The following is a 121,896-nucleotide window of genomic DNA, read 5'->3' on the forward strand; positions in this document are numbered from 1 at the left end:
CATCAAGTAGGTTTTTGAGCTGCACACAACAACTAAGCCCACAAATTTAAGACAGTGGCTTGCTCAGAGCTACTCCATCAGATTCCTGGCTGAGCTTAGGATTTCAGCCTTGGTTATCTGCACATCCAGACCAGGACTTCTATTGACAAATGCTGAAGAGTCTATGAGCCTCAGGCAACAGCTCTGGGAGACTTATAAGGGCTGTAGTTCACTCAACCTTATTTTTAACAGGCTGCTCGTCTCAGTCCCAGCAGACTAACAGCACGATCTTTTGTAGAGATGCAGCAGTCTAAGCCCACTGGTCTCAATCTGTCTAGGATTGCGCTGTTAAGAGTAGAGTAGCCAGTGAATCCTCCAGAGCAGGTTGCCGGCAGCTCTTGGTCTCAGATCATCTCTGCATGACCTGAAATGCTTCTCACCTTTTTATCAAGGCTAAGTCTAGGTTCCCTGCACAAAACACCTCTAGGTAACCCCTATTGATCTAGCAGCTGTAGTCCCTTTGGCACTGTGATTGCAAATGGTCCTAGCTCGGCATCTATAGTGTTACAACCATCCGTCTATCCATGCAGCTGACTCTTGGCCTGCCGTTTGGGAATTTGCACACTCGAGAAACGCTAAGTGGTGCCCTAATATTAATTTTAATACTAGGGCAATAGAAGGCAGAGATGTGACTTCTCCAAAGCCAAGCATTCAGCTAGAAGCAGATTTCTTATTCAAATCACTGAAAGTGTCTCTCAGAACGAACAGCGTGAAGGTGGCGGTGCTGTTCTCCCCCAAATAGGCATGCGAAGTGATAGCTGTGAGGACACTCTCTCTAGAGGGGTGGGAGTGAGGGAGAAGGATGCCGCTTTTGAGTTATTCCTCTCTCTCCTTTGCAAACAAGCACAAATGCCAGAAAAGATCGACCCTCTTGCATGATGTGCATCTCTCCCTCCCTCCCACTTGTCTTCGGCAGTGAGACTGTTTTAGACGACAGCTGTGGGAAAACAGGAAAATGCTTGAAAATGTGGAAGGACACAAGCAGCTGAAGACGTTGAGAACCCTTGAAGCTGCACTGAAATTTCGATTGCGAGATTTGTTTTTGTTGAAAAGAAACATCCAGGCAGACATCTGCTGTCAGGAGTGTTTGTAAATTGTGTGATTTGCTGCCTCAGAAAAAAAGGCACACTGCATATCTTAAGCTAACCTCACAGCTCCCGGATGCCACAATCACCATCAAAATCTCTGACTAAAGCACTTTAAATTACCAGCTACCAAAGAGATAAGCATCTCTGGTTCCTAGGCCTGGCTTTATTTAAAATATGTATATCCCACCTTAATCCTCAGACTCAAACCTCACACGGGCAACAAAAAGTTCCTATAATAATTGACAGATTAATGACATATATATGTAGGCAAAAATGTGGCCAAGCCCTCCCACCCAGTACCTAAAAAGCAGTTGCTTCACCCTCCACAAACAGCTTTCTGAAATAAAATGCTCTGGCATCCTCTCCAAAAAGCAGGGAACAAAATCTCACTCATCTACAGTGCCCTCCTAAGCAGAGTTAATTCCACTGATGGATGGTCCTGCTGAAAGTCTACAATCCCTTGAATCAATGGCTTACATAATATATATCAAGAGTTCCCATCTACTTCTCGGAAATGTTTCTGGATGTGCCATATAAAAAGTCTCCGGAGTAGTTTTTGTCTTTGCCAGCACACATTTCCACTACTGTTCCCTTCTCTGGACTGTAAGTACCTCCATATGTGCAGAAATATCTGCATCACAGACTTAAGCCAGTTTCATAGTAATTGTCTCCTCTCAGAGCCCTGGGAGCGATAGTTCTGTGAGTGGGCTAGGGATCTCTAATGAAGTATTGTCATCTCCCTCGTCAAGTTACAATTCTCAAGGTTCTTTGGGAGAAACCATGAGAGGTCATCTGGTGTGAAACCAATATGGGATGTGCAGGTCTGCCCTTGGTCTCTTTGTTATTTTTACTGCTTTGACCTTAGTTGTTATTCCCTACCAGGGGTCGTTTTGTAGAAAAACAGGTGCTGGAGCTCATCCAGGGATTGTTATGCCACTGCACCTACTATTCAATGGACAAGATAGGAAGGGAGGGAGGAGGAGGGGGAACCATCAGAAAGGTTCAGGAGCTGTGCTCCTGTGAGCTCCTACTGAATTCAAGGCCTGTTCCCTACTAAAAATTTTACTTGTAATATGGTATCTTTTAAAAGGTACTGTCTGGGATTCCTTAAAACAACTTTGCAAAACAAACAAAGTTCAATAGAGACAGTCCTCCGGACTTTTTTCGTACAGGCTGTATGACAAAGCTCGACAGGCATTCAGCCCAAATGGCTGCTTCTGTGAAGTTCCTAATTCTTCATTGATGAGTTATGTAGTCATCCACCCATCAACTACAGACCGCCTTAGGGGCTTCTGGCAGACGCTTACCAAGCTCTTGTCTTCACAGCTAGCTGTTCCCTGTCAAACCAGAGATGATTTATTCAGGAAATTCCTACTGAGCTTCATGTTCACACCCGAAGAACATATTCTTGTGGAGACTCCAGATGTTTCTGGAGAGGGTGCTCTGCCTCTCTGAGCTACTGTCCCACACTTTCTATACCAAAGACAATTTGCAGCTGCGCACCGCAAAATAAGGCCCATGGTGCTACTTCTTTATTGGTGTCCCTAAAAATGTTGCCAGTAACTAGTAGCCGTGTTGATCCATTGTTTCCCTCGGCATAGCAATCCTGTACTTCCATGGTGGTCTTCCATCCAAGTAGTAACCCTTACCAACTTTTTTACTTTCAGACTCTGATGTTCGGACAGCTAATCTTTATTAAAGCCAACTAAAATGTTACAAAGCAATGAGCAAGGTTTCAAGTTCTTCATCGGGCAGAATGTGTAGCAAACATCTAGGAGTAGAGCAAGCGGCTCAGTAGTGAAACACCTGTTTTACATGCAGAAGGGTCTTGTCTGCCTGAGGCCCTGGAGATCCACTGCCAGTCAGAGTAGGCAATACTAAACTACTTCAACCAATAGTCAGCCTCAGTATAAAGCACTTTCTTATACTATACAAAATAAAATGTGTGTGTGCGCGCGTGCATGCATGTACAGGGCCGGTTCGCCCACTAGGCAAACGAGGCACTTGCCTAGGGTGCCGGGAGGGAGGGGGTGCCAAATTGGGCTCCCCCCTCCACCCATAGCAAATGCCAAGTTTGCCTGCCTGCCTCTCTCCCCTCTACTGCCACAGCACCTCCCTTCCCTTCCTTTCCCTTCCCTTCTGCCTGCCCAATTGCCGCCGCTGCCCCTTTCCTTCCCTTCCCTCCCTTTCGGCCCACCCCCAATCACCGCCATGGCACCTTCCCTTCCCTCCCTTTCTGCCCACCCCCATTGCCACCACTGCTGCCCCTTTCCTTTCCTTCCCTCCCTCTCTGCCCCCCCTTGCTGAGGCTCGGCCCTACCGGCTTCCACATGGCAAACATCTTATCCCCATGCCTGCTGCCTACTCACAAGTAGCTGTGCTCCTGCCACCTACTCACGAGTAGGTGGCATGGGCAGGCTACTCATGAGTAGGCTGCCGGCACTGGGCTACTCATGAGTAGGAGGCAGGCCAGATGACTCGGGGCGGGGGCAGAGCTGTGCTGCCTCGGGTGCCAGAAGGGCTAGGGTTGGTCCTGTGTGTGTGTGTGAGAAAGAGAGAGGGGAGGAGGGGGGGAGGGGACACAACAGCATGGTGAAGCAGTTCGGAACCATTACCTGCAGACCGGGGGTTCTCTACCATGCCCAGGAACATCCTTAAAGCACTGCTTCCCCAAGCATAGATCAACCATATGGGTTGCTTCTGTAATCAGGGCAGCTCTGGGTCTGTATCAGTGCCATCTTAAGCAGAGCGACACCACTCTAAGACCACTGAAAGCAATGAGTTTAGTAGGGTGAGACTTTGCTTAGACTTGCACCATCTCCCAAATCTCAAAGCTAGAGCCAGTTCTTTGAGAAGAAGTACACAAAAATACCAGATATCTGTATGCATTTTTTCCAAGCTGGTGCTCCAATCTGCAGAGTGAAGGAACCGTGTACCTACTGCTCTACCACAGAAATGAATCTGAACATGAAGCTGCCTTATACTGAATCAGATCCTTGGTCCACCAATATCAGTATTGCCTACTTTGGCTAACAGCAGGGCCTCAAGTGACTGTGTTTCATATCACCTAATATTTGTTCCTTTAAAATGTCAGTGTCAGGGATTGAAACTGAGACCTTCTGCAAGCAAAGCAGATGCTGTACCACTGAGCCATGTTCTCTCCCCACATAACATCATAGGATAAGTCTAGGCTTACCAGCCTCTAGGGGATCCCCCAGTTTTGAAGGCTCATTTCCACCACCAGCCAGCTGGCTGGCAGGGGGAAGCCCTGCCCCAACAGCCACAATGTGCCTTTAAATCTGTACAGGCTTAAAAGAAGCTTGCAACTGCTTGTGTTTTGGACTACGTTTGTGCCTTTAAATCTCAGCAGGAGGAATGCTGCATGGATGAGGTGAACAGGCAGAGCCACGTGACTCTATCCAGTGAGTGTGTGAAGCATGTGAAAAAGGAAGAGAAGCAAGCACAGTTCCTCTGTTTGTTTTGCATTTGTTTCAGAAGTTGTGTGCATAGTAAAATGGATAGTAAAGAGGTAACTAGAACCTGATTATGGGATGGAGGAAAGCTCCACCCCCTAGGCTGATCTCCTTTCATTTTCCTGTTCGTTTGAAGAAGTTGGTTGAAATACAGCAGTTGGTTACATTCAACAACTCCCATGAGTAAATTGCCCCAGTAAGATCACAAAAGTGTGGGCTTGCAAACTGGTTATTTTGGCTGCTTTGTGAGTGTGTTCACTTTCATTTAGTGGAAGTGCAACTGCTGGGGGGGGGGTTTGAGAAAATGAAGATTGTATTCAGGGGAACTGCACCGCCATATTTTATTTATTTATTTTAGGGAATGGGAAAGTTTCCTGACTCCACCCCCAAAGTCCCCAGATATTTTCTGAGTTGGACCTGGAAATCCTAGATGAGTCAGGCCTAACTCTAGCTCATTTAGTTGCCAGGGCGTCTCATACAGCCTAAATTCTTCCAGGCCAAGAGCTCAGAGCAGTGTCCACAGTCATAATGAAGACAGAAAAAAGTGAGACTTTGCTTAGGCTTGCACTACGTATCTCCCAAATCTGCACCTCAAAGCTAGAACCCAGCCCTGGGGGCTGGCAAGCCTAAACTCATCCTATGATGTTTTGTGGGGAGGGAACATGGCTCAATGGTACAGCATTTAGTTCCCCCTAAATAGCTTATTTCCTTGGTTTTCTTCCATAAGTTTCTTTTGAGGGAGTACAAAAAAAAAAACTTCACAAAAAACTTCAGTGCAATTATCTAACTATGTCACTACTGGTAGGCTGTTTTTAAATATTTCTCAGCCCCAGACATGAAAGGATTTCTGTGTTTTTGAGATAAAGAAACCCAGGATGCAGGAACATTTGGGTCCAAACAGGAAAATCTGCCTGGCAAGCCAAAATGGCATCACTTTTCATGGTTATTAATCCTGTTTCCTCTCTGCGGTTCTCAAAGTGCTGCGGCTCTTCATCAGAAAAAAATACAGAAATAAAAGACACAGAATAGACTGTCTTAAACATCAGTTCTGTGCTGTAGAAATGAGAAGAAGCAGTAGTTACAGTTCAGGGGAGGCACAGATTGCATCTATACTAGCAAACAACTGGCTAGTAGTCAAGGCTTCCCCAAAAGGGATCTTGGAATTTGCATTTTTGTGAAACTGGCTCAGAAGTTAGGGTTTGTAGAATCTTTCGGGATCAAGTGCCGTGTTCTACTGGAGAAAGTTTTCCTTCCAGACGTTTCGTTCTCAGCTGCGGAGAACATCCTCAGTGGCGTTGCAGCCGGAGCAGGCACTCAGACCTTCTTGGCTGCTCAATGCACAGCAGCCAAGAAGGTCTGAGCGCCTGCTCCGGCTGCAACGCCACTGAGGATGTTCTCCACAGCTGAGAACGAAACGTCTGGAAGGAAAACTTTCTCCAGTAGAACACGGCACTTGATCCCGAAAGATTCTACAAACCCTAATGATGTTACCAGCCGTGAAAACCTGAAATCTTTGATGGCTCAGAAGTCTCTATATATGAAGCTATGTTATACTGTTATACTGAGTTAGCCATTGGTCTAAGGTTGATGTTGTATCAATGGCTCTCCAGGCAAGAAGTCTTTTGCATCACCTGCTTGCATCATCCTTTTATCTGAAGATGCTGGGGATGGAATCTGGGACCTTCTGCATGCCAAGAAGATGCTCTGCCGGTGAGCCAACCAAGCTACCCAGCCCCTTGACGTCACTGCAGTTTCCACAGTTCATTGGAGAAGAAGCTGTGACAAACGAGTTAAGACTTTTGACTCGAAACACACTTCTAGCTATACGAGGTTTCTTTTACTTATATGCAAATATCTGTCATAATAATGCGCTGGAAAAAGGGAACTTGAAAAGGGGAAAAATGGGGGATTCTCCTGTGCATAGAGGAAAGGCTTTAAAACATTCAATAAATATGCCTGCATTGTATAATATCTGTGTAATCCTAAACAGGGCTACACTGTTCTAAACCCATGGACTTCAAAGGGTTAGAAGGGTATAACTGTGCTTAAGATGGTAGCTTACTCTTTCTTGGGGCCAAACACCTGAACCACTCCATTCTAGCTGATAGACACCTCAGATCAAGAAAGCACACTCAGCGCAGACTGCTGTTTGTGACCAGATGTAACCATTTAGAGGACCTCCAGGCTACACAGCTACCGTGTTCCGGTAGCTGCGTTTCCCCTGACCCTTAGATCCATTCTCCACTATGGATCGCTGCTTTGAAGGAAGCATCACTTTGAGTTCTTAACAGCCCATTAACTTTCTGGGCCATAAGCTTCGAGCAGTAATACTTACAGGAGGGTTCTTCTGCTTGGCTCTTTCAGCACTCCGAATGTGCCTGCTGCTTCTTTCTAGCCTGCCTCTGGCACGCAGGGCCCCAGGAAGGCAAAGGCGTGAGGTCATGCAGCGGTGTTAAGGGAATGATTGACAGCCAAGAGCAAGGTTGCACAAGAAACGACCCCATCAAGCTTTGTGTCTGGGATGTTTCTTTGGATCGACTTGTTCTTATATTATTTCGCATTTATCTAATCTTTATAACCACCTTGTAAAGTCGGGTAGTGCTGTCATCTTTATATTGAAGACAGGTGCTGAACTTCTGTTTAAATCTGTCTGGGGGGGGGGTACATGGCTGAGATGTACATGGCTGTCCGGGGGGGGGGGGGGCGGTACATGGCTGAGATTTGAATCCATGTGACATTTTTTTCCCCACTTGCACTGGCTCTCCCCACCACAACCCTGGCTTATTTTGTATCACGATTCCTTTTTTTTTTTTTTTTTCAAATAAAACCAACTATATGCAATTATACTGCAGGGATATGCAGCACCTGGAAGCGATGTTACAGCACGAGTACGTTGCTCCAGGGAAGTAATAAATCTTCAACCAAGTCCTGGAGCATTCCACCTTCATGGCGACATCATATTTCCTCTAGCTCCCCCACCCCTGCAGCCCAGCTAAGTGGCAGCAAGCAAAGTGGGCAGAGAATGGGAGGTTTCCTGCTGAATTGGAAAACCTGGTCTCTCTGCTCTGAACACAGCTACACGCAGACTTTGCAAGTGTAAAGAGTTTCAACATGCAAACTGACCACTGCCTCTTTCAGGGTCCTAGTTCACATGTATCAAAGCTCCATGCAAAATGAAAACAGTCTATCACCCTTCCATAGTAAAGGGGCCACCTCCATAGTGAAGGAGCTGGACTTCAGGAAAGCCCTTTGAATGGGCTAAAATGGCCTCAATCTTTCTTAAGGAAAGGATGAAGCACAATCCTTGGCAGAAGGATCAAAGTGTTAGCTCACACGGGGAGAGACGGTTTTTCAAGGGGTTGGGTACCAGGCCCTAAAGAGCTTTAAAAGTGAAAACTTTGAACCTGGAAACAAATACATTCCTGACTTGTCTTGCTAACAATGTCATTTTCCAGAAAGTGGAGAGAGAAACCAGGGGATCTGCTATCTTGGACTTGATTCTCACCAACTTGATTCTCACCAACTGGTTGATGAGGTGGAAGTAGTGGGCACCCTGGTAGTAGTGACCATGTAATTTTGGAATTTACAGTCCTGGGGAAGGGAAAAGCTGTATGTAGTCAGACATATAGGTTGGACTTCAAGAAAGCAACCCCAACGTTCCCAGATATTTCTTAAATTGGACTTGGCAACCCTATGTCCTATTTAAACATCATTAGGATAAGCAGTCCTCATTTGGGGCAGGAGCTCACAGCAGTGGAGCTCTGGAACTTCTAAATTTTATTGTGCTCTTTCTTTCTCTCCTCTCACCCCCAAATAATACTTGCTTCTGGGCTCCATTGTTCAACTTCCTGTGAGAATTTTGCTGAAGATCTGACAAACTTTCTAATATCCCCACCCCTCAAAAAATGGGGAAACAACCAAAACATATAAAGCCTTCATTATGCCACTGTGGCCATATGTTGTTGTTGTTCAGTCGCACAGTTGAGTCCAACTCTTCGCAACCCCATAGGAGAAAGTAATTTAAAAAGTATGATGGGAGTAAGGTTGCGTTATGACAATTATAATTCAAGAAACATTTTAAGGTAGATGCTGAGCTAGGGTTTCCAAGTCCAATTCCAGAAATATCTGGGGACTTTGGGGGTGGAGCCAGGAGACATTAGGGGTGAAGCCAAGATCAAGGCTGTGACAAGCATCATTGAACTCCAAAGGGAGTTCTGGCCATCACATTTAAAGGGACAGCACACCTTTTCAATGCCTGCCTTCCATAGGAAACAATGAAGGATAGGGGCACCTTCTTTTGGGGCTCATAGAATTGGACCCCCTGGTCCAATCTTTTTGAAACTTGGGGGGTATTTTGGGGAGAGGCACTAGATGCTGTACTGAAAATTTGTTGCCTCTACCCCAAAAAACAGCCCCTCCCCAGATACCCACAGGTCAATTCTCCATGATTTTCTACGGGAATAAATCTCCATAAGGAATAATAGAGTTCCCAGCAGACATTTCCCTCCCCTCCCCCTGCTTTCTGACGACCCTGAAGCGGGGGGAGGGTCTCCAAACCGGGGGATCCTCTGCCCCCACCTGGGGATTGGCAACCCTATGCTGAGCTGATAGAATTGAGTATACCTTCCAGTGATGTCGGGGTGTGTGGCATATGCAAATGAGTTACGCAGATGAGTTGTGCTAGTGAGCCCCGGCACCTCTTTTTCTACAAAATGACCCCTGAGGATAAGAATGAAGTATAGGTTAGGGAAAGGGGACTGTGGAGTTTCACCGTTTCTATGTTCCCTTGCTCAGCCTGAAATTTCAACCTGAAATGTTTTGAATTAAACTTGAATAATGAAAAAAAAAATCATTTATTAATCTTTCTTCTATTTTAAACACTCACAGCCTGATCTCTGAAAAAAACAACAACACTGTGCTTATTTGGTCTGAAGTGTAGCGATGGGGAGGGGCAGTGAAAGAGATCGCCGTGCCCAGAGCTCAATAGCATTCATGTCTGAAGTTGTGCTGGACTGTCTCCACACTAGTTGTGGAGTGAAATGGGCAGACCCGGCATCCCGGCAGAGCCTTTATACAGCAAGGCAAGCACAGTTTGCTAGATGTACAACCTTGTCTGGCAGGAGAAACTCTCAGAGTAGTAGTGGGAGGGGAGAGGCAGCACTGCTGAGCAGATACTTGGGAGGGTCTCAGAGTTTTCCCAACCTCTGGAATGCCAACCAGGAGGAACATGTGGCTTCCACGCATTCTTTGACACCTGCATTTTCGGCAGCCAAGCATGAGGAACAGAAATCTGAACTAAGGAACCGTAATTACAACGTGATTTTGTTTCAAACTGTAGACTACAGAAAGCAGCAAACAAAAAAATGCTGAACTAAGTCCTTATATTTATTTCAATAGTTTACAAACATGTACACCTTTTCATAGATTTGTCTTCCTCCTGCTGCTCATTTCTCATTCTAGCGTAGCTACTTAGCTTTACCGTTTCTGCAATTTGCCTGATTGTCAAAGGCAGTCATGAATAACGAAGGCATCTCTAGTCCTCTGCTTTGATGCGATACAAATTCTTGAAAAGCGGAACTAGACTGACAGAAATTATACATTGAATGTTTGCATTCAGCCCTGCCGATAGTTCAGAACCATGGAATGGCTGTTCAGATTTGAATGCCCCTTTAATTCTGTAAGTTTCACCCCCATATTTGAAGCTTCTCACAGTGCAACCATATAAGCCTAAAATCTGCTGGGTTTGTTACACTGGCAACATCTTTTATTCTCTAGTTTTCTCTTTTTTTAAAAGAGAAAGAGGTGTTATTGAAACATGATTTCATATAGATTTTTCTTCAAAGAGCCACATATCAATTTCAAGGGTGCATAATGCCAGCTCCTTTTCCTTTTGTGTCTAGAGGCACAAAGTTTAGATCTTTTCCCCCATTTGATCTGCTATGAATGTGTTAGCGAGGAATTTGGTTTACAAGGTGACTTCTCTATTGATTTTCTTTGTGCTGTCCTTCATGCAGCACTGCTATAAAACCCATCGTTTCTGGGGCACAGTTGCAAAAAAGCTGGTTAAAATCTTTTCAAAGTGCTGCCACTGGGAACTTGCGTGTGGCAGGAACACCCCCTGTTTGGTAAACAGCATGCGAGAGACAAACAGAATTTGAACATTAATCCTGGCAAAGTTTATAATCCAGAAGGCAGGAAAAAGACATTTTTAATGTTTCAAAGAGTTTGGCAGGAGTGCCCCCTAGTGGTAAATTGTCTCCAAAATCCAGACAACAGAATTCGATGTTTTGTAGATTAATCATTTAAATAATGATCAATGCTAACCCTTCCTTCACTGTATTGACGTGAGACCCTCTTTCTGATTACATTCTCACTTTTCAGCCAGGTCAAAGCACGTAATTAAATTTTACCAGGGGGTGCTGCTGTAACAAACAGTATTATGTTGCAGATGCCCGCTTTCATCTCAAAAATCTCGCTACCCTTGTCCAACTGCTGCATGCAACAACACAGAGACTCATCACGTGAGAACAGACATTTCTCTGATAATTAATTACAACGTTTTACAATTTGGATAGAGATCACCGAATAGCTGTTTTAATGCCCATAGAAAATGTAATTCACATGACAATCTTGTTTCTTCTGTACAGTGTCCAACATTGTCAATTCTTTTCTTTTTTTTGAGGGGGGGGGGAGAGGCAAGGTCACTCAGATATCACTCTAGAGCTCTTGCTGACTAACTGGAAGTGTGTGTGTCAGAGTCCATTAAAATAAGCGGATTTGGGATTCAGGGGGCAAGCAACGCCATCGCTCCATGCACACCCCCGCGAACGCAACGGGAGAGCTAAATAAAGATTCAGCGGTGGTGATATTAATAACCAGCCTCCATTACTGAAAGCAGAACATCCTCCAAGGAGGGGACTTCTTTTTTGTGTTGTCTTCACAGCAGGCAAGCCATCCCAGTGTTGTTCGTCTGTCAGCAGATGGAGAGAAGTTTTCACTAGAAGACAAGAAGAAGAAGACGACATTGGATTTATATTCCACCCTCCACTCAAGGGTCTCAGAGCGGCTCACAATCTCCTTTATCTCCCGCCCCCACAACAGACACCCACAGGAGCACAGCTACTTGTGAGTAGGCAGCAGGCATGGGGATAAGATGTTTGCCATGTGGAAGCCGGTAGGGCCGAGCCTCAGAAAGCGAATATATAACTTCAATGAAACAAAGTCTGACACCACCAGAGATCCTGGGATCCAATGGACCTGTGGATCTGATTGGTCATGATTGTTGAGGAAGTTTTTAAGTCTGTATTTTTAAGTCTGTATTTTAGCTGTCCTTATTGTTGATTTCAATCTTGTTTTAAGTGTTAATCTTCTGATGGAACTCGCCCTGAGTCTGCTCTGTGGGAAGAGTGGGATATAAATCGAATGAAATAAAATAAAATAAATAAACGGCAAAACTACACAGTGACCAAGTAGCAGCTGCATTAAATGCTGTTTGTTTGTTAAGGTGCACCGTATAGAAAGCAGAATGCTGTAGCATCTACCTTTCAGCTTCCTGTTCCATCTAGGCTTTGTGGGAATGGAGTCTGTCTGGACAGTTCTGCAGCCAATTTCAGCTGATTGGTCTGTTGTGTCCTTAATAGGCATCAGAATAAAGATTAAGAATAGTTTTAAGTAGGAACGTGTTATAATAAGTCAAGTTCCTTCTTCTGTGTGGAGCTCCAACAACAACCGATTCCTTTCCCTATGTTGTAGCTAGAGTTTTCAAACTCGAGGTAGTGGCTGGAGATCTCCTAGGGTGGCCATAATGTCTGAAGGCCAGCCAGGGACACTTTGGGGGGGGAGGTAGGGGTGCGCGCGCGCGAAGCGCGCGCGCGCCGCCGGAAACAGGAAGTGACGTCACTTCCGGTGACGTCACTTCCGGTGACATCATGCCACATGCCGGAAGCAGGAAGTGACATCACTTCCTGTGACATCATTTCCCCCGCGCCACCTGCCGGAAGCAGGAAGTGACGTCACTTCCTGTGACATCATTTCCCCCGCGCCACCTGCCGGAAGCAGGAAGTGACATCACTTCCTTTGACAGCACTTCCTGTGATGTCATTTCCCCCAAATATTACCACCCCCAAAATATACAACTTTAAAAAAGAAGAGAAACTTCACGATGTTCCCTGCTAAAGAAAAAAAGGCTCCAACAGCAATCCCTCTTGAGTCAGATTCACAGGAAAACAATCCACTATCCTTGATACCTTCTTGTGCTCACAAACATTTCAACAAGACTGTCCACAATATCAAAGGGTCTTGATCAGCCTAGTAAAAGCAACAAAGCAACCCTTATGTGCTCACAAACGGCTCACAATCTCCTTTCCCCCCTTCCTCCCCCACAACAGACACCCTGTGAGGTAGATGAAGATATTGGATTTATATCCCGCCCTCCACTCCAAAGAGTCTCAGAGCGGCTCACAATCTCCTTTTCCTTCCTCCCCCACAACAGACACCCTGTGAGGTGGGTGGGGCTGAGAGGACTCTCACAGCAGCTGCCCTTTCAAGGACAGCCTCTGCCAGAGCTATGGCTGACCCAAGGCCATGCTAGCAGGTGCAACTGGAGGAGTGGGGAATCAAACCTGGTTCTCCCAGATAAGAGTCCGCACACTTAACCACTATACCATGGTCCCCAATGTACCATGATCCAACCATGTGTTTCCTGGCAACACTTGGTTATTTCTCAGAGCAAACGACCAGTCCTTTTCCCCCTACGACTCACCGGAGCAGGAGGCCCCAGGAGGGTGTGGAAGGACCATTTGCCCCCATCATAGGATGTTTGGTTTGGAATCTCTGAACATTGGCCATGGCAGTTCATGCAGCCATTCTGCGACGGCACTACCTTACCTCAAAATTCCAAAAGGCCCATCAAGGGTAAGGGTCGCTGCACTACAGGAAGATCTAGTTTGCTTTGAAATCTGGAGAGCCTTCGTGGATGAGAAAAGGACCGAGATTTACAGTCATCCTTTGTTTTGGAAACACTGTTCCAAAAATAGAGTAAGAAGAGCGTGCTGTTTATCTTTTTTTTATAAAGTCCTTTAAAAGTCTCAAGCCGTATTTCTAGTCCAAACACCCTGCAAATAGTAACGCTTACGTTAGCAGAAGTCCATAAATTCTCAGACTAGAGGGCTGCACTGATGACCATCTTCTCTGAAAACTAGGTCTTCTGAACCAGAAACTTACATGAGCCCCATCGCAAATGCACAGGGGGGTTGCTGTAATGATATGGTGCTGAGGGAAATGTCATGTAATGCTTTAAGGCACCTTAAACCATTCGTAAGTTCTTATCTCGAGAGGCCCAGAGTTAGGGCAGGAATTTGGTGTTTTTCAAACTATAACTTAAGAGAGTCAGTGTTTACGTAAGAATTGGTATCTGGCCTTGATAAACTAGATCCAGTTGTGGTGGGTGCCAGGCAGAGAGAATCTGGCTAATTAAGAAGAATATACTTCTACTGAAGGGGAGAGGCTTGGGACTAATTTAGATCATTCCATCATTAAGGAGTGGCCGAATACTAACAGGTGAAGTTAATTGCGAGGGCCCTGCAATGAATTAGACCTTGCTATAAAAAATTAATGTGCCCAAACTCACTTTGCGTCTGACTCCTCTCAGACTTCCTTCATGCTTCAGCGTGTCGCTGTGCTGTTAAGCTGAACCACTCAGTATAACGGCAGTCTATCATTGTAACCTTGTTGGGTCTGGCTGAACCTTGGATCACCTACGATCCTGTACTCTTCGAAGCTGACAGCGTTGGGTAACTATGCTAAAGTACTGAGTAAGGCTGGTTAAGCATAGGTCTGTTTTATTTCATGTCTTCCTATAACTGTAAAATTTATTTGCACACACAATAAAAATAATTCTTAATCCTTAATTGGTGTGAAGTCTCTAGCTGCAGGTCTCTAAGGCAAGGGTGCCAAACCTGCGGCCCGCGGGCCAGATCCGGCCCACAGAGGGCTTCAATCAGGCCCTCCAGCAATTGGCGGCTGTTTGCTTCGTTCTCCCTTCTCTGCTGTGTCCAGTCGCCATTTTGTATTTCTCCCCAGCGATCAGCCTGCTAGCAAAGCAGCCTTTATTTGCTCCTTCTCTCTCCCCCTCCCTTTTCTTAAAGGGAGGAGGAGAGAGGAGGAGCCTTAGCCAATGAAAGAGCCTGGCTTTATAGCTCTGCTGGGTGATTAAGTTTGCCAGACTCAACTAATCACCCTGTAGAGCTACTGAGCCCAGTCTCCCTTCCTGGCTGAGGCTCCTCCCTCTCCTTGTGCCCTGGGGGAAGGAAGGAAAGAGCCAGAGCTTCCTTTGCCCAGTCCTCACCATTGGGAGAAATACAAGTAGCGCTTTTAAGACTAGTGATGTTTTATTGAAGGTATGAGCTTTTTGCCTTGCTACAGAGAGAGAGAGAGAGGGAGGGAGATTTGTTAGGCTTGTTATGGGTGCAGCTGGGTTCCCCTCATCTTTTTCATTGTATTCATGCCCTCCAGTCTTTCTCAATAGGAAAGTATATGAACTATTTAGAAGAGATCTCATAATGCTTTGAGCCTCAGACCCAGAGGAAGACATGAAGCAGCTGGGCATTGTGAGCTTTTGTACATAAAATTGCTTCATATGCTGCTCAAGATTATGTGAAGGTACCATGGCACAGCCTGAGGGCTATGTGCTTGTCTGCAAAACTATAGTCTTCTCCAGAAAAAGAGCCAGTTTGGTGTAGTGGTTAAGTGTGTGGACTCTTATCCGGGAGAACCGGGTTTGATTCCCCACTCCTCCACTTGCACCTGCTAGCATGGCCTTGGGTCAGCCATAGCTCTGGCAGAGGTTGTCCCTGAAAGGGCAGCTGCTGTGAGAGTCCTCTCCAGCCCCACCCACCTCACAGGGTGTCTGTTGTGGGGGAGGAAGGGAAAGGAGATTGTGAGCTGCTCTGAGACTCTTCGGAGTGGAGGGCGGGATATAAATCCAATATCTTCTTCATCTTCTTAATTTTTCTGGTAATCTAATACAGAATCCACATATGTGTCAACAATATTCAACAAGCAAAATGTCAACAGTATGTGGCACACAGAACAATGTAATAAATGTACACAATGATACAATAAAATACTTTTTCAAACAATCCCATTTTTTTACTTTTGTGTTTATCACATACAGTATGTCACAGAAGTGAATACACCTCACATTTTGTAAATATTTCAGTATATCTTTTCATGTGACAACACGAAAGAAATGACACTTGGCTACAATGTAGTGAGTCTACAGCTTGTATAGCAGTGTAAATGTGCTGTCCCCTCAAAATTACGCAACACACAGCCATTAATGTCTAAACTGCTGGCAACGAAAGTGAGTACACCCCTAAGTGATAATATCCAAATGGGGCCCAAAGTGTCAATATTTTGTGTGGCCACCATTATTTTCCAGCACTGCCTTAACCCTCTGGGGCATAGAGTTCACCAAAGCTTCACAGGTTGCCACTGGAGTCCTCTAACACTTCTCCATGACAACGTCACGTAGCTGGTGGATGTTAGAGACCTTGCGCACCTCCACCTTCCGTTTCAGGATGCCCCACAGATGCTCAATAGGGTTTAGGTCTGGAGACATTCTTGGCCAGTCCATCATCTTTACCCTCAGCTTTTTTAGCAAGGCAGTGGTTGTTTTGGAGGTGTGTTTGGGGTCGTTATCATGGTGGAATACTGCCCTGCGGCCCAGTCTCCAAAGGGAGGGGATCATGCTCTGTTTCAATATGTCACAGCACATGTTGGCATTCATGGTTCCCTCAATGAACTGTAGCTCCCCAGTGCCGGCAGCACTCATGCAGCCCCAGACCATGACATTCCCACCACCATGCTTGACTGTAGGCAAGACACACTTGTCTTTGTACTCCTCACCTGGTTGTACTCCTCACACTTGTCTTTGTACTCCTCACCAAGCAACCTGGGCTGCCACAAAAAACACTGGCGTGCATCACAGACACTCGAGAACAATATTCTAGAACAGAAAATTGGAACTCACAGGTCTTTATTAGCACATTTAGGGCCAAAATTCCTCCAGAATAGAGTGGAACACGCATTAGAGAAATAATAGTACTGTGAAAAACAGTGAGATGTGTTAACTGCACTGTAGAATACTATTTTGGAAATCCAGACACAAAAATATTGTCTTCCAGGCCAAAATGCTCCTGGAGCACCCCAGATCAGGCAGAAGGGTCATTCAACAAATAACAGTATTAAAAAAAAAAAACCAGTGGGATGCATGATAGGCACTTTAGAGGAATATTTTGGAAATCCAAATGCAGAAATGTCATGCACTTATTAATCTGTTTTGGGCCATAATGCCTCCAGAACACAACGGGATGGGCATTCAAGAAATAATAGCATCACTGAAAAAGGTGGGATGCATTACAGGCACTCCAGAACAAAATTTTGGAAAACAAAACACAGAAAGAGTACACTTTTATTAACCCTTCCTGTCTTCAGGTAACAGTGCTTCATTTAACTTTCCATCTATTCAAAGCCAGTCTTTGCTGGTTTTGTTCACATTAATTAATCCATAGTGCACTAGGGACACCCCGCCCCATTGCTTTACTATTTTGATCCACTGCGTGGATTAAGGTGGTCCTGCAGAAGTGGTAGAGTACAGTGGTTGAGAATACCACAGAAGGTTCACTTTTTGTCGTGGTCAGTTGAAGAATCTCTGCAAGCCAGCCTAGAAAACTTGTTCTGTTAGAAAACCTGGGACAACCTCCACTAGTCAGAATAGATGCGACCGGCTATGTGGAGTAGTGCATAAACTGTATGACATCTCTGTTCTATTGTTAGTTGGCTAAATACTGCACCAGGACTTGTGGAATGCAAACAAACTAACTGATGTGTGAGTGGGGGACCTGCAAAACCCCTTGGGGAGCCCTTTCACTGCCAGCCCCTGGCCCTGTGCTGTGCAGCCTGCAGCTACTTGACCCACATTACTTTAAGGCCATGGTTTAAGCCCCAAACCACACCGGACAGGACAGTTCAGGGGCCTTGGAGTTAAAAGTATGCCTGGTGCATTTTTAGCCCTGACCCTATTGCCTGCCACTCCCACCCAGTCCTCTGTTCTCCCCTCCTTTAATCTTACCAACTGTCCTTTCCACAGCACTGTCTTAGGTCATCTCTACCTTTTCATGGGAATCTCCAGGTGCTAGGCGGCACAACTTTTCAGACAATTTTGTGTGATGCCTGAGCAAGTGAAAACATCGAAGGAGGCTGAAGTTGGTTCCTTGTTCGCAGATCCTTATTCATTCCCTATTCATTCCTTATTCGCGAATTCAACCAAAAACACTGAAGAGAGCTTGAAAGCTCTGAACCACAAAATAAGGACTGGACCCCCATATATCATACATCCCCTTGTTCAGGGAACTCTGCCCTTCAAGAAGACAAGTGCTGCCTCATGGTCCAATCAGCAGTTCTCGTGCCAGCTGCTCCAAAACAAGGTGCCCCCAGGACACCCAAAGAGGCAGACACTGGGAACTGGCTGTACCCCAAAACAATATTTGGACCACCTCAAGTGACACATCCCCATGCTCAGGACACTGTCTCCTGCAAGAAGACATGCAGTGGTTGCCGGTCCAAACGCTGGTTCCTGCGCCACAAGCTTCCATTTGGAGGGCCACCTAGAGGCCTCTATTCCAAAGGAGATTTGAATAAGAAACTATTTTAACTGTTTGCCCTCTGCACCCCAAAAGTCAATATGGATCACCGTATGCCATACACCCCCACGTTCAGGGATCTCTGTCCTTCGAGAGGACGTGTGCTGCTTCATGGTCCAAAGAATGGGTCTCGTGCCAGCTGTTCCAAAACAAGTTGCCCCCAGGACACTCAAAGAGGCAGACACTGGGGCCAGGTTGTACCCCAAAACAATATCTGGACCACCCCAAGTGACACATTCCCTCGCTCGGGACACTATCCGCTGCAAGAAGACATGCAGTCGTACCGGTCCAAACTTGCCTGGTCCAGCGCCACAAGCTTCCACCTAGAAGCCTCTATTCCAAAGGAGATTTGAATAAGAAACTACTGCAAAGACCACAGTAAACGCCTGTCTTCAAAGTGCTAATGTACCACACCCAAGTCCCAAACATCATTCCAGTTTGCTCTTTCAATTTGTTAATTTCACTATTTCGCAGTCAAAATAATGGCAAACTAGAATGATGTTTGGGACTTGGGTGTGGTACATTAGCATCAAAGGTGAGGTAAAAATCCATTGAGCCCTGATGGGTTCATCATAGAGAATTGAAGCTTGGAAGACTGTTAATCCCTATTCAGAACCAAAATGACTTTGACCCTAAGGGGGTCTGCAAGCTGGCACATCACTGGGAGAGGTTCCTTTAGCCAATGTACTTTGAAAGGCAGGCCTTTTCGGTGGTCCCCCAAAACAAAGCATGTAGTGCCATACTTTTTAGAAGCTGGCATGAGCTCTTTGGACCATGAGGCAAAACATGTCTTCTTGAAGGGCAGACTCCCCTGAACATGGGGGTGTATGGCATGTGGTGGTCCATATTGCTTTTTGGGGTGCAGAGGGCAAGCAGTCAAAACGGTTCCTTATTCAAATCTCCTTTGGAACACAGGCTTCTAGGTGGCACTTGCAATGGAAGCTTGTGGCACCGGAACCATTGTTTGAACTGGGCAGCACTGCATGTTTTCTTGCAGGGGACAGTGTCTCGAGTGAGGGAATGTGTCACTTGGGGTGGTCCAGATATTGTTTTGTGGTACAGGCAGTGTCTGCCTCTTTGAGTGTCCTGGGGGCACCTTGTTTTGAAGCAGCTAGCACAAGAACTGCTCGTTGGACCATGAGGCAGCACTTGTCTTCTTGAAGAGCAGAGTCCCCTGAGCAAGGGAGTGTTTGATATATGGGGGTCTAGACCTTATTTTGTGATTCAGAGCTTTCGTACTCTCTTCAGTGTTTTTGGTTGAATTCACGAATAAGGAATGAATAAGGATCTGCAAACAAGGAACCAACTTCAGCCTCATAAACATTGATGGCTAGTTTGGATGGGATAGAAAGCGGCATAGTATAGCAATGGCAAGTCATCTCTGCTTCTCAATTGTATGAAATCCCCTTGCTGGCATCTATATGTTGGCTGTGCTGTGGCACATGACTCCCATTTTTAATTCTACTTTTCAGCTTTTTCCACAAAGCAGGACATCCCTCATATCTGTAGAAATGTATCTTCTATCTCTCCGTGGCTCCTAGCTCTACCTAGAGAATTTGCAGGAACTATTGTTTTTTTAATGAATTTTCTGGCCTGATCCAGAGACATTTTGGCCTGGAAAGAGGAAATTAATACACAATATTTCTAGAGGCATTTAACTTGCAACAGGTTAATAAGTGCACAGTATTTCTGCATTTGGATTTCTAAAATGTTGTTCTGGAGCGCCTTCAATGAATCCCACGTTTTTTGGTGCTACGCTCTCTTATTAATGCCCATTCCAGACAGTTTGGAGGTGTTCTGGATTAATTTTGGCCTGGAACAGGAAAATAACAGAATGGCATTTTTGCATTTTTATTTCCAAAACGTTCTTCCATTGATTGTTTAAAGCCTGTTCCGAGGTGTTCCGGAAACATTTTGGCCCGAAATGGGGTAATAAGGACGTCTTTTTCATTTCTAAAATATTGTTCTTGACTGTCTGTGATGCATCCCAGTGTTTTTTGTGGCAGCCCAGGTGGTTTGATGCCCGTTCCGGCCTGTACTGGGGTGTTCCAGAGGCATTTTGGCCCAGAACGGGGTAATAAGGACATGTGAGTTCCGCCTTTTCTGTTCTAGAATATTGTTCTCAAGTGTCTGTGATGCATGCCAGTGTTTTTTGTGGCAGCCCAGATTGCTTGATGTCCGTTCTGGCCTGTTCCGGGGAGGCATTCTGGTCCGGAACGGGGTAATAAGGATGTGTGAGTTCCAATTTTTCTGTTCTAGAATATTGTTCTCGAGTGTCTGTGATGCACCCCAATGTTTTTTGTGACAGTCTATGTTGTTTTATGCCTGTTCCGGCTTTTACCCTGTCCCCAAAAGACAGATTAAAAAGGCTCTCCAATTCACTTTCCAGTAGAAAAAAGCTGAGCAGGAGATCTTCTCAGATATCAAAAGTGATTACCTGCTCACCCAGTGTCAAGTTCTATACTGATCACTCTTGCCTTCTTCATAGTAGTAGTGATATACATTGACTTAGAAAACCTTTGTGGCAAGGGGCAGAATCGCAAATGAAGAGGATGCTCTGCATTTAGAACTGGATGGGGGCACTTAAGCCATCTGTTTGCAGGTATTTGTCCTATCCCGAAGAAAGAGCCAGCACGGTTAGAGGCTTCCCGCCGGGTGACCTAGATTATTCACTGTCTCTCAGCCTAATCTATTTAAATGGAGAACAGAAGAATGATGCGAGCTACTTTGGGTTCTTGACGCGGGGGAGGACATAAATGACTGTTGTTATTTACAAGGAAACGAGTTAATTTTTAAAAGTGGAAATAAATGGAGGACTTCAAACTCCCCTGCGATAACAGGGGAGATTCGATCTTGTATTGGTGGGACGTGCTCATCTGGACACTTCCCCACTATCATTTGCTCTCCTTTTAAGGCACTACGTCGTAAGCCTCAAGATTCCCCTACTGGAGGCAAAGTTTGAGTCCATTTCCCCGCTCGGCCATGCTTTGCGGTATTTTACGACAAGTTAGTATGGGCGGTGGCTACAACGGGAGAGACCGCGCATGCTCTGCCCTTGCCTGCTCGTTTGCGGCGTTGCAAGTTCTTCCCAAATGCAGAAGTACTATTTCCTTCTCGAGAAATGTCAGCCTCGTTTGAATGTTAAGTGATAAATCACAGAGTCTTCTGGCATCTTTTCCCTTCGCGGAGACTTATTCCGCTCGGTACAATCAAATCCGACGAAGCTTGCGGGCAAGAAAAAAAAAATCACGCAGTTTACGGCACAGCTGCTGCGCATGCTCAGTAGCGCGCGACACGTGATTTGCAGCTGCCTCGTGGAGGGACTGGGAGAAGGAGGCTGGCGAGCGGCTCCTTTGCAGCGGTGCTTCCCGGAGAGACGTCGGCTTGCGGCAAGTGACCCGTGAGCGCTTGTGAACCGCCCTGAATGGTCTCGAGTGAGATTTTTGCCTTGCTTTCTTGCTTATAACCGCTCGGTTCCCTCTCTCTGCCCCGCCGCTAGCCCGGTCTGTGCATAGTAAAGCTGTTGCAGCTTCAAATGGGAGGAGAGCCAGTTTGGTGTAGTGGTGAAGTGTGCAGACTCTTATCTGGGAGAACCGGGTTTGATTCCCCACTCCTCCACCCGCACCTGCTGAGATGGCCTTGGGTCAGCCATAGCTCTGGCAGAGGTTGTCCTTGAAAGGGCAGCTGCTGTGAGAACCCTCTCAGCCCCACCCACCTCACAGGGTGTCTGTTGTGGGGGAGGAAGGGAAAGGAGATTGTGAGCCGCTCTGAGACTCTTCTGAGTGGAGGGCGGGATATAAATCCACTATCTTCATCTACCTCACAGGGTGTCTGTTGTGGGGGAGGAAGGTAAAGGAGATTGTGAGCCGCTCTGAGACTCTTTGGATTGGAGGGCGGGATATAAATCCAATATCTTCTTCTACCTCACAGGGTGTCTGTTGTGGGGGAGGAAGGGAAAGGAGATTGTGAGCCACTCTGAGACTCTTCGGAGTGGAGAGCGGGATATAAATCCAATATCTTCTTCTACCTCACAGGGTGTCTGTTGTGGGGGAGGAAGGGAAAGGAGATTGTGAGCCACTCTGAGACTCTTCAGAGTGGAGGGCGGGATATAAATCCAATATCTTCATCTACCTCACAGGGTGTCTGTTGTGGGGGAGGAAGGTAAAGGAGATTGTGAGCCGCTCTGAGACTCTTCAGAGTGGAGGGCGGGATATAAATCCAATATCTTCATCTACCTCACAGGGTGTCTGTTGTGGGGGAGGAAGGGAAAGGAGATTGTGAGCAGGTCTGAGACTCTTCGGAGTGGAGGGCGGGATATAAATCCAGTATCTTCATCTACCTCACAGGGTGTCTGTTGTGGGGAGGAAGGGAAAGGAGATTGTGAGCCGCTCTGAGACTCTTCGGAGTGGAGGGCAGGATATAAATCCAATATCTTCATCTACCTCACAGGGTGTCTGTTGTGGGGGAGGAAGGGAAAGGAGATTGTGAGCCGCTCTGAGACTCTTCGGAGTGGAGGGCAGGATATAAATCCAATATCTTCATCTACCTCACAGGGTGTCTGTTGTGGGGGAGGAAGGGAAAGGAGATTGTGAGCCGCTCTGAGACTCTTCGGAGTGGAGGGCAGGATATAAATCCAGTATCTTCATCTACCTCACAGGGTGTCTGTTGTGGGGGAGGAAGGGAAAGGAGATTGTGAGCCGCTCTGAGACTCTTCGGAGTGGAGGGCAGGATATAAATCCAATATCTTCATCTACCTCACAGGGTGTCTGTTGTGGGGAGGAAGGTAAAGGAGACTGTGAGCCGCTCTGAGACTCTTCGGAGTGGAGAGCGGGATATAAATCCAATGTTTTCATTTACCTCACAGGGTGTCTGTTGTGGGGGAGGAAGGGAAAGGAGATTGTGAGCTGCTCTGAGACTCTTCGGAGTGGAGGGCGGGATATAAATCCAATATCATCTTTTTCCTCAAATGGCTTGTTGGTTTTCCTTTTGCAAACTGGGAAAGAGGCGCGTTGATTCAAACTCCTCCTCCCCCAAGCCTCCCACCCCCTTTTGCCGTTTCAGGGTTGTGCAAAAAGGACGCGGAGAGAAGGAGGAGGAGGAGAAGTTCCGCTTCCGATGAGCCGCTCGGCAGGTTCGGGGTGAGCACGTGGTTTGAAAGGAGGCTCCAGAAAGCTGCTGGCTTTGACCGGGCAGTTTTATGAATGAAAGAAAACGAGCACAGGTTCCCCGATCTCCTGTGTTAAGTGAGAATCGCCTGATTTGCTTGCCGACTCCGGCTTTCTAGGAGTCTTGGGTTCCTTGGTTTTAAGCGTTTGGGAGGATTACATCTCCGCAAAGCAGCGGGGACACAGCCGACTGGAGGGCTGCATGCGCACGTTTGCACGTGGAGTTAACAGCACCGCACCACTATTCATGATGGGGGGGGAGAGAATGCTTCTTGGTTTTCTGAACTGTCTGGTAAGTAGTTGTTGCCATGTTGTTATGTGCTTGGGCCATAAGGGTTAGCAGTAAAGCCTTTGTTTCTCATGGGCATGTAGAGTCAATAGCTCTGGAGGAGGCTGCCTGAAAGAAAAGGTTTCTTAAAAATTTATTTATTCTGATATGTATGCCCTGGGGGGGGTTTCCCCCAGAGGGGACCTAAAGCAACTTACAGCGTCATTCTCCTCTCTCGTTTTATCCTCACAACAACCCTGTGAGGTGCATTAGGCTGAGTGTGTGCGTGACTGATACAAAGTCACCCAGCTAGCCTACATGGCATTGTGGAGATTTGGACCGGAGTCTCATGTCCTTGGTTGACACTCTTGCTTTTGACACTGTGTTGGCTTCCTTTGAATGCTCTTTTAATTCTGTGTTCAATTTCTCTGATCCCAAAATTGGGAGGGAGGGCAGAGGGTTTGGGTAGATGTACAGCCATTGGTCTGATGAGGTCTTACCGTTTGTCTTCCAGCGCTGCTCTCCTTTGTGGTGTTGAAAATGGAACAGGAGACCAGAGGCACTCGGGAGACTATTTCAGGATGAATTTACGTGGTGGTATGTTTACTGAATTGTCTTGTTTTAAGTATTTTAAATTTGTTGTGTGCTGCCTTGGAGGGGGAGGGGCTTAACCAACACATTCCTTTGGGCTCTGAGAGGGACCTTAGCCCTTCTCTTTTTTTCCGTCATGGACTCTGGCATGACATCAAGAGTTTTAAAGTTACCCAAGCAGGCCCGGAATGTATCGATTTGCTTTGCTTCAGCAGGATTGTTTTGTCATGTACATTCTACATACACCCTGTGCCCTGTGGCAAATCAGCCTCTTGAGGGGGGCGGGGAGAGCACACTTCTTTTGGCTATTAATAACTCTGTGTTTGTATATGTAACACAACTGAATAGATAAAAAATTCTCCAGTCTAGATCTGTGTAGCTTGGCAGAGGTCACTCTAGATGTGCCCCCGTCTGTATATTGGAGCAATGAAGTTCTTCAGAGTATCCGCAAGACGTGTTGTGGGGGTGGGGCTCAGTAAAAGCAAAATCTGCTTTTTTGTGGTGGGTTGTTTTTCAAAATTATGCAGAGCTGAGCTAGTGATGATGCAGAAGTTATCCCTGTCTGAAGCTTTTCTGTGTGTGGAAGTTTTGGATTCTGAAGCTCAGCTCCCTTTCAGAAGTCACTGGAGCCATTTGACTATATGATTGCCCTAATCCAGTCTTGGTTTTGTTCCCAGGTTTGCTGAGCAAAGCAAAACAGAAACGGCTTGAAGACGCAGAGCATCCCCACAATTATAAGCCTCCAGGGCCTTGAGGAGCTGAGGTTTGGGAGGATTACATCTCCGCAAAGCAGCAGGGACGCAGCTGACTGGAGGGCTGCATGCGCACGTTTTCACGTGGAGTTAACAGCACCGCACCACTATTCATGATCTGGGGTGGGGAGGAGAATGCTTCTTGGTTTTCTAAACTGTCTGGTAAGTAGTTGTTGCCATGTTGTGATGTGCTTGGGCCATAAGGGTTAGCAGTAAAGCCTTTGTTTCTCATGGGCATGTAGAGTCAATAGCTCTGGAGGAGGCTGCCTGAAAGAAAAGGTTTCTTAAAAAAATGTTTATTTATTCTGATATGTATGCCCTGGGGGTTTTTTTTCCCCCAGAGGGGACCTAAAGCAATTTACAGCATCATTCTCCTCTCTCATGTTATCCTCACAACAACCCTGTGAGGTGCATTAGGCTGAGAGTGTGTGTGTGACTGATGTAAAGTCACCCAGCTGGCCTACATGGCATTGTGGGGATTTGGACCAGAGTCTCATGTCCTTGGTTGACACTCTTGCTTTTGACACTGTGTTGGCTTTCTTTGAATGCTCTTTTAATTCTGTCTTCAATTTCTCTGATCGCAAAATTGGGAGGGAGGGCAGAGGGTTTGGGTAGATGTACAGCCATTGGTCTGATGAGGTCTTACTGCTTGTCTTCCAGCGCTGCTCTCCTTTGTGGTGTTGAAAATAGAACAGGAGACAAGAGGCACTCGGGAGACTATTTCAGGATGAATTTACGTGGTGGTATGTTTACTGAATTGTCTTGTTTTAAGTATTTTAAATTTGTTGAGTGCTGCCTTAGAAGAAGAAGAAGAAGAAGAAGATATTGGATTTATATCCCGCCCTCCACTCCGAAGAGTCTCAGAGCGGCTCACAATCTCCTATATCTTCTCCCCCCCACAACAGACACCCTGTGAGGTGGGTGGGGCTGAGAGGGCTCTCAGAGCAGCTGCCCTTTCAAGGACAACTTCTGCCAGAGCTATGGCTGACCCAAGGCCATGCCAGCAGGTGCAAGTGGAGGAGTGGGGAATCAAACCCGGTTCTCCCAGATAAGAGTCCGCACACTTAACCACTACACCAAACTGGCCTTGGAGGGGGAGGGGCTTAACCAACACATTCCTTTGGGCTCTGAGAGGGACCTTAGCCCTTCTGTTTTTTTCCGTCATGGACTCTGGCATGACATCAAGAGTTTTAAAGTTACCCAAGCAGGCCCGGAATGTATCGATTTGCTTTGCTTCAGCAGGATTGTTTTGTCATGTACATTCTACATACACCCTGTGCCCTGTGGCTATTACCCTGGGGCTATTACGGTAATAACTCTGTGTTTGTATGTAATACAACCGAATAGATAAAAATTCTCCAGTCTAGATCTGTGTAGCTTGGCAGAGGTCACTCTAGACGTGCCCCCGTCTGTATATTGGAGCAATGAAGTTCTTCAGAGTATCCACAAGACGTGTTGTGGGGGTGGGGCTCAGTAAAAGCAAAATCTGCTTTTTTGTGGTGGGTTGTTTTTCAAAATTATACAGAGCTGAGCTAGTGATGATGCAGAAGTTATCCCTGTCTGAAGCTTTTCTGTGTGTGGAAGTTTTGGATTCTGAAGCTCAGCTCCCTTTCAGAAGTCACTGGAGCCATTTGACTATATGATTGCCCTAATCCAGTCTTGGTTTTGTTCCCAGGTTTGCTGAGCAAAGCAAAAGAGAAACGGCTTGAAGGTGCAGAGCATCCCCACAATTATAAGCCTCCAAGGCCTTGAGGAGCTGAAGTTCATGTTTGCCGAGGGGTACGTTTCTAATTAGGGTTGTTTAGCATCTGTACATTTTCATTGGGTAATTCCTCTCTTTGGGCCTCATGTCTGCAACCCTTATGAGCTTGAATGACCTCAAAAGGATAAATCTGTAAGGTGTGCCAAAGAAAAAACCAGAATTTGTTTTGCTATTTCAGCTTTGTTTTTCTCCCAAGTGTGGACCTGAAGCAGCTTGCATTCTCCACTTCTCTATTTTATCCTCACAACAACCCTGTAAGGCAGGTTCAGCTGAGAACGTGTGACTGGGCCACAGTCACCCGATGAGCTTTCATGACTGAGTTGGGGTTTGAAACTGGGGCTCCCAGATCCTAGTCCAGTCCTCTAACCCCTGCATCAGGCTGGCTGACTGGCTGTGGGGGAAACAACGCCCTCTACATGGGGCTGCCCCTGTGCCGAACTCGGCGGCTGCAGCTGGTGCAGAACGCGGCGGCTAGGCTGTTATTGGGACTCCCAAGATGGGAGCACATACAGCCGGGGCTGCGCGGACTGCACTGGCTGCCAGTAGTGTTCCGAGTCCGTTACAAGGTGCTGGTCATTACCTTTAAAGCCCTATATGGCCGAGGACCTGCCTACCTGAGGGACCGTCTCTCCCCATATGAGCCCCAGAGAGCGCTGAGGTCAGCAGGGAAGAACCAGCTGAATGTCCCCGGGCCAAGGGAGGCCAGATTGAAGACCACCCGGGATCGGGCCTTCTCAATTGCAGCCCCACTATTATGGAATCAACTCCCAGAGGAGGTACGGGCCCTGCGATGCTTAGATCAATTCCGCAGGGCCTGTAAGACCTACCTCTTTAAAACAGCCTTCACCTAATGCTGAGCTAAGGAAATGCTGCTGGATATTTTTTTAGCCACAGAATGTATTGAAAGATCAAAGTTATAGCACCACAATTAATTAATTTTAATACAATTTGTAAATGGTTTTACGTCGATTTTATAACTATAAATGTAAGTACTATGTATAATTTTATAATTTTATTGTACTGGATTCATATGTTGTGAGCCGCCCTGAGCCTGCTCTTGCGGGGAGGGCGGGAAATAAATAAAAAGTATTATTATTATTATTATTATTACGGTAAAGTGATTATAGAAGCATATGTCTTAAACACGTTTTGCAAATGCTTAAATGTCTGTTGATGAATGGAAGTGGTTCATTACACGATTACAATAAGTGACTATTATTAGAATTGAATAGCATTCTGGAAAAGTACAGTAGAATTTCTTTTGCCTAAAACATGATTATGCAGGAATATTAATTACTTAAATCAATTTAGCATCCATAGCAACCAAGATTAGAATAACATTTTGATGGTAGCGTTTCCATTTTATGTGAATGTCTAACCAAAATGTCTTGCTCATCCAAGGACTTTGTAATAAAATGAGGTGACTATAGTTTCTTGAAAATTGGTTTCTAGCGACATGGAAAGTTGATAAGAACAAAGTAGGCAGAATTAACCTGTGTGGTATAGTTACAGAGTTGGGGCTGGATTTGTGAGGCCTGGGTGCAAATCCCACTCTTCCACAGAAACTTGCTAGTGGCTCAGGCATACACTCTCAGTTTAAGCTACCTCACAGGGTTGTTGTAAGGATTAAACGGAGGAGGGAAGAATGGTTAAAGCCACGGTGGGTCCCCATTGGGGAGAAAAGCAGGGTATAAATCTCTAAAACAAAAATTCTCAAAGAATTAGTCATAATCTTTCTTCAGTCAGGGACATGTTTACGCTTGTTCAATGAAATATTGAATCGCAGCACAGAGAAATTTCAGTAGTTCTGAAGGGGTGATTAGGGAATGCTGCAGCAAAGGATGATATTTAGTCTTTTTAAAGCATACTTCGAAGATTACCTGTGTCTGAACACTCCTTTTTGCAAAGGGACCTTCCAACAGAGCCCAAACACAAGAAACTGTTCTTTCAAGGCACTTAAAAGTCTTAGATCAAGATGGGTGTTTATCTGTAGCAGTGAAAAATCTTAGGGGGAGAATCTTGCTGTCTGCCCAGTTTACATTTGTTTGGGCCAGCAGGGTTTAGAGGCTTTAGGCTTAAAGATGTTTCTTAGTATCTGTTGTCTGGAACATAATTCAGGGTGATGCTTATTTGAGAGATTCACAGTAAATAATGATCCCTTGTCAGTAAGACATGGGTTGCAAAATACAGTGTCTCCCATTTTCAGGGCAGGTTGAAACATAGTAGCTGCAGAGGGATTACGCTTTGGTCTCAAAGCCAGTTGCAGCTTCTTATTTTTTGGCAAAAGAGTTTTTAGATGTGGCTGCAACAGAAAACAGCTTTGTTTTATGTTCTACTCTGACTTTTCCTCTGAAGGAGTTTAGATTTTGCCTACCTAGCATCCTTTGAGTAGGACTAGTCTGGATGGCCTAAACTTGCCCAATCTCATCAGACCTCAGAAGCTAAGCAGGTTAGCCCTGGTTAGTACACAGATAGGATATTGCCAAGAAAATACAAGGCTCCTGCTTCCCCCAGCACCATTTTCCTGTCTCCAGATGGGGTGTGTTTGCCCCATCAGAAGGCTGCATGCTCACTCAGTACTTGCATGTGCATCATCCTAACCCCCTGTGTGGGCAAATAATCCCCACCTAGGCCTTTTTAGATTGGAAAAACTGTACAGTGAAGAAAGCAGGATTCCCCTCCTTCTCCTGTCCTGCAGTCCCATTCGGGCCCCCGTGGTGCATCTAAATTGAGTTGTCATGGGGAGCTCACGGCTGGTGTCCTGCTGCAAGTCCCCGCTGGGACTCGCATGTTAAACATAATGTATATTTGGGGATCCTTGACAGGATTCACCACTTTGAGGAAAACAGATGTGGTGTGAAGGTTCTTCTGTAATAGCGTCACATCCCTTCTGACAGAATATTCCATGTTCAGATTATTTTGTAGTCGGAGTGAAGACCAAAAGAGACTGATGCTGTAGGTGCAGCGAGGAATGGCTTTGGCTGGCCAGCTCAAGTAAGTGAGGAATGCTTTGTGGTATTGGGCAAGGGGAAGATTCCCAGTTAGTTGGTTGTATAGATTTTTCCCTCAATTGCGATTTGATAATTCCAGCTGGAAGGCAGTTCTTCCCAATTACTGCCAAAGCAAACCTTCTAACTATAACTCCTCTGTATAGATTCTGGTGGGTAGCCATGTTGATCTGAAGCATTAGAATGAAGCTTCAGTCCAGTGTCATCTTTCAGACCAGCAAAGTTTAATTCTGGGTAGAAGCATTCATGTGCATGCATACTTCAGATACAATGAAATAGATTTCCTCAAGCCTTACGTGTAGGTAAAAGGGCGGTTTTAGTTGCCGGGAAGGGCAAGTTAGAGTCAAGATGCATAAGTAGTTGAACAATAAATACAGCTAAGATTGGATTAAAGCAGTTGGTAAGACCTGTGAGTAGCAGCAGATTAGCACACAAATTAAGAGAGTTAACAAACAAATAAGAGAACTAAGTTTGATTATAGTGCTGCCTTTAAGACCAACGAAGTTTAATTCTGGGTATAAGTGAGAACTTAGTGATTTAGCATGTATAGTGAGATAAGAAGCCAATATCTTTGTTAAAACCTGGGGTTTCCATTATCCTGAGTGTTGTAATAAGTTGTAATTCAGCAATCCCAGGTTCCAGTCTGTTTCTGAAATTCCTTTTCAATAAAAGAGCTACTTTGAAGTTCCTCATTGAGGTAGGGAGGATGTTGCAATGTTCTCCTACAGGTTTCTCACTTTAGTGATTCGTGAACCAGATTTCTGTCCATTTATCCATTGACATAGGGTTTGACTGGGTTTGACCTGGTTTACCCGGTTTTGCCCTATGTAGAGAACTGAAGGGCATCATTGGCATTTAATGGCATATACAACATTAGAAGATGAACTAGTGAAAGAGCCTGAGGTGGGGTAGTTGATGTTAGGTCCAGTTGATTATGCTGTATAGGTGTATGAGGGAGCAAAGTTATCTGGGTTTACTGCAAGCACCTACACATGACTAAGCAAGTTCTTGCTTATACCCAGAATTAATTTTCTTTTTGTTCTTAAAAATGCTAGTGGACTAAAAACTTAGTTCTCACATCTGTTTAACTCTTATTTGTATGCTAATGTGCTGCTACTCCAGGTCTTACCAACTGTTTTAATCCAATCTTATCATTAAGTTACTTATGCATCTTAACTCTAACTAGTCCTTCCTGGCAACTAACCCCCCCAACCTATATGTAAAGCTTGAGAAAGTCTGTTTCAATGTATTTGAAGTGTGTGCACACAAAAAAGCTCAAACCCAGAATTAAACTTTTGAGTCCAGTGGTACCTTTAAGACCACCAAACTTGTTCCTCTCTACAGAAAAATCCACAGTTCTTAAAGGGGCTAAAGTATTACTTCCAGACCTCAATTCAGTTTTGGTGCCAGGTGACTATTTTTCACTCTGCGCTTTTGCATAGATACAGTTAATCATCTTAAGGCTTTTCAAATCCATTCTGATCTTCTGTTTTATCTCATTCTCCCCCTCCCCCAAAAGCCTGTGATGTGATGTGAAGCCCTTTTCCAAAAGCTGTGGGACAATGCATGTTGCCTAAGGCTTGCAACTTCGCTGTCTTGCAGTAGTTTTCAGTAACGTCACAGCATGTGACTAAACCCTGTGAATTCTTAAAGTTTCCACCAGATCTTTGACGTGCCTGCCAAAGGAACTCTGTAGTGTTGCATAGGATTCTGGGACATACCGGTGCCTGAACAGCATTTCATGAGGGTTGTTCACCAGGTTGTTTGCACCTCACTGTTTCCTTGCCTGGTGAATGTACACTTAATGTTCTTTCTATCTGTGCGTAACAGCTGTCCTTCTGAGGGGTGTTAGTTTGCCATTAGTGGTCACTGCATTGCGGAAGCTCAGATAAGGTTGGTTCCCCGGAGTACAGATTTGTATCTTGCTTTCAGTGTTTGTTCTTGAATGTGATATCCACATATGTATGCGAATTGTATAAGCAAGAGATGTTGCTTTGTTCATGGGGGAGACGGTTCATAGTTCTTCATTTTTGTTGATGGCCATATTCCATTTGATCTTTTGCAGTTAGTACTGAGATGTGGGAAGAAAACAGACTGATTATGCATGAAGCAGGTATGGTTTTTTTGGGGGGGGGACCCTAATATTCTAGAAATCTGTTGTTTGTTTTCCTTGATCCTGCCTTCCTAAGGAGCTGCTGTAGGGAATAGAAAGGCAAGCTGCATGCTGCACCCTTTAAATCTACGATTTGCCGGCGTATAAGACGACCCCCCAACATTTCCACTCAGAATATAGAGTTTGTTATATACTCGCCGTATAAGACTACCCCCTCTTCCGCACACCTTCCACACACCAAATAAAAGGTAAAAGAACATTACAGTACCCGTCATTGTCACCATTGTATGGCCGCGGCGCAACCGCAGCGCCTCCGGTCTGCCCCTGCATTTCCCTGTGACCGGCACTAGTGCACAAATGCGTATGTGCGAGACGAGGGGCGGGCCGGAGCGCCGCTGCTTCCCGCCAAGCAGAACGGGCCGGTCACGCCGAAAAGGCTGGCACCCCTGTCTTGCTGCTGATGCTCGCCGCAGCCACGCTGATGACCCGCCGCGCTGGATACCGTGCGATACTGGACGGTATGTAGAATGAGGTGGGCGGGCATCGGGAGGCCACTATGGGCACCGGGCGAGCATCGGAAGGCCACTATGGGCAGCTATGTCTATCCCAACTGAAGTGCACCCGGCGTATAAGACGACCCCCCCCACTTGGAGGCATGTTTTTCAGGGCAAAAAAGTCGTCTTATACGCCAGCAAATACGGTAGGTGGGATTTCTCTAGTAAGGAGGTGGTGTCTTTTTCTGCTTCCTTTTTTTTTTTTGGCTGGTCTTACATTCTCAAGAGTTTTTATTAATTTTTTTAGAAAGGGGGAAAGGGAATAAGTGAGATTGGATATAAAAATGTTACATTCTGCATAACAATATACTAAACAAAAGTAAAGGGAAAAGAAGAAAAAAGAGATTCAATAAATTCACGATACAATAAAAATAAAGAATACTATAAAAATACTGTAAGTTCTAGCTGATGCATATCTAGATTGGATCTTTATGCCATTATATAAGGTAGCAAGCGATAGCAATTATCATTGGATATCGACATTTAGGAAATCAGCCAGAAGTATCAAGCCAAGTATATAGTGGCTCTCAATGTTTTTTAGCTTCCTCCTTAGTCTTGCCACCAAGTAGCGAAGGTAGATAGTCCAGCTCGGCTGTCTCCAGTATTTTCCCAATCAGTTCTTACTTTGTAAGCAGTCCCTGGTGCTTCCATTTTGGCGCAAGCAATATTCTCGCTGCTGTATTAATATATGCCGTCAAATGTTTTGTTTCTTTTGTATAGTCATTGGGATATATATTCAATAAAAATAACTCCAGTTTAAATTGGATTTGTCTTTTTTAGTATTTTCTGCAATAGCTCGTGTACCATCTCCCAATAACCTTTGACCACATCACAAGTCCACCACATATGGTAAAAAGTTCTGATGTGAGATGTACATTTCCAACACTTATTAGACACTTTAATATACATTTTGGATAACTTTTCAGGAGTTACATACCATCTATAAAACATTTTTATAAACATTCTCTTTAAAAACCACTGACAGTTAAATTGATACTAAACTTCCGTAGAGCCTCCCACTCAACTAAACCAATATTGCGGCCTATATTCTTTGCCCATTTAATCATACAATCTTTTATAATTTCATCTTGCATTTTCATTTGTAACAGGTATGAATATAGCTTCACAATCAGTTTCTCGTGAGGGCCTAAAATTTATCAAAATCATATTGCTGAGTGGTGAAGCCCACTGTTTTCTCTTTGGAATATCTAGATTCAAGTTGTAGTCTCAACCACCAACTCATAATATTCATGGATTGCAATTCCTTTTTAGATTTCAGCTTGTTACTTTGTTTCAGTAAGTCTTCATACCTACAAATCATACCTGGGTTTAGTATTTTTGATTGAATAAGTGCTTCGACTGGTAGACCCACCTTGGTATCTTTTGGTAAATTTTCGGTTTCAGCCAAGTCCATGTAGAGTAGAGAGATTTCTGCAGCAGGTGATTTTTGAAATAAGAATGGCCTTCTAGTCTCTGATACCATAAATAAGAGTGCCATCCCAAAGTAAGATCATGTCCTTCTAAAGATAACAATCTTCTATTGTTGAGTAACATCCAGTCTCTCACCCAAGATAGAACACGTGCTCTATAGCAGGGGTGGCTAACAGTAGCTCTCCAGATGTTTTTTGCCTCCAACTCCCATCAGCCCTAGCCATTGGCCATGCTGGCTGGGGCTGATAGGAGTTGTAGGCAAAAAAACATCTGGAGAGCTACCGTTGGCCACCCCTGCTCTAGTATAACTGCCAATCTGGTAATGCAAAGCCCGCTTTTTCTTTAGAATTCTGTAAAGCTTTCAGTTTAATTCTTGGTTTCTTGTTCTGCCAGATATATATGGAAACCAATTTATTTAATTCTTGAAAAAAGCTATTAGGTAGCAAAATTGGGATAGTTTGAAATAAGAATAACAATCTCAGAGGATGTTCATCTTTATCGAGGCAATTCTTCCTATTAAAGATACATTCAGGTCTTTTCACCTTTCCAGATCCTTTTTAATTTCTGTAAGTAACTTGTCATAGTTATCTGTCTTTAAACTGCTACATTTTTTTTTTAGATATAAATCCCAAGATATTTAACTTTCTTTTCAAACGTCAATCCAGACTTTTTGTTGGAAACGATGTATTTGCTCCACTATCATTGTTTTTGGATAAAAATTTTGTTTTTTCATAGTTGATTTTCAGCCCCACCATCAATCCAAATGGATTAATTTTGTTCATCAAATAATTAATAGGGTCCACTGGTGGTTCTAGGGTAAAAACAAGATCATCTGCAAATGCTTTCAATTTGTGGTGCTCCCCTTTAATCAGTGTACCTTTAATGTTTAAGTCTTCTCTAATGTGATTATTCAGTATTTCCAAAATAAAAAGCAACGGTGGTAGAGGGCAGCCTTGTCTAGTTCCCTTGTGAATATTAATTGGTTCTGACAATTCACTGTTTGCAATAACCTTCGCACTTTGACAGAAGTAAATAGATTGTATCATCTTTTAAGAAATCATTGCCGCACTCCGTGATGTTCAGCTGTTGCAGTATGAACTGCCAATTAACGTTATCAAAACGCCTTCTCGGCATCTAAAAAGATTAATGCTAATTACTTTTCTGGATGATTTTTATAATATTCCAGTATATTACATATTGCTCTTACAGTTTTTCCGATATCTTCTCGGGAGGAAGCCTGCCTGGTCATGGTGAACTTACTTTAAGCACTGCGCTAAAATCGAGGCAAAGATCTTATAATCCACATTTAAAGGAGATACAGGCCTATAATTTTTTATGTTCTTCAGATTTGCCTCTTCTTTTGGTGTCCAAGATATAACGGCTTGCTGCCTTGAGGGCGGGATCTTGCAAATCATATCTATAAGCTGTTTAAACGGGATCAAAACAAATTCTTCAAAAGTGTTATAAAACTCTGCGGGAAGACCATCAGGTCCTGGAGATTTACCATTCTTTTGCAATGTGATTGCTTCCCCCAGCTCTTATCAATATAGGTTCATTCTGTAAAGGGGTTAGGTTTATTCTGCTTGAGATAATCTTCTAAAGCTTCATTGGGTATCTGTGTGGTTTCATATTATTTTCTGTAAAATTGTTCCACTGTTTGTTGAATCTCCTGTGTTTTAAATTTCTCTGTTAGTTTAATCTCTAAGCACAGTTCTCTTGGCACTTTTTTTTTAAATCTATACGCCAGCGATCTTCCTGGTTTATTAGCATACTCAAAATAGTTTTGTCTGGCAAATTTCAGGTTTTTTTCTAATTCATCAACCAATAACAGGTTAAGTTGACCAAACTTAGCTCACGTCCTCCCAAGTCCAGCTGCTCTAACTTAACTAACATTCTTCTCTGTGCCGTGCACCCTGCCCTCCCTGGGGAGTTGTGCATGGCAGGAGTTGAAACCTTTGTAAGCGAGGGCACTGATTGGGTGTGGGGGGGGGCCGTGCCCAGCCCGGAGCAAGAGGGGATCGGTGAGGCGATAACACGGCTCCCAAACGGGTTTGTGCGCTGCTGCGCTGGCACCACCGGCATGTGCTTTCTGCTTCCACTAGTGCCTGTGGGGTACGCCTGCATTTTGCGTGGCACAAGTTTGTGCCTGGCGCCGGGGGGGGGGGGGGGGGTGTTCCCGCACCGAAAGTTCTCTGGGAGCTGACCAGCAGTGGCCACGCCCCGGGTCGACCCCTCCTATGCCGAAGTGCCACCCTGCGCCTCTGCTGCACCCCAAGTGTGGCATGGTGGCACGCCACCATCAGCCCGTGGCAGCGGCATTCTGCTGCGGCCAGAGAGTGGCACATGCCCCATTTCCACCGGCGCGGAGGAGGATCCACTGGCGTAGGTTTCCATACCGCTGCCATAGCGGTAAGTCCACTTCCACAGCGCTTTCAGTCCCCTCCCTCTAGATTGTGCTGTTAGGGGACAACAGGCAGCCTTCTTTCTTAATCTCACTCCAGACTCTTCCCCGGTCTGCAAATAGGATCAAAATAGGTCCTGCAGTCGCATGGAACGTGTGCCATAAAATATTGGCCAGAGGTTCGTCTGGGAAAATGGATTTTAAAGGTGCAAAGGTCTGGGTTCTGGCAATTCTCTTCCCTTTTAAAATCCACCAATGGCAAATATTAATTTCCAAAAAAGGACAGATGACTAATCAACGCCCTACCCCACCTAGCCTTTTCTCACCGGGTTATCCTAAGTACTTAATAAAAACCATTTTAATCTCATAACCCTTGATATGGTGGCTGTCTTGTCCTGTCTGTTAGAGGTCACTAAACACAATGGACATTTTCACATGAACATTACATTGCATTTGCAACCCATGGGAAAGTTATTAAGCTTTCCTGGCTCAAATACATTGTTTCATTCACAGCATTCTAGGAACAGTCACGTCATAGCTCAAAGCATATATTCATACATACTCTGGCTCTTGTTAAGATGTTGAGAATGTGTGACAGACTGACTGCGTGTCTGTCTTCCTGTGTTTGTGTGAGTGTTTGGAATCCACTAATTTACATGCTCAACATGAAGCTTGGTAATTCTTCTCTGAGTGGAACAATGGTTCATTTTGCTCACCTTTCTTCTGAAATCTCTGTTCTGAAATAGGTAAATATAGTCTCATGTAAAATTAGTTTCCTTCTACTGCTACCTGTATTTCTAAGCTACTACCTGTATTTTCTGAACTTGTATGTGTGTTTGAAGTACTCTTCAATTAACGGGTTTGATCTTATTTCTTTAATGTACTTCAATAAAAACCATTTCATTAATTAAGGCCTGGTTCTTTTGAGAGTTCTACTGAGGGAAAAGTCCTCATAGAAGAGGAGGAGGAAGAGATTAGATTTATACCCTATCCTTCACTTGGAGCCTCAGAGAAGCTTAGAATCTCCTTCCCTTCCTCTCCCCACAACAGACACCCTGAGAAGTACGTGGGGCTGAGAGAACTCTGAAAGAACAATCCTGAGAAAAGTTGTAACTGATCCAAGGTCACAGCAACTTGCATGTGAAGAAGCGGGGAATCAAAACTGGTTCTCCCATAAAAAGTCTGTGCACTTAAAAATGGTAAAGGTAGTCCCCTGTGCAAGCACCAGTCATTTCCGATTCTGAGGTGATGTTGCTTTCAATTTATATCCCGCCCTCTCCGCAAGCGGACTCAGGGCAGCTCACAACATCATAAAATACAATCAGTCCAAAAAAACACATAAAACCATAATTTACTTATATCAGTTTTAAAACCATTCTATGGCGCTGTTTCAGTACAATATAGGCGGTATTGAATTCTCGACTGTGGTCACCAGCATTCTATAAGATGTCCGGTGGCAGCCCTTTTTCAATCAAACAGCAAAAGCATGCTTTCACAACGTTTTTACGGCAGACTGTCCTGTTATATAGACCTGTTGCCTGACAACAAAAGATCATTCGTCAAACTTCTTAAGCTTGTTGAAACAACAGATCAATGGAGGAGGACTTGCAGCAGATTCTTCTGCCTCTGCCATGTCAGCAGTAGTCCTTTGCAGACACGCGTGGCTTCATTCCACTGCTCTTCTGTTGAAATGCATCAGAAAATCAAAGATTTGTTTATTTGATTTGACTTTTATCCCGCCTTTCCTGTGAACAGGCTCAGGGCAGGATACAGCTTTAGTTATGGAATACAAAAATTGTTCAAGAACTATAACAAAGTAACTAAAAAGATGACACCCAAAACATTCTATACTGCCACCATGGTGTCCTGGTGTTGGTAAGGTATAATCACTTTCACGCAGATTGTTCTCCCAGTCCCAGAAAGGTTTGAGTCCTTATCGCTGATTATAACAAATGATAAAAGGTGGTAATCGTCGGTGGCAGGAGGGGCCAGGTAGCTTTTTGATCCTCACTTTGTAGGTACTACCCTTTTTTCCAGCCAGAATGGATTCTGTCCTTTCACAGATTAAGAAGAACAAGGAGACAGGCCATTCTTTCAGTTCTCTTTACCTCCTTCACAGTTCTGCCAAAGAGCCTCTATGAAGTTTCAGTGCCATCTGTACAGCCGTTACCAATTATCACAGCCGCGCCACCATACACAGTATCCTCAACAGAGTTTTCCAGTTACCTCAGCAGCAGGCCAGGGGTAGACCCCATCACAGATCTAGATCCCTGTTGAGGGTATAACCCAATTTCCTTGATAAGCTGCTAAATTTTACGTCAGTTGGCAATAACTGACCTCTGATGCCTGGATTCTGGCCATTGTTAAGAACATAAGAAAAGCCATGTTGGATCAGGCCAGTGGCCCATCCAGTCCAACACTCTGTGTCACACAGTGGCAAAAATATATATATACACACACATACACACACACACACATATATACACATACACACACGTGCACACACGCACACTCACTCTGCTCCATATTTTTATCCAATCCCCTCTTGAAGCTGGTTATGCTTGTAGCCACCACCACCTTCTGTGGCAGTGAATTCCACATGTTAAATCACCCTTTGGGTGAAGAAGTACTTCCTTTTATCCACTGCTCAGCAATTTCATTGAATGCCCATGAGTTCTCGTATTGTGAGAAAGGGAGAAAAGGACTTTTTCCTCTACTTTCTCCATCCCATGCATAATCCTGTAAACATCTATCATGTCACCCCGCAGTTGACGTTTCTCCAAGCTAAGGAGCCCCAAGCGTTTTAACCTTCATAGGGAAAGTGTTCCAAACCTTTAAGCATTCTAGTTGCCCTTTTCTGGACTTTTTCCAATGCTATAATATTCTTTTTGAGGTGCGGTGACCAGAATTGCACACAGTACTCCAAGTGAGACCGCACCATCGATTTATAGAGGGGCATTATGATACTGGCTGATTTGTTTTCAATTCCCTTCCTAATAATTCCCAGCATGGCGTTGGCCTTTTTTATTGCAATCGCACACTGTCTTGACATTTTCAATGAGTTATCTACCACGACCCCAAGATCTCTCTCTTGGTCAGTCTCTGCCAGTTCACACCCCATCAACTTGTATTTGTAGCTGGGATTCTTGGCCCCAATGTGCATTACTTTGCACTTGGGCACATTGAACCTCATCTGCCACGTTGACGCCCACTCACCCAGCCTCAACAGATCCCTTTGGAGTGCCTCACAATCCTCTCTGGTTCTCACCACCCTGAACAATTTAGTGTCATTTGCAAACTTGGCCACTTCACTGCTTACTCCCAACTCCAGATCATTAATGAACAACTTAAAGAGCATGGGACCCAGTGCTGAGCCCTGCGGCACCCCACTGCTTACCGTCCTCCACTGCAAAGACTGCCCATTTATACTCACTCTCTGCTTCCTATTAATTAGCCAGTTTTTGATCCACAAGATCTATGGTGTATCGTGTCCAGCAAATGCTACCAGTTAGTCCTCTTTTCAAAAGTTACTGAGCTTATGGCCTCTACGGTAGCTTCAGGGACAGTTCTCCTTACCATGTTGTGTGATACAGCAATTACACTGGTGGCTGCTAGAGGGTAATTTGTCCGCTGGGACCTCCTTCAAGCAGCAGCGGCCCCAAGAGACTCACCACTGATGCTTTGCTAGAGGGGTGATGCTCCTTTCTGGATACCTCCAAATAAACTTTACATATTAACCTGTTAGAGTTGTGTGCTATTCATCATGCCTTTAACTCCTCCTTTTCAGTATTTGCCTCCCCACTTTTACAACTGATCTCCAACTGGCAGAGATCAGCTCCCTTAGGGGAAATGGCTGCTTTGAAGGGGGGACTCCATGGCATTGTATCATGCTGAGGCCCCTCCGTTCCTCAGACACTGCCTTCTCCTGGCTCCACCCCCAAAGGCTCCAGGTATTTTCTGATCCTGACCTGGCAACCCTGTAATGTTCATCGAGTTGTCTTCTGTGCAGGAACATATTCCCGCTTCCCTGCTGTGAGCTCTCTTAAGAGGCTGGGGTGCTCTTAGTGGCTGGAGAACTGGATGAGAGAAGGGAGCCCCTCCCAGGAGCACGTGGCCATTTGGGCAGGAAAATATGTCTCCCAGTCCGGGCGGAGAGGCTCCCCTTCAGCTTTCTATAGAGGTATGGAAATGCTGGGAAGGAATTCTCCATTTGCTGGCCTGCATAATCCCAGTGGGTGTCTGCACAGAAGAGAACTCCGCGACAGTTACAGGTAAGTAAGTACAATACCATTTTCTTACGAAATTGAGTAAGGGTGTGACATGGAATAAGCAGTCATTTAATTGCCTTTTAGAAGATGAAGAAGATGATATTGGATTCATATCCTGCCCTCCACTCTGAAGAGTCTCAGAGTGGCTCACGATCTCCTTTACCTTCCTCCCCCACAACAGACACCCTGTGAGGTAGATGAAGATATTGGATTTATATCCCGCCCTCCGCTCCGAAGAGTCTCAGAGCGGCTCACAAATGCCTTTACCTTCCTCCCCCACAACAGACACCCTGTGAGGTGGGTGGGGCTGGAGAGGGCTCTCACAGCAGCTGCCCTTTCAAGGACAACCTCTGCCAGAGCTATGGCTGACCCAAGGCCATGCTAGCAGGTGCAAGTGGAGGAGTGGGGAATCATATACGGTTCTCCCAGTTTTATATCGTTGTAGGGGGAAAGACCAGCTAGAAATCTTTTAGTAAGTGAAATAAGTTCATTTTGAGGCTGGTTACAAGGTTCTGGATATCTGAACTACTGTAGCCTTGAGGTGTTGAACTTTCTGGTCTGGGGTGCTCTGTCCACTTTGGCCTGTCTGCAGTGAAATATCTACACGTCTCGTAGAATTTACACAAGTGCAGAGGATTTTGTGAAGCCTCTCGTGTGGTTTGTTCATGTGGGGTGTTTGACACTGCTGTTGCTCCAGCCGCGTGGAGTGTGATCCCTAGGATGGATTTAGGACTCTCCTGTTGCTTCCTAATGAAAGAACAACGAAACATGGTGGATTTAGCTGCCTTTGGGAAGCTTGTCCTCCATTGCTTCCCCCCCCCCCCCCGATAATGGCCTTCTATGATAGGAGCCCTGTGGGAGAGCCATTGTTATATTCCAGGAAACCTAAGTCAGGGTTGACCAGCTACTGCCTTGTCAAAAGGGCAGGACGAATGACTCTACAGCCATTACTTGAGGGTGGGGTGTGAGAATGAGCCATGGGACTTTTGGCAAGCATGTTAATAAAAGTTTCCAGGAATCTGTATATCTCTGTAACTCCATTTTGGTTTTTCGCTAGTACCCGACCTCTAGTTGCCTGGGACAATGGCCAGTGGGCTGCTTCCAAGAGAATATTTCTCCCTGTTTTCGTTAGTACTTTTCTGAGTTCTTACCTAAGGAAGCTGACTTGTTTTTCTTAGCTACTAGGTGCTAAATGCAAAATGTCCTGGATCCTCTCCACAATTAGGGATGTAGCCTTGATGATGATATTATTGACTTGCAGTCAGCAATTAGGATATAAACCGTTGACTTTGAGCTATGTATCTCATCTCGGATTATGTCTGGCTTCACACACGTGTGCGTCTGGCTTCACACAGATTATGTCTGGCTTCACACACGTGTGCGTCTGGCTTCACACAGATTATGTCTGGCTTCACACACGTGTGCGTCTGGCTTCACACACGTGTGCGTCTGGCTTCACACACGTGTGCGTCTGGCTTCACACAGATTATGTCTGGCTTCACACAGATTATGTCTGGCTTCACACACGTGTGCGTCTGGTTTCACACAGATTATGTCTGGCTTCACACACGTGTGCGTCTGGTTTCACACAGATTATGTCTGGCTTCACACACGTGTGCGTCTGGTTTCACACAGATTATGTCTGGCTTCACACACGTGTGCGTCTGGCTTCACACAGATTATGTCTGGCTTCACACACGTGTGCGTCTGGCTTCACACAGATTATGTCTGGCTTCACACACGTGTGCGTCTGGTTTCACACAGATTATGTCTGGCTTCACACACGTGTGCGTCTGGTTTCACACAGATTATGTCTGGCTTCACACACGTGTGCGTCTGGCTTCACACAGATTATGTCTGGCTTCACACACGTGTGCGTCTGGCTTCACACAGATTATGTCTGGCTTCACACACGTGTGCGTCTGGCTTCACACAGATTATGTCTGGCTTCACACACGTGTGCGTCTGGCTTCACACAGATTATGTCTGGCTTCACACACGTGTGCGTCTGGTTTCACACAGATTATGTCTGGCTTCACACAGATTATGTCTGGCTTCACACATGTGTGCATCTGGCTTCACACAGATTATGTCTGGCTTCACACACGTGTGCGTGTGTGGGGCCCGCTAGATGGAAGCTTAGCCTGCTATTTCTGAAAGTTGGCTGATTTATTAAAATCTCTTTGTAAAGCAAACCTGGACCTTGCGTATCGTTTCCTTGGGATTGCCGTGAACCTTGAAGCTTCTGGCCAGAGCTCCAAACGGCATCGGACCATTCATTTGATACTGATCAAGAAGATAAAGCTGCTGTCGATAGCTGAAGATATCATGTGGAACGGTTTATATTCCTTGACATTCATTTGCTCTCCCAGCCAGTCTGTTAATCTACCATTGTTGGTTAATGTTCATACAGCGCCATGGGGTGGTTCGCCAGGGGCTGAATTGTGTTTTATCAAGAAAGGTCAGCTGCCTGAAACCGCCTTGCAGGGCTGGCACAAACTAGTTGGAAGCACACTTGTGGCTGGGGAGGGGCTTGCCTTGTTGCACTGTGCCACTGGACAGAAAGTTTCTGCTCCTGCTGCTGGATGTGAGAGAGTGAGAACGTGCCTCTCTTGACCACAGCAGATCACAGGATCAGAGTTGTGGGTTTCTTTGACAGAAGGGTTTCTGATGCGGAAGTTCTGACATTTCATATTTGGAGAACATTGTAGTGTTTCATGCCATGTTGCTCTGATAACCACATTTGTTAACCAGAAATGCAGCTAAATGGATTCTAAAAGAGCTGGGGTCCAAGTTAGGTATCAGTTCTTCACTAAGCCCTGTATCTTGCAAAGCAGTTTTTTTCAGTTGGATGCATGAGCTGAAGCACATAAGAATTCAAAGATTTCAGGTTTTCACGGCTGGTATCATCATTTGGGTTTGTAGAATCTTTCGGGCTCAAGTGCCGTGTTCTACTGGAGAAAGTTTTTCTTCCAGATGTTTCGTTCTCAGCTGCGGAGAACATCCTCAGTGGTGTTGCAGCCGGAGCAGGCGCTCAGACCTTCTTGGCTGCTGTGCCTTGCTTGCTGTGCGTTCTGACCTTGGCTGCTCAATGCACAGCAGCCAAGAAGGTCAGAGCGCCTGCTCCGGCTGCAACACCACTGAGGATGTTCTCCGCAGCTGAGAACGAAACGTCTGGAAGAAAAACTTTCTCCAGTAGAACACGGCACTTGAGCCCGAAAGATTCTACAAACCCTAATCACATAAGAATTCCTTTTTTATTTTTTTTTGGGGGGGAGAGGGGGAAACCATCAGAAGACCTCTAGCCTCAGGTTGGGAGCAGTGTTCCCTCTAAGCTGAGTTAGTGTGAGCTAACTCGCAGTTTTTTTGCCTCCAGCTCACACACTTTTGTCTTAGCTCAGGAAAAACAGCCCCAGAGCAAAGTAATTTATGCAGCATCTCACTGCTTCAATGCCAGTAGCTCACAAAGTAGAATTTTTGCTCACAGGACCCCACAGATTAGAGGGAGTATTGGTTGGGAGCATCTCCACTGCTGCTTCTGATAGTGGCACTGCAGACAGCCTCTCCTAAAAATCCCATGGAGACTCATGACCAACACTATCTTGTGGCTTCCGGCCTTTAAAAGGCTCCTGCCCCTTCTGATCTTCAGTTGGCATAAAGTGGCTGAGATTTGAGCCCGCACCGTCTCTTCTCCACCATTAACTGCATTATTTAAGATTTCCATACATGGCCGTTGTCAGAGAGAGAGGCCGGCTCCAAAAATTCTCAAGAAATTCAGTCTTGTTTCAAGATACTTCTGCTCAGTTCCTACAGGATCAAGTGCATGGGTTGTCTGGGACCCATTTGGGAATTGCCAAGTCCTTCCTCTGGCCCTGGACACTGTGCTGTTTAAAACTTAAATACATCCCTTTAGTTTCTTGCACATATGACTTGGTGCTGTTCAGTCTTATGGAGAGGGGGAAACATTATACTTGGTGAGGGCAAAGCTTGCCTTCCCCAGAGAGAGATCCGAGGCCTACCATCCATGCAGGACCTGCCTGTCATAATGAACATTTTTTTTTTTATGATGGCCACAAAATCTGTCTTCGATTGGTAAATAAAGGTAATTGTAAAAATATCCCCCCAAGACAGGCTTACTTTTGCTTGTATGATACGGATTAAAAGGGGAGATTTAAAATGAAACTAGCTAAATTAATATTGGCAAAATACCTACACTTCAGGGATTTCCTTATCCACTTAAAATATCAGCTATATTGCCATAAAAGGTCTTTGGTTTTCTCAGAACTAGGGATGCTTTTTATGGCTCTAGAAAGTCCCAGATGTTCCAAACTACTTGCCAGTAGTTTGAAGAAGAAGAGATTGGATTTATACCCTGCCCTTCACTTGGCGTCTCAGAGTGGCTTTCAATCTCCTTTCCCTTCCCCTTCCCCAAACAGACACCCGGTGAGGGAGGTGGGGCTGAGAGAGCTCTGACAGAAACTGTTCTTGCAAGAACAGCTCTGACAGTTATGACTGACCCAAGGTCACTCCAGCAGTTAAATGTTGAGGAGTGGGGAATCAAACCTGGTTCTCCCAGATAAGAGGCTGTGCACTTAACCACTACAACAAACTGGCACTCAATTTGCTAGGGCTTTAGTATTCTTAGCGTGCTTAAGCTCTCTGCAGCATAATGCAGTGTGAGAATTCTTGGGGTTTGATAGCCACAGGGTATTTTGAGGTGGTCTGTAAGGGAATGGGTAATCTCTGTGTCACTAGAAAGATTGTCCTGGTATAAACTCAGGGCTAGAAGAGAAAAGAGACTCTCTTGCCGCCCTCTTTCTAAAACCAACTGATGTTTTGACAAAATGGGGACAGATAAGTACCATCTGGATGGCCCAGGCTAGCCCAATCTTGTCATATCTTAGAAGCTAAGCAGAATCAGCCCTGCTTAGAACTTGGATGAGAGACCACCAAGGAAATACAGGGTCACTGCAGTGGCAGGCAACGACGAACCAACTCTACCTTGCTTCAGTGGCGTAGGGAGGGGGCGGGGGGGCGGATTGCCCCAGGTCTGGGGGATCTGGGGGGCCCCCGCATTGCCAAGGGGGGTCCCTCCCCTCCCCGGCAGGGCTCCGGAGCGTCGCGCAGACCTTCCGGCCACAGTCCCAGCTCGGGGCGGGGGAAGCGGCGTCCGACCCTCGCCTGCTCGAGGCTTCTCCTGCTGCTCCACGTGCCGCGGGCAGCAGCAGGAAGCAGAAGGCGGCGCCGGGCAGCAGGAGGAGGCGGCGGCGTTGCGCGCCCAGTGGCCGCATCCCCACGCTCGGCAGCAGCGCCCCGGAGCTCTCCGGCCCCCTCAACTCCCAGGCGCCGACGACTCAGCCGCTCCTGGCCCCGGCCACGGCGGTGCGCCAGAAAGAGGAACTTCGGGCGTGCGTGAGGCAGGCTGCGGGGGCGGAGGGATGTGGGGAGGGCCGCTCGGCGTCTTAAGGCAGGGAAGCCCCTCCCCTCCCCTCTGCCACACACATAGGGGGGCCCACATAAATCTTGCGCCCCAGGCCCCCGAAACCCTAGCTACGCCCCTGCCTTGCTTTAAACCAGATGGGGTTGCCGGAGGTCACCTGCAGCTCGATGGTACTTTAAATGCACACAAGTACCATCTATATATAATTTAGTAAGGTTGTGTTGCTGCAGATAGAACAACTGGGTTTAGTTGACCAAGATTGCTTAGCGGCCACTCCCTTTCGAAAGCCCCCAATACATAGTCTTTTGTTACACATATGAAGCTGACCACTGGTCTGTCATGGTCAATACCATTTACCATGACTGGTAGTGGCTCTCCAGGGTCTCAGGCAGAAACCTTCACATCACATCTTAGCTGATTCTTTTAACTGGAGATAATAGGGATGCTTTGCCACTCGACCACACTACCTCCCCTGTCTGAGGAAACCAGGTAGAGTTCTGTTTCCATTTGGTTTCTGTGGCATTTCCCTTTAGTGAGTCCCCTAACATCTTGGGTCCTTGTCTCAATAGCTGCATATTCTTCTACTAAGATAGATCCTGGTGGGTAGCTGTGTTGGTCTGAAGCAATAGAATAAAGTTATGGCACCTTTAAGATCAATGAAGTTTTATTCAAGGGGAAAGAGCCTTTCTTGCCACCCTCTTTCTAAAACTAAAGCCATTTTGACAAAATGGGGACAGATAAGTACCATCTGGATGGCGCAGGCTAGCCCAGTCTCGTCACCTGAGCTATGATGCTAAGCAGGGTCAGCCCTTCAGCCTTTCCTTTCGTGTGCCCGCACACTTCCTCAGGTATAATGAAATGGAAGAAAACCATTTAGACTTCGGCAGCAAATTAGCATATAGCATGATGAAGATATTTTAAGATAAGTGGAGACAATGTAGGAATAACAAGTTAAGTATAGAGAGTCAACAGTTGTATGGATAACTGAGACTCCATTGCGACACCCCATCCTTGGGAGGAAATGAATGGGGCATCACAACAGAGTCTGTTAACTTCCCACAATTAGATACGATTCTCTTGCACATTTATCTCCTATTTTGACATATTTATTGCTTCAATGTTGTTTCCCTTTAATTAAATCCATGCAACTGTTGACCCTCTACATTTGTCATTCCTGTTTTGTTTCCACATATGTTAAAATACCTTCATCATCGAATTTGCCCTTTTTGGGCAAACTTATTGAGAGGGCAGTGGCGTTGCAGCTACAGAGTTTCCTGGAGGATGCTTCTGTCCTTGACCCCTACCAGTCTGGTTTCCGCCCGGGCCATGGGACGGAGACGGTGCTGGTCGCCCTGGTGGATGACCTTCAGCGGCATCTGGATCAAGGCGGCTCGGCGGTGCTGATGTTGTTGGACCTATCGGCAGCGTTCGATACGGTCGACCATCGGCTTCTGGCGTGCCGCCTTGCCGACGCTGGGATTCAGGGGCTGGCCTTGCAATGGCTTTCCTCTTTCCTTGACGGTCGGGGACAAAGGGTGGCGATTGGGGAGGAACTGTCCCAGAGACACACGCTTGACTGCGGGGTGCCTGAAGGGGCGGTACTTTCCCCGATGTTATTCAACATCTATATGCGCCCCCTTGCCCAGATTGCCCGAAGGTATGGGCTGGGTTGTCATCAATATGCTGATGACACCCAGCTCTATCTGCTCATGGACGGCTGGCCCGCCTGCCTCCCAGAAAATCTGGACCGGGCGTTACAGGCAGTGGCTAGGAGGCTTAGGCTGAGCGGGCTGAAGCTGAACCCAGCGAAGACAGAGGTCCTTTGCTTGGGTCGCTGCGGCCCGGGAAGGGAAATCCCCCTGCCAGTTTTTGACGGCGCGCCGCTGACAGCGTCGGGCAGGGTCAAGAGCCTGGGGGTGCTATTGGAGCCTTCTCTGACGATGGAGGCTCAGATAGCAGCCACTGCCAAGTCCGCTTTTTTTCACCTTAGGCGGGCGAGGCAGTTGGCCCCCTTCCTGGAGCGCGACGACCTAGCAACAGTGATCCATGCTACGGTCACCTCGAGGTTGGACTACTGTAATGCCCTCTACATGGGGCTACCCTTGTGCCGGACCCGGAAACTGCAGTTAGTGCAGAACGCTGCTGCCCGGCTGCTACTAGGGCTCCCAAGATGGGAGCACATTCGGCCGGGGCTCCGGGATCTGCACTGGCTGCCAGTAATATTCCGAGTCCAGTACAAGGTGTTGGTCATCACCTTTAAAGCCCTATATGGCCTAGGACCTGCCTACCTTAGGGACCGTCTCTCCCCACACGTTCCCCAGAGAGTACTACGCTCCGGTTCACAAAATCTGCTGGTAGTCCCCGGGCCAAAGGAGGCCCGTCTAAAATCCACCAGGGATCGGGCCTTCTCAACAGCGGCACCTTATTGGTGGAACCAGCTGCCGGAGGAGGTGCGGGCCCTGCGGGACCTAGGGCAGTTCTGCAGGGCCTGTAAGACAGCCCTCTTCCGGCAGGCCTATAACACCTAACTGATAATGAGAACATCCCTGGATGGAACAAAATGCTCTTATAGACCGCTGGTTTTATTTTATCTTGTTTTATTAATTATGGTTTTAATAGTATTTGTAAACGTTTTAAATTGTATTATATGAATCATTATGTTGTAAGCCGCCCTGAGACACTTCGGTGAGAAGGGCGGGATATAAGTCCATTAAATAAATAAATAAATAAATAAAAATCATGTTATATGCTAATTTGCTATTCAGCCTCTGTCTATGAGTTTTAACAGTTTTCTTCCATTTCTTTATATCCGAAGAAGTGTGCATGCACACAAAAGCTCATACCTTAAATAAAACTTGGCTGGTCTTAAAGGTACCACTGGACTCTTAACTTTGTTATATTCTTTCAGTGTTAGCTTGCACTACATCATTTTGCTTAATCCACACATGGTATTGTGAACAATTGCATGGTATAGTGCTGGGGTGGCTAAACTGTGGCTCAGGAGCCACATGTGACTCTTTCACACACATTGTGTGGCTCTCGAAGCCCTCACTGCCCCATTGGCCAGCTTGGAGAAGGCATTTCTCGCTTTAAATCACTTCGCCAAGCCAGGCCAGCTGGCAGCTTGGAGAATGCATTTGCAGTTAAAGTTACTTTCTTTCCATCTCTCGCTCCCCCCATCTGTTGGCTCCTTCCTTCCTTCCTTGCAGCTCTCAGAACATCCGACGTTCATGTCTTGTGGCTCTCAAACATCTGACATTTATTCTGCGGGGCTCTTACGTGGGCATGTTTTGAAACTGATGCTCATTTTGATATATATGGAGGCAGAGCCGGAGCTCCCTTTTCCTTTATGCCTTCAGCTAGCATGAGTTTATCTTTATATGTAAGAATGAAAGAAGAGCTCTGCTAGACTGGCCCAGTGGTCCATCAAGTCCTGTCTCACACAGCAGCCAAACAGTTCCTCTGGAGGTCTAGTAATGGCATAGAGGCCAAGGCCTTCCCCTCATGTTATCTCCTGGCACAGGGATTTAGAGGTTGACTGCCTCTGAACATGGAGGTTCTCTTTAGTCACCATGGCTACTAGCCACTGATAGACTTATCCTCCATGCCTGTAGCCATCACATGCTCTGGCATCAAATTCCACATTTTAATCACTGGCTGTGTACAGAAGCATTTCCTTTTATCCATCGTGAATCTACTGTCCATTGGCTTAATTGGATGTCCTTGTTTTCATGTACATGTAGTGCGTACACCTTCAACCCAGCTACCAAAATTCTGTACAAGCTAGTTTGTTCACCACAGATTGACAGCCCAGCCTAGCCCAATCTTGTCAGAGTTCGGAAGCTTAGCAGGGCTGGTATACGGATGGGAAACCATCAAGGGAGACCTGGCTTGCTATGGAGAGAAAAGCAACTATCACCACCTCCTGCCGTGAAAACCCTGCAGTCCTGGGGTCACCATGGGTGACTTGATGGTTCACAATTGATGTAGTTCACATTTGCAGCATCTGTGGGATTTTGCGGGGTGCAACGTGTCTCAGTTTGGTGTGGTGGTTAAGTGTGCGGACTCTTATCTGGGAGAACTGGGTTTGATTCCCTACTCCTCCACTTGCACCTGCTGGCATGGCCTTGGGTAAGCCATAGCTCTGGCAGAGGTTGTCCTTGAAAGGGCAGCTGCTGTGAGAGCCCTCTCCAGCCCCACCCACCTCACAGGGTGTCTGTTGTGGGGAAGGAAGGTAAAGGAGATTGTCAGCTGCTCTGAGGCTCTGTCCTTGAAAGGGGAGCTGCTGTGAGAGCCCTCTCAGCCCCACCCACCTCACAGGGTGTCTGTTGTGGGGGAGGAAGGTAAAGGAGATTGTGAGCCACTCTGAGACTCTTTGGAGCGGAGGGTGGGATATAAATCCAATATCTTCTTATCTGGGAGAACCGGGTTTGATTCCCCACTCCTCCACTTGCACCTGCTGGCATGGCCTTGGGTCAGCCATAGCTCTGGCAGAGGTTGTCCTTGAAAGGACAGCTGCTGTGAGAGCCCTCTCCAGCCCCACCCACCTCACGGGGTATCTGTTGTGGGGAAGGAAGGTAAAGGAGATTGTGAGCCACTCTGAGACTCTTCGGAGCGGAGGGTGGGATATAAATGCAATATCTTCTTATCTGGGAGAACCGGGTTTGATTTCCCACTCCTCCACTTGCACCTGCTGGCATGGCCTTGGGTCAGCCATAGCTCTGGCAGAGGTTGTCCTTGAAAGGGCAGCTGCTGTGAGAGCCCTCTCCAGCCCCACCCACCTCACAGGGTGTCTGTTGTGGGGGAGGAAGGGAAAGGAGATTGTGAGCCACTCTGAGACTCTTCGGAGCGGAGGGTGGGATATAACTCCAATATCTTCTTATCTGGGAGAACCGGGTTTGATTCCCTCCTCCTCCACTTGCACCTGCTGGCATGGCCTTGGGTCAGCCATAGCTCTGGCAGAGGTTGTCATTGAAAGGACAGCTGCTGTGAGAGCCCTCTCCAGCCCCACCCACCTCACAGGGTGTCTGTTGTGGGGGGAGGAAGGTAAAGGAGATTGTGAGCAGGTCTGAGACTCTTCGGAGTGGAGGGCGGGATACAAATCCAATATCATCATCATCTTCAGCAGACACCATCTTAGAGGAGGCATTTTGCTGGGGAGTGTGAGGGGGAAAATGCCTAAGGCTTGTTGCCCACTTTAAAAAAAAGTCTCTTGTTTTCCAGATTAGTGAATATGCCTTTTTAACTGGTGTAAAGGTTTTTAATCATCTAGGTCAGGGGTGTCAAACTCATTTGTTATGTGGGCTGAATCTGACATAAATGAGACCTTGTTGGGTTGTGTAGGTAGCAGAGATACAAACTTTATAAAGGACAAAGACAAACACAAAGATTTTTTTTTTAACTTAAAACATTAGCACTCATTGGTCTTAAAGCTGCTTTCTTTGTATTTCTCCCATGGGATCCAGGGAACTGGGCAAAGGGAACTCTGGCTCTTTCCTTTCTTCCCCAGGGAACCAGGAGGGGGAGGCGCCTCAGCCAATAGAAGGAAGACAGGCTTGGCTCAGTAGTTCCGCTGTGTGGTTGAGAGAGCCTGGCAAAGGAAGCTATTCCTTCCCCCTTCCTCCCCAAGGGAGGAGCCTCAGCCAATTGAGAAAAGAGGCTTTGCTCTGTAGCTCCTGTGCAGTTGAGCAAGCCGGGTGAAGCAAGCTGTGATGCAGAAGGAAGCAAGAGAGAGGAAGAAGGAAGAAGACAGCCAGTTGCTCGAGGGCCTGATAGGAGCCTCCCGGGGGCCTGATTCAAACCCCGGCCAGCATGTTTGACACCCCTGATCTAGGTAACTAATGTTTCTACCATATTTCATATACTAAATAATCTGCAGAGCCCACTGGCCAATATAGTTCAACTTAAAGGAATATAAAGTGATGCACCATAAATAGCTTCAAGAGGGGATATGGAGCAGAGGTCCATCAGTGGCTATTAGCCATAGAGTATTGTTGGAACTCTCTGGTCTGGGGCAGTGATGCTCTGTATTCTTGGTGCATGGGGGGGGGGCACAGTGGGAGGGCTTCTAGCCCCACTGGTGGACCTCCAACATGGCTTCTCTTATGTGCTTAAATACTTCAAATGACAAAATTCAAAGCCAAGAGGCAAGAAAGCAGTACTGTATTCATTGACACAATATTTCTGTCACCAAGAGGGCAGGTTTATCTTTATCTTTCCAGTACAGAAGACGACTTGCTAATATGCATGGGGTAGGGGGGGTGGCTCGGGATATTGTGTATTACTCAAAAGTAGCTCTCATTGAAGAAAAAGTTTTGAAGGCTCGGAAATCCTTCTAAGTTCATGGTAGAGGCACTTTCCTGGGTCATAGCTCAATCTCAGTTACTGTGTAATCTTGTTTTAAACAGAGTTGCTCCAGTCTAAACCTGGTGAAAGCAATGGGTTTGGTTGTAATACTATGTAGAATTATTTTTATTGGTCCCCATGCTTTTTCTAATACATGATGGTCCCCCAGGAGAGCCAGTTTGGTGTGGAGAGCCAGTTTGGTGTAGTGGTTAAGTGTGCGGACTCTTTATCTGGGAGAGCCGGGTTTGATTCCCCACTCCTCCACTTGCACCTGCTAGCATGGCCTTGGGTCAGCCATAGCTCTGGCAGAGCTGTCCTTGAAAGGGCAGCTGCTGTGAGAGCCCTCTCCAGCCCCACCCACCTCACAGGGTGTCTGTTGTGGGGGAGGAAGGTAAAGGAGATTGTGAGCCACTCTGAGACTCTTCGGAGCGGAGGGCAGGATATAAATCCAATATCTTCATCTACCTCACAGAGTGTCTGTTGTGGGGGGAGGAAGGGAAAGGAGATTGTGAGCCACTCTGAGACTCTTCGGAGCGAAGGGCGGGATATAAATCCAATATCTTCATCTACCTCATAGGATGTCTTGTGGGGGAGGAAGGTAAAGGAGATTGTGAGCCGCTCTGAGACTCTTCAGAGTGAAGGGCGGGATATAAATCCAATATCATCTTCTTCTTATGAGGAAATGTGCTGTATTGTGCAACTGGGGAGAGGAAGAAATAGCAGTGATGGGACGTGTCACGTATTTTTTGCAGACTGCGATTTCATGGCATGGAGGTAGGGGCCCTGTATACATCTGTGCTCAGCCATCATTAATTCATGGGTCAACATGTTTTTTCTCTCCTGTGATTCCTTTCTTTGTGTCACCTCCGCCCCACTCCTTACCCAGCCTTTTTTGTACTGCTCTGTGGTTGCCCTGCTGATATTTTTTTCCCCCTCCCCCTGCCTCCTTCGTACCCCTGACAAAAGAACTACACAAAAGGGGGGGGGGGGAAGATCATTCAACATTTATGCAATTATAGAAAGTGAGAAATTGTTTCAGATTACACTTCCCCTTTCCCTATTGTGCTCCCGCAACTCTCCGTCTGTCGTTAGCCTAGCCGCTGAGACTTTCCTACTAAAAAAAACCTGACCCGATGCTGCTCTCTTGCTAGCTACATTCAGGTGGGCAGCCGTGTTGGTCTGAAGCAGTAGGACAAAGTTTGAGTCTAGCGGCACCATTAAGACAAAGTTTTATTCAACGACAGGCACATGAAAGCTTATACTTTGAAAAAAAAAAGTTGGCTTGAAGGTACCACAGGAGTCAAAACTTTGCTCTCTTGTCAGGCAGTTACACTAAATTATCTTTCAAATGCCAGTGTGAGCTCTGGAAGGTTACTTGTGGCAATAAGCTTGCTTTTCTTTGCTTCTGGGTGACTGATTGTTGTTTCATTAACTTGAGAGGGAATTTTACCCATCCGTGTCTGCAACGTTAGAGTCAAAGGGGTCATGACACCTCCTTCCAAGAATGTGCGGCGGCCTTAGAAGCAAGCAACTGTGGCTCCTTTAATCCTTTGAGGGTGTCCGTCTGCAAGGTCTGTTTCTTTTGAAAGATGTGAAAGGAACGGCCTTGAAGTTAATGGTTCCTTACGATCTTCATGCACGCTAACGCTGATGCTGTTCTGTCTGTACTAAAGGTGGGGGAATGATTGTGGTCTGAGAATCGCATCTACTGGTGCTGAAAAGGGGAAGAACTGCTGATTACCAGGTATCCTCAAAAGGGGTTGGAGACCTAGCAGTGGTCCCTCTCCCATTCAGAGCTGCTCTTAATAGCACTTGGACTTGAGCCAGTTTACAGATTTTAGGAGCTACTATCTTCTACTCCAACCCAGTGGACCAGTGCTCCTAATAACGTCAAGCAGTTTGAGATTTCTGTGGGCAGATACAGCCCCCATGGCTGTCATTTCTGGAAAATACTTAGAATGGAGAGCTGAATATTAATGGTTGTGATGCAACCCTCAACCCAGGATGGTAATTTATATGACTTGAATGATCAGAAGATACACGTGCGTTCCAAAATATCCCGGGTCTTAGCTAACAACACTGATGGGAGTGTTGCAGGAGCACTGACAACCAAAATTGGGACAAATAACATTATTTTTCTCCTAAGCAATATTGCGGATGTGTTACAGCGAATGTCCAAATCTTAGTAAATGTTGATCAGTTTGATTCAAATCTGTGCAAAGTAAGGGGAAGAAAGCTTTTGTTTCCATTGCAGCATGTCACTGTATTCTGTTGTATTTTATTTTTAGATACAAAAATACTTCCAAGCTTGGATTTTTCCCTACTAGTTAAATAAAATGTATGTTATAAAGTAGCTGAGATGTCTGGAACCACATTTCTCTAAACATGTACTTTATATTTAATCGCAGTCAATAAGCAGTTTCTAATTCGTTAGCCATTGAGTGTGAACAACCGCCTGTAACATGTCATGGGTGCTGGGGACCCTGCAGAAGAAACCGTGCCCCTGCCACCTGCACCAGTGCCCCCGCCTCCTGCTGGAGAAGATCCAAGCCCCCCTGCCTCGCCCTCTCGGGTGGCTCGTGTGCGTGACCGCCTTCGTCAGGACCTCAGGGATCGGAGGAGGGCGGCACGCTCACGAGCAAGACGCTCCCTGAGCCCTGAATTTTAAAAGGATTCTGGCCTTCCTAGGTGTGAGGATGCTGGAGTCTCAGCAGGATCCTGGCCGCCCCTCTGGGTCAGCAATTAGCCCAAATGGGCAACAGACAGCAGAGGGCTATATAGCTGTGGGCTTTGGGAGGAGGCTTTGTGGAAGCAACTAGTCACTTACCTGACGTTCTAGCATCCACTTTGGCTTCTGGACCCCTTGACGTTGGCTTTGACTTCTGGACCCCGTGACTTCGGCTTCTGAACCCCTGACCTGCGATACCTGGACTGTGATTTGGTTTTGGCGCTTTGGACCCTCTTTGCTCACCAGCTAGAGACCTTGGACTGCCCCTGGACTTCGCCTGGCCTGGCCCCAGCTCGTGACATAACATTTGCTTTGGTGTTAGTTGCTAAGTTTATCCTAACAAACCAGTGCTTTTATAGATTATACAAACGTAGGCAATTTTATTTAGTTTGCATGATTTATACAAACGTTTACAATTTACACACAGTTCAATTTTTCTTGGCAAACTCTTTTTTTCAGTGCACGTTTTATATACACAGCCCTACACTAGTCACTCAACCCCCTGTGGCTAGCTGTCCTACATGATGTGGGAGGGACTGCCCTATTTATCACTGTGTAAGCAGAAACTTTGTGACTCCTAGCCAGGCAGGTTTAGTATTCATAAAGTGATTCCTCAAGACTGAGCTGGACCCCAGACAGTGCGGGTGGGTAAGTTGCCAATGTAGAATGAAGATGTTTAGCCCAGTACTCGTCAGGGGGAGACTACCTCATGAACCAGCAAGGAGAAAGTTTCACATGATCCACCTATATTTATATAACACTACGGTGAACTTAAAGGACGGAGTTGCAATCTGGATTGTAGAAAAAGGAGGGTCCCCTCTGCTACTGAAAACCACCACAGTGTATAAAAGAAGGGGCACAAAGAAGTTTTCCCCATACAATTGGGACAAAAGTATCAGGCTCTCTCTTCGGTACACATTCTGTCATTTGTGCCTAGAACAGCTTAGTGCTTCTCTTTATCTCTCTCACACACAGTTCCCATGTCCGAGCTTGTTGACCCACAGTAGGGTCATAATACTCAGCTGGCTGCTTTAGAGAGAACTTTCTGAGGCTTTGTCACCCAACCATTGGTTTGCTGCATTCTTAGCACACAAAAGCAATGTTCTGTGGCTGTCACCATGGGGACAGTATTGGGCTCTGGGCAAATGCAGTGTGCTCCAGGATCCTTTGCCCCATTTAACAGTGAGTTCTGTCGGCTAGGAGGAGGGCTGGAACGATGCCAGGAACTACCGTACTAGGTCAAGACATTATTCTGTGAAGACCGATCATCTCACTTCTAGAAAAAGCATAATTGAAAGTAGGTGAGCAGCAGCTGAGCTGCTACAATTATGTCTGTTTCGTTATCATCTAGCTAGCCCCAGCTTTTTTAAGCCAAAGAGGTGGCAATGGTGATTCTACAGCAGTGTCTCTGGAGTTTGCTGACTGTTAGCCATAGATAGATCTTTCTTCTGACAGGGCAAACAGCTGCTACAGTTCTCAGTTCCACTCATGACCTACAGCCAAAGGACTCCTGTGGAACAGGAAAGTTTTCACACTTAGACAACGAAGAGCAGGTGCCCACTTCATTGCTGATACAGCTTCATGATGCCAATCCGGTGCAAGCGCTTCCACAGCTCCGACTCTAACAGCATGTCATGGTTGGCATAGAACACCAAGGGCTTTTTCTCGCTGTCATAATAGTGGTCGGAGAACTTCCTGTAGTTCTCTGTGATGAATCCATAGGCACTGACCTAAAAGGAACCAGAGGTGATGAGATGAGTTAGGTGGGGTGATGGCCAGGCCATCGTGCCTCTAGCATGCTCACTGGCAGCACCCAACGCAAAGCAATATGGCACATAACGAAAAGCACAAGATGGATACTTTCAATTTTTCATGCGTCCGTGGAATGTCTGAAAAGGTAGCTCGCCCATCTCACTCCCTCTGAAGTGAGAGTTCTAAATGTTTGGAACTGGAATGGAATAAGGGAGCTGCATATCACTGCCATCTGATGGTTACTTAGAAGATTCAACTGCAGGGCCTTGTTTCAGTGATTCTGTTAAGACATGAAGACCCTCAGAAACATTTTTGAATCACAAGCCCGCTTAGCTTCAGAATTACCAGATACTAGGAAGTTTATTCAAAGATTCTTCTCTTACCTGGTCACAGGTGTGCAGAGCTGTTAGAAGCATAAGGGCACCAGTGCTGGGCATGTAGAGATGCCCAAATTGGGTGTTCATTATTTCAGATCTTAAAAACCTGTAACAGACGAAAGAAAATTATCATTGTGGAAAAGGTCAGCTGTAGAACTGGCTCTGTTGGTTGTAAGGCATGGGTTGCATAAACTGGGCTGATTTCACATTTCTAGCTTACCCATCTTCCTGATATGCTAGCTTTCCACATACAAGTTTCCTCGAGGTAGAGGCAGTTTTGAATGATTGCTTCTCATGCGTGCCGGCAAATGGTTTAATTCTGTGACAGGATAGTATCATGTCTTTTACAGTCCAACTAGCTCCCCAGAAACCACACAGGACATAAAATGGGGTTTCTAGTTCTCAAAGGTAAAGGTTTTTACCCACCTCACCCAACCACACAAATTACGTATCTCATGAACCCATTGCTAGCCCGGTCCAAGCACTACAATAGGACTATGGTGTAACCTTGCTCATTCAACTTACAACGCATCCTTCACCCTCATAATGCAAAAGGTGTAATTAATATATTTTATTTGTTAAATGAGCACTTGTGTCATTTATAAACATAGACTTTTGTTAGGGTTAAAACAATTTTATTGGTAACATATGGTAATAAATCTATTTCTTACATCTTTAAAAACTTTTATCTACCCCATATATTACTTTCTACCCACCCCTCCCCCCGTTACTTGACCCCCGCCGGTGTTATTTACTTAAAATGCAAATATTTAAAGGTACCTTTAACTATTAAAACAAAAATTTATATTCTTCTTAAACTTAATCATTATCAAAAATTGTCCAATGTCCTTTTATTTTCCACTCTTTTTCTACATATCTTCTAAACTTTTTCCACTCCGTCTTAAAAACTTCTAAGTCATAGTCTCTTAATATTCTTGTTAATTTGTCCATTTCACTCCATGTCATAACTTTTATAATCCACTCGCATTTCTCTGGTATTTTTTCTTGCTTCCACAACTGCGCATATTATGTCCTAGCAGCTGAAAGCAAGTACCAAATTACAGTTCTATCTTCTTTTGGAAATTTTTCCATTTGTAATCCCAACAGAAAGGTCTCTGCAACTTTCTTGAATTCCTATCCCAAGATCTTAGAAATTTCTTGCTGAATCATCTGCCAATACTTTTTTGCTTTCACAAGAGCACATATGGTAGAAAGAACCTTCATGTTTTTTACATTTCCAACATCTGTCTGGCATCTTTTTATTCATCTTTGCCAATTTTTTAGGAGTCATATACCATCTATACATCGTTTTTAACATAGACTTTTGTTGAAAGGGCAAAGCTTTACCTCTCTGTTAGATAGTGCAGGAATTCTGGGTGCAGCAGCTTGAACTTGCCTACAGATGCTTCAGAGCCGAAGTATTTCTGTGGCCTGCATCAGGAGATCAGACAAAAATGGCTTTCAGTCAGTAGTAATTAGACAGCTCTCAACTGATCCTATGACTGGGGAAGAAGTTGAGAATGCAAGCTGAACAAAGGGGCTCTTTTTTAGGCACCTGGATGCCAGACCCTGAATGAACCCATGGTAAATATATCTAGATTCCAAGGCAGGTCCCAAGACATTTTGTTTTTTGAGGGGGGAGCAGCCTCGGGGGGGGGGGGGAGCAGTACCAATATTACTATAATGTTAAATGTGATCGATGAAAGCTAGAAGACATTATAGTGTCCAAATTTTGCCATCTCAGTGTGCTTTACAGGCCCAGTCTTCTCTTTTCCCACTAATCTTCAGGAAATATGATGTTTACGCATATGGATGGGTGTGCATTTGCAATATCCTCAAGTCAGAGATATTAAACAAGGATTTTTTTTTTTACAGACTCGCAAGACAAAAGGCATATGTAAGAAAAGGGAAATAAGATAACTTCCATACCCATGATTACAAATCTTAAACCCAGTTAAAGAGCTAGAAAAGTATCACAGATACAGTAGTAGGAGCAAATATGAAGCAAGGCATATCATAAATGTAATTTTGAGGGAACCTGATAAAGTGATAATGTTTTAGAACAGAGGGTGTTTATAGGAGAATATTTCTACTGTGTGGCTGGTTTGCCGACCTCAAGGTTATCTCTCAGCTAATCCACTAGGATGTTGGAAATGCAGACATATGAAGGCTGAAAAGAAAGAGGGTAAAGACGTAACCCCAAGGATGCCAGCCCAGAGTACTGTGCATTGCTGATGTTCATGCTGGATCACCAAGAAGGGCATGATGGTTGAAACAGCTACAGGGGAAACAGCAAAAGACTAGTACTTACTCATCGCCTTTGTCATAACCTTCTGAAACAGGGATGCCCAACACAGCAGATTTGATCATGAGGTAATCACGTATATCTGAGGGAATGAAAATGTACCATACATCCTGCAGCCATATTCGGAAGGAATGCAAAACACAAAACAGAAGTATCAGATTGATGGACTATTACATACTTCAGTCATGTCTGTGGTAGTGAGGCACAAATGTAACTAGATTTCCAGCTGATCATGAAGGATTCTTTGAACCATGGAAGTTCAGTCTCCTACTTGCCCATGCTCCACTACCACGCCCTAATTTCTACTACTATTTCTTTCTTCGTGATAGCAAAAAACCCCAAACAATCAGGGCCATTGTGCACACAAAGCTGCAAAAGCCAGAATAGCCTGAAGTTCTACACTGTCATAAGGCTGCATGTGTGGGGCAGGAAGAAGAAATCCTAGTAGGTTGTGTATATACCTTGCCCTGTGGTATCTGGGTGAAGCCATATTCTGCATAAGCAATAAGAGAATTCTTCATGGTGTTTACTGTGAAACCGTAAAAGGAGGTCTTTGTCCCAACATCTTCCTCAAAGCCTTTGATCACTGCCCCGTTGAGCCTGTGAGGAGAAAAGAGGTACACACATTCTGAGGAATATAATGCTATTCGTCAGTAAATTAACTACATGGCACTCCTCGGTATATGACCAAGGCTTAAAGATTTTTGTTTGTAAGGTACTAAAACAGGGATCCAAAGGATTCTTTAATCGCTATCCTGCCACCTACAGGGGTTCCACTTGGGCAAATGCTGCAAGCCACAAATGGAAATCCATCATCCCATATCAAACGTTACTCTATCAAGCCTAGCTAGAATGAAGAACCATAGGCTTTTGATATATTACTGCAGTCCCCTGCAAGGTGGGATTCTAACTATAAACAACCCTAAAGTGAATGGCCTACATCTTTTAGAAGAGAATCCAACGAAGACAACAGCCAATCCATCACAGATGTTACTGAAAGCACAGGAATATATTTTGAAAAAAAGGCAAGGATGGAAAAAGCAAGGCAGCTCCCTACAGAGGAGAATCAGAAACGAGCAAACAGCCGTTTATAGTCAGGAGTAGTCTTTGCCAATGGGCTGCCTCAAGTCACATGCTGAAAGAGCCCCAGCTGCAGAGCCCTGCACATGCCAAAGCTAGTGGGGGGGGGGGGAGAGTAAAAGCTGGCTTATTTGGGGCGACTCTCTTTGGGCCTCAACAGGTTTGTGGTGGCTGTGGCTCCCGCCAACCCCTCTTGCTTGGTCCAGCAGGGGGAGGGCAATGGAGCAGCAGTGATTGGGGGGGGGGGTGTTGGTTCCTGAATTTTTGCCCAGGGTCCTGGAATCACAAAGACTGCCCCTATGTAAAGTAACTAGTCAGCCTAAGCTGAAGGAAAATCCTGTCCATAGTTAAACTCAAAGATTCTGAGAACGTCAGTAAAGCAGGCCCTGAGCATATGAACATATGAAGCTGCCTTCTACTGAATCAGACCCTGGGTCCATCAAAGTCAGTATTGTCTTCTCAGACTGGCAGCGGCTCTCCAGGGTCTCAAGCTGAGGTTTTTCACGCCTATTTGCCTGGAGCCTTTTTTGGAGATGCTGGGGATTGAACCTGGGACCTTCTGCTTCCCAAGCAGATGCTCTACCACTGAGCCACCGTCCCTCCCCTGGATCTACTACTGGATCATATCTACTGGATCCATTTCTTAACTCTTCAGCATGCCCTAAGCTCCTTCAAGAAAAGTCTGGACAGAAACGTGAAACCCAATCAGATATGGATTGTTGCTGGCCTGAGACAAGATATTTGCCTTCTAAAAGAGAAGGTGACAAACACAGTGCGTGTGGCTCTCTTATCATGCAGACAAGATCGCCTGATTTCTCAGAGGCCTGCTGAAGGGCAGGACCACTGTTAAGGGATGGCTTGGCTGACCACTCACTGAAGCTCACAGCTCAGCAGAGGACCCACCACTCATATCTGGTGCATCTCCAAATCATGGGACTACATTGTAGCAGCAGAGGAAATAGAATATAAGAGAATTAGTTTTGCTGCCTCCTCCAGGTACCCTTCCTATACAGAAATATGAGACTGGTCTTATAGTGAAGCTACGATAGGGGTGGGATAAAGGAGCTGCAAAACAGTGGAGGAAGAAGAGGAAGGGAACTGTTAGGGAGACCATGGACAAGCCTGTACTTGAGGACAAACAAATATCTCCATATGTTCCTGCGTTAGGGCATGCCCCCCCTGCACACTTTGGCTCATCCCCAAATGATCTTGTGTTTCTTCCCAAAGGTTTGGGTTGCCAGCCTCTTTGTACCTGAAGACAAAGTCATGAGCATCTATGTTCTTGCCTTGGCGGGATCCATTCAGAATTCCCCCATTGCCCACCACAGCACAGCGGATGCAGCTGTTGGGGGGCGTGGTCTTGGCAAAGAGCCTACCGTTGGCGGAGTCATTGAGGAGCCGCACTGTGGAAGCAATAACTGCAGAGCAAAGCAAATTGATGCAAGGCATTAGAACAAAAGGAGCCAAAAACAAGAGGACACAAAATCAGCATGGGGAAACCACTAATTTGGGGTTAAGGAACGTTCAAGTACTAAGAGGATGGCGAGAAACCACACAAAGCAAAGCTCCAGTTAGTTTTATCCTCGTAATACGTCGTTCTGCATTTTGGGGGGTGGAGAGAGTAGTTCTGTTAAAACCCTGAATAATTAGTTCTGAAAAATCAATAATCTGAAATCTGTTTAGGGGCAATTTCTGAAATGTAAAAGATCGATTCAGAAGCTCCCGCAAGAAGGAAGGCAGCAAAAGATCTCAGAGACTCACAGCATCCATTCGTGGATGCGAGACCACCAAGGAAGGCTTTGCAGAGGAAGGCAATGGCAAACCATCTCTGCTTCTCACTTGTTTGAAAGCCCCTTGCTGGGGTCACCGTAAATTGGGTGCAACTTGAAGGCACTCACGTTACAGAGAAGTTCCTGCAATAACAGAGGCGAAAAAGTCTTCTTTTCAAAATTTTCCTTTCTGTCTTCTCTTGGCGCCAGATAGAACTTCCCAAGGAAGTTGACACTCCCAAGGAAGATAGTAGTAACCCTGTGAAAAAGTCCTTTGCCAGTACACAACTTCTTTGCTCAAGTATTCTTTAGGCACCATCTCACGCACTTCCCTCCACCCAGCAAGAACTTTCTCCAGCTAGCATTTCCCAAGCTTTTTTTGTTTCTCCCTCTGCTTCCAGAGCACCTCTCTTACAAATTCAGGACATTAGCTGGCCAGGCTGTCAGTACAGTTTAGCAAACAGAGAAGAGAGGGTGTGGGGAAGGAAGTGAGATGCTTCCCGGCTGCCAATGTCCAGCAGCAACAATGGAGCAGGTTGTGACAGAGCCCTTTAGTTAAGGTTAATTACCACATAGACACTGGGACCTTTTATTCAGACAAATGTCACAAGATGCTGATACAGACATTTTCATTCCCCTCCCATCTCCAGGCTTAGGTCTTTAGTGAGAAACCACACATGGGGAACGCCATTATAAAAATCATGACTCTTGCAATACTAAGCATTTTGACCAAATTAAAACAAAATTAAAAACTCTTTTAGTTTTTGCTACAAAACAGATGAAGGAATCTTCCCTTTCTTTCCCCTCCCTTCCACTCACACCCTTTTATTTCCTTTTCTTCAGGACTGCCACACCCACAGCACATGTGCAGTAGAACTTTCAAAATGAGTGAAAGGGCAGTGAGAAAAGAACTGTATAGATGACTGCATATTTCTCCTTCCCACCTTGCAGTTAGATGGATGAGTCCCCATGAAGTTGGTCCCATGGGCGGCTGTGGAGCAACAAGTTCATAGGAGGCATCATGAGAAGCTAAAGAAAGGACATGAACTCCGGCCACAACTGTAGACGAGCATTCTGTTTGCTACAGACAATTACTATCTCCCTGGACTTCAGATTTTTTATGTGAAACAGGAGCTGACACTTGAATTCAGGGTGGGGGTGGGGGGGAACACCTGTTTATGTAGGCTTCCCAACCCTCCCGCCCTGGCGGGGGACCCCAGGATTTCCACCCTCTTCCCCCGCTCCCCCAAAAAACGGAAGCGGGGGGAGGGGGGGAAATGGTGCCGGGGAACATGGCGAGCCGCCCGATCCTGGAGCGGGTGAGGCCGCCGCGCCGCTGCCACCCCCTCCCCGCCCACTGCAGCTGCTCCTCCGAGATGGGCCCAGGCTGAGCCCATCTTGGAGGAGAAGCCAAGAGGCGGCAGCAGCGCAGGCAAAACCAGAGAAGGGGAGGGCGAGGCAGGCCAGGAGCATGGCAAGCCGCGAATCCGGGCCCTTCTAGGACCCGGACTCGCGGCTCGCCACGCCCCCAGCCCGCCTCCACCCCCCCTCCGATTCCACCCCAGAGGCGGAGCGGGCGAGGCCGCCGCGCCGCTGCCGCCCCCACCGCCCCACCGCAGCTGCTCCTCCGAGGAGCAGCCACAGCGAGCAGAGAAGAGGCGGCAGCCGCGCAGCGGCGTCGCCCGCTCCGAGATGGGGCAGCTCACCATGCTCCCCGGCGCCGTTTCCCCCCACTCCCCCCAGCTCCACCCCAGTGTCTCCTGGCTCCACCCCCAAAGTCTCCTGGCTCCACCCCAAAGTCCCCAGATATTTCTGGGATTGGACTTGGCAACCCTATGTTTATGAAAATTCTGTTTATGGCCAGGATGCAGGACTATCTGTTCTAATCTGTTAAGGTGAAGAGGGGAGCCTGATCCTTGCTGTGATCAGCAGGCATGCTCAGCTATAATTGTTCTCTCCATAAGTAGCCATGTTTATCCACTTGTGAATTTTAAAACATTTTTCTGACTCCAACTGAGAGAAGTTTATCTGTTGCAATACAGCATGCACACTAATGTTTGACCTATGTATAATCTGTAAGGTCTCCAGGAACAAGAGATGTCCTAAGTAATCCTTATATAATGGAGAAACACGTGAATCCGCTTCTCTTGATTTGGCAACCACCCCTTTCTGATAACAGTAGATTAACATTCTTTTTTATACCAACACGGCGGCTACCCAACCTGAATCTACCTCCTAATGCGTTAACTACTTGGTCTGTTACTGATTAAGATATCATAGTTAGGCATTCATAGCTAGGCATGCAGAACTTTGAATAGGTTCCACCACAGAAAGGATGCATACTTCTCTCACCGGACTACGTAAAGTCTTCTCCCATTTGCTCAACTTAATCAGTGGATGGACCCAGTTTGGTGTAGTGGTTAGTGTGTCAGACTAGGATCTGGTAAATTCTACATGTGCCATGGAATTATTCTGGGTGACACTGGGCCAGTCTCACACTCTTAGCCTAACCTACTCACAGAGTTGTGGTGATTAAATGGTGGAGAAAAGAATGGAGTAAGCTGCTTTTGGTCCCCATTAGGATAAAAGCTGAGTAAATAAATTAAAACCTTTTCTCCACTGTCCTAGGAACTCATTGGTTTATTCTCCTCAGTCATGACCCCTTTGTTAGATTTTTAAAACAAGCCTTTTGCCCAGGAAAAAAAATCCGTTATCTGGGAACAAAGATTGTTATCTCTTACGGTATCTCTATTGAAAATCAGGATTTTCATATGTACAGACAAGATGGCTTGAAATATTTAACCTTCCTGGTCTAAATTTCTGTCCCCTACCCTTTCCTCTGTACATTCAATAAAACTGTTTAATTTAAAGCTTTACTTTGACTGGTGAATCTGCATCCAAGGTGCCCAGCGTCTCCACATTCACTCCACTTTCAGTAAGGAGTGATCCACTGAGAGACATACAAGTCACGATACAAACAACAATTGATTAACTAGCAGAAGAACATAACCCTGCAGGTACTTAAATGGGTCCACCAAATGTATATTTTTATTAGCATGTTCTTTTAATAAAAGGATATACAAAAGGATATACAGGATGATATACAACTTTTAATAAAAGGATGTACACCTAACGATTTTGTTGTTCCCAAAGTCACTGAAATGTCACTGGCAGTTGCTGGGCAAGCCTGATTACTCATTGTGTATATGTTGATGACCTATGCTTCTGGGAAGAGCTCCATGAGAGCCTGGCTTGGAGTTGCAACATTCATATTAAAGTGCACGCATTCGACATCACCCCCTGAATGACAGCATCTAACAACCACAGCGGTTAACAGCCCTGTCCCAACCTATTACCTCCATATGACAACCCCCGCCAGCCATAGGGGGCGTTGTGTTCCTTCAGTCTGTCCCAAGTCTCTGGGGTGAAGTGCTGCTCCCATATCAGTACTGGAATGTCAAAATCAAATTGCTTCCCAAATATGGGGTCCATCTTCACTTTGGACTTTAATAACCAGTGGCACAAACTAGACTGAGAGAGACTCAAAGTGAGTAATGACAAATGCAGTAAGTGCTAGCAGCAATCCATAATTTTACGTATGTAGGACATCAAAGCAATCTGCCATCTTCAAGTATAAGAAAGTCACCAGGACAACGTCCATATCGTATACAGGGAGCCTTGATTACATCTCCAGCATTCCAGGCTCTTAGGGCGTTTTCGCACAGGGCTTACCCCGGAGCGACGTCCCTCTTCACCATGCAGCGTCTGCGCAGATTTCGCACCAACTGCTCCACAGAGCCGCGAAGAGCCGCGGCTTTTGCGTCGCAAATGTAAACTGGTTTTTGGCGGTTTACATTTGCGACGCAAAAGCCGCGGCACTTCGCGGCTCTTCCTGGTTCTGCGGAGCTGTTGGTGCGCGGTGAAGAGGGACGTCGCTCCGGGGTATGCCCTGTGCGAAAACGCCCTTACGTTCTATAACCAGAATAACTGATGCAAACTAAATAAACCAATGCTGACAGAACCAGAGCATGCCTTTATAGTCCAGGTTTAAGCTGTTGTCAAATAGCAGTGTTCAAAATGAGTAAGAGGGCAATGCAGAACTGGTCTGGAAGGACAGGAATCAATGCCTGGAAAAATTAAGATAACATCAGGGCTGAGTGGGACAATGTTGATGCATAGGAGCTGGAAGATTCCGGACCACAAAAGTTTGTTAGAATTCTGCTTGCTTTTGCTGCAACGTATGAACATACTACCACTCTGGACTGTATACCTTGTGAATTCCAGACGCATGGAATCAGTGCACATGATACCAACCAGTTTTTCTGCTAGGGAAATGTCAGGCAGTGGCTGGATTCTCTAGTCTGAACTCTCCAGTGGGCAACTTCTGTTAGTTATAGGGCATAACTTCTGTTCTGGGATTTTATTGGTTAATTAATCTTTTAGATTGATACTGCTCAGGCATGTGCAAGTACCTCAGCTTCTGTTTATACTTGGGTGGCAGCGATGCTTTGCTTTGTTCTCCTTTCCTTTACATGAGCTCTTTCCATACAGTGGTTTAATGGTAAAGGTAGTCCCCTGTGCAAGCACCAGTTGTTTTCGACTCTGGGTGACGTTGCTTTCACAACGTTCTCACGGCAGACGTTTTACGGGGTGGTTTGCAATTGCCTTCCCCAGTCATCTACGCTTTCCCCCCAGCAAGCTGGGGACTCCTTTTACCGACCTCGGAAGGATGGAAGGCTGAGCTGGCTACCTGAAGCCAGCTTCTGCTGGAATCGAACTCAGGTCGTGAGCAGAGGGCTCCGACTGCAGTACTGCAGCTTTACCACTCTGTGCCACGGGGTACAGTGGTACAACTTATTAAATGAAACATTCTGAATGGACATCTATGGACAGAATGCTTCTGGATACTGAGTGGTATCACAGAAAAAAACATCACTCTTTTTAGTTGATGCATTTGCATTGGTTGTGTCAATACTCTGCCTGCGATTAAAAGCATGCTACCCAGACTCTAGCTACGTCAAAGTTGGTTTCATGTGCACTGCACAGATAACATGATCAATGATCACGACTTGCAGACATTAGAATCCAAATGTCTGATAGAATCTGCTTAGGTGGATTGCAGTAAGTTGCGCTATGAATATTAAGTTCATTTCAACTGCACTTGTCGACTTGCAATCACAGGCATCTTTTACAGGAAAAAAAATATGTTTACTTGTATTTCTTAGGCTGCTTTTCAGCCATAAGGGCCCCCCAAGCAGGTTACAATAAAAGCAAAATAAAACTTTTTTAAAAATAAATAAATATATATATATATGTATGTATGTATGTATGTATATATATGTATGTATGTATGTATGTATGTATGTATATAATACCCAAACACAAGCAGCATTTCATCTTGTTCTTAGCAAGGCTGGTGGCATTACATTCTTCATGAATACTGTTTGGTGTCTGCCCGATTACACAACAGCCAAAAATCTGTCCGACAACTTCTGTGATCACAGAATACTCTGATCACAAAAATGTGCACTATGTGGGGCAGCCCTTGTTCAGGTGCTAAAATGCAGAGGCATTTTGACCAGGGTATGCCATTAGGAATATAGTATGGCAACATTAGAAGTACTTTACTGGCTTCCAGTTACCTTCTTGGTGCTACTTCTTGCCTTTAAAGCACATTCTCCTGTATGAGCACTTCTCCCCAATGTCCTTTGATCATCTAATGAATTTCCACTCTAAGAACCATGACCAGCAAATGCTATATAGTAGGATCACAGCCTTTTTAGTGATGAAACCATCAGGGAGGATTGCCAGGATACTACCATTCCTGCCTCAAATGTACAATCTTGAGATTCTTTGACTTTGGGGACAGCAACATGCTAATATCCTGAGCACTTATTGTTGCCTACACTTGACATCACTACGAGACAAATCACAATTCACCCATCTCCCTCTCTCTCTCACACCGATGCCATTTTAAATGCCATGTTTCCCCCGCACTTTGTTACCTTCCAAAATAAATTATTTGATGTGCTCTTCTTCTCCAGGATTACAATATGAACACAACAAAACCCTTCGGGAATGTTTAGAAAGCCACATTCCTGACCACAAACATGGATCCTGCATGTTTACTGCCTGCATGCACAAAAAACATGGTGCCCTTGTTTCTGTGAATATGTGTAGGTAGGGCCATCTCAGTTGCCCCCTAGCTTAATGCACTGGCCCCATGCACAGATATGCTATGTGCATACAGAGTTTTTTCTCAGGAATAGTAAATTTTGGTCTCTCCTTTAAAAAAAAAGATAAATGAATGAAGCCTTAAAGCATTTGAGCATAATAAGGTCTGCTTAGACCCATTATGTGCTAGACTGCTTTGAAAAGAAGGCAAAGCAACAAGAAGCTTTTAGAAAAAATGATGTGCTTCCTACCTTCTTCTTAGTAGGATTCATATTTTCATGCTGAAATGATTCTTTGGTTGGGTTCCCTCTAGGGTTAAAACAGCCAGAAAGAGGAAATGAGCATTGACTGAGATTTGTGCATTGTATACTAAGACACCTACACTGATCCAACAGGCTTTCCCACAGAACCTTCTACCTGCTAAGCTCCCAAGGAGAATTCAGAGATGTAAAAATCATAACTTTGGTATGAACTGCAGCCCTTGTATGGACATGGGGTTAATACTAAATGGAAGATATTAGACTAATTGCGCTAGTTCAGTTTCATTGCCATCTGTCCTGCTAAAGCAAGAGGAAACAATGAGTGGTGGAGGCATGGAATGGAACAAGAGAGGAGCCGTGGAGAAAATTGAATTGGCGCACACTGGGAAAGTGGTACTGAGGTAGTGTACCATTAATGGGAGTGAAGTGAGCACACCAGAAAGCCTGGAGGGGACTTTCAGCCAGACAGCCAAGGAGACAAAGGTTTGCTAGTTCTACAGCCCAGGTATAGGCAGGAGAATTCGGCTAGCTTTAGTTTCTGCCGTCACTGCCACCATTGTGATGTGGCAACCAGAATGGGGCAATGAGGACCAAGATGCTATAAGTTGGTGTGCATTGTGTGTTTGAGTGGATGTCTGACATATTGGTTTTAAGTTCAGTTCTTTCAAAGTAGCTCCTAACATCCTAGTGCAGGAGTCCCTGACCTTTTTGAGCCTGCGGTCACATTCGGAATTCTGACACGTCATCACAAAATGGCTGCCATAAAATAGCTGCTGAAGAAGACGGAGTCAACACAGTGGGCTGCTGCATTAATTCTGTCCCTAATGCTTATCAGCTCAAAAGGCCGTTTGTTACTTTGAGAGGTTTTTCTCCCAAATAAAAAAAAAGGCTGCTGAAAGAAATTTCACTATGTTAATGGTTAATTTATATAACGAGCCATTTAAAAGAAAATGTATCCTTTGGATCTCGGATATTTCATCTCAGTTTCTTATCCAAGGGATGATATATTTCTCAGTTTACAGAGGACAATATACGTAACATTACATTTACTTATTTACTTGATTTTTAGCCCATCCTCCCCCACACGGCAGGTTCAAGGAGCATTACAACGTGAAATGACTCTACTTGATTTGTATCACCATTTACATGGCAATCAGTAACTAGGATTTTTAAGTACCATCCTGCCATTTTCGCTGTCAGAAGAGCCTTACAGCATGCCAGTATAAAAATTCTTCTATAATTATACATTAGGAAATAAAACTATTTGGAAAGAATGAAACAGCATGGAAAGGATAACCCAATATGCCCTGATCTGGATAGTTCAGCCAAGGCCGATCTCATCGGATCTTGGAAGCTTAGTGGGCTTGACTCTGACAAGTACTTGGATGGGAGACCGCCTTGAAATACCAGCAGTCGGGAGGACAGGGGCAGGCCCCCAGTAGAGGTGAGTCACCAAAACATGATGAAAAAGGGAGGGAGGGAGGGAAGGAAGAAAGGAAGGCATCTTCTGTTTGCATCTCTCAGTAGCAACTTCAAATCAAAACTAATAAACTTCTTGTTTACCAGTCTAATAAACTTGTCCTCCTCTACTCTGTAAAATTGACCGAGAACAATTCAGAGGAATCAATTTGTCTTCAACACCTAAATACCAACTGTTCCAACACTGTTCTTTAGCTGCTAGTTTTGTAAGGATTGGAATCCTCTCTGGTTTAAAAGCCTCGCATAAAATTTAAAGGTAAATGGCTGCTGCGGCTTACCTTCAGTCAACATAGTGAAGATCCTTATGCTGTGGTGGCAACTGTTGCCAAAGCAACCTTTTAAAAAATAGGCAAAAGCAATCAAATATCCAGAGCCAAAGCCTGACTTGGCACCGTCCAACTTTCTAAAACACTTGGTGGGTGCCAGGGAAAGTGTCAATGGGCACCATGGCTCCCACAACCACCACACTGGGGATGCTGTCCTAGTGCTAGCACTTACTTGAAAAGTTTAGTAAACTAGTAGGAAGTAGTAGTAGTAGTAAAACCTGTCCAGCTGCACTCACCTCCTTAGAATGCTCTCTCTGGTCAAACCATGATACCTGGCACTTTGGAGTATCTCTGCTGATGCTAGGTCAGCTCTGGGGGGAAAAAGAACAGAGACCCTGAAGCAGAAAAGTGACACAACATATCCCTACAGCGGGGGTGGGGAACATCAGGCCCAAGGGCCATTTACGGCCCTCGAGATCACTTGGTCTGGCCCTTGGGGATTGCTGGGCTGAGCTGAGCCATGTGGTGGCCTCCCTGGGGCCGGGCTGGTCGGCAAGGATCGTGCAGCCCAGCCGCATTGTGCAGCAGCCTCCCCAGGGCCTGGCTGGCTGACTGGCTGGCAGGGATCACAGGGCCCAGCCATGCTGTGGTCTCCCTGGGGCCTGGCTGGCTGGCCAGGATCGCTGCAGGGCCTGGAAAAGTCACTGTCACAGTTCAGGTAAGTTCCCCCCTCATTTCTTTATTTCCCTTTCTTTCTATTTCTTCCCCCCATTTCTTTGTTTCCTTTAATCCCCCCTTTATTTTCCCTTCTTCCCCTCTTTCTTTATTTTCCTTTATTACCTTTTCTTCCCCCATTTCTTTATTTACCTTTCTTTCCCACAATTCTTTATTTTCCTTTATCCCTCTTTAGTCCCATTTCTTCATTTCCCCTTCTTCCCCCATTTCTTTATTACCCTTTCTTCCCTCCATTTAATCTTTCTTTCTTTCTTTCTTTCTTTCTTTCTTTCTTTCTTTCTTTCTTTCTTTCTTTCTTTCTTTCTTTCTTTTTTTCTTTCTTTCTTTCTCTCTCTCCCTCTCTTCCTTCCTTCCTCTCTCTCTCTCTCTGGAGCCTAAGTGGTGGGCATTTTGAAGGACTGCTGCTGGGGTATGCGGGTGCCTTTAAAGGTCTGCTGGGAGCAGCTGCAGTATCCACATGAAGGGAGGGGAGGGGTGGCAGGGGTGGGGGGTGGGAGCCAGCTATCACCAGTTCAATTTGCATGTGACTATCCCAGATGGTGTGACCTAATATGCTAATATTAGGGGATGTGGTCTAATATGCCTGGACCTAGGCATTTGCCTAGGGGAGCGGGTCGGTGTGTGTGTGTGTGTGTATGCTGAATTAGGCTCTCCCCACATGACTTCAAATACTTGGCTACTGAGCCAAGCCTCTTTTCCTTCTATTGGCATAGGTTTCTCCCCCTCCTGGTCCCCTGGGGAAGGAAGGAAGGAGCCAAAACTTCCTTTGCCCACTTCCCTGGATCACAAAGAAAGCAGCATTAAGACCAACAAGCGCTAATGTATTAATCATGTTTTAAGTTTTTTTAAAAAACCTTTAATTGTGTTTGTGTCCTTTATAAAGTTTATCACTCTGCTACCTGGCATTACATTTGATGACACACATGGCCCAGCCTGACGAGGTCTCATTTATGTCAGATCCGGCCCTCATAACGAATGAGTTCGACACCCCTGAGTTAGCCTGTACAACAGGTGAACTGAGCTTGTTAGACCAGACCAAGTGCAGAAATTTGCAAGTTAATCAAGATACTATTACTAAATATGAGCAGCTATATTGTTCATATCTATCATCTTGCACCCCACCTTCCCCCCAAAAGTAGTCTTCGCATGAATTAGATACGAGTTATCTAGCTATTAATGTTTAACAAAATTTCTTAATGCCTAATTAGCTCCTATGCCAACGAATTACGGTAGTCAGATTCCAAACACTTTACAAATACAGCTAAATAATGTATTGCTCCGCTGTAAGAACATAAGAGAAGCCATGTTAGATCAGGCCAATGGCCCATCCAGTCCAACACTCTGTGTCACACAGTGGCAAAAATTTTTTATATATACACACACATTGTGGCTAATAGCCACTGATGGACCTCTGCTCCATATTTTTATCTAAACCCCTCTTGAAGCTGGCTATGCTTGTGGCCGCCACCACCTCCTGTGGCAGTGAATTCCACATATTAATCACCCTTTGGGTGAAGAATACTCCTGTAATATAGGAGTATGAAATAAATATTATCAGATTTAGAACAACACACTTAGGAATATGACCTTTATGAATACAAATATTAAAACTTCACCTCTGGTTTCCTCCTCTTTGTTTTCATCTTGGGTGAAGTAGTGAGAACAAGCTGGTGGGGATTTTAAGATTATTTATTTATTTATTTATGATTTATAAACCACACTTCCTTCAATGGGCTCGGGGCGGGGAACAACAATTAATAAATATACACAGTTAAAATTAATTAATACAATAAAACAACCTTAAAAACAAGTCAAATTCTGCAAATGGTGATATCAAACTGCAGCCACTTCTCCCATACATCCCCCAGCTGGTATAAGACAGATGACACAGCCTTAAAGCAGTGGGTCAATTCAACAGAATGATTTCAGCAGAGCCGCTACAGCAGGGAGGCCCCAGACTGACGTCCACTGCCTTGGTTAAAAGCCTGGTAGAACAACTCTGTTTTACAAGCCCTGTGGAACTGCAATAGTTCCCGCAGGGCCCTAATCTCCACTGGGAACTTGTTCCACCAGGTAAGGGTCAGGACAGAAAAGAGGTGAAGTGGACTTCTTTTGGGCCAGGAATCACCAGCAAATGTTGATCCGTGGAGGACCCGGACTCGCGGCTTGCCATGCCCCTGGCCCGCCTCCACCACCTCCTCCGATTCCACCCCAGAGGCGGAGCGGGTGAGGCCACCGTGCCGCTGCCGCCTCTTCTCCACTCGCCGTGGCTGCTCCTCCAAGATGGGCTCAGGCTGAGCCCATCTCGGAGGAGCAGCCACGGCGAGCAGAGAAGAGGCGGCAGCTGCGCAGCAGCGTCGCCCGCTCCGAGACGGGGCAGCTGGCCACGCTCCCCAGCGCCGTTTCCCCCCTCCCCCTAGCTCCACCCCAGTGTCTCCTGGCTCCACCCCCAAAGTCCCCAGATATTTCTGGGGTTGGACTTGGCAACCCTACATTACACTCAAAGTATGATATTTGCATAACTTGCCTTAAAGTATATAGTGCCTTTGTCTATGGATTCTAGGCCCAAAGTCTGGGGAACAAAGAACAATAGGCCTCTCTTAGGGCGTTTTCGCACTGACCTTAATCGGAAGCGACGCCCCTCTTCAGCGCGCAGGATCTGCCCGGATTTCGCACCAATTGCCGCGGAGCACCCGGAAGAGCCGGAAAGTCCCGCGGCTTTTGCGGCGCAAATGGAAACCGCCAAAAACCAGTTTCCATTTGCGCTGCAAAAGCCGCGGGACTTTCCGGCTCTTCCGGGTGCTCCGCGGCAATTGGTGCGAAATCCGGGCTGATCCTGCGCGCTGAAGAGGGGCGTCGCTGCCGATTAAGGTCAGTGCGAAAACGCCCTTAGAGTCTTTACTAAGTGTATTAGCTTAGAGAGGAAGCCTCTTGTTTAGCAGAACTTTCTTATCATCATTTGTTCTGTAAACATCTTTCGGTGAAGAGTAAGCTATCTTTCCCACCTCCGGGGGCCCATCCCTTGGAAAAGGTCAAATCCCCCGCCTAGAGCAAAAGTTCTGCTCTTGCACATTTTGGAGTTGAGCCAGGGGTCCACACTGGAGACCAACAGGAAAAGGATGAAACAGCAGTTATAAGGATACAAACAAGTGAGACTTGGAGGTCCTGATTACGAAAACCCGAGTAATATCAATTCATCTCTCACTTCTAAACCTGGAAATGTGATTTATTTGGCCAATGAATGTAATCAGAGTGTCAGAAGCGAAGGACGATGTAGCCAATCAATAAATTGGCCTTTGTTTACAGAAATGCCGTTTTCCTTCGGTCATCTTCTCCATAGTCATAGAGAAGATGGCCGAAGGAAAACAGAGGACGGGTGAAAGATTTTTTTTCCCTTCTCACATTAATGTGAAAATAATAAAAGACCTGCAAATTCATCTCTACACCTCTGTTGCTGAGTCTCTTGATCGGAAGAAAAGGGGACTCTGCCAGGTACAACACAGCAATTGCGACAGCAGAATAATTAACCTGAAATCTCTGCCATTCCACATAATATAATTTGATCCAACTGTAATCAGAAGACCAATTCAGAACACACACCAGTTCCCAGCTGTATCTTGTACAGACACTGCAACAGATAAACATTGTAAATTTGCATTAAACAAGTTGGCCAGTAATGAGAAGCTGATAATTTGGCCAGCAAAACCCTGTATTGCCTCCAGGCACAAAACCAAGAGTCTTTCATGCAGGTGTCCTTCACGGGACCAGAATGAGTGTATTCTGCATTCAGCAGAATGTCAAATTCCAATAAAAAGTAACAGCATTTTTAAGCCCAGATGTTTGGCATCCTTGTAAAGAATTATTAGAAGTGAGGTTGTCCTCCTGTTCTTCAAAGCCTCTCCTTTGCATTGGTAGGTCTTAATTACGAACAATAAACTATGCACTAGGCTGCCTCAGCACTTTGTATGACCACCTCATGCCAATTTGCAGAACAGGAGGAGCCATGAAACTAATTTATCTCTTATTTAGGATATGGGCAATTTCTGAATTTGGAGTTGACTTCCAGAGTTGCTCTTACGGATGCCGGCTCCTGCCCCCCACCAGCCAGCTGACCCTACCTCCAGGTGCGACCACCAGCAGCCATCCCTCCCCCTTCCATGAGATTTAAAGAGCCCTCCTCCTTTCCCACTGGTCTTCCCCTGCTGCCTCTTAAATCCAGCCCACCCCCACTTTCCCCGAGGCTCTGGCTCCAGCCCTGGGTAAGCGCCTTGCCCAGGTCCAAAGTTCCCCCCTTCCCCCCACTCTTTCTCCCTGATCTGACCCATGATGGACTCCTGCCTCAGGGTCTCAGCAGCCTTGCCCTGTATCCCTTTTGGTAACCAGGGCAAACTCTGCAGGTCACCGGGAATTGGGGTGCAGGCTTCCGAAGGCTCAAGGTGTTGTGGTGCCAGTGCTGGGTCTGGCACTCCATTGTGGACTGGCGGCATTCTTGGCAGCAGCAGTGTTCTCAATGATGGTGAGTGGGGGCGGGGGGTTGAGGACCTGCATGAGGGCTTGTCAGAGCAAGGTGTTGTAGTAGCAGGGCTGGTCCTGGTACTGAACATATGAACATATGAAGCTGCCTTATACTGAATCAGACCCTCGGTCCATCAAAGTCAGTATTGTCTACTCAGACTGGCAGCGGCTCTCCAGGGTCTCAAGCTATGGTTTTTTCACACCTATTTGCCTGGACCCTTTTAGTTGGAGATGCCAGGGATTGAACCTGGGACCTTCTGCTTCCCAAGCAGATGCTCTACCACTGAGCCACTGTCCCTCCCCATGAACATATGAAGCTGCCTTATACTGAATCAGACCTTTGGTCCATCAAAGTCGGTTTTGTCTTCTCAGACTGGCAGCGGCTCTCCAGGGTCTCCAGCTGAGGTTTTTCACACCTATTTGCCTGGACCCTTTTTTGGAGATGCCAGGGATTGAACCTGGGACCTTCTGCTTCCCAAGCAGATGCTCTACTACTGAGCCACCGTCCCTCCCCATCGCAGGGTCATTGTCCATAAGTGGGGAGTTTGTCAGGGGTCTGCAGGAAGGCTCAGTAGCTCAGGCAAGTCCCTTTAAATACTTCTAGTAAGTGGGCGCTGCTTCAAAGCGGGCACACCACTGGTGGCTGAATCCCCAGCCCATTCCCAGAACACTCTCCAAAGCCCTCCACTGGCAAGTCAAGCAGACTTTAGTTGCTCTGCCTGATTTTGTTTCAGTATTCAGTGCCTGATGTTTATTTAAAGACAGATGTTAGTTCTGAACCTAGCACTTTGCCTACATGGGCTAGCTCTTGTACCTTGTACTAATTGCTCAACTTGCAAATTTGTCCAAAACGCTGTTTATGGATAAAGACGGAGAAAGCCTCCAGGCCTCTTTCACCTAACTGAAAACCGAGATATAAAGAAATATGATTATATCGGGATGCTGAAGTTGGTTCCCAGTTCTCAATTAATGAATCGAAGCACAAATATTGAGGACAGTATAAAAGCTCTGAACCCCAAAATGAGGTCTGAACCACTGTGTGTCAGGGGCAACCGTTCTACTAAGCACTAACCTGTCGTTGCTTCAGGTGTCAAAATTTACCTTTCAGAAAATGGCAGATTAGGCATAGGTAGCAATTTAAAACAAGTTTCGGTTTATTTAAGCAGACTGGCAGGGAAGGGATGGAACATTTACATAGATTTTGGGGATTTAGTAGATGTAGGTAGACCGTTAAAACTGAACACAGAACTATATCTGAGACTGCTGACTTCACAAGATACGGCGCTACCCTTCAGTTGGTTCAACTTTCACTAAAGAAATCCTCAGTGTTAAAGGTTTATCTTTTTATAACTGCTTTAGATTTCCAGTTAACTTTCTTTCTAATCACACAGTCTTGAGCGTACCCTGCTTTGTTCCTTTGGTTATAAGACTAAGGCCTCTCCACTGGACCTCTTTCTCTAGTGCGGTCATTACTGTCTTCCCTTGAAGATAAATAACCTCCACCTTTGACAACTTTTGAGGGGCTTTCACTGCCACCTCAAAACACTTTGCCAAAGTCTGATCTCCCAGACTTCCCTCCACCCACCCCTATGGACACTAAGCTTCATATAGGGAACTGTTTCCTTCTCAAGATGTGATTTGTGTTTTACACAAACAGGGACTGTTCTTACCTCCTGGGAACAGCCTCCCACCAGAGTTGCCAATATTCCAGTATTCCACCTCACATGGGCTCTGAATCCGACTTTGCTCTGTGTCTCTTGTCACACACTAGAGAGCATCACAAGGACCACCCACTCTCTTTTCCAAAACAATCTTTGGACCACCCCAAAAGACCCATCCCCACACACTGGAGACTGTCCCCTCCAAGAAGACATAGAGCGGTGCCTAGTCCAAACACTGGTTCTGGAGCCACAAGCTTCTATTTGGAGTGCCACCAAGAGGCCTGTATTACAAAGAAGATTTGAAGAAGGAACTGAAACGATTGTGTGCCATGTGCACTCCAAAATTAAGGCTTGGATCACCACACATCATACAACCTCACATTGTGGTCAGTGGCCAACCACCATCAGCACCACTCAGAACTGTCCATCAGCATCACTACCAAGGGGTTGCTTTTTTTGTTACCATCTTAAATGTAATGTTCTGATTTTATATGAGAGAGGCTGATATTGTTTTATTGCCATGATTTATGGGACCTTGTAACCACCCTGAGCCTGCTTGCAGGAGGGTGTATTATAAATGGAATTAAATAAATAAATAAATTTGGGGGACTCTCCGCTTAGAGAGGACATATGCTGTTTTCTGTTCCAGAGCCCAGAGCATGTGCCAAGGTGGGATGCCCCTAGGACACTAATGCAGGCAGACACTGTGTCCAAACTGTACCCCAAAACAGTCTTTGGACCCCACTCCCACCATGACACATTCTCAGTCTCTGGAGACTGTCCTCTGCAATTAGACCTCAAGTTGTGCTTGGTCCAAAAACTGGTTCCAGTACCACAAACTTCTATTTAGAGTGCCCCCAAGAGGCCTTTATTTCAAAGAAGATTTGAATAAGGAACTAGAATGACTCCATGCCCCAAATAATGTTTGAACTACAAGTTGTCATACACCCCCATGTTCAGAGGACTCTCTCCGAGAAGATATATGCTGTTTCCTGGCCCAAAGCACAGTTCTTGTGCCAGTGGGGTGTCCCCAGTAGAAAAGCATAGGCACACACTGGGTCCAAGCAGCACTGCAGAACAATCTTTCGATCACCCCAAATGACACATTCTCACACTCCAGAAACTGTCAATTCAAGAAGGCATACAGTGGTGCCAGGTCCAAACTCTGGTTCTGGCACAGCAAGCTTTTATTTTGAGCGCCTCCAAGAGGCCTGTATTTTAACCAGCATTTGGATGGGGAACCACTTGTACGTCTTCTTGCAGGGGACAGTCTCTGGAGTGTGAGGGTATGTCATTTGGGGTGGTCCAAAGATTGTTTTGGGTTGCAGCCTGGTCCCAGTTTCTGCTTGCGTGATTAGCCTGGGGCACCTTACTTTGGAACAGCTGGCACAAGGACTGCACTTTGGACTAGGAAACACCATATGTCCCCTCGAAGGGGAGAGTCCCCTGAATGTGGGGGTGCATGACATGTAAGAACAGAAGAGAAGCCATGTTGGATCAGGCCAGTGGCCCATCCAGTCCAACACTCTGTGTCACATAAGAGAAGCCATGTTGGATCAGGCCACTGGCCCATTCAGTCCAACACTCTGTGTCACACAGTGGCAAAAAATTTTATACACACACACACACTGTGGCTAATAGCCACTGATGGACCTCTGCTCCATATTTTTATCTAAACCCCTCTTGAAGGTGGCTATGCTTGTGGCCGCCGCCACCACCTTACATTATAATGTAAAACCAAATTATAGTAATTATATATAATTATAATGTAAAACCAAATAAGAACCACAGTTTGAAATTATTAGTAAACAACAGAAAACTATGTAGCACAATAATACTATGTCAATAAGGAACAATTAGGACAATTTCTGTATCCAACCTCTGATATATTATAATAAAGAAAATAAATGTGGCTGAAAAATAGGCACTTTCCATAAGATTAAACAAGTAATGTCCATAAACAATATCAGTGCACAGTCCAAGTACTATGCCAAAATTATCCTGGAGTGGATCACAAATTTGAAGAACAACAAAGGAAAGGACGCTGCAGCCAAAACAAGAAGCTCAGTACCGGTTTTGGTGAAGACACCTTCTTCAACTTATAGGCTCCACCTGCAGCCCTTACAATCATGAATATATGTTGGCTATGGAAGCTCCAGTCTATATTCATTCTGTAGACATAGTGCAAACACTTTGTAGCTGGAATTGCTTCTCTGGTTAAAAATCCTCAGTCCCACCTCGCTGGCTTCTTGTTATTGCTCATCTAAACAGTTCACATTGGTTTCCTACTGAGAAAAATTGGATCATGAGTGTGTGAATACAGTGAAAAGGAGGAGGCACTCAGGAAAACTCTGGCAAAACCAGCTTAACAATGGGGGGAGGGGGGGCAAGGCAAAAAGCTCTTACTTACCTTGAATACAACTCTGTTGGTCTTAAAGGAAAGATACTTTTTGTGTTTCTCCCATGGGACTGAGGCAGCTGAGCACAGCAGCATCTTTTTCTTCTCCAAGGGAATAGGAAGGAGGAGGAGCTTCAGCCACTGGAGGAGCTTGGCTCTGTAGCTCTGCTGTGTGACTGAGAAAGCCTGGCACAGCTCTGGCTTTGATTGAGAGAGCTCTAGCTATGCCAGGCTCTCTCAATCACACCAAGGCCTTGAGCCGTATTGAGCTGTTGCCTATTTGAATAATAAGGAGACTGTTGTCTATTTTTAATGTACTATAAGAAGTGTAATTTAACTATTGAAGGAGGAAGAGCTTGAAGTTGCCTTCCAATTGGAAGTTCTTAGAATTATTGGAGTGTGTAAGTAATGTAACAAGACAGAGATTTTGTGGAAAGCTCCACTGGAGAAAGGAATGTAGAGTGGTCCTTTGCTGGAAGAAACTTTGAAGCAGGAAATGAAGCTGGCCTCCTGTACATTGGAACTCTGCTACTGAAACTATATTATTGTGAACTCAGTATTGTGATGAGAATGTTCCATTTTGAAATGTGCAAGTGTTATTATTGGTTTTACCTATAAAGTAGTGCATTGTAATTGTAGTAATTGTGTCACTATAACCATTGTGGGTTGTTTACTGGTTGCTCTCTCAATCACACAGCAGAGCTACAGAGCCAAGCTCCTCCACTGGTTGAGGCTCCTTCCCCTCTCTTGGGGAAGAGAGAGAGGGGGAAAGAGAAAGGAGAGGCTGTTTTGCTCAGCTGTCTCAATCCCATGGAGAAAAACAAAAATGGTGACAACAGAAGCAGGAGAGAGAGAGAAGGAATCAGACCATAGGCAGTTCCTTGTGGGATGCATATAAGCTTTCTGGGAGCTGTATCAGGCCCATGGGCCAAACATTTGACACCAATGATCTAGGATGTGCACAAACTTTCTTACAGTGTATTTAACTATACTGGCTTGAAAACACATCTCTAAGGACCACATCTGTGTGTTAAAAAGTCATGCTTAAGAACTGGTTTAGCATAACAGCTATGAGAATAATACAGGATGTCCCCGCTTTAGATCTTGCTTCCATCATTAGATGACTTACATGTAAAGTTATTTTAGTCCAATGAAATAAGAAGCTTAGACTGGAGGAACTCTGTATTGCGCCGTTAAGCATGCAGTTAACTCAACTACAGCATGAATGCAACAATTTACTCTTCAACTACTCTTCTTTTGACTTTCTAAAACATTTTTAGCTATTCAGATTTCAATAACAGAATGCAAATCAAGGCTAGCAAATGTTGGCAGAGTAATTAACACACATATCTGAGCATAACCTGATTAAAGAGTCAATAAAGCTTTATTTGGGAATATACTTGATAGGAAAGAGGAGTGACAGAGAGTGCTTTCACGCAGCAACTGTTTGCAAGTGGGTTTTGCCATTCTTACACAGTAATAAATCAGGGGCAAAGTGCGTTACTGAGTGTGTGTGAACATGCCCAGAGATAGGTTCCTAACTACATCTCTAGCTGAGAGAGAGGAAGACTGAGTGTAACACTTCCAAGAAGAAGGGGGAAATCGATCTAAGAGTAGCAATCTGGAGACAGACAAAGAATGACCTAACAGGAGAGACCTAACATATAGTTCACAAACTCTTGTACATAATGATAGGAAAAATAAACTTTCCAAGTAGTGTGATTTCTTCAATATATCTTATGCAGGAGAGAATAATAGAATAATAGAGTTGAAACGGATCTCCAGGGTCATCTAGTCCAACTCCTTGCACAATGCAGGGAATTCAGTTTCAGTTTATTTCAATTTATATACCGCCCTTCCCACCAAGCGGCTCAGGGCGGCTTACAACACATAAGAACTAACACAGGTTTTGGATTTAAAATACAGCAAATTACACCGTTAAAACAGTAAAATGGTAAAACATAAAAACAAGCGATCTATCAGAATACTACACTGCAATCTTCTATAGAGTTTCCAATGCCAGTTAGTTATAGGCCAGCCGGAAAAGGGCTGTCTTACAGGCCCTGCAGAACTGGCCAACATCCCGCAGGGCCCTCACCTCCTCCGGCAGCTGGTTCCACCAGCAAGGGGCCGTTACCGAGAAGGCCCTGTCCCTGGTGGATTTCAGACGGGCCTCTTTTGGCCCGGGGATATCAAGCAGATTTTGAGAGCCCAATCTCAGCACTCTCTGGGGAACATGTGGGGAGAGACGGTCCCTAAGGTAGGCAGGTCCTAGGCCATATAGGGGTTTAAAGGTAATAACCAGCACCTTGTACCGGGCTCGGTAGATTATTGGCAGCCAGTGCAGATCCCGAAGCCCTGGCCGAATGTGCTCCCATCTTGGGAGCCCTAATAACAGCCGGGCAGCTGTTCACAAATACCTCCCTCATTATCCTCATTGTTTTGGGATAATAGGTCTGCTTTATTGTTTCTGCTTTCTGCAAACGCAGTACAGAAATTTCTGCTTTCTGTCAGCAAGCCTTCTCAAGATGTCAGACTAATTTAACGCTTGAACTTTCTCAGGCAAAATAAGTACGTTTACAATAGCTCCAGCTCCCAACATGCTACATGGGAGAAAGAGCCCCCAATAATTGGGAAATAGAAGATTGATTTCAAAGCATGCAACTCTCACAGCGGTCCGGCCCAGTTTGGTAGGGCAGGGTAGAGATTATCATGTATCTACATACTTTATTGTGGGTTAGACAAGACATGCATTGTTAACGTGCCATTTTTTGAAACAAAGATGTTACTGATAGTAAACTCAATCTCCCGGTTTGAGATTTTTGCAAGGAAAAATCCCAGGCCTAAACTGTCTTTAGGACCAAGTTTCTCTAGGGTCCCACCAAGTTAACACTGATTTACATTTTTTTTTAAAAAACCCTCCCCATCTCTAACAAAACGTTTGAGGCAGGTTGCGACATTTTATTTTAAAAATAAAATAAAAGCACCCAACAGCAAAACCAAATGAAACTGCACAGCAAGAAAGATGAGATATAAACACCTCCATAAATAACTCGAACTGCAACATCAGACCAAGCCCAGAATTCTTATAAGCCCTGTGAGTCCAACCTCCTACACCATCAGCAAAATACATGCTCAAATGATTCATTTTGCTTTTGAAGAATCATCAAGGTGGAGCTTTCCTGACAACTTCAGTTATGCAATTCCACCAAGTAGGGATTACTACTGAAAGCTGGTTTCTAGATGCTGCTGCTTTGTTTTGTCAGCAAGATGGAATTTTCGTCCACAGATGACTGGCTGAGTAGAAGAACCTTAGTGAAACATACTGGGAGAAATGAGAGCTATGTGGCTCTCAGGTCATGACCTTGGACTTGAAGCTAACCAGCAACCAGGACAGTGATTCTAGCACAAGTATTATATTGCAGCAACTTCTTGCCAACAAAGGAGTTGCTGCCTTCTACACCAGCTGATTTTCAAATTGTCTTCTAGGGCAGCCCCATATAGAGACATCTGTCCAGGTTCTAGGTTCCCGTGGCATGGATCGGAAGTTCAAATGGGCTGTGCTGAGGGGGGCGCTATTCACACTGCAGGTAACCTGGGGTGGATCACAAGTCTGTGAAGGCAGGCTCAAATCCCCACTCCACCATGGAAGCTGAGGGGGTGACCTTGGGTTGTTGTGAGGATAAGATAGAGGAAAGGAGACTGCTGCACACTACCCCGAGCCCCTTTATTGTAGTAGAGCGGCCATCCATTGTCAATGAATGTGCATACTCTGAATTCCTGATTCCCACGAATTGAATTAATTAGCATTTGTTGGATATGTGGTGGTTTCCATATGAGGACAGGCTTGTTTGGGTTCCCCGTTACAGGTGCAACTGCCAATACAGCACTGACAGGACCCATCGCTTTAAGGCTTCTTGGGCCTGATAGCAGGATTATGTAACACTTGCTATACAGGTGATGAAAGCATGTGAGAAGCATGTGCAACCCATTAACCAATAAGTAATGTGATTGGCTGGTGGGGGTATAACAGCAGTAGCCACACTGCTACCTACTGTGGAGAGAACGGACGGAGAGGAGTGGTATACTGTTAGATTGTTGGATTATTGGATGTACGGATATTGATGGACTGTATAACTGACTATTCTTTTGGACTGTGATTACTGTACCTTTGAACTGACTGGACTAACTGTAAGTGGATTGACTATTGGACTGTACTTGACTTTGCTATTGCCTAACCCTAATACAACTGTTGAACTGCCTGTCTGTGAGTCTGTATTCATTAGAACTTTAGCTGAGGCTGGGCTGACCAGAGTGGCCCTGAGGGACGTCTTCCAGCACACTCTGTCAAGCATTGTGGCAAATTTTTCTGCAATTTTTGTGCCAGGGCTACCAACTTCAGTTTAGAAAATTCCTAAAGATTTGGTTGTAGCATGCGGGGAACAACAATGTTTGGGGAGGGAAAGTACCTCAGCAGGGATATGATACTATTGAGTCCACCCTCCGAAGATACCACTCCTCCAGGGGATCTAATCTATCTAGTCTGGAGATCAATTATACTTCCAGGAGAACTCCAGGCCCCAATCTCCAGGACTCCTAGACTTCCATCACTTATGTTAGAGATGCTGGGCTTCTCTTCCCCCAGGCAGCAAGCAGTGAGGCATATCGAGGTGGCATGTGACCTCCCGGACATGCTCCGCCACTAGGGTAGCCAGGCTGCATGCAGCAACCACAGGGTTAAAAAGCAGGCTGGGCCTGGTGCACCAGCCTGTCACCAATGCGAGGGCATCACTTCCAATTAAAAACTGAACTGGTGTCACTGGACATGCAAGGATTTTCAAAACTCTATGGTAAAATAATTGTTTTGGAAGGTTCTAGAGCATCTGTGATGCCACTTCCAGAAACAACGGTGACATGCTCCCCAATTTCCCCCCGCTGGCACTTCAGGTGCCAGTGGGCAAAGTACAGGTTTGCCAAGAGGCCTCTTTGCCACTGCCCTGTTTGTGGAAGTAAAATACCTTGAGGTGGCCCTGAGCTTAATTGGTTTATGGCTCTGTCTTCAATTATGACTACTTCCTTTCCCAATGACTTCAACCCCAAAAAGTCACATGCATTTTATGATACTAGTTCTTTCTTTCTTTCCCTGTATTTATCCAAACAAAATCCAATATCGACTGTGATATAAATGAAGAAAAATAAACATATTTGGTGAGATCCTTTTGAATGTTTTGATTCCCCCACTCCCACAAACTACTTTTTGAAGGTTACCAGTTCAGGTTTTAACTGCTGACTTTGTAAACTCTCAAGTGAGTCTAAATTCATCTGATATTTTGCCCTGGGGAATTTATTATTTTATATTTGTGAATCTGATGTTACTGGGTGTCTATACTTGTAGAATTAAAAAAGCCCAATCCTGTTTTTATGAACACAAACTTGCTGGACACAGTGAAATGTATTTGCTGCGGCACATGAAAATGTGCAAGTAGCATTTTTTTAAATTGGGGCTGGATCTGGGTTCTGTTTTTATACAGCCTCCCCCCCCCCCCAAATATATGTACTTGCGGGGGGGGAGAAAGTCGATATATGCCAGCTCCATTTCTTAGTGAAACACTCATAATTTCCAGGGACTTGTCAAGATGTAAAAAGTCCACCCAGCAGGATCAGAGATCTGGAAAGTAAGTCTGGTTAGAACTTGGCAAAGCACAGCAAGACTGTAGGAAGGACACAACACTTGTTTGCTGGACAGGGTTTAGGGCAGGTGTGACTCAGACAAAGGGACTAACATGGCAGGACAGAGGAGACACAATAGACCAAAACAGGCAGGTTGTCAGGCATGACCCCCATACAAGGTAAAATGTTTCATGATAGGGAAAAGCCAACTTCTATATACTCAACAGAATGAATTCTATGTCCCCACAGGGACCACAGAGAATAAAATGTTCTGTGACAGGAAACCAGGAGAAGAGGGCTGGCCGATGAAGATGCCATTACACATCTACTCACAGCTCAGCTATGCTTTGCCCCTTCTGTTTCTTCCCATGTTCTCTATTTGTAAGAAGGGATTTACAGGTGGTGGCAGGGATGTTTTTGTCTCCAAGTCCAATATTTGACAGTTCTGTTTTCCAATCTGTTTTTCTGCCTGCCCACCTACATCTTTTCTTGCCGATCTATATATCGTGTGGCCGTAGCTTATATATATGTAAGTATTTTTATCTCATTTTTCTCAACTCAAAAGAAGTTTACAAAGAAAAGAAAATGGAATTTAAATAAAGAAAAATAAACATACAACATAGCTAACTCAATTAAATGGATCCAAGACTAGCTAAAGAAAGACTACAGTCTTTTTGTAATCAAGCGTCATAAGCGAATGTTATAAATCTTATGAGCCACTTTGCCTTAGCCAAAAAGCAGGGTACAAATCCAGTAAACAAAGAACCACACATTGCTGTGCTCACATTTCAAGGCATGAGGGCAGAGACAAGGAATGATGTCCTGTCCCAGTTAAGCACATGCTTTAGTGAACAAACAAGACTGGCTTGTTCCTTGCTGTGGAAATAACTGTTTGGCCATCACAAAGGTTTCCTTGTTCCTCTTTCTGTCCACTCAGACTGGTCCTGACTATGGGGCGAGTGCCAGAAGGACATTGGTCTACAACAATAACAATGGACTCTAAAGCTTTCCTCTTGAGGAACCAATCCCCAACATGCCCAGAGAGGGCAAATACAAGCTGCAGGATGCTTTTAACCCTTTTCTAAAAGCCGTTTGTTTTAGCATCAGGACAGAAGTTCAGCACTGAACATGATATTCCGTGGGAATGTACCTTGTATGGGTAAAGATTTCTGACCCGACACACATCTTGCAACATTTATGTACAGATATTTTCCCCTACTTAAGGGTTTTTGCTGCTAGGGTGCTGATACAAGAAGGGGATTACCTGTACACACAATGTAAACAATGGAAGCAGGAGTAAGTGGAAGATTCCAAATAACAAATATAAAGAGTGAGTCTCATGAAACAGGCAGAAACATCAGCCATCAAAATGGTACAAATGTTGATGACACATTAAAATATTCTAAATACATAACCCAATTGATTTCTAGTACGGCTGCCACCTTTAGGTGGGGCTCCAGTGATTTTAACAGCTGCAAATACAGAAAAAAATGTGAAAGCATGATTCTAAAGGTCACAACTGTTGCGCTTCCTGTGTCTGAGTCGAAATAAAACATCTCCTGTGTCGAAATAAAACATCTCTTCACTTTGGCCTACAATATTCATGTTGTGACACAAAAATCTCTTGCTGCTTGCAAATGTGTCACAAAGTTCTACACAGAAAAAGTTGAAAGAGGTGGATGGAATACCAACTGGAAAAATAATTTAAAGCATGCCTAGATATACATTATTCCTGCTTTGATATTCCAGTTTCCCTGTTTTACCAGAGCGCCAATAAAAGAGTTTGAATGGCAGAGATTACTTTTGAGTGCAGCACTAATATGAAACTAGCGTAGCAGAAAAATAGCGAGGTCCGCACAGAATCTCTGGAAGTGAGGTTTACTTTTCTATTTTAAAAAAGTTTTATTGATTTAAACTACAATAAAGAAGCATTGCAGCTGATACATAAAAAGAGGGGAAAAGAGAGAAAAGGGAACTTTAGAGAGTGGGAGAAAAAAAAAACAGAAGCCAATACAAATATATCAGTTATAATGCCACCTCCCAATATATTACTCAATTCTTCCTACCTACAAGTATAAAAATCTCCTTAAGTATTACATCCTTTATTCTCTCACTAGTGTAAAAGAAAAAAAAGTAATTCTTATAATAAATTAGTAAAGTAATATAAGACCAAACCATTCTTCTTAACCACAAATTAAATATAACCAGTTCATAAGAAAAAATTTTCTTATAAGACTCTCAACATCAAATTTCCTGATTTAACTTAAACCTATAATAGGCACAGATCAGTTTATTGATTTAGCAAAATCCTGATTAAAAGGAACACATAAAAATATTTCTTTGTTCATAGCAAATTACATAAGATACATCAAATACAACTGTCTATCTCCATCTAAACCATTTCTCCTGCTAACATATTAATAGCAAATCTACCATATTACCAAAACTATTTCTAGGGCATATTTCTAGGATGGAAAACCACCGCCTTCCCAAGATTGCTCTGTATGGCGAACTTTCCACCGGCCATCGAAATAGAGGGGCACCAAAGAAGAGGTACAAGGACTCCTTGAAGAAATCCCTTGGCACCTGTCGCATCAACCATCACCAGTGGTCTGACCTAGCCTCAGATCACAAAGCATGGAGGCACACCATCCACCAGGCTGTCTCTTCCTTTGAGAACGCACGCATAGCTGGTCTTGAGGACAAAAGGAGATTGAGGAAGAATCGCACTGCTACAGCACCAACCCCAAATCAGACTTTTCCCTGCAGCCACTGTGGCCGGATCTGCCTGTCCCGCATTGGTCTTGTCAGCCACCAGCGAGCCTGCAGCAGACGTGGACTACTGCACCCTTCTTAAATCTTCGTTCGCGAAGTCAAGCTGAGAGAGAGACCAAAACTATCAAATTCTGCAGCCTTTATACTGTCTGGCTTTTCACCCTTTGTTTTATTCTCACATCTTAGGAAGCAGTCTCCTTAAATATGCAAACTGTGAGTAGATCTACTATCTAGAAAGTTATGCTAATAAGCCTCATCAACATCTTTTCTTCAAGATCTCCCTTAATCTTTTAAATTTTAACATCTGTTCATCAATATTAGTTGCATGTTTGCTTATTCAGTAGAAAGAGAGAAAGGAGAAAAAACAAAGGAAAAAAACCCGAAAGGGAAACCCAAAATTCCAAAGTCCTTCTTCCCAAAAACTTAAAAAAAACTTTTAAGTTCCTTTGCTTTCTACACCCGAATTGTATCCGAGGCAGTCCCTTTGTCCACAGCTTATCTTTTAAGTAACACCTTTCACTTCTTAGTCAAAGTTCTTTATTCAGCCATTCACCAAAGCAGAAAAACCAAAGACATTTTTAAGGATAGTTTTCCAAATCCAGATGTGTTGCTCAAAGTGCAGCTTTACTCTTCTCAGCATGTCCTGCCCCCTCAACCACAGGAAGAAAAAATCGTCGCCATTTTCCCTTCTCCGATTGAGTGGTTTTAAAAGTGCGTCATAAGAGACCATCTTCTTTCACTTTTGTTTGTTTTGCATAACAATTTTCCCTTCTGCTTTCACTGCCATCGATTCGCTCTCCTTAATGCTGAACCCCTGTAATTAGCTATTTCATTAGTTGTCAGATCTTCTTTGCTCAAATCATTAGCAATGAGCATAAAGTAATCTCTAAGAAGCTGCATAAGTGAAATCAAATCTTCCTTTAATGATCTGAGATTTGAGCAAATATCTTTTCCATGAGCCATTTCATTAGAAAATGCCATACTCAGCTTATACATTCAAAAGTCAGTCTCTCAAGTCAGATTGTATAAGCTGAAAAGATATTTGTATTTTCACTTCCCTCCTATTAAAGGTATTCTTTCAGTTAAAGTCAGATAAAAGAGACAGAGTTCTTTTTCTTTTTGTTTTTTGTATATCTCCTTTGTGTTCAAATCATATTGCAAATTCTTGATAATCTCTGTAATATATATCCAATTAAAGTCCGGGTCAATTTTAGTAATTATATTCAGTCCAATTCAAAAGGTTAAGACTGCTCCTGTCGGTCCGAGGTCACTTGGAATCATCCGTGAGCTAGTCTTTTGTAGTTATGCAAAGTGACCCATCAGGGGTAAATGTAGGAAAAAACACCTACTTGTTAAGTAGAATCATCGCTTTAGAAGTAGAAAGATGTTGATTTGCAGATGTACTGAAGAAAAGGAAAGCATAAAAGCGATCGGGAGTTCTTTTTCTGCTGATAAGCAGCTTTCATAGCCGCGGAGCCTCAAGACGCACGACGAGCATAGGGGGCAATTGCCACTAACCCCCTCCCCCTTCCCATGCTGAGAGAAAACCCTCCAGGCCTTCCCTGCAAGGGTCTCATCCATGAGATCCCTCCAACGACCAGACTCAGAGATGCCACAGAGAGAGCTCTGCAGGCAGTTCTGAAGCCAAGATGACGGATCCCGGAAGTTCCGGAAGTGAGGTTTACTTTTTGGCACCAAAAGGTAGAACCCAGCCAGGCTTGGCTGTCCCAAAGACTGAATTCCAACCATTCTTCATACAGACAGCTTTATTCACACAAACAAGCAGGCCGGCACACAGCCTTATCTGATTTCAAAGGGTCCCGCCTCCACTGAGTTATCCCTGGTAAATTTCCATGACCAAGTTCCTTTACTTATCTATCACAGCAAGTCACCTCTAAGAGGCCGCTCTCTCTTATCTTAGCTAGCCAGCTTTAGACACACACCCGCTATGCTGTGGCCAGTTCTTTAATGGAAAATTACTGCAGACATGTTAAAGACAAAGCATGCTCTAAATCAATATATTCATTATTATAGGGGCTTTAATTAATTATTCAGGGGCTCTCCTTCACTAATTGGCCTACTCTAGCTTACAAGCGTTAAAAGCAAGAGTGGAATTCTAGCAGGAGTTCCTTTGCATATTAGGCCACACACCCTTGATGTAGCCAATCCTCCAAGAGCTTTCAAGGCTCTTTTTTGTAAGCTCTTGGAGGATTGGCTATATCAGGGGTGTGTGGCCTAATATGCAAAGGAGCTCCTGCTAGAATTCCACCCCGGTTAAAAGTAATCCTCAAGAAATGTGAGTGAAATGTCTGTATGTCAGCCAGAATTGTCTCCAGTATCATGGAAAGGAGGTTTTCACATTTGGGGTTAATAATTTTAGATCTTGCAAAATAAATGCAATATGTCCATCTGTTACAATTTGGCAAGAACCATCGTTATGCAAATGATGTTCAAAGAATGCCAATTACAATTAGTTCCCAATGTACAAATTATCTTCAGATCTTTGATATCGTATTTTGCCAATGAGGTTCTTTGTGCCAGTCAAGACACTCACCCCTGAGCTAAAGGACCAGAAAGGCAAATGTCAACACATCATTAACCTAGAATGGCTCATGGAAACATACATTTGGATTTTGCCTGATTAAATAACTTAAACAAGTCTGACACACACAAGCATGCCTTCTCTATCATCTCACTGGACCTCTTTTGGTAGCCAAATCAGATGAAGATAAAAGCATCCATCCTATTTCAAATGGAGCCATCACCATGAATGAGTATTTGTTGCCAACAGTATTTGATAGTTAACATAGTTCCAGCTATTGACTGAACATGGTCAGTTTCAGAACGAATCCACCAAAAATCAATGGACTGGATCCAGTCCTACCACTAATGAAATGATCTCAAAGAACGGATACTTGTTGCCTTTGCTGTCCAACAGGATTTCAAGTTTGGTAGGGCACATAGGCAGGGTTTTTCGTTTAGGGGGGCAGAGGGCCACTACATTTGGTGGCCCCAGCCAGGCTCTTGGCACTGAAAGGCAGGGAGGTGGTCCCAGCCGGCCACAACCGGAGGCAGGGACGGAGCCCACGGTGAGGATGGTCCAGGGGTGGTGAAGCCACCATGAACCAAGCTAGCATCTCCTTACGCAACTTACAATGAGTCCCAACTCAGTGTGCTCAAGTCCTAGCAGCTGCAGCCCTGCCATCCTTAAGAACATAAGAACATAAGAGAAGCCATGTTGGATCAGGCTAACGGCCCATCAAGTCCAACCCTCTGTGTCACACAGTGGCAAAAAATGTTATATACACACACATACACTGTGGCTAATAGCCACTGATGGACCTGTGCTCCATATTTTTATCTAAACCCCTCTTGAAGGTGGCTATACTTGTGGCCGCCACCACCTCCTGTGGCAGTGAATTCCACATGTTAATCACCCTTTGGGTGAAGAAGTACTTCCTTTTATCCGTTTTAACCTGTCTGCTCAGCAATTTCATCGAATGCCCACGAGTTCTTGTATTGTGAGAAAGGGAGAAAAGTACTTCTTTCTCTACTTTCTCCATTCCATGCATTATCTTGTAAACCTCTATCATGTCACCCCGCAGTCGACGTTTCTCCAAGCTAAAGAGTCCCAAGCGTTTCAACCTTTCTTCATAGGGAAAGTGCTCCAGCCCTTTAATCATTCTAGTTGCCCTTCTCTGCACCTTCTCTAATGCTATAATATCCTTTTTGAGGTGCGGCGACCAGAACTGCACACAGTACTCCAAATGAGACCGCACCATCGATTTATACAGGGGCATTATGATACTGGCTGATTTGTTTTCAATTCCCTTCCTAATAATTCCCAGCATGGCGTTGGCCTTTTTTATTGCAAACGCACACTGTCTTGACACTTTCAGTGAGTTATCTATCATGACTCCAAGATCTCTCTCTTGGTCAGTCTCTGCCAGTTCACACCCCATCAACTTGTATTTGTAGCTGGGATTCTTAGCCCCAATGTGCATTACTTTGCACTTGGCCACATTGAACCGCTTCTGCCACGTTGATGCCCACTCACCCAGCCTCAACAGATCCCTTTGGAGTTCCTCACAATCCTCTCTGGTTCTCACCACCCTGAACAATTTAGTGTCATCCGCAAACTTGGCCACTTCACTGCTCACTCCCAACTCTAAATCATTTATGAACAAGTTAAAGAGCATGGGACCCAGTACTGAGCCCTGCGGCACCCCACTGCTTACCATCCTCCACTGCGAAGACTGCCCATTTATACTCACTCTCTGCTTCCTATTACTCAGCCAGTTTTTGATCCACAAGAGGACCTGTCCTTTTACTCCATGACTCTCAAGCTTTCTAAGGAGCCTTTGATGAGGAACTTTATCAAAAGCTTTCTGGAAGTCAAGGTAAACAACATCTATCGGGTCTCCTTTGTCCACATGTTTGTTCACCCCCTCAAAGAAATGCAACAGGTTAGTGAGGCAAGATCTTCCCTTGCAGAACCCATGCTGAGTCTTCCTCAATAACCCGTGTTCATCAATGTGCCTACTCATTCTGTCCTTGATAATGGTTTCTACCAACTTTCCCGGTATTGAAGTCAGACTGACTGGCCTGTAATTTCCCGGATCTCCTCTGGAACCTTTTTTAAAGATGGGGGTGACATTTGCTACCTTCCAGTCCTCAGGAACGGAGGCAGATTTCAATGAAAGATTACAGATTTTTGTTAGAAGATCCACAAGTTCAACTTTGAGTTCTTTCAGAACTCTCGGATGTATGCCATCCGGACCCGGTGACTTATTAGTTTTTAATTTGTCTATCAGTTGTAGGACCTCCTCATTTGTCACCTCAATCTGACTCAGGTCTTTCAACACCCCTTCCAAAATTAGTGGTTCTGGGGCAAGCAAAAAGTTCTCGTCTTCCACAGTGAAGACGGAGGCAAAAAATTCATTTAGCTTCTCAGCCATTTCCCTATCCTCCTTCAGTAATCCTTTTACCCCATGGTCATCCAAGGGCCCCACTGCCTCCCTGGCTGGTTTCCTACTTCTAATATATTTGAAGAAAGTTTTATTGTTGGTCTTTATGTTTTTTGCAATATGCTCCTCATAGTCCCTTTTTGCCTGCCTGATCACAGTCTTGCATTTGATTTGCCACAGCCTGTGTTCCCTTTTACTAATCTCACTTGGACTGGTTTTCCACCGCTTAAAGGAGTCCTTCTTACCTTTTACAGCTTCCATTACTTTGTTTGTTAACCACGCAGGCCTTTTCTTATGCCTGTTTGTGCCTTTCCTAACTTGTGGTATGTATTTTATCTGAGCTTCTAGGATTATAGTTTTAAATAGCGTCCAAGCTTCCCCAAGGGTTTTGACCGTATGTACCTATCCTTTCAGTTTCCTCCTCACATGCCTCCTCATCTCAGTGTATTTACCCCTTTTAAAGTTAAATGTGGTTGTGGCGGTCTTTTTGGACAACTCCCTATTTATACAAACGGTGAAATCAATAACATTATGGTCACTGCTTCCAAGCGGCGCAATCACTTTTACATCTCTCACCAAGTCTTGGGCATTACTTAGGACCAAATCCAGGATCGCCCCACCCCTGGTAGGTTCTGAGACCATCTGCTCCATAGCACAGTCATTGAGAGCATCAAGAAACTCAATCTCTTTCTCTCGACCAGAACACATATTGACCCAATCAATCTGCGGGTAGTTAAAATCACCTATTACGACACAGTTTTTACGTTTAGCCGCTATCTTTAAGCCTTCCATCATATTATAATCGTCCTCTCTCTTTTGATTTGGTGGGCGATAACAAACTCCCATAGTTAAATTTCCTTTTGGGCCCTCTATTTCAACCCAAAGCATTTCTAAAAGTGAATCTAATTCTCTGATCTCAGTCTTACTGGACCGTATATCCTCTCTGACATACAGAGCCACCCCACCTCCAACCCTTCCCTCCCTATCCTTCCGATATAGCTTATATCCAGGAATCACCGTGTCCCACTGATTCTCCTCATTCCACCAAGTTTCTGAAATTCCCACAATGTCTATGTTTTCTCCCAACACTAAACATTCCAATTCACCAATTTTACTTTGAACACTTCTAGCATTTGCATACAAACATCTATAATTTCCCAGGCGAGCTAGGCCCGCCACCTTCCTCATGCCGCCTCGAGACTCTGGCAGACAGTCCATATTGTTTGTCACCTTCACAGTGGACAACTCCGGTCCATTACCCGGTAGAAAAATAGCAGCTAACCCTTCATCTCTTTGAGACGAGTCCTCCCGAACCAGAGACATTTCATCTCCTGTCGGCTTTCCCCCAAGATTTAGTTTAAAAACTGCTCTGCCACCTTTTTGATTTTAAGCGCCAGCAGCGTGGTTCCATCCGGGGACAAGTGGAGACCGTCTCTTTTGTACAGCTCCCGCTTGTTCCAGAAAGCATCCCAGTGCCTAACAAACTTAAACCCTTCCTCCTTACACCATCGTCTCATCCACACATTGAGACTTCTAATTTGTGCCTGTCTCTCCTGCCCTGCACGTGGAACAGGTAGCACTTCCGAGAAGGCTACCTTGGAGGTCCTGGCCTTAAGTCTCCCGCCTAGCAGCCTAAATTTTTCCTCCAGGACCTCACGACTGCATTTCCCCACATCGTTGGTGCCAACATGCACCACGACCACAGGCTCCTCCCCAGCACTGTCTATCAGTCTATCTACTACACGCGTAATGTCTGCTACCTTCGCACCAGGCAGGCAAGTCACCATACGGTCAGTACGCGGTTTCGCCACCTGGCTGTCTACTTGCCTAATGATCGAATCACCAACTACCAATACCCCCCCTCTCCCCCTGCTCAGGGATGGTTCCTTGGCGCGAAAGGATTCCCGCTCACCAACCGAAGAAGAGGTCCCTTCTGAGGGCGCATTCCCCTTATCCTCAGCACGGTGCCCTGTTCCCTCTCGACCCTCACGCTCTCTGGCAGCAATGGGGCTGCTACGTTCAGAGCGGGGCTCATCTAATACGCCCCCGAGAGTCTTCCCCAAGTGCCTAACTGACCGTCTCTGCTTGAGACTGCTTGAGACTGGAGACAGGGAGGGAACCCACAGGATGATGCTCCAGCAGTGATGAAGCCACTGCAGACCAAGCCAATAAGCCCCAGCTCGGCACACCCGAGTCTGAGCTGCCATGATGGTGGCACCTCACCTCTTGGAGCCCTGCAGTGCCAGTCCTGTGGTTGGTGACAAGGCTGGCGGCGAGGAAGCCCGGGGAGAGAGCCTGTGTGGTGGGCAGGGGAAGGAACAGCAGGCCACACACAACCTTGGGCCCAAGGGAAGCACTGGAAGGAGAAGGAGATAAGAGAGACAGCCCACCTTTCCCCCCTTGGCTCAAGCCCTCACCACAGCTGCTGGAAGGAAACAGGAATGTCTGACACCACCGTCCTTCTCCCTCTTTCTCTTGGCTGCAGTGGAAGTTGGGGGTGGTAAGTAGTGGGACCAGGACCCTGTGGACCCCACCGTACCTATGGGCCTGCTGCTTAGAAACCTCAAAGCCACTCCTGAGAGTATTCCTCAAGAAACATACAATATGGTCAAACAAGGAGAAACCGTAGACACCAGCCCTCCCTGCTCAGATGTGAGGTGAATAAGGTTGGGAGCAGATGATTTCTGCCAGTCTCTACTTATTGCTACAGTCCATAGCACCACATCCCACACTGTTTCTAAGGCTCCCCTGGCCTCTAGGAGCAGTTTTTTGGGGTGTGGGAGACTGCACTGAGGAACTGAAGAAGGCAAAAATCCCTTCTGCAAACCTGTTCTCTTTGTGAAAGCACTGAAATGAATCCATTAAAAGCACTGCCTTCATTATCTCCCAAATGCCACTTTGATAAGGACACTTTGCAAATGATTTCAATTAGGAGGCTGGTTAAAAGCAGGCCATTAATTCAACCACAAAGCTATAAATCACTTAACAGCTCTCCATGTTTTGATATTAATTTAGAGACCCATTGCAAAGAGAGGCCTTTGGGGAGTTGTTTTTGTTATGGTTACTTATTAGGCCACTCACACTTACTATTGTTCCTTAAAATACAAAGCAGGAAATGTAGGTCTAAGTGGAGGCTGTCAGTGGGATGTCTTTGAAAGCTCTGAGCCAACAGCAAACAACCTTTTGCATGCAGACCTGGAATAAGGAGAGCCAAGACCTTCTGTTGGATAATTAAAAGGCCAAATTTATTTATTTGTTGACATTTCATTGAAATCTGCCTCCGTTCCTGAGGACTGGAAGGTAGCAAATGTCACCCCCATCTTTAAAAAGGGTTCCAGAGGAGATCCGGGAAACTACAGGCCAGTCAGTCTGACTTCAATACCGGGAAAGTTGGTAGAAACCATTATCAAGGACAGAATGAGTAGGCACATTGATGAACACGAGTTAGCATGGGTTCTGTAAGGGAAGATCTTACCTCACTAACCTGTTACATTTCTTTGAGGGGGTGAACAAACATGTGGACAAAGGAGACCCGATAGATATTGTTTACCTTGACTTCCAGAAAGCTTTTGATAAAGTTCCTCATCAAAGGCTCCTTAGTAAGCTCGAGAGTCATGGAGTAAAAGCATAGGTCCTCTTGTGGATCAAAAACTGGCTAATTAATAGGAAGCAGAGAATGAGTATAAATGGGCAGTCTTCGCAGTGGAGGACTGTAAGCAGTGGAGTGCCGCAGGACTCAGTACTGGGTCCCTTGCTCTTTAACTTGTTCATAAATGATTTGGAGATGAGAGTAAGCAGTGAAGTGGCCAAGTTTGCGGGTGACACTAAATTGTTCAGGGTGGTGAGAACCAGAGAGGATTATGAGGAACTCCAAAGGGACCTGTTGAGGCTGGGTGAGTGGGTGTCAACGTGGCAGATGAGGTTCAATGTGGCCAAGTGCAAAGTAATGCACATTGGGGCCAAAAATCCCAGCTACAAATACAAGCTGATGGGGTGTGAACTGGCAGAGACTGACCAAGAGAGAGATCTTGGGGTCGTAGTAGATAACCTACTGAAAATGTCAAGACAGTGTGCCAACGCCATGCTGGGAATTATTAGGAAGGGAACTGAAAACAAGTCAGCCAGTATCATAATGCCCCTGTATAAATCGATGGTGCGGTCTCATTTGGAATACTGTGTGCAATTCTGGTCACCAAACCTCAAAAAGGATATTATAGCATTGGAAAAAGTCCAGAAAAGGACAACTAGAATGATTAAAGGTTTGGAACACTTTCCCTATAAAGAAAGATTAAAACGCTTGGGGCTCTTTAGCTTGGAGAAATGTCGACTGCGGGGTGACATGATAGAGGTTTACATAGAGATTATGCATGGGATGGAGAAAGTAGCGAAAGAAATACTTTTCTCCCTTTCTCGCAATACAAGAACTCATGGGCATTCGATGAAATTGCTGAGCAGTCGGGTTAGAACGGATAAAAGGAGGTACTTCTTCACCCAAAGGGTGATTAACATGTGGAATCTACTGCCACAGGAGGTGGTGGTGGCTACAAGCATAGCTAGCTTCAAGAGGGTGGATAAAAATATGGAGCAGAGGTCTGTCAGTGGCTATCAGCCACAGTGTGTATATATATATGTATATGTGTATATATATAAATTTTTTTTGGCCACTGTGTGACACAGAGTGTTGGACTGAGCCCATCTCGGAGGAGCAGCTACGGAGAAGAGGCGGCAGCAGCGTTTCCCCCCCCTCCCTCCGCTTCCGTTTATTTGGGGAGCGGGGGAAGAGGCTGGAAATTCTGGGGTCCCCTCCCAGGGCGGGAGGGTTGGGAAGCCTACTGAGAATAGCAAAAACATTCACAGATTTAGAAATAGATGGCAAGTAATTGACTTACACAACATGTGCAATGTGAACTATTGCATAGGAAGTGTACGTAAGATAAATTCAGAGTCAAAGCATGGCATGTGCTTGTTTCCCAGACATTCTTGCCTTTTTCAAACCATTACCTTGTCACTCGAGTTCTGCATTCAGTTTTTTAATATGGAGGTTCAGTCCTATAGCATTCCAGTTTTATAAAATTAAATAATACATAATTTACCTCAGGTCAAAAGACTGTCATCCATGGCACGCTAGCCTGGCTAAAAAAACACAAAAGTAAAATACATACACAGAGGATCCGCCTAAATGAAGCAAACCTAATGAGCAATGAATGGCAGATACCAACACCCCTCCTCCCAATAACTGCAAAGTTGATCTTGAGTAATTATCTGTGGTTTCCCTCTTGGGCTGAGTACATCACAGCAAGGTGCTAGAAAATATTATTTTAATTTCTTTTAATTTCTGGAAATGCCGGAAGAATGGGAAGCTTACACATCATTTTCACAAATATGAGAGACAGAGGTTCATGTAGTGTGTCAAAGGAGATAAATGTTGTTCAAGGGATACTACATATTCATCAAACTTCTGAGTGAACAGGATATGACTGAACAACCCCCCCCCCTTCCCCCATCTCCTACCCTCAGTTTTACTGAGCAGGGATTTCAGGGGTCTGAATCCATCGTGGTGTCTAAGAGGAGTACATTTTAGTCTTGAAACAAACCATAGCCCCTTGACTTTTATACATAAAAGGAAAGGAAAGAATTCGAGAGTCTTGAGGTGGGCCTTAAGCCTCCAAGACTTCTCCTTCGATGTAAGTCATGTTAAGGGAAAAGATAACGTCCTGGCCAATTCCTTGTCCAGATGTTATGAAGATTCTGATTAAGATCTGAAAATCAGGAGTCTAAATACGACTTATTCAGTTAGATGCCTAACCATGAATTTGTACAATTTATTGACTCCATCTGCATGATCTATTGTCCATGCTGATGGAGTGGGGGAGGTGTAAGGAATGGAAGCCAGTCTGCATGGGGTGGCTGGGTGCGATTAGCTTCAGCTGCAGGACTCTCCCTTGAACAAAGGAAGTGGCTGCAGCTTTAAAAGGGTTTTTTTCCCCTCCCAAGCAGTAGCTCTGAGTCGGGAACACGCCTTTCCAAAGGGGACTGCTGATAAGACCGGCATGGCTCCCACCCCTTTCTTCAACGCTTCACGTTTGTGCTACCTGATTAGTTTGTTTCATTGTCTGTCTGCTTGCTTAGGCTTCCCAATCCCCAGGTCCCAGCGGGGGATCCCCCGTTTTGACAGGCTTCTCCCCGCCCCCAGCCAGCTGGCCAGCAGGGGAAGCCCCGCGCCCATAGTCACCATGAAGTTTTAGAGCTCCTGCAGGTTTAGAAACCTGCAAACAGTTTTTAAAATGTGTGCCTTTAAGGCTGAGCAGGAAGCAGGGAACAGGAAGGGCTTCATGGGAAAGGATCAGTAACAGCTTCCTCAGAGAACGGCCCCTCCCTTTCTTTTGCTTTCGTTTTCAGAGCAAGCAGGAATATTCTGCAGGAACAAGACCCAGTAAGTATTTATGTGAGAGAGAGAGGGAGGGGGCAGGGGATTCCCTGGTTTGGAGTCCCTTCCCCCGCTTTAGAAAGCATGAGGGGGGAGGGAAATGTCTACTGGGCACTCTATTATTCCCTATGAAGAACGATTCCCATAGGGAATAATGGGGAATTGATCTACGGGTATTGGGGGCTCTGGGGGGCCTATTTTTTGAGGTAGAGGCACCAAATTTTTAGTATAGCATCTAGTTCCTCTCTCCAAAATACTCCCCAAGTTTCAAAACGATTGGACCAGGGGGTCCAATTCTATGAGCCCCAAAAGATGGTGCCCCTATCCTTCATTATTTCCTATGGAAGAAAGGCATTTGAAAAGGTGTGCTGTCCCTTTAAATGTGATGGCCAGAACTCCCTTGGAGTTCAATTATGCTTGTCACACCCTTGTCCCTGGCTCCACCCCCAAAGTCTCCTGGCTCCGCCCCCAAAGTCCCCAGATATTTCTTGAATTGGACTTGGCAACCCTATGCTTGCTTGATGATACTGAACAAATATTTTATCATTAGGGTTTGTAGAATCTTTCGGGCTCAAGTGCCGTGTTCTACTGGAGAAAGTTTTTCTACAAACCCTAATGATGATGCCAGCCGTGAAAACCTGAAATCCTTGATAAATATTTTATCGCTTTTGTATGATTTTGGACTGGGGTGTTGATCTGCTCAGCACACTCCCCCTGAACTGTGAACAGTTGTGTCTTTTTAATTCAATTAAAAGTGAAATATTTCCTTTACGCTGGTCAGAGTTCCTTGCCAACCGCCTCTTCACACGAACCCAGAGGTTCTTGAGACCTGATAGATGGTTGGAGAGAAGAACAGAATGCAAAGAAGAGGCTCGATTCTTCCTATTATTTAATAAAACCCTGGGGGTCTCTGTTTTTCCTTTAAAAAGGCCAAGAAGCCTCAAAGTCAATTCAAAAGTTATTCTTATGCTGCCCCTCTCCACACAGTGCTTCAAAGGTGTGCTTACCCACACTGGGAACCTTCACAGGAAAAAGGCAGTTGGGCCGGTAGATTGTGAGTGCCAAAACACATGGAAGGGGAATGGTTAAAGAGCCTTTATCCTCCCACACAACCCTCTCAGAATTGCCACTTCCTGAGCCTACTTTTCCATTTTTAAAAAAGGACATACGTCTGCACATACTTTGCAGTTTGCCCCCTTGGTATCATCCACAGTTGCACCTATTCCTAGCCAAGCGGGCTCCCTGCCATTGCTTTGCTGTTATCAGAAATTCACTATAGATTTATAAGTTGCTGCCCCGCCAAGGCATGACTTTTTCTTTGACAGCTTGACTGTGCCATGAGGACCAAGGCGTGGGAAATGTATTGTTCAGCTGGATGTGAGATGAGGGACTGGAACATTGCCTGTAAGCAAAGACCAGGTGTTACTAATCTGCTCTAGTACACAGGGTTGGGGCAATTTTGATATTTGGGGTCAAATGGCTATCTTTTATTCTGAATTGTCTGCAGAAAAGATACCATCAGAACTTTACAATGCACATCACTGAAGCATAAAGAAAATGTGTATTGTTAGCTAAATTTAAAGCAAAAGGCTGACAAACAGGTTCACCCATTTCTCCTCCTTCATTTCCTCCAAAGAAATACTCTACATCAGGGGCGGCCAACGGTAACTCTCCAGATGCTTTTTTTTGCCTACAACTCCCATCAGCCCCAGCCAGCATGGCCAATGGCTGGGGCTGATGGGAGTTGTAGGCAAAAAACATCTGGAGAGCTACCGTTGGCCACCCCTGCCCTACATTATATGAATGATAGCATGCACAAACTCTCTCTTCAACAGCAACAAGTAAGTTCATTTTACTGTGACATGTACAAAGTTCAACCAAATTGGAAAAAAAAACCTGGGTTCATGTGCATACTGAACAAAGACTGAATGCTTTTGAAGCTTTATTGGATTGTCTGTACGTCCGTGAAGTCAGAAGCAAAATTTTGACTGACGTGAACCTATACCTAGTGTTACAGGAGTACACACAAAAAGTCAAATGCTGGATCAGTTGTGTGTCTTTACTCTTTCTGCATTCATTAACAGGCCTGTCTACTTTTATTCCTTTAAAGAGCACGTGTATTTTTATACATCCAAACTTCACCTCACCCGAAAAAGAAATTACAGTTATTTAAAAACAAGTGTCAAACTCCTTCATGGATTGGAGGATGTTGTCGAGGACATCAAAGAAACTGGCCAGTAGATCTCTCCACACTGGCTTTTTCTCCAGGTCAAAGTGATAATGCTGAAAATCTGCAGAACTAGGTTTTTTTCAGGGTTTGTGCCAAGACGGGGTCTGGGAGGGGACTTACATTAAGGATACTTCCAGATTAAGATACTGTCCTAAAAATATTATGTCTCTTTTCATTCTTATTTTGTATTTGTCATGGCAGCTTCTGTTTAACAACTATAGACACAGAGGACAGCACCCTTGAAAATGCAAAAACTCCTCCTCACCGTGGACCGCTTTCCAAAAGGGCTAGGAGGTTTTAAAAAGTGCTTTCAACAAATAATTCAGCATCCGTAAGATGGCTTCAATATAAAAATTTCCAAAATAAACACAAATGCGGAACTAAGGCAGGATGAATTTGTTTAGGTTCTATGTGGAGTGACCGCCTTTTGATACTTTAGAATAAAATTATGAGCTCTTTCACATGTATATATGTATACTAAAATACTCACATGTACACTAAAATGCAGGTCAGGCCAGGTTGATGAATAGCTTCAGTCGCTGTAAGGACTCATAGTTTAGTACTGAAGGGGTGCACACAAGTATATATATTGTGGCAGAACCAGCCTGCAGGCCCCATTTCCGCCCTGCCTTCCTAGGGCTTCCCAACTCCCTGGAGGGGCTTTTCCTAACCTCTTGCGTAGCCCACCACCACTACAAGCCCTTTTGTAAGGAAGTGCCACTGGGAGGGGCAGGACTCCCAGCTTCCCTTCCACATTCAAAGGCCTTGCCTCAGTGTCTCCAACTGCTTGCCTGCCTTCCGCCTGGCTCCCCTCTTCAGATAGTATGTTTGAGATGGTGGAGGTCTATGTGGTACAGAGGACTGCTCCCAGCATCAAAGTTTAAAGTATTTATTAATAAGAAAATGTTTACAATCATACCTTAAGCACAGCACAAGATCTGAGCAAGAGATAGGGGGAAAAATGGTTAAAAATGCAAATCCTCTGTCCCTATCTCTATACATGCCCTATCAGCTGTTAAAATAGGACAGGCTTTTTAGTTTAGGGAGTTACAGATTTCTACAGAATTCCCTTTCCCTCAAAACTTGCTCCAACTCTCCCAGAAGACCACATGGTCAATGGCCACCTGCTTTCAGATCGGAGTTCTCCTGAACACTGCAACCCCAAGAAAAGACAGCTTCTTCATTGCTCCCAGAAGTTTTATCTTTTACCTTTCACCACCCCCTTGACCAGGTCAAAGAAGCACTTCCTGGCAAAAAGATTCCTGGAGACTGTCTAGCATTCTCATACCTCCAAACCTCTATTCCCCATTAGAAGAAGGGGGGAGACCATGACCCACGCATTATGTCTCTGGCTAGATCTATTAGCATATGTATAAAGGTAAGCTGGAAAGCAATTGCACAGACTTCCCCACTCTTCTTGCCAGTTCTTTGCCCAGAGACAGGGCCGGATCTGGGGTGGGGTTGGGGCAGAGGGGTTAGCTTGCCCCGGGCGCTGAAGAGGGAGGGACAGCAGCAGCAGCAAGGCATGTAACACACATTTCCCCACCAGACAAACTTCCATGCTTAGGCAGACTGCAGCCCAGCTGAGCCGTCTGCCCTGTTGTGTCTCCTCCTGATTCTTTCCCTCTCTCTGTCTCTGACCTGGCGGTGGGCCTGGGGACAACTCCACGTGACTGCTCATGAGGATTGAAGTTGCTGGCTGGCCCACTGCCCTGTGCTCTCATGCGCTGCCTCCACCCCGTCATCCTTCTCTTTGCCCACGCAAACAGCAGCACTGCAGCGACTGCAAGGGCATGTGCACTGCTGTTGTCGCCTTCGTCACTGACCATGTCTGCGCCGGGTCAGGAATCGACCAGTCCTCTGTCCCCTCTGCCAGCCTCAGCCTGTAGGGAGCCCCCGCCCCTTAACACTCCTGCCCGGTAAGCACTGTCATGAGTTGGGGGAGGGGTGGAGATCTGCTCACAGGAATGGTAGCGGGAAAAGGAGAGTTGGTTGGCTGTGTGGGCTGGGCTAGAGCCTAGTTTGGTGTAGTGGTTAAGTGTGCGGACTCTTATCTGGGAGAACCGGGTTTGATTCCCCACTCCTCCACTTGCACCTGCTAGCATGGCCTTGGGTCAGCCATAGCTCTGGCAGAGGTTGTCCTTGAAAGGGCAGCTGCTGTGAGAGCCCTCTCAGCCCCACCAACCTCACAGGATGTCTGTTGTGGGGGGGGGGAAGGTAAAGGAGATGGTGAGCCACTCTGAGACTCTTCAGAGTGGAGAGCGGGATATAAATCCAATATCTCCATCTACCTCACAGGGTGCCTGTTGTGGGTGGGGGAAGGTAAAGGAGATGGTGAGCTACTCTGAGACTCTTCGGAGTGGAGGGCGGGATATAAATCCAATATCTTCATCTACCTCACAGGTTGTCTGTTGTGGGGGAGGAAGGTAAAGGAGATTGTGAGCTGCTCTGAGACTCTTCGGAGCGGAGGGCGGGATATAAATCCAATATCTTCATCTACCTCACAGGGTGTCTGTTGTGGGGGAGGAAGGTAAAGGAGATTGTGAGCTGCTCTGAGACTCTTCGGAGTGGAGGGCGGGATATAAATCCAATATCTTCATCTACCTCACAGGTTGTCTGTTGTGGGGGAGGAAGGTAAAGGAGATTGTGAGCTGCTCTGAGACTCTTCGGAGCGGAGGGCGGGATATAAATCCAATATCTTCATCTACCTCACAGGGTGTCTGTTGTGGGGGAGGAAGGTAAAGGAGATTGTGAGCTGCTCTGAGACTCTTCGGAGTGGAGGGCGGGATATAAATCCAATATCTTCATCTACCTCACAGGGTGCCTGTTGTGGGGGAGGAAGGGAAAGGAGATTGTGAGCCGCTCTGGGACTCTTCGGAGTGGATATAAATCCAATATCTTCATCTACCTCACAGGGTGTCTGTTGTGGGGGAGGGAGATAAAGGAGATTGTAAGCCGCTCTGAGACTCTTTGGAGTGGAGGGCAGGATATAAATCCAATATCTTCTTCTACCTCACAGGGTGTCTGTTATGGGGGGGGAAGGGAAAGGAGATTGTGAGCCGCTCTGAGACTCTTCGGAGTGGAGGGCGGGATATAAATCCAATATCTTCATCTACCTCACAGGGTGTCTGTTGTGGGGAAGGAAGGTAAAGGAGATTGTGAGCCGCTCTGAGACTCTTCGGAGTGGAGGGCGAGATATAAATCCAATATCTTCTTCTACCTCACAGGGTGTCTGTTATGGGGGAGGGAGGTAAAGGAGATTGTGAGCCGCTCTGAGACTCTTCGGAGTGGAGGGCGTAGGCTTCCCAACCCTCCCGCCCTGGTGGGGGACCCCAGGATTTCCACCCTCTCCCCCGCTCCCCCAAAAAAACGGAAGTGGGGGGAGGGGGTGGAAACGGCGCCGGGAAGCATGGCGAGCCACCGCATCCCGGAGCCGGCGAGGCTGCCACGCCACTGCTGCCCCCTCCCCTCCCACCGCAGCTGCTCCTCCAAGATGAGTCCAGGCTGAGCCCATCTCAGAGGAGCAGCCAAGAGGCGGCAGCAGCGCAGGGGAGGGCGAGGCGGGCCAGGATCATGGTGAGCCGCGAATCCGGGCCCTTCTAGGACCCGGACTCGTGGCTCGCCACGCCCCCGGCCCACCACCTCCCCCTCCCTTTCCACCCCAGAGGCAGAGCGGGCAAGGCCGCCGAGCCGCTGCCGCCTCTTCTCTGCTCGCCGTGGCTGCTCCTCTGAGATGGGCTGAGGCTGAGCCCATCTCGGAGGAGCAGCCACGGCGAGCAGAGAAGAGGCGTCAGCTGCACAGCGGCGTCGCCCGCTCCGAGACGGGGCGGCTCGCTGTTTCCCCCTCCCCCCTAGCTCCACCCCAGTGTCTCCTGGCTCCACCCCCAAAGTCTCCTGGCTCCACCCCCAACGTCCCCAGATATTTCTGGGGTTGGACTTGGGAACTCTAGGAGGGCGGGATATAAATCCAATATCTTCTTCTTCTTCTAGTGCAATGGAAGAACTGGGCTCTTCTTTTGCTCCCTTCAGCCACTGGCTGGCGCCCCATAAGAAGAGGAGGGTGCAGGCAGGGTGCAGCAACCCCCCCCCAGCAGCAGTCCATGCCGGGTGGGAGCCAGCCGAGCATGGCAGGCAGGGGAGGGGGGAGAAGGAGAATCTGGCAGAAGGAGAAGGAAGGGCTTCACTGTTACCTTTGGGAGGCAGATGGTCTCCTAGAGGGCGGGTTATCGGGGCAGGGAGCAAGGCAGGTGGAGGTGGTGCTGCTGGAGGCCACACCACTAGAGTGATTTCATTCTTTTTGAACTGCCTCTTTCTGTCTAGGCAAAAGAGTGGGGGATAAAGATTGGCAGTGGTTTTTCCCCACAATGCAGGAAGTGGTGGTGAAAGGAGCAGCCAGAGTCAGGGCTGGATGTGTGTGAGGAAAAAAAGGCAAGAGAGTCGGAAGTTTTGTTTTAAAGCTGGCAGAAGACTTGGGACTTTCACCGCTCTGTAGGCTTCCCAATCCCCAGGTCCCAGCGGGGGATCCCCTGTTTTTACAGGCTTCTCCCCGCCCCCCAGCCCGCTGGCCGGCGGGGAAACCCTGCCCCCCCACAGTCACCATGTAATTTTAGAGCTCCTGCAGGTCCGTTTTTAAAATATGTGCTTTTAAGGCTGAGCAGGAAGCAGGAAACAGGAAGGGCTTCGTAGAATGGCCCCTTCCTTTGTTTTGCTTTCATTTTCAGATGAAGTAAAGTTCTGCAGGAACAAGACCCAGTAAGTATTTGTGTGTGAGAGAGAGGGAGGGGGCAGGGGATTCCCTGGTTTGGAGGCCCTCTCCCCACTTTAGAAAGCGTGGGGGGGATGGAAATGTCTACTGGGCACTCTGTTATTCCCTATGGAGAACGATTCCCATAGGGAATAATGGGGAATTGATCGGTGGGTATTGGGGGCTCTGCGGGGGCTATGTTTTAAGGTAGAGGCACCACATTTTTAGCATAGCATCTAGTGCCTCTCCCCAAAATACCTCCCAAGTTTCAAAATGATTGGACCAGGGGGTCCAATTCTATGAGCCCCAAAAGAAGGTGCCCCTATCCTTCATTATTTCCTACGGAAGAAAGGCATTTAAAAAGGTGTGCTGCCCCTTTAAATGTGATGGCCAGAACTCCTTTGGAGTTCCATTATGCTTGTCACACCCTTGTTCCTGACTCCATCCCCCAAAGTCTCCTGGCTCCACCCCCAAAGTCCCCAGATATTTCTTGAATTGGACTTGGCAACCCTACCCCTCTGCCACCCCTGGCCTTAAATACACCCCCCCCCCTTAGACATCTCTCTCTGTTTTAGGCTTCAGTAGTAAGAGGAAGAAGAATGAAAATGCCACTTCCCTCCCTTTTTGCCTCTTGAAGGTCTTTTTAATATATATATATATAAATACATCTTTTGGCTTCTCATCATCCCCGCCCCTTCTTGCCTTTTTGTTTACAGGGATGTTTGGATGGTAAGAAATCAACTGGGTTGCCACTTCTTTCTTTGGTTGCTTATTAGGGTAAACAATCCCCTCCCTCCCCTTCCCCACCATCTCTACTTGAAATGTTGAACTTGAATGATCCTCCCCTCCCTTTATATATATATATGTCTGTAAGGCAAGCAAAATAATTCTGATGTTCCCAGTATGGAGCTTCTTCAAGTCTCCATTTCCATAGGCAAAGCCACCACGTCGCAAACAGAACAGAGTATTGTGGAGCTTTATCTTTCTCTCTCCCTTCTCCCAAGTCATTTCCAGCCAAGCCTCTCAAAACACCAGGGTATTCTCAAATGTATCTATTATTTTAAACTTTTGTCAGTTTCCTTCCTTCCTTATCTATCTGTCTATCTTCCTTTCCTTCTCTCTTTTTTTGTCACTTTGCTCTTGGTTGGTCTGTGGAGGACAGAGAAAATCTTCAGCATCTACTTTGAATGTGTTTATATAATTGGCTCGCATTTGACATGGCAATTGTGTGCATGGACAGCTTTTGAACAAAGGATACCGTGTTGGGTATGTCTGCCTGATGCAAAAACCGCTATTTACATTTTTATTCGCTTCCTTTTCAGGAAGCTGGCTCTCATCATCAGGCCTGTCTCACACGTTGTAGGGCTGGTGCTGTTTAACAGTTATTAGTTGACTATCTGTGGTTCAGGTATTTCCCTGGCTTTCATGATATCTGATTGTGCAGCCCTATGGCAAGCCACTTTCAATCCCCCTCCCACATCATATGGGATCAGTGGTGGTGGAATGCACAGTCAAGTCACAGTTGACTTATAGTGACCTTCTGGGTTTACAAGGCAGGAGACATTCAGACCTGGTTTGCCATTGCCTGCACTGCAGAGCAACTCTGGATGTCCTTGGTGGTCTCCCATCTGAGTACTAGTTTCCAATATATTCCAATTTTGGGTGTCAAACTTGCCTTGGCTAACCGATAAATGTTGTTTTTCTAGAATAAATAATTTGAATGCTTTCTTTAATTGGGTAGTTACCCTTCACTCGCTTCTCTCCCTTCCCGTACTTTTTGCCATGGAATGCCTATGAGTTCCTTAAAGACTGTCATTCTAATACCTAACGTGCGTGTCTGACTATAAACTCCCTTAGCTCCCTATATCAAAAAGAATTCTATGAGGAATACTTAGCTAATGATGGATAAGATAAGATAGAAGTGTTATTATTAACGATTCATAGAAGCCAACACAATTCATTCGGTTGTTTAAAAGAGTTATTAGATATCTGTATTAAAAACATTGATCATATATGTATGTATAAAGAAAAAATATATAAGGGGGCGCTATTTTTTATTTTTGCCCCCCCCCTCAAAAATATGTAGATCCGGCCCTGCCCACAGAGAGAGAGAGAGAGAGAGAGAGAGAGAGAGAGATGGCCCACTGTTAGGAGAGTTTTTCTTAACTTTCAAAATTCCCACCCGAAGCCTGAAATAGAACACAAAGACACACACGGACTCTTTCTTTCTCTATATCACCTGGGGGGAGGGGTGTCAGAAAAATCCTTCTAAGACTGAAGACTGCAGGAGGAAAAACTTCATGTTTTGAGCTCTCTCCCCTGTCAACATCTCTTTGCAGATGAGATATCAGAGAGATGCTACTGGACATAAACTTTAATCATACTTACGAGGGAACTTTTGCAGGGAGGGGAATGATTTGGGGTACTGAGTAACATTCCTGCCAAGTTTCCTTTGATTCAAAGGAGAGTCACTGGCAGAGAATTTTATGGACTGTGACTGATTTTGTTTAATTTTGTAGCCATTTAGAAATGTGCAAAAAGAGACTACAACATGATTGTTAACCCAACTAGCATCCAAATACAGATTAGTGGCCCACCTAGCCCAACGCTGTATGCAATTTCCAGAAGTTTTTAATGCTATGCAGGACGATGTCTCGCTTCTCTAGTCATTTGATCTGATTCTCGGAATCCAACAGTATCCTGTGCATGAAGATATATGGCATCACCTTCTCAGGGCAATAACAGGCATGTGCCTTCTCCCAGGCAACAGCTCGATTTGAGTCCGGTAGCAACATAGGGAGATTTGACACTCAAAAGCTCATACCCAAAATCTTTTGTTGGTCTCTAAGGTGCTACTGGGCTCAAATCTAGCTGTTTTACTACAGGCAAGTATACATTTGATTGGAAACATAGGATGACTGAAGATGACCGTCTGCACACATTCAATATTTTTTTTTAAAAAAAACAGCTAATCTGTAACATTAGGCTATGCAGTGAAGTAATTATTAACCAGTTGCAACTGATAAGCAATCTGGGATGTGGTTAAGTTGCTTCATCAAATGGCCAAATGCTACAGACAATCAGCTTCTAAAATGGTTGCCTGAACACTGCAATAGGTTACAATCAGCAGTGATGTTGTAAAATGTCCACCCACAGCTACTCACCATTACCCCCTTCCTTCCTCCTCCCTGACACAATTTATTTTAAACAGATATTTACAGTAAGTCCTTAAGTGAACTGGATGCTGCCACAGCAGCTCTCTTAAACTTTGGTACTGTTCCTTCACAGAATCCATTCCTGAATCTCCGGCAGACCTTTTTCAGATGCCTCATATGTCCAGTCCCAGTAGTATTGTGCCTTTTGGCCTTAGCACTTCAATTATACATTCTCTAGTATTTAGCAGAATATCCACATTTCCCATAGAATAAAGTTAAGACTCCAGTAGCACCTTGAAGACCAACAAAGTTTTATTCAAGGTATACGTTCTTGTGTGCACACACACACACACACTTCTTCAGACACAATGAAATGGGGGAAAAAACCATTCAAACTTATAGATAGGGTTGGGGGAAAAACAAATTAGCATGTATGAAGCGGCTTTGCCTTGCTCCTTGACCTTTTAGGCATACCTGACAGGTTAATAGGGAACCAGGCATAGCTAACTTGCCCATGGAAAAATGCTAAGTTCAGAAAATATGATTATCTAGTCTCTGCTCTCGAGCACGTCCCATGCCTCGACCAAACAGTTTTGTACAACTCAGCGATCCACCTCAGACTATGTCTCGTGATTATCTTGTATGACTCAATAAAAGGCTGGGGAAGACCCAGCAGGTCAGCTCATATTGCAGCCTGAAGACTGACCCTGGAATCGTTCTTTGCTGCATGTGGTGCCCAAACAGGGACCACAGCCTACTCACTCCGTCTGGAACAGACTTCGGTGCACCTTTTTCATTCCTTCAGGAATCCCCTTCAGGGTGAGTATGGGGGCTTCGCTTTCTCAGAGACAGAAAGCACATGCCAGGGAATTGACCTATTTCCTTAGAAAGGCGGGGCAGGCTATTTCTGAATCTAAATTTCAGGGACTGGTAAAAGAATAGGGCAGCAATGCCCTTGGTACCCGGAGGGCGGGTCCCTCAGGGTATCTGACTGGCAGAGAATTGGCACAGATCTTCATGCTGAACCACGAGGTCCGGTGGAAACCCTGCAATTGTGGTTCCACTGTTATCATGCTGTTGGTACCTATGGTCCCGACACTCCTTCCACCTCTAAACTTAGCACTCAGCTGCCTCCCTCCTATTCTAATGTTCAGTTGCATCCTCCTGCTGCCACTCCTCCTGTCCCTCCTGTAGATACTGGACAGAAGGAACAAAAACCTGTGGAAAATGCCTTCCAAAAAATGGTACAACAGGCAAAGGAAAAGGGTGTGCTGACGGGGGAAGAGTTGGCTGACCTTTTATCAGTATGCCCAGTAACATATGCACAGAATGAGGATGGGCAACAGGTTATTAACTATGCTGTGTTGCCCTACTCTGTTTTGAGTGAAATTGGAAAGGCTATCAGAGATACGGGCATAGGGGAACCTATGTGCAGGGTCTTTTAGAAGGACTCTCTAATGAATACACTATGATTCCTCAAGATTGGAAAAATATGATGAGGATGATGTTAACGCCTGGACAGTATGTAGTATGGGACAGTGAATATCGTAATTTGGCTGATGCTCAAGGGTGTGGCTCTAATGGGGCTTATACTGCTGAACAACTATATGGATCCGGACAGTCCAGCACTATTGAAACTCAATCTGTACTCCCTGCTGTGACCTTTGCTATTGTATCTAAATGTGCTTTACGGGCCTTTGCCAAGGTACCTACAGAAGGGCGACCAGCCCATAGTTTTGCAACTGTCCATCAAAAGCCACAAGAACCCTATTTAGACTTTATCAACGGTCTTCAGGCAGCAATCAGAAGACAGGTTGATAATCCTGACGCAGCAGGAGAATTGATGATGAAATTTGCCAAGGAAAATGCTAATTTGGATTCAGAAGGAGCCCCGTGGCACAGAGTGTTAAAGCTGCAGTATTGCAGTCCTAGGCTTTGCTCACAGCCTGAATTTGATCCCGGTGGAAGCTGGGTTCAGGTAGCTGGCTCAAGGTTGACTCAGCCTTCCATCTTTCCAAGTTTGGTCAAATGAGTACCCAGTTTGCTGGGGGGAAAGTGTAAAAGACACACTTTACTTTGCAACAGCGCTCAGCACAACGGGCTGAAATTGCTGCTATAATAATGACCTTTCAGCTCTATTCACAAAGGCCTTTCAACTTAACAGTTAACACCTTATATGCATTTAATTTGATTCATCAACTTCCTGGTGCATGTATCACTCCCCCAAACTGACCCTAATTTGTTGGCTCTATTTTTAACCTTGCAGTCTTTAATTTCTTGCAGTGTGTTACCCTTTTTTGTTTTACTACTATTCCAAGCCATTCTAATCTTCCTGGTGTGATTGCTCAGACATATGCTGATAAGGCCTTGAAAGGTATTACCTCTCTTTTACTGATCCCTTTCTCAGTCACAGCTATTTTCACCAGAATGCCAAAGCACTTGCCAAACAGTTCTCTTACCCTTTGATCAGGCTCAACAAATTGTTCGCTCGTGCTCATATTGTGCTTCTACTAATCATATTCCTGATTATGCTGTTAACCCGCATGGTTTGCAAGCTAACATAAGAACATAAGAAAAGCCATGATGGATCAGGCCAGTGGCCCATCCAGTCCAACACTCTGTGTCACACAGTGGCAAAAATATATGTGTGTATACACACACACACACACACACACACACACACACACATATATATATATATATATATATATATATATATATATATATATATATATATATATATATTACATACATACATACATACATACAGTGGCTAATAGCCACTGATGGACCTCTGCTCCATATTTTTATCCAATCCCCTCTTAAAGCTGGCTATGCTTGTAGCCGCCACCACCTCCTGTGGCAGTGAATTCCACATGTTAATCATCCTTTGGGTGAAGAAGTACTTCCTTTTATCCGTTTTAACCTGACTGCTCAGCAATTTCATTGAATGCCCATGAATTTGTATTGCCCATTGAATTTGTATTGTGAGAAAGGGAGAAAAGTACTTCTTTCTCTACTTTCTCCATCCCATGCATAATCTTGTAAACCTCTATCATGTCACCCCGCAGTCAGCATTTCTCCAAGCTAAAGAGCCCCAAGCGTTTTAACCTTTCTTCATAGGGAAAGCATTCCCTAACGAGCTTTGGCAAATGGATGTTACCCATACAGCTTCCTTGAAATCCTGGTACTGTGTCCGTGTTTGCATAGACACATACTCTGGATAGCTTTGGGCTACTGCCCACCGTGCTGAAGCCACTAAACATGTTCTGGCTCACCTTATTTCTGCCTTTGTGGTAATGGGTCGTCCACAACTGTTGAAAACTGATAACGCCCCAGCATATAGTTCTTCTGAATTTGTTGCTTTTTGTACACAATGGAACATTCAAATCTGGCATGGCATTCCGTATAATTCCACGGGTTAAGCTATTGTGGAACGCGCTTATCAGACATTGAAAACCACTCTTCAAAAACAATTAAAAGGAGTGAAAATGAGGGTTCCTACCCAAATGCGGGTTCAGGAACAATTGAATTTGGTCTTATTAACTTGGCATGGTCCGGTTCTCTCTTACAGGTCCTTTGTGGGTTCCGGCACATTGCGTTCACCCAGCTAAAGATGGCATGGCATCAGGGTCTCCCAAATCCGATTCCCAATTTCAATCTCAGCCTCAAACGGGAGATGATGTGATGCCCGCACACCCAGACAGCTCATGATATCACATGGGGGGATGTGAAGCGCCTAACTATTCAAGCTCAAAAAACGTTGGAAGATGCTGGGTGAGAGCCATCCCTGGAGAACTTGGTGGTTGCTGTTTTTGCGCAGCTCACAATGAACTCCATGACTGTTCTTTGTTGTTTGTGTTTATGTATTTTGTCTCCTGTCAAGGCGATTAGTTTTGGAGATAGTCTTCAGTTTAATATTTGGGAACGCTTAGCTAACTTTAACAATGTTTCACATTTTTGCTTGACACAACACACTGATTTACATATGTTATTAGTAACCTGTCTAATTCCCATTTGCAAGGCTCCAGGAACTGAAGGAAACAATACAGTTCTTGGTTAATTTTTAAATGAATCCCAGATCTCTTATGCAACTTTACCCAACTGGGGCGTTCCCACCTATAAGCTTCCAGTGGATGCCTTAACTCTATATACCCCATATGTGGCTAACCATGAAAATTTTACTTGTGCACAGATGGTAAATTGCTCCCACCATAAGCCATTGCATGGTTGCCTGCAAACAAGTACCCCCTTGTGGAAATGTAAAACAATTAATGTAACCAGTAATTATGGCCATATTCCCTTACCACCTGGGTGGTTTTTCTCTTGCGGCCGTCGAACTTTTAGTTATATTCCTGCTAATATATCCCTTTCTGTATGTTGTTTAAGTCACCTTGCTGTGGTGTTGCCTCAAATATCCTGGCTTACGGAACCCTCTGCCTCATGCATTAGCAGGGAAACTGTCCCCTTAGACTCTACCTGTGATTCTTCGGATGTGGCATTATTATCTCAGGCTGAATATGTGGCCCTTGCTGCCTCACTTGTAGGTGTCCCTGGCCTCACCACCCGCAACTCTCATAACATAAATGCACTTGCTTGTGTAGCATTGAACTATATCTCAGCTGCTCTGGCAGCTCTCAACGTAAAACAGCAACAGCTTCGTTGTTCTATTTTAGACAATCGAGCTGCAATCGATGACTTGTTGTTATTACATCATCAAGGCTGTGAAACTGTGCAGCAGATGTGCTACTTTAATTTGTCTGACAATAGTCATGTTATCGAAAAGAAAATACAAGCCCTCAAACAACTGACACAGCAAATCAAGCAAGACATCCTCCCTTCCTGGTGGAGCAGCTTATGGTCCTGGCTTCCCTCAGGAGCCTGGCTCCAAACTCTTTGCATGTATGGAATATTAGTTTTTGTCATATTGATTTTATGTTGCTGTTTAATTCCTTATTGCAGCAGTGTCTTTCTATTTGCTGCACAGTTCCCACAAATCCTATTCCACGACAACAGTTACCATATGTGTATAAAGCTCTTGCGCAAATGGACAATCCGTTTATAAAACAAATTAGCTTGTATGAAGTGGCTCTGCCTTACTCCTTGACCTTTTAGGCATACCTGACAGGTTAATAGGGAACCAGGCATAGCTAACTTTGTTCTGGCCCATGGAAAAATGCTAAGTTCAGAAAATATGATTATCTAGTCTCTGCTCTCGAGCACGTCCCATGCCTCGACCAAACAGTTTTGTACAACTCAGCGATCCACCTCAGACTATGTCTCATGATTATCTTGTATGACTCAATAAAAGGCTGGGGAAGACCCAGCAGGTCAGCTCATATTGCGGCCTGAAGACTGACCCTCGAATCGTTCTTTGCTACACATGTAACATGATGTAGACATTTTGAGACAAAGCAGGGACAACAAGGCAAGTGCATAGGGTCCAATTAAGGAGTATGGATCCAATTAAGGGGAAATACTCTCACTCTCTTCCTAGCGATTGTTACTTTCACGCTTGGGAGGCAGATGGGTATCAAAGATAACTTCCCCACAATGAGAAAAGATTCTCTTACACACTTATCCTGTTTTGACATATTTATTGCTTCATGTGGTTTCCCCTTAATTGGATCCATACAGCTGTTGACCCTGTGCACTTGGCTTGTTGTCCACGCTTTGTCTCAAAATGTCTACATAATGTTATATGCTAATTTGTTTCCTCCCCCGCCAACCCTGTCTATAACTTCGAATGGTTTTCCCCCATTTCATTGTATCTGAAGAAGTGTGTGTGTACAACACAAAATCTTATACATTGAACGAAACTTAATCCAGTTACAAAGTGCATTGAAAGTACATTAGTGTGTGTGAAAGCAAAGGGTGCTTTCACATACACTAAATAATGCACTGTCAATCCACTTTCAATGCACTTTCCAACTGGATTTTACTGTGTGAAATGACAAAATCTACTTGCGGATGCTGAAGTGGATTGAAACTGCATTATTTAGCATGCGTGAAAGCTCTCTTAATTGGTCTTAAAGGTGCTACTGGACTCTAACTTTATTCTGCTGCTTCAGACCAACACAGCTACCCACCTGGATCCAAATTTCCCACAGGTAGACTTCTAAAGATGAGAGGTCTCACATCTCACATCAGTGGGTCTTATTGCAGCATTTGCCAAAGGAGGATGTTACATTAGTCATCTTCCTTCAGCTGCCAGGACTTATTGTAGCAACTGTCTGTGGAGAGTCAAATTTGCCATTGGTACAGGGTGTGTAGATGGACACACACACATCTGTGATCCTTTGCTAGGGGGGCATGATGATTCTGTTACAGTTACAGCTATACAGCATCATCACACTCTTAGCAGCAGAGACGGAATTCCTTTTCAAGGTGGCAAAAGGCTCAACAGGCAAACTTGAATCTCAGCTGCACAGTGAGCTATTAAAGACTCATCCACATGGCAATTCATCATTGGGGAATGGAAGGCAGCAACTTCAAATATAAATTAGCCAAAATGCATTGGGCCAACTACGTTTCAAATGCTTTACTGAAATGACTGCCTGCTGCCGTAATTAATTCAATAAACTGAGTCAAAACTGACTTGTACTCTACATTCTGTACTTCAGAATTAACAAGCGTAAATCCAAGTACATATCTGCATGGTGGTTAAACACATAAGCTATGGGCTAGACACCCCTGCTCTAATGTCCGGCGAACAAAACTACTGGGTCTTACAAAGATAATGGAGATAATACATGTGTGACAATATAGTAGTTTCATTTTCATCATCCATTTCTGTTTTGCAGAAACATTTGGCCCCCTGCTTATGAAGGTAAAAACTGTTTCTGGCATTAGTGGCTTCAACATTATAGCAGTCATAAAGGTAAAAAGATAAAGGTAGTCCCCCTGTGCAAGCACTGAGTCATAACTGACCCATGGGGTGACGTCACATCATGATGTTCTCCTGGCAGACTTTTTACGGGGTGGTTTGTGCCATTGCCTTCGCCAGTCATCTACACTTGACCATATGACCATATGAAGCTGCCTTATACTGAATCAGACCTTTAGTCCATCAAAGTCAGTATTGTCTTCTCAGACTGGCAGTGGCTCTCCAGGGTCTCAAGCTGAGGTTTTTCACACCTATTTACCTGGACCCTTTTTTTTTTGGAGATGCCGGGGATTGAACCTGGGACCTTCTGCTTCCCAAGCAGATGCTCTACCACTGAGCCACCGTCCCGTCCCTCCACTTTACCTCCAGTAAGCTGGGTACTCACTTTACTGACCTCAGAAGGATGGAAGGCTGAGTCAATGTTGAGCCAGCTATTGAACCCAGCTTCCACCAGGATCGAACTCAGGGTTTGAGCACAGCTTGGACTGCAATACTGCAGCTTATCATTCTGCACTACGGGGCTCTTCTCATAGCAGTCATGTGTATCTTGTATTCAAGATCTGCCCCCCAAGTACAACACAATCAGATAGGTTTAGATATAAAGCTGCCCCAATGGCTAAGCTGAAATACGAACCCGTGTCAATGCTGTTTGGGTCATATGTCTTTAGCGTATGTGTATGTATGATGCATGTGATACAGAGAGATACACATATGAAAGAGGATAGAATAGTTTTTACTATTTCACTGTTACTTAGGACCACCAAAAGCAGTTCTGGAGATCTTTTTAACTAGCATTCTGTACAAACAACTACTGATGAAAACTCCTGTCCCGTCCTGCTGTACATAGTGGCCTCTCTGGAGGGATGAGGAGCAACGCAGAGAAGGAGAGAAATGTGCATATGAACCTGCAGCCTCTCACTGGGCCAAGTGTTCACATTCTAAGGACACTGAACCTGTGAAATAGTCGAGCATCCCTAAATGAACTGACCTAGGATGGGGGCAGCTATTCAAAGTTAGGTCTGAATTCAAGTCTTCTGTTTCATTCAGCGGATGGAATGTGCTGGGTGTACTAAATTGAAAATCCAGATTGCACATTTTGAAATGCAGAGAATTTATTTATATATTTCACACAGCTGAACTTGAAGTGAAAATGGAAAGAAAGAGCAACAAAGAGGTCACATTTAGTGGTATGCCTGAACCGTAAGTGGGGATGCCAACAGATGCTGCAAGCCGAATTGCATGATGGAATTAACTTGGAATCAGCAGGCCCATAAATAGTTTTCTTCTGGCGTTTGCCAAATTATTTTGAAAAATGGCCATTTGTCTAATACTTGATTCAACTTTCATTGGTTTTCAGTTTTGAGTCCCAGCTTGGAATCATCCCTCCTTAGCATTTTGCTCATCTCTTCAACAGCTATGCAAATGAACTGCACTGCTCACAGGAAAGCCCAGTAACACTGTATAGGTTCTTTACATTTAGTGAACTGTTTGCCAGTAATCCACGACGTTTTACAGTATTCTGCATCTTCCCATTCCCATATGCTTTGCTTCTATTTACTTGCACAGTGCAACTTCATATACCTAGTGGGTGCTATAATAAATCCAGGGTTGTGGGGAGTGTCCTAGAAAAGTATGAGTAGCCGCCAAAATCTAAGGTGATCACGGTAGAATGGGCATCCACCTGCAACACTGAGATTAGAAAAACTGAAACAGTGGATTCTCCCCAACTATGCTCTCTGGTGGTGCTCTTCAAAGAATCCAGCAGTGTACTGGTTGATCCAGAGCTCTCATTTGGGAATCCGACTTGCTTGCATACAATCCAGCAGCGTTGGCCCTAGGCATGTATTAGTCATTCTGTGGGACTTAGTTAGTATGCCCCGCCTGCTTTTGTTCCTAGTGTTCTGAGAGTTGGAAGGACAATACCCTTCTGTCCTGTGTTTGGCTGCTGGTTTGCCTTTTTGCCATAAGAAGAAGAAGAAGATATTGGATTTATATCCCGCCCTCCACTCCGAAGAGTCTCAGAGCGGCTCACAATCTCCTTTCCCTTCCTCCCCCACAACAGACACCCTGTGAGGTAGAAGAAGATATTGGATTTATATCCCACCGTCCACTCCGAAGAGTCTCAGAGCGGCTCACAATCTCCTTTCCCTTCCTCCCCCACAACAGACACCCTGTGAGGTGGGTGGGGCTGGAGAGGGCTCTCACAGCAGCTGCCCTTTCAAGGACAACTCCTTTGTTGAGAGCTATGGCTGACCCAAGGCCATCTCAGCAGGTGCAAGTGGAGGAGTGGGGAATCAAACCCGGTTCTCCCAGATGAGAGTCCGCACACTTAACCACTACATCAAACTGGCTCTTAATGATGTATCATCTTAATGATGTATCTGAGAGTGTGGAAGGGCACGTGCTCTGCTTAAGAGCGACACCTAAAACCAAACGTGCCGCTACATCTCATGATTTAAGTTCACATCTACTTCTCTTCTGGACTCATTTGTGAACTTTAGCGGCTCAAATCCTACTGGGAATAAACCCATTTAAATTTACCTCTGCTGCTTTGGCACACGTCACTGACCCAGTTTCAGGTTTAAACTCCCACACGTCCAAAATATTGGGCAAGCAGTATCCTCACCGCCAGCCTTTCATGCTCAGTTCCCAAGAAGGTTGCCACCAGCGTTCGACTTCACCTTTTAAGGACTGTGACTTGCTTTAGGGTTGCCAATCCCCAGGTGGGGGCAGGGGATCCCCTGGTTTGGAGGCCCTCCCGCCGCTTCAGGGTCATCAGAAAGCGGGGGGGAGGGGAGGGAAATGTCTGCTGGGAACTCTGTTATTCCCTATGGAGATTTATTCCCATAGAAAATCATGGAGAATTGATCTGAAGGTATCTGGGACTCTGGGGGGGATGTTTTTTTAGGTAGAAGCACCAAATTGTCAGTACAGCATCTAGTGCCTCTCCCCAAAATACCCCCCAAGTTTCAAAACGATTGGACCAGGGGGTGCAATTCTATGAGCCCCCAAAGAAGGTCTCCCTATCCTTCATTATTTCCTATGGAAGGAAGGCATTGAAAAGGTGTGCCGTCCCTTTCAATGTGATGGCCAGAACTCCCTTTGGAGTTCAATTATGCTTGTTGCAGCCTTGATCTGGGCTCCACCCCTAATGTCTCCTGGCTCCATCCCCAAAGTCTCCTGGCTCCACCCCCAAAGTCCCCAGAGATTTCTTAAATTGGACTTGGCAACCCTACCTTGCTTCAAAACACCATCGTATGCAAAACACCAGGGAGATGTTTCGTTCCAAAACCCAGCTCCCTAAAACTGTACAACAGGGCAGCTTCTTAACATCACAGCTTCTCTTCCCCCCCCCCCTTGCTTTGTAAGATCACCCCCCAAGCCCCGCAGGCTTACCTAGACGCGATCCTGGGACCCGTGGAAGAATCCAGAGTGGTGGTGTAATGCCCATAGAGGATGACAGAAAAAGTTAGCCCTAGCAGCAAAAAAAGGCATAGCCTCTTCCACCGAGGAGACCCCATTCAGAAAAAGGGAGGGGGAGCTGGGGAGGCAAGCGACAGCCTGCCTCGGTTTCCCAGCGTCCCCTGACCGCGCCGCTGGCGACGGAAATCAGAGCCACGCGGGGTCCTCCTCCGAGCACTTTTGCAAACTTGCAAAAGTTTGGGTGCTTGTACTCCGTCCGACCCTGCCGCCTGCCTTTTTACTCCAGATCCCCGCTGGAGGAGGTGCCCCAGGGCTTGGCTATTGTGCAAAGCCGTAATAAAGACCTCCTTTTTCGCCTCCGCCTCTCCCTCCCCTGTTCTCTGCCCTCCCATCTGTTGATAGCAATCCTCGGGAAGCGTATCGGGTAGCTAAGGAGCGAGGGAGGGAACGGGCGTGTAACCGAGAGGGGAGCGGGGCGGAGAGGGGGAGCAGTTCGCCGACTGGTTCGGACTCGCTTGCTGGGGAACGGGCTGGGGGGGCGCACTTCGAGAGCAAGCGCCTGTTAATGCTGAGCTAAGGATTAAACATTGACTCAAAGGTGCTGGGGAGGGGGCGGGGGCATTGTTAGGAACTGGTTCATCTAGGTTTTCATCCGAAGCATGGACCACACTTGCAGAATTCAGCTCAAAGGAGACCTCTTATTTGCTTCCAGCGTACAATCCCCCATTGCTTTAGCAAAGGACACAAAAGCCCTTCTTTGTGTCTCTTAGGATAAAACCCCCACGAGGTTTGGAGTGGAAGAAGGGAGAGTCAGAGCTGATCGACCGCATTGCAAATCTGGAGCGGATCCCAGAGACTGAAGAAATTCCGGAACTCTGGAAAAAGGGAAAGTTGGGTCACTCTGCTAGTTCCGAAGCAATGACTGTACAGACGTTAGGTGAAACATTTCTTTTTAAAAGTAATATGTATGTATTGCTGTAATCGGGGCTTTTTTGGAGCAGGAATGCATGGAAACGCAGCTCCAGCTGTCTTGGGGTCGGGGCTGTGGCCTAATATGCTCGGCTTTTTCTACAAAAAAAGCCCTGGCTGTAATGTAAGAGAAATGTATTGTTCTGCAATACCGTCAGTTCCCCTAGGAACAAAGAGAGTACCACAGATCTATGCATGTACCAATTTTCTTTCTCTTGCCAGTTCACTTCCTTTGTAACCCTATTTGAAGAGGCAGGATATAAATGGTTTTTAAAAGTAAATTTAAATAAATCAATAAATAATTAGGGTTTGTAGAATCTTTCGGGCTCAAGTGCTGTGTTCTACTGGAGAAAGTTTTTCTTCCAGACGTTTCGTTCTCAGCTGCGGAGAACATCCTCAGTGGTGTTGCAGCCGGAGCAGGCGCTCAGACCTTCGTGGCTGCTGTGCCTTGCATGCTGTGCGTTCTGACCTTCTTGGCTGCTCAATGCACAGCAGCCAAGAAGGTCAGAGCGCCTGCTCCGGCTGCAACGCCACTGAGGATGTTCTCCGCAGCTGAGAACGAAACGTCTGGAAGAAAAACTTTCTCCAGTAGAACACGGCACTTGAGCCCAAAAGATTCTACAAACCCTAATGATGATGCCAGCCGTGAAAACCTGAAATCTTTGACAATAAATAATTAGTGATCACAACCTCTGAGCCCAATGGCAAGGATCAGGGCTTCCGGTTCATAAGCTATAGCTTCAAACAACC

The 121,896-nt window shown here is 45.5% G+C and overlaps 1 protein-coding gene and 2 non-coding genes across 5 annotated transcripts; 2 read left to right on the forward strand and 1 right to left on the reverse strand.

Moving 5' to 3' along the window:
• Positions 1-24,856: 24,856 nt before the first annotated feature.
• Positions 24,857-24,933, forward strand: LOC132582030 (small nucleolar RNA R38). The gene has a single exon (XR_009556164.1). It is a non-coding gene; the product is annotated as a small nucleolar RNA R38 (small nucleolar RNA).
• Positions 24,934-26,606: 1,673 nt separating this feature from the next.
• Positions 26,607-26,683, forward strand: LOC132582031 (small nucleolar RNA R38). The gene has a single exon (XR_009556165.1). It is a non-coding gene; the product is annotated as a small nucleolar RNA R38 (small nucleolar RNA).
• A 28,809-nt stretch (positions 26,684-55,492) lies between these two features.
• Positions 55,493-120,293, reverse strand: ST6GALNAC2 (ST6 N-acetylgalactosaminide alpha-2,6-sialyltransferase 2). Of its 3 annotated transcripts, none has more exons than XM_060253045.1 (9): positions 120,151-120,293; positions 68,838-68,895; positions 65,769-65,943; positions 61,896-62,061; positions 60,025-60,163; positions 59,570-59,673; positions 58,606-58,689; positions 57,265-57,364; positions 55,493-56,859 (listed from the first exon to the last, which is right to left on the reverse strand). In XM_060253045.1, the coding sequence occupies exons 1-9, from the start codon at positions 120,273-120,275 to the stop codon at positions 56,692-56,694; spliced, it is 1,119 nt and encodes a 372-aa protein (XP_060109028.1). In that variant the 5' UTR covers positions 120,276-120,293; the 3' UTR covers positions 55,493-56,691. The 3 variants fall into 3 exon arrangements, with proteins under 3 accessions (XP_060109028.1, XP_060109031.1, XP_060109030.1); XM_060253047.1 differs by having other exon boundaries at positions 56,612-56,859; positions 61,896-62,046; XM_060253048.1 differs by lacking the exon at positions 120,151-120,293 and having other exon boundaries at positions 65,769-65,938.
• Between the last annotated feature and the right edge of the window lie 1,603 nt (positions 120,294-121,896).

Source organism: Heteronotia binoei, chromosome 13 (genome assembly GCF_032191835.1).
Source record: "Heteronotia binoei isolate CCM8104 ecotype False Entrance Well chromosome 13, APGP_CSIRO_Hbin_v1, whole genome shotgun sequence".
NCBI classification, from domain to species: domain Eukaryota; kingdom Metazoa; phylum Chordata; class Lepidosauria; order Squamata; family Gekkonidae; genus Heteronotia; species Heteronotia binoei.

What these genes read in the sequence shown, in the direction of transcription:
- ST6GALNAC2 (XM_060253045.1), bottom strand. Translation starts at nt 120,275, where the DNA reads ATGGGGTCTCCTCGGTGGAAGAGGCTATGCCTTTTTTTGCTGCTAGGG. An exon ending in GGTCCCAGGATCGCGTCTAG is followed by an intron (nt 68,896 to 120,150) that starts GTAAGCCTGCGG and finishes TTTTAACCCTAG; the next exon opens with AGGGAACCCAACCAAAGAAT. An exon ending in GCTCATGACTTTGTCTTCAG is followed by an intron (nt 60,164 to 61,895) that starts GTACAAAGAGGC and finishes TTCTCCTCACAG; the next exon opens with GCTCAACGGGGCAGTGATCA.